A 144,179-nucleotide genomic window follows, 5' to 3' on the forward strand; every position below is an offset into this window, starting at 1 on the left:
AGATTCACCAGCAAAGACTACTGCAGTGTCATCAGCGTACGACAGGACTTTGGCATTAGTTAATTTCATGCTACATAGGTCGTTTATATACTTGCGAGCAAAAGTNGATGAGAAAAAGAGTTGGTCCTAGAACGCTGCCCTGTGGCACGCCACACGTCACCTCCGCACCTCCACTAGTGTAACCAGGCAGTTTTACTTTTTGTTTCCAATCTGACAAGTAACTTTCACAAAGGGCGAGTGCAGTTGGGGTTATTCCCACGCATTCCAACTTGTGTACAAAGATGGGGATAGACACTGTATCAAAGGCCTTTTTCAGATCGAGGAAAACAGACAGACATTTTTTATTTTGATCAAGTTGGCTAGTTACAAAGGAGCTTAATTCAGTAATTGCATCTTCTGTCGATCTTCCACGTCTAAAACCATATTGTGCAGCTGATAATATGTCATATTTATTTAAATAATTCAGTAGCCTATTATTTAGTTATATTTCTAACATCTTCGAAATTGCCGGTAGAACCGAAATTGGCCTATAATTGCTTATATCATCTACATCTACATCAGGACCTCCGCTATATGAAGATGCTCAGAAACCTTCTCCACCTGATCAGCTCCTGGCCATACAAGCTGCTGGGCGAGGACGTCAACCCCCTGAGAGGAACTTTCTATCTCTTCGTGGAATGGGCGATCGTGCTGGTGACCGGCCTTATCTACGTGAAGACACATATCAACAAACTCCTGATCCATTAATTATCTGTACGTTAAATCGTTTGTACCACATTTAAATCAAATAAATTATGATTTAGATTCTGATTCAGCTAAATGCTCTCATTTTAAATGTGACACGTAGCCCCTTCTTGCTGAAACTAAGTGTTCCTGTTATAGCCTCGATTCTTGCAGTATACTGAAAATATCTTGATACAATAAATAATAGAAATTACTGTATATTTAAATTTATCAATGCAAGATGTTGTTTTTTTCTAATTACCGTTAGATTAAGTATTAGCCTTATCTAATTACCGTGACCATAAAATTTTTGGATCTCATTTACGCGAAAACAGCTTTGAATAATTTGACGCCTTTACGATTGTTAATACTTTTCATGTGTTTTATATTTAAATGCATTTAAGTCAATTAACTACGCCAAATTTCAAAAATGATACGGTAACTAGGCTGAGAACGCCTGATCGTGAGAATGACCGATAAGCGTCGTTTAGAGGCTATTCAAAAAAGATTCCTCTGGCACCTATCTTATCAATGTGGATTGGCAAAGCGCCTTCCTACATATGAGTCCAGGCTGAAATACTTTAATTTAAATAGTTTAGACAATCGCAGAATAATTTATGACCACCTTTTTTTGTACAAAATTATTAATGGGCAAATCTACTGTCTCAGGTAATTTTAACACTCCATACAAACTAACTAGACCGTCTAGGTATATGGCTGTATACGTTATTTCATGTTATAAACGCTGAGTATCGAAGAAAGCGAGTTTCAATCACAAATACATCACATCCATCTACATGGTACTTCTACGCCGGATGCAAAGCAAGGAATCGTCGTGATCAACTGCATAAATCGGACACGCGAAACCAGCAGAGAAGGCAGCATTGAATACACGGTCAGGTCAATCATCCTTTCATTTTCCTATCATTGTTCATAATCCGCAGTGTTTTGTGCTAATAGTGGTAATATCAGTGCGTATTACAAGTTATTAAACCGGTGAAAGTGACGTTGAAACGGTCAAGGTCACGTAAGTATTGCCGTGCAATTTATTCACATAAAATCAGTGTTATCTTGTTCTCTTGTGTTCCACAAACGCCAAAATGACTAAAAAGAAGCATTCTCTCACTCATTTTGAAAGTTTAGATGATAATTTAGTAAGAGATTTGACTAGAAAAAGAGGCGTTATTCGCGGTAAACTAACGTTATTTTTAAAATTTGTCGATTCCTTAGAAAATATCACAATTACTGAGGCAATTCGAACAGAATTACAAACGCGCTTAGAAAGGGCNGCCCGTGCGCTTCCGAGACTCGCGCTTCCTCTTCATAGAGGGCGCTGGCGTCGGCATCGGCGGCCTGTTCTACGTCCGGAGCCACTACAAGGTGGTCCCCTTCCTGGAAATTGGACAGACGTACTTGACTATCTTTCTGAGCATAGTCGCTACGGTAAGGACGAATAACCTACAGAACTAAAAGTGACTGAATGTGGAGACGGTTATATGTATACTCACTCAGTGTGTATAAAATCGTTGATATAACATGGGGATTAACTATTGTTGACAATTAGTTTTTTTTTTAATTGCAATTCTTATGGTGTGGATTCTTATTACTAATATCGATGGTGATAGTTCATCTTTGGGTAACAAATCGTGCATGTTTGCTCCTTTTCTTTACCCTCGGTTGAATTTAGCCTTACAGTTGTTGGGGATATTACAGACGAGACTACAGCATTATTGCGGGCTTTATTTACCTTATAATCATGTTTTGCCTATGTTTCATTTTTCTTACAGCAAAGAGTGACTATCGCCTGGTTTAAGTCATTTCGAGAAGTAATAACGGAATTTGTTTTGAAAATTCATTTGTTCTACTTCAGACATAAATCGAAGTATACTGAAAATGTAAATTAAATGGTATTACAATTATTCATCATTTATCGTACATGAAATTTTATGATTAAATCGCTATTTTAATTCCAGGTGTATCAACGTATAAACAGACTCTGCTCAGTCTTTGTTGCTTTCGTCGCTGTAGAAGTAATAATAGGAATATTTCTGTTCAACTTAATACCCATCCTCAATAACTACAAAAAGGGCATGTTCAATCAGGAGCTGCCGGCCAACAAGGTGTTCGAGCATTCCATCAACTACTCCCTGCCATACGTCAACTGCTACACCAACTTGATCGGGTACATTGTCATGACGCTCATCAATATAATCTGCAGCTGTGACTGCGGCATATTTTTCAGCGGCGTTGACGTTTATATAGCTGTCATCGTGTTCCACATCTGGGGACACTTGAAAATCCTCGACCATCGTTTGAGAACCTTCCCGACGCCGGTGCAGATGCGCGGCCACCAGCCTGGAGAGCCTGGAAATGATCTAATGTATACTAAGGAAGAAAATAAGAAAGCTGCAGCTATGCTTAAGGACATCATCGAGTATCATGGAATGATAATGCGGTTAGTGTCCTAGAATAAGTAAAAGCTTATTGCAGGATGATTTTAAACGTGAAACCTTAAATCAGAAATATTTAGCCTTATACATCTCGTTTTTGTCACCAAAACAAGTTACAGACCCAGACTAAAATATTGTGTGCATGATGCAAATAAGTCAGTGTACCTATTTAGTATTACCATTACTGTTAGAGCAAAAACGACAATAGTGTCAATAGATGAAGTTTATCTGTGATTTTTTTAGTTTCATGACTAAAACATCCGAGGCATTTGGACCGACGCTGTGCTTATACTACTTGTTTTATCAAGTCAGCGGTTGTATTCTCCTACTCGAATGTTCAAGCTTGGTAAGTTTCATTTGGACCTCATAAATCGACATGAATTAAAATAAGAGCGCATTGTGATAGTAGGAAAGTGCAAAGTATAAATGTATAATAACACATTTTTCTGTTCAGGACCCAGAATCTTTGGGAAGGTACGCTGGATTGACAGTAGCTCTATTCCAACTTTTGATCCAGGTTTCGGTAATTGTGGAACTTCTTGGTACTCAGGTGAGCTGTGATCTCCATTTATTTAAATTTTCGTGTCGTCAACTCAATATGTTGCTGCGGCTATCGCCATTGCTAGTATTTACGTACCAATACTATGTCGGTCCCAAGCTGTAGTTTTCACTGGAGAAATTGCCCCATATCCTGCATGCTGTCTTTAGATTACAGCCAACAAATTCTTTGAAATTTGAGGACATATTATTTTGTTTTCTGAATTGGATTTAACTGTCTGAATAATCTACCCAATTTCTTTAGCAGTGTATGCAATTTCAGAGCGAGACCCTAAAGGACGCGGTGTACAGCATGTCATGGGAGTGCATGGACACGAGCAACCGGCGGACGGTGCTGTTCCTGCTTTACAACGTGCAGGAGCCCATCCGCCTCAAGCCCATGGGCATCGTCTCCATCGGCGTGCAGACGATGGCCACCGTGTGTATTTCAATTTACACTCATTAAATTTTTCTTCAGGCAAAGCTTTATAGCCACGATAGTCGAACGGTGAAGGGGTCGGAATGGCCGACTCGAGATCCGAGGAACGCGGGTACGAATCCCACCGCCGCTCGACTGTTGTGGTGAGCCCACTCGTAACACAAGCTTATTTAGCTTACCACGAGGGGCTAATGGGACTATAAGTAATTTGGGCAATACAAATTGCTAATAATCTTTAAAAAAAAAGACTTCCACGCAGCGTAAAGATATAGAAGGTTGTGTTGTGATTGACTTCTACTTGTACAAAACTTAATTCTTGTTAGAGGTTACATTCTTGGCGGGGTAGGGTAGTCGTGGTCAACGATTTTCAGATAATGTTGGTTGCATATTTTGCTAAACTACTCCATCACTCTCTGTTCGAGCCACTACGACACGTGTACCTACCATCGTCAGCATAATATCAAATTACACATTTGACCATGTTTTGAATTAAAAATAGCACTTACTGTTTTTTTACAGAATGTTTTTGATGGGATTTCACTTCTTTTTGTAGAAAGTGGCAAAATTATTTAACGTCGTCATTTTATCAACATTTTTTTACGATATTAAACACAAATAAACTCAACGACCTTTAAAATGGAGAACGAATCAGAATTGTTTTAATAACATAACCTTAGCGAACCCTTCAATATAATATACGAAATCAACGAAATGCAAATTACACAACATTCAACTTAATCGACGGGGGCCTCTAGAAAGGAAAAAAATCTGGACACCGCTTGCTAGTGCTAGCGCCATCTAGCGGTGAGCGATACAGGCGAACACCACGGTGCCGGAGTAGTATTGATTATGAATGTGGTGGTGTTACTGCAGATCTTCGATTTTCCTAGTTTTTATAGTTTTCCCTTTATGTGGCCATTAAACCCTAACTCTGTACCAAATTTCAGCTCTCTGAGTTTATGGGAAGTACTAGGTAGTTCTATTTTGATGATCATCAGTGAGAACTAAATGACCTACAGACTTGAAATTTTGGATTTTAAGTATGTGATTATAGGTTACTAGATGACGAAAATTTCTGCGTTCTGGTCTTATCCAGAGGTCCTCAAATAGGGGCCTGAAAATGCGGCGAAATGGTTCCAGTAAAGGATGGTACGGCAGTGTTTGCTTCGCGCTCGACTTGGCGGGGTCACTACCGTGCCCCCAGATACTGGGACGTGTAAAAGTGCTTTGTAAAAGTCTATTTACAGAAATAAATGAGTTTTATGAGTTTTTATGTTAATAAGTACCTAACTTTTTTAAAGCAGCTTCGTAGATATCTTTATATCTCTCGGACATCATATAATTTTCGTACACATTCTTTATTTTTTTATAAAAAAATCATTGTGAATTATGTTACAACAACAAATATTTAACATTTTTATATTAAAGAAAATATTTAAAGCTTAGGTATGATAACCACATCTTGTAAACATTCATGAAATGCAATAAACACATTTTGACTTTGACTTATTTTTAATTACTCTTCACTAACGTATACCTAACCTTCGTTGTTAACTGCAACGCATAATTGATATCTAATTAACATTAAGTCTTAATTATTGGTAAGTATATTTTAAAGGATAAAAAATATTGCAAAGGTGCACATTTGCGTTCACAGCAACGCCCGCCAGCCCATGGACCTCCGCTATATGAAGATGCTCAGGAACCTTCTCCACCTGATCAGCTCCTGGCCATACAAGCTGCTGGGCGAGGACGTCAACCCTGAGAGGAACTTTCTACCTCTTCATGGAATGGGCGATCGTGCTGGTGACCGGCCTTACCTACGTGAAGACACATATCAACAAACTCAGCTTTTTCGAAATGGGGCATACGTACGTGACTGTATCGTTGAATGTGGTCGGCTTGGTGAGAATTGATAACAATACAAACAAATTATTGAACTCTCTTTTGTTCTTGTAAATTAAAAAAGTTAAACTTGAAATGTTGTCGACCACAGCATTTTTAGCAGCATGTTAATGTACCTATCTTTTGTGGGATGCTTTTTCAGCAAAGAATTACAATTTTCTGGTTTAAGTCATATCGGCAAGCGATCAAGGAGTTTGTTCTTGAAGTGCATCTCTTTCACCACAGGCATAAGACGGAATATTCTGAACACGTAAAGTATTTCATTTCATTAACCTACTCGTACCAACTCTTTTTCCGACAAATAGTATTTTGTACAATACTAATCATTTCCAATTTCAGATATATCAATACATTCACAAGATCTGTGCAGTTTTCGTGGTAGCGATCCACGCTGAAGCCTTTTTCGGGGTGCTCCTGTTCAACGTGATGCCATTCGTCAACAACGTGCGGCACGGCATGTTCAATGAGGAGATGCCTCCCGACCGCCAGTTCGAGCACTCCATTAACTACTCTCTGCCCTTCAACTACCACACGGACTTGGTGGGGTATATTGTGATAGCTATTGTCAATTTGATCCTGTCTTACGACTGCCTCCTGGCTTTCTGCGGGTTCGACCTGGCCTTGTCAGTGATCGTATTTCACGTGTGGGGGCATCTGAAGATCCTGGACCACGATTTGAGGACGTTCCCCACGCCTGCTGAGTTGCGAGCAACCCGCGGCCGGCCTGAAGACGAAATGAGCTATTCTAAAGAGGAAAACCAAAGAGTTCGTGCAATGCTTATCATCGATCTTGTAGAATTATATCTCGGGATGACACATTCGCATTAAAAATTGATAATAAGTATATTAAATGCAATGATAAGGTAGCAAACGCATTCGAAGGTTACTTCTCAAATGTACCAATCATAACAACAAGCAATCTTAATTCATGTTCATATCAGGCAATGTCTCTTCTCGAGGGTTGTGTTGATGTTTGCAATAGCCCATTAAAATTTAGACAAATAGACCCCATAGTTATTATAAAAACTTTCAAAGAACTAAATATAAAAAAGCAGAGGATATATGGGGCATATCAACAGACATAATAAAACCCATCATTCCTCTTATAGCTACCCATTTAGCTCATATCTTTAATGAATGTATTAACGAAGGTCAGTTCCCTACCCTGATGAAACATAGTAAAATCATACCATTATTTAAAGCAGGAGACAAAAGTGACCCATCCAACTTTAGACCTATATCGATACTACCTGCGCTCAGTAAAATATTTGAAAAAATTATTTTCAATCAACTACTGTCTCATTTTAACTTAAATAAACTGTTTCATGAAAAACAATATGGGTTCACAAAAGGGAAAAGTACGACCGATGCAGGGGTTGCTCTTATCAAACACATTTTCGATGCTTGGCAGGAGAAAAAAGATGCTATTGGTGTATTTTGTGACTTATCGAAGGCGTTTGACTGTGTTGATCATCAAACTCTGTTAATGCGAGGCAACACTGGCTGCACGAAGCTAGCGTGGGGTGCGGTACCAGGTGCGCAGGGTACAAGGTGCTTCGACCTGGTTTCGCATTGTGAAGACATTTTATTACTTCCGTGCGGTACCAGGTCTAAAAACCTGGTATTAAGGTAGGTACATCATTGGATTCTATTTTAAGAATACATCATAGATATATGTTCATCACTTTCCTACACCAGACCCAATTGAAGTTATGCCTTTCGCACGACAAGGAAGACTATAATTTTCTTAGCCGCACGGTAAGCGAGACGTACACCAGGTCTATAGACCTGGTTTCGCACTCAACGTGTATAGCGGCCTTGTTGTTATGCGGCATGTTAATCTGGAACCTAATGGTAGTAAACTATGTTTATTCGCGTGGGACAGATAAGCATTGAATAATCATAGATCCTGAATCTCAGAGAAATACAGTGCTCTCTCTCACAGATAGGTACAGCTACCTACTCATTTCCGTTTTTTCTCTAACTCTCATCAAATGCCTTGCAATAGAACGAGACGATATGACCGGAAATGGGTAGGTGAAACTAAGGCCGATAGTATTCTACAAGAGTCTAAAAAGTATATTGACTTTGTCATTAAGAATGGTATAAAAGTAATACCTACATAATTTCCTTGTTTCAGATTTTGAAAACATCGTTTTCTTACTTCATGTTCTTGCGAACGTTCAGCTAAAGTTTATTTTGCTTTCATCGTCTCGTACGCGTATCAACATGCACGATTGCTTCTCTCAATGTATTCAATTCTGAAAATAAACACGCCACGAAATTCTCAATTTCATTCCTCTAACTCAATTGGTCGTCATCAGCATAGACGGTGAATGAAATAACTTTGAATGGTTATACTTTGCGTGGTTCAAACCACCACGCGAAGCATAATGACTATTGTTGCGTGATTTTGTCTTCATAATAAATCTATCAGCAGATTCGTATCAAACAAATTGTATCAAATCACCTACCCAAACCAAACCTTAAAAATCAATTAGAATAATTAAAATAATAGTGTTTTTTTAATCTTCAGTAGGTACCTATTAAATCACTGTGACGGGCGTTGTCTTTCACGATTTTTTCGTTCACCTCTCAAAGCGCAGAGTCACTAACTCGGCAAAGAAAGGCAGTATCCCAGCAGAGCCATCAGCTGTGGAAAATGTAATACTTTTGTCTTCATTCTCCCGCAAGCGCTTACGACGGAGCCCCGGATTATTGCGGGCAAGGATCGCTTGATCTGCTGCTCACGCTAATGGCGGTGGCGACAGCTGGGAAAAAATATTTACAGTAAAGTTTTACTTCAGTTTAGGGGAAAAAACCACAAGTATCTAAGTTACTAATTAAAATAAGCAAGTATGGACTGTAATTAAGATTGCAATATGAAGTCACCAGATATAAAATGTGAAAAAGATCTGCAGAAATCAATAGGTAATCTTCTTCCACTGTTCTTCAAAACTTACATAAATAATTTACTTATTTTCCGTAGTAGATATACATACAGTCATTAAAATGTAATTTGAATGCAGCGTAAATTGAACGATGACGAAGATGGAGGAACCACTTAGTACAAAAAAATAAGTAAGTACATAAGTCTGCCCGTTTTTTAGAAGTCTGGCGTTCGCTGGTTATGCGCGGCGCCATTCATACATTCAACGTCGCAATTTCTTTGAAGAACTTTTCCATTTACGGCGCCCTCGCCCAAACCCATTACCCTTATCTGCTTTAATTAAATGCGAACATAATTAATATTCAAAACGCCGGTGCAATTATACTGGTCGTTTGCATGCGCCGCGTATGAAATGCTGAGCTGCAACGCCGTAACTCAAACTGCGGCGGCGTTGGAACAACAGGGAAATAACGCATACCGAATCACTGCAGTATAAAAATACTGGACACGACATTATGACATCGTAGTAAAAAGAACTCTCACACACACAAAGAGAAATTCAATAAGAATAACACTGAAGAGAATTTCAGGACACAACATAATGGAAAACTAAAGAGGTAAAGTTTATATCAACATTTTTATTGGAAAGCACCTAAATGAATAAATAAATGAAATGAAATTTAAAATAGGTATGTTTAATAGCTTTAAATAAGCATTTGTTATTTTTAAGGGAATTTAAACATGCATTCTGAAAAATACACGACTTTTAAAATACACAGCAATTCTAAATTAGAACTAAATTCACGAAATTAGTATTCCGCTTTCGCGAAAGCCGGCATCGAGTTGCTTAAACACTGGTTACCTTTACATTGAAACGGAAATACTCCAGAAGCGTTCTAACCCTCGGCTTCGGAATTAGAGGCAAAGTCCGCATTCCAAGTTGCAGGCACTAATTAACAGGGCTGAGCCGCGCGGCGTGAAAAGTGGCCGCAATTATGGATAAACGCCTAGCCGCAATTATGGGCTTCTTGGCCACAATTTCCCAAAATGTACGATGCACATTTATTTGTGCTTACAAAGGAAAAATAGGATTTCAAAACGAACCTTCAAGATATTTCCCTCTGTCTTGTAGGTATTTCAACACATATTGCCCAACGCTTCTAGCATCAAATCAAGACACCTTTCTAAGTTGGATAGTTTGTATTTAATCAACATCATCATTATTTCGGCCATAGGACGTCCACACCTACTGAAAATAGGCCTCCCCCAATTTTTCCATATTGACCGGATGATAGCCTGCATCAAGAGCCTACCTATTGTACCTAATGATGAAATGAAAAAAGAAATTGTGTAAGTAAATATCTTTGGTCAAATAAATTAACTGTTAAAGTTGACCTCATATCAATATTTAATCGTAGTTCAGTGCAGTAGCATAATAATATTATGTTTACGACGTGCAGTTTGAGAGCCAGCTGAAGCTCAGCATAGCGTAAGCAAACCGCCTGCATTGCGTCTTGCGACGGCCGACCGGCCTTATTGTTGCAGCTATCAGCTCAGGCGCCGCTGGCATTAACATAACATCGGCGGCAATGGCGCGGTTTATCTAGCAAGCTTAGATTGTCGCCGTTCAAAGTCCAGGTTATAATCACGCGGTGGTAGTTACCGACCCGGTTGTAAAATTCTTTGTCCTGTATACGGTATCTAACTTGCAAGTTGCTACATAATATGGATATCATATAAAATAAACTTATTATAATTGCAAAGAAAATAATGCAAATAACCGTAATTACAATTTTCTTAGCGATTAGAGTAGCTTCTCAAACTAAATTAACAACTTTAATCAGTTGGAAGAGCAGTCGCCCGGCAAGCGAAAGGTCGTGGGTTCAAATCCCGCCTTAGGCAGCTCAACTTTTTCAAGTTTATTTTTAAAAAAATGCAAACANTGCAAATAACCATTCGTAGTAGCAAGTAAACACGTAGCTAACGTGTGACTACGCCGTAGCAATATTCGTAGTCTACGATCGTAGAACGTAGAGACAGAGCCATTAATTTTTATCTTTAGAATTTTATAGGGGTGTTAATAAAACCAGCAGTCTGTCTCTAAAGTCAAAGGTTATGTGCAGTGCATATTGAAGTCATGAAAGACACGAAGGCAGTAGCGGCATATTTCACGGCCCCACGTGTAATGTGCAGCCCTGGGCGCTGGGCCAGTGGGCCCCGCCAAATGGCACCTGCTGCGTGCCAAAGCCCTAGCGAGAACTAAAGTATTATTTAACTAATGTATTATGTATCTAAATAATATAACTCAAAGGTGACTGACTGACTGACATAGTGATCTATCAACGCATAGCCCAAACCACTGGACGGATCGAGCTGAAATTTGGCATGCAGGTAGAATTAGATGTTATGACGTAGGAATGGATTTTACGAAACTCCACCCCTAAGGGGGTAAAACGGGATCCACGCTTACGAAGTCGCGGGCGGCCGCTAGTTATTAAGATAAAACTTGATGGCTAAGAGGAAAAAGGGTTTCATCCTGATATTTTTGTTTAGATAGAGCAATTATTTTTATTCAAAATCAAAAAATCAAAATCAAAAATATTTATTCAGTTTAGACCACAAGTGGCACTTATGAACGTCAATAGAAAATAATAAAAAAAGAAAAGGTATTTTTTTTATATTCAGAACAGCGTCGAGGTTTTAATCTTCAACCCACATTAAAAATAAGAAGTNGCATAATTTTACTTACTTTGAAAACTGATAATTATGGTACTTAGTTTGTAGTTTTATAAAAAAAAAATTTATTGCAAAAAATAAAAGTCATCCCACACCTCAATTAGAGATAGCTAATAAACGTTGCCCAGACGTCTCGACCTAAACCCAGGCTCGCACCCAGACTAGCACAGAAAGGTCGTTCGTTATCTAAATTGAGTTTCTTTAATGGCAGAACTAAAATCTGTTTAATGCTTCAAAATATAACTAAACATTGTACCTAGGTAAATTCTCATCCTTTGAGAATTATTAAAATGTAGGTGATGTATTCGAGCAAGCAGTTCTTGGACGGTCAAAACCCTCTAATTGAAGATTGAAAAGGATCAAGGGACACGCAGATTACCCTAGCAGTAGACATTAAACCAAATCAATCTTCACCCTTTCAGACTGCAAAAATCATAGCATCTGTCTTTGGCATTGTACTCGTACTTAATAGCTTTAAAGTACAATTTTCACGTAGCTACCTAAGCGCATCCCATCCCATCCCATTTTTTAAAATATTTTTGTCTTTTAATATCAAATACTAGGCAGTAAGGCAGTAACGGTTTATGATCTTTGCTGTTTCCCCCGTTAAAACTGGGCACATCGACTTCGCGATCATTTCGACGAAGCGTTAATCTAAGATACGTTTTATAATCTTTTTGATGGGTAATAACTCGTATAAGTTTAGTGTGTTAAATCTCACTGCAGTGAAACGTCGTTTGGCGACGCGTCGCGAGCGGCGTGCCAAATACGGCCGGTGGCAAGCAGCCTAATAGTAATGTGACACAGAACACTGCGGCATCTGATCGCAATGGAAGCATATCTACAGCACTGGAGCGAGCTTGATTCTAAACAAAATCAAAAATCAAAATCAAAATTATCTTTATTTGTTTAGACTAATTAAATTAGTACTTGCAAATCGTCAAATGCTCTTAAGGAGCCTATACATGTCTCATTCTTTTTTTGTCCTACCAGCGCTTCGAGATAAACATTTGGCAAGTGCTGAGAAGAAGCGCCGCAACAAACTCAGTCACCACTGTCTGCCGGTTTAAAAATATAAAAAAGTAGGAAGTTACTTACCACGCGCTACGGTTAACCTCTCTGAATACTGCAGGTTACCTTTGCAGGGTTGACTTAGCGGCTAACTCATGTGTAGAGCAGGGGACAAGAGCTAGGTGGGAGTTAACCCTTTTCTGTAGTTAAAAGCGATAATGGAGTGTACGATGAATCTCCATTCTTAGGGACATGATTACTACGACACTACGGCGTAGCGTTGTAATCAAGAGTACGAGAAATCGAGCCTAATAAATCTTAACTGCCTAGAAATAAGATATTTTTTTACATTCGAATATAATGCATTAAAACACGTATATTTTTAAATTAAATCTCGAAAAATTAACTCAATCAAGAAGCCACTTTGCGAGGTTTCAATCTACCCACAGAACCGCATGCATAAATAATGCGGACGATAACGTAATGGAAGTTAGGGGTTGCCTACGTGGGCTGCAGATTCATTTTATTGATGGTTACGACACACCGACGGCGATACATGGAACATATTGCAAAGAAACGCTTAAAATTCAGACTAAAAATTCCCTAATCCTTTGCCTAAATCCAATCCCACTACAAAAAATAAGGTTACAAATTCCCTTGGGTAACATCGCTCTACTATAGGCACCTTCTTACGCGTGCAACTGGTGTGTCGTTTCTGATTGCATGGTTTGCTAGAGACATAACACCGTGACAGTTCTAATAAAAAAACTGAATAATTGCTTCGCCCTGGCGTTTATTTTATGAAAGTTTACTGATTACCTCTCGCTCCGTGGAGTAAATTCGAAATTAAAACTGTCACAAATACTAGGCTTCATCAGGCCCCTGTTATTGGGTCGCTTGTCGATCAACTCCAATGGATCTTGTCTAACCGTTTTCAACTTTTGAAATGCTTCCTTAGCCAGGTATATTATTATCTACTGGTGATGCAGTCCTGCAGTGTTCAGGCTTGTTACCGCGCGCTGTCAGTCAACACGTAATGGCCGCCATTTGCGTAATTGGCCGGCGCTGACTGTAGCCCGGGAAATACCAGCAGCTCAGAACTTGAATATCAGTAATAACCAAATATTTTCCCACACATAATTCCATAATTTGCAGTAGGTACCCAACAAATTATGGCGACATTTTTCCAAAAAAATTGGTCGCCTTAACCACCTTTTAACAATGTATTTAAATTATTATTCCATACTGTTTTACAAAAAAATACCATGAATGTATTAAAAAAAAGTACCTTAGCACCCCCACCACGCGTCCCTGCCTACTCGCTCACTAGCTAAGCGATTTAGTCGATTTCATATAAAAATTACTAACTAATTCCTTTTAAACTGTACTCGACCGAAATACGAACGGTTTTTGGACAGTAGCGATTAGTTTAGTTGCTAAAGGAGAGTTGCTCTACTAACTCACTCGACTAGTGCGAACAAGACTTCAGTCAGGGACTTGTCCAACTGGCCGACCTCTTTAGGCTGGAGGTAGGTCATGCTCCAGTGACAAATTGAGCAGCTTAGCTGTGTAGTTTGTTAGCTGCTTGTTTGCTCGTGACGGCCGATGGGTGTTGAAGTGTTGTGGAGCCGCTTATGAATTCATGAAATCACTGTTAGCGTGCGATTATAACATAACTTCATACTTTCGTGTACATTCATAGTAACAGCCTAAATTGACTGAGATGAATTTATTGGCGGTCATGATTTGAATCTACCCAGTAACTTTGTTGTTTCAGTCGTAGAAAGAGTTAAGTAAGTACTCGTAAAGAATACTTAAGCAAAACGTAACTACGTACTATTTGTATGAAAATAGATTTCAGTAGTGACTAAAATCTTTACATTCAAATCGTTTAGATGTAAGTATGTGGGTAGGTAAAATGTTTTTAGGTAATTCCCATACAGATTTTTTTTACAAAAAAAGTCTAATCCTGAGTTGTACTATAGCAAAATTCAAAGGCAGCGGATAAAGTTATAGTTACGGTTAAAGTTAAGGTGGTGCAACTGATGCGAATTCTCGTGCCTTGCTCCGCTTCTTTGTTATCACCAGCTGGTGTGCGGTGCTGTCGCGAGGCCAATCAGATATCGCGTCTCAAATCCTTTAATATGCTCTAAGGAAGCTCTACAGACGAGAAAAGGATGTTTGGAAACTAATTACCTAATCCTTAGCTATTTCCTGTGTGTGTCAGGCTAACTTTTAACAATTAGGTACCTAACAGCAAACATCTATTTATTAGGTAACTTTAATATAACTAAGTTCGTTCGTTTCAGCCAAATGACGTCCACTGCTGGACAAAGGCCTCCCAAGGTTTTCCACCATTNCACAATTAACGGTCCTGCGCAACCCGCATCCAGGCTCCTCCCGCGACCTTTACCAGATCGTCGGTCCACCAACTAAGTAGGGAACTAACCCAAAACGTATACCCTAAAAGTGGGGAGAGGCTAATTGTGCCGGTGACATCCGCAGTCGCGTGATGAGCCCTAATGAAATGCGAGTTGCGTAATAAACCAAATGGATCGGTGCAGTCGTTTGCCTAAATAACGGACGGGGAAGCAAATTTTGAGCGGCACCAAAAGTTCAAGGTGAGGGAACCTTCGACTACTACTTACCTACACATGAACCATTACTATAAATAGCCAAGCATTTTAGTTACATAAATGTGCCAACATTGCATGCCAGCCATAACTACTTAGTATGGCTTTACAAAGTTTCCTGATTTAAGCAGTTCTATATTATTGCAATTGAATAGGTCACCATGAGATTATTTTTCAGCACACTTGCTCTTAAATGGATTCTTATTAGTTACTCGTTGTTTTTAAATTTATGTAGCATTATCAAAGTAACCATAGATGAAATAAGTAATAACCAGCTTAGTACACTTATAACGTACCTAAGAGTCTGACTCTAAAAAACAAGTTTCTCAAATTCCCAAGACAACGTACCTACCTACATATTATGAAACAAATGAAATAGTAGGTACACATCGGCCCGAACAGGAAAAATAAATGAAAATACCTAGTACAGGCAACATATTTGATAGAAAAAGGATACCAGGCCTGTCGAGCCGACAATAACGCCGGTCAAAGAGTGTCGGGTGTTACCATTACAGGCCTTTTCGCCGGGCAGCTGTTGGATGGAAATCGTTGCTCGGTGGTATTAAGGGATCATGTTTCCCAGTCGTTATTTAAAGAATAGCGACTGAGAAACATGATCCCCATTTTTAGGGTTCTCTATTGCAAAAGGAAAAACGGATCCTATTGAGTTACTTCGTTATCCGACGTTTATGATTTTTTCCGTCTGAGCTGCGTGTTGATGGTGACGCCGCTTTAACAGCGCCTTGTAGACAAAAATTACAGAAGATTTCCTACTAAGTTTGAAAACTTACTTTTCTCTTTCATACTAGACTAGACAGCAAGCTAAAGTACCTACAGCCTAGATTATAACCAAATACCATAATATCATAGCATTTATTATGCATTTAGGTAGTACGTGTAGAGTAAAAAACTGTTTGTCGCTGTAAACCATTCGTCACTAACATTTAGGTGTAATTGCGAAAATTGCACATTCAAATTAAAACGATGGCTTCCTGCCGCACCCGCGTGAACACTCGTAATTAGTGGACGAAACTAATTCATTAGCGGTAGGTACCACTCGGCCACGCAAATGACCACAAATAACCAAACGGCAGTGATGAAGATAAGCATACAGTGGAATAAATGCGCAATACCCGCAGGGAGGTGGTAAGGAATAAATAGAGTATAGTAGGCAGAGAGTAGAGGCCCTATACTTAGAACTTTCGCAAAACATTTTTGTACTTAATGTTGTTAGCATTTATTTTATGATGACTTAACTATGATGACTAAAAAGTTAAATTAAGTTATTTATAATAGTTTGATATTGCAACAACAAATGAAAAAATAGAAAATCAAACTCTCAGGGTTAAATTGGGTTGGAATTTCCTTTAAGACGTAAACCTGTTTATTTAGGAAACGCTTTTAAATAAACATAAATGTAAACTAGGATTCTGTTGCTATTTAAGTAATAAAACAAATAAATCCTATACATACTTTTATTTAAGAATTCTGTAGCGTAACGCGCCAATAAAACTTTAGCTTCAAGAAAAGTTGGTAATTCTGTGAAAATCACTCCGCAAAACAAACTTGCAAAGTAAGTAGGTGGGGGCATAACACCTCCCTACTATAATATGAAATCCTTACTTATTACAATTCATCAACCTTGATAGAAAAGGCAATTTCCAAAAGTTTGCGGATTGTAGATAAAAGTTATGTTGAAAACGAAAAAGTTTGGCATACTTTATTTAACTTCACTAAAGTATTCTTTCTATGTATTTGTTTTTTGAAAATGCTCTTTATCATAATTATAAGGTAGGTAGGTATTCGTGTAATTTTATTAATAAATTAAGCTGAAGTTGCGCCTACTAGAAAATACTTAGCAATAACTAGCAAGACAAAATTGCTTTATTATTAATCACAGGAAATCGACTCGCATAGACAGTGGGTAAGTCTTTAATATATTTTTATTAAACAATATAATAAATGTTTAAAAGTATACGAGTAGGACAGTGATTTTACACACTGTTTGTATTCAATTATTAACAGTCGCCAACGCTTTAAGTATGTAGGTACATGATAGTTGACTGATTGTTGTAAAATAGCACCTAACGCAACGATAATAAGACATCTGTCTGCCTATCATATCTGTCTACGGTTTATCATGATGTTCCATGGTCCATACAAACAGTATTTTATCAGTCTAGAGTCAGACTGTTATTATTGTGTCCAATGTTGTTGTTAATACTATTGACGTCATTGTGATTATTATTAACTAAAGTATCTAATCAGTGTACTTACATCGGTCGGTAAAATTTAACTATGCAGTAACAATACGATTCGAAAGTAGGTATTAAGCAATGAACATTCAGAATAACTACATAATAACGATTTAAAATACCTTGATGTAAAGAAAACCTACTTTCCATTCTTCAAAGTTATTATTGACAAATCTAACTAAGTAACCGTTCATTGTGGAAAACCTTGGGGGAGGCCTTTGTCCAGCAGTGGACGTCATTTGGCTGAAATGAAGAAGAAGAAGAAGAACCGAAGACATTTTTGTGTAAGCTTAGATTAATAAAGCTGTGTAGTAAGTAGGGTAATTGCGCCGGTTTTCCGTCCAGCTCCTGTTTTCGTCCATTTGACCGACTTGCCACAAACAAATACGGAAAATTAGAATACAAACCTAACTTTCCGTGCAAGTTTGGACTTGTTACAATCTATAATATCTAAGTAACAGTTCTGCCTGCATGAAAATGTAATTTGACAAGTAATAACTCCAAAAAAATCTACGGAAGTTGCTGCTGCACACAGGTGAATGGAAAACGTCGTCAAGTTAGAATAAAACGTGCCGGTAGGGAACTTTCATGGTATGTTTAATTACTGTTTTAGCTACTTTACGTAATGTTTTTGGCACGTATGTCTAATTATTAGCATAATAAACACTATTTTAAGGGTTTATTAAAGTTTTTGTATAGAAATCTTAGATAATTAAGTGGACTAATACTAGCATAACAATTTTGCAAGATTTTGGTTTTCGTCCACGTGGACGGAAACCCTGACACCTAGTTAATATTTTTAATAATCATTTTACTTCAATGGACCTACAAAATACAATGTTTTTTCTTCCAATATGATCTTTATTGCTATTACATTAAACATTTTAGTTTACGTCCACTTTTTAACAGTGATAAACCCATAAAAACCGTTAAAAAGATGTGGACGAAAACAAAAAACAGCTTTAAACGTTGTTGTGTTTTCGTCCATGACGTCATGAGCAAGCACTGGGGTGGACGAAAACCAAAATTAGCTATTCCTGTAGATTAGTTTTCGTCCATTTGTCCTTCGACCTATTGCAATATTTTCCTAAATTTAGGTAAGAAACTTATTTAAATCTTTTTGATATCATTTGAAAGCTAACAAAATTACCTTTCAAATGATATACCACAATCCATAGTTACTGTATTGTAGAATTGGTTTTAAGTTAATAATTCAACTGCACCCTTTTTTCTACACAGTGGTCGAAAACTAGCGTACACTAGGACGAAAACTGATTTTTTTGGACGAAAACTAGTGAAATCGCCTCTTTTGCATAAAATATTTTTTATAAAAAAACCCGTGGTATTTACTTATTGTCATATAATATTAACGTAAAGTAGACTATATAAGGACTAAAATGACATATGATACATATGAGTAAGGGTATTTTAAGATATTCATTTCGCATCACAAAGTTGGCAACTCCGATAATTGGACGAAAACTAGCGCACTTACCCTACTTAAGTATGCGCATCAAGGTTGCACAACGTAAGTAATAGCTAGAAAACATTTCCAAAGGAATGTCTAATATTCCAATACATCTGTGTAGAAGCTAGGAATTCCAATATGGAACAAAATGCCTTCCATGCAGTGAACTATATTCTTAAAGCCTACCAGTTACATTTAGCGAGTCCTTCACTTCTTCGCAATTCGTATTGTAAAGCAATAAAGTTCAAATTGCCGACGCCCAAAGTGTTTGCGTGTACGTAATATTGCGTGTTTAGGTACCTACATTTCGAGTCTTGGGAATCCAATAATATCTAATAGGAATGATGACGAAGTCTGTATGTATGATTGGCAAAGGAAAATGTTTTTGATTTTAAAATAACAAAATTAACTTCTTCAATAGGTACCTAAGTATACCTACCCATAGCAATACCTATTACTGGAAACTCGTTCAGCTGGTTCATCAGCCTCCCTAGACAATATTGCCAAATGTGACATGATGTTACACTGTAATTTCGAAACCATTTCGCTCCGTTTAGGAATTATGTTTAGTGCAGTTTAGTGTGTAAATTGATTTCGAAACGAAAATTTTATTAAATTTTTTATCAGTTTCGAGGGTAGGTGCTCTAAAATAAATTATTCTATGGGTAGGCGGTTTTATCTTTGAAAATATTTGACAAATTAAAAAAAAATAGTGCTGCGAGCGATGACAATCAATTTTATTAATCTGTAAAACCGATAAATTAATCGACAAAACCGAAATCGATTAATTTATTGATCGATTCAAGTTATGAAGATCGTGTGATCGAGCTATTAATTGGTAGGTCAAGATTAAATTTTGGACTGGTAACAAGCTATTCTAGGGCCATTGTTATTATGATTTACTTAGTAGTTACATAGTTGAATTTCGTATTATCAGGATAGTTATAAGGATAAGTTTGAATAGTCATACAAAGGGTTTGTTTGACAGCAAAGCGGTTTGTGCTGTCGCAGTCAGCACCGTCGTCACCCGCTTTATCTCGTTAGCGCTGGGGCCGCGGGCGGGACTGCGGCGCGCCCGGCTGCGATGTAGGCCAGCGGCCAGCGCGCAGCAGCGGCCGCAGCGCCAGCACCGGCGCGGCTTGCGCGGGCCGCGCCGGGCGCCGCGAGCACCCGCGCCCGCAGTGACGCATTGCAGGTGCGCGGCGGCCAATCGGCGCGCGCCGACCGACGGTCCACGCCGCCGCACCCGCCCGATATAAAACCCACTATCCTTTGCGGATTAAATGTAATCCCGTGCCGTGCGTCCCGAGACATGGACTACGACGTTCGAGAGATTCGCGTTTAAAACTGAACTTCTCGAGCGCAGTGCTAAGCGATACTCGGAATCGGAAAACGGATATGAAAATACGGTGAATCGAGTAGACGATTCGGAACACGGTTCGCGGCCGAGCTCGACGAGAATCGCGGTCGCGAGTTTCTCGGCGCGGCCGCTCGCGCGAGTGAGGGCGGCAGTATCGTTTCAACCGTCGGTTCGTGTGGTCGCTTTTGCGGCGTAGTCTGTGATTTTTTTAGTGTAGCTCCAGATAATCCAAGTTAATCTACAATGGTGAGTGTTATTTCGGATGGAAGGTGCCGGGAGTGTATTCAGGGGATTGTCCTCTATCGTTTCCTGGGCGTATTTCGGGGATGTGGTGCAACGGTGTTTATAGTGATGACGGCCTCCATTATATTATTGTGATGGCCGTTTTTTACCGCATTGCGGAACGGCGACGTAGCTGAAGTCAGGATGAGGAAAGGATTTCAAGGAATGGGTGATCGACGTGAATGTCGTATGTGTAATAACAGCCTGGAAGTTTGCGATAAAGAGGGTCGAGAAACGTCCATCGCCATAGCTCGTAGGTGGTGCCGGTGAAAATAATGACGTTACTGAGGCAGAAGCCGGTGCGGCGATGACGCTGTAAAATGGCGTTCGGCTGCTGTGCATAGGAAACAAGTGGTTTCGTGCGATCGTCTGTGTTTGGGGCCGCGTCGCGCCCTGTTGACGGCGGATCGATCGCCGGGCGCAACTGTCAAACGCCCGTTGACTCATCGTAACCGATATTTTCATACGCAATTCGGTCTACGGGTCCCTTTGGGTTTCTTCGGTGGCCTGAGAGGCTGCGCGGTTCGCTAAGGTACCGGTAAAGTGGCAGCTGGTATGCGAGGGGAGCGAGCGCGCCGGCAACCCTCGTATTTACTTCGCGAGCCCTTTTGTTGACAACCTCCACGGTATGTAAATACGGTCGGGTCCGCACCTGGCCGATCTCAGTCCCTGCTCTCTCAATTATTATTCCACATTGCTGAGTGTTCCTATTCAAGGCAAACTGGTCTGCTGAGAACCAGTATTCTCTTATTTGGTGCCTGTGACTCACAGAAAAATGTACTGAACTGATGTATGGTTGTCTAGTCTCATTAGACAGATATTAAAGTATTATTAATTGGAAGCTAGCAGCAATGGTAAGGTTTTCTGATTTAAATTCTCTAAACATTTTTCCTTTGAACAGTTGCGTGTAATTGCACCTGAGATTGTGCAAATAAACATAATTTCATATATCTTCTTGATTGTAATACAGTTAAAAGGTGTAAGTGAGCGATCTTTGTAAAGATCTATCCTCAATAATTGTTTACATTGTTTGAAGATCAAAGTATAATGAGTTATGCCTTGGTCAATTTAGGACGATATCATTGGATTCTAAACAGATTAAATCTTTTTTGTTTCTGTATCATAGTGAGTAGAAATTGAATTATGAATTCCTTTATTACTTGATAGGTTTAAATGTCAATAGGACCTTGTTTTTATTTTAGGGTTACGCTACACTTCGAAATGAATTCCCAGTTGTTTTCTATTGTCTTATTTAATCTTTGGTAGAAATAATTTGGTTTAGCTAAATTTATTTATTTATTTAGGTAGGTAATTCTAATACTAAATACAAAATAAAGTTAATACTAGATATTCTTAGTTAGGTATTTAGTAAATAAACTGTACATATGCACTAATACCTACCACAAATGTAGGATATCATGTAGGTAATACATAAACAAAGAATGAGTTTGAAAATTTTTATTATCAAATTGATATTTACCATTCTTGATATTGAATAAAATTTATTGATGAAACTTTTTAAACAATTTTAATTTAACTAGTTTGTAGATAGTTTATTTATTATTTCAGATTTGATTTTAGGATTGTAATTTATAAAACAAAACTCATAAAACTCATTTATTTATGCAAGTAAGCTTTTAAAAAGCACTTTTACACGTCCCAGTATTAACCCTACCACTGCATCAGGACATTAACACTAGAGTACACGCGCCCCTTTTTTTACATCAATACACGCGCGGCCTACCCTGGTAAGCCAATTTAAAATCACTGTAAATCAGTTTGTAAGCAATTTATGGATAAAATTACTATGTAAATGATAAAAGTGTTTATTAAACTTCTTTTATAATCAAAGTTTCTTTATATAATTATTTGGGATCAAACATTAGAAACAGATTAAGAACTTGTCAATTATTTGGACCAAAATTGCACTCTGAGATCCATGTTAGCAAAAAATAAAATTACTGAAAAAATATGATTTGTTTTTTATCTGTCATACTATTCAAGCCTTTCTACTGCCTGGTACACGGGGTAAATCCATTTTTTGCAAGTCTTCCATTTTTTTTTTGTTGAGTGATTTCGGGCTTTTGAGTAGACCCGCAGTTTTGACGGCCAATTTTAGAAAAGTGAGCAGACGTTAGTGACTCAAGCTTTACTGGCTTATTGTCAAATTTAGTAAACGAGGCTTTCCTGGAATGCCAGCTCTCTGGCGCAAGTTTTAAAAAAGTTATAGCGTAAAATGTTACCCTGGTCTACTCTAGTAGGCCGCGCGTGTACTCTAGTGTTAAATGGGCCAATGATATGATTTCATGAACTAATTTAACAACCCAGTTATTTTTCCTGTAGTAGAAAGCTTGCCTAATGGTCATAGACTAGGTAAGCTTTAATTTCACAGGAATATCAGTGGACGAAGTCTAGTATAAATTAGAAGTAACTTCATAAGCTTGTAACTAACTAATTATACAATGTTTGCTACTGATAAAATCGAATACCTAACATGACCACAGCAAACAATGGTTCTCTCATACCTAATTATTGCTATAGCTGCTAATTATAACAGACTGTTAAACACCAGTTTTTGTTACATTCCGTGTTATTTATCTTGCAGGATAACTCATTAGAGGTAAATTGTTGGGTAAATTGAATTATTCATGTCATATTTTAAAATAAATTAGGTAGGTATATGAACCAAGCGCTAAAATTAAATTTTATCAGGTTTTCATAGTAATAGTAGGCATGTTGTCAAAGTAGGTATGTATTTGAATGGTGGTTTAGAATATTTTCTATTTAAGCATTGTTATTTCACAGAAAACACACAGTACACAATTTGTATCAAAAACTAACTTTGTATAGTTAATTTTGTACTTACTAAGTAACTAACAATAGTCATACTATACTATTACTGACAAAAAAAGTGTGTTATGTCTTACAAAGTAACAAAATTTCAAGGTTATCTTTGATAGCACTATAAAATAAAATGTTGTAAAGTTGACACATAATTAGGTGTGTGTGCGCGGCTTATTAAATAAATATCGGTCGTTATTATCGCAAAATATCAATTGATAAGTTTATTGTAATGCAGCAACTCGATATCTCGGCAAAGACCGCAGTGTGACGTGGAAGGCCAAACACCGGTAATTACACATAATCGCGCGCAATCTTATCGCCCTCCTGATAGCAAGCACATTATTGCGCGCCCGTCGTCTGAGGCTCTTCTAGCTCCAATACTCCACAAAGATGGTCGTGACCAGTGTACGTGCCTTTTATTCTTCCACTATTCATCTACAAAAGCATAATACCCTATTATGCCTTGCTTACGCGGACTTTCTTTGGCTTCTTCTGACGTTGTTCACTTTCCATGCATTATTTGGTTCGATAGATCACGTGGACTGTCGGTTTCTAACGTCTCTTGGGCGTTGATGAATGTAGAACTACTTGCTATTGTTTGTCAGTTTGTCGAATGAGGTCCCGTTCTATTAGTTTCTAAATCATTATACAGTTACTTTTCCAACTATGTAGCTTCGAATCGGCCTATTTACTATACCGAACTTCTAACGTCCCATCTGTGCATTCCAGGCGGATCAGCTGACAGAAGAACAGATCGCCGAGTTCAAGGAGGCGTTCTCACTGTTCGACAAAGATGGCGACGGCACCATCACGACGAAAGAACTCGGCACCGTCATGAGGTCGCTAGGACAGAACCCCACAGAAGCAGAGCTTCAAGACATGATCAACGAGGTTGACGCAGACGGTGAGTGCTCATCTTTATACCGACATGTTAGAATAAATACATGATATCCAAGTTGATAAAGCAGTCGATGGAATCTTCGACGACTACGCACGTTAGATCATTTGGTTAGCTATCAGTTTGAAAAGTCAACTATGTGTAATCTAAAATCACAAATCTCACATAATTATATTGACTAGAAACATGAAGTTACAGTTAATTGATCAATATGTCATTAAAAATGAGTGAAACATCTATAACCGGTGAATTAGAATATTGTAAACAAATTATGTAGGATTTAAAATCGGTTTGTGATCAGTATCAGCGTTTTGTTATCATTCGCGTTGTGAATTAAAGACGGCACTGATGTTCATGCCATGAGCCGTACACGTGCCGCCTTAATTTTGTCGAGCCCCGGCTATCAAGTCTTGTCGATTTTTAAATACCAGTCTTGCAGATAAGATGTCTGCTTAAATGACAGTACAGTAACTAGTATTCTAATAAAATGGCTATTTTTTGTTCTGCAATACTTAATTGGCAGTTAATTATTATTGAATGCGATTTCGTAAAAAATTTTGGTTCAATGCAATTTTAACGCAATCTGCAAAAATTGTAAAACCGCAAATGTAACGACGTGATGATGCAATCTTTGTGTGATTGATAACGAGCTATTAACCTGTAATTTTGATAACGTATCTAAATGCCGATGATTCTATGCCCAATTGCCTATAATAAAACATGTTTACCTACTTTTTCTGTTGCTGTCGATTCTATCCTAACTATCCAATGAGTCATGTTCTTTATCTAAACGACAAATGACATTAAAATCTCAATAGAAGATTAAAGCTAATTAATGTCTTTTAACCTATTCACATAATTTAAGACCTTTCGTTAACCAGAATTCTTCAATTTCCCAACTCTTAAGTTAAAATCTATCATACTGATTGTTATCGGAATTCGGAACAGCAGTTAGAACCTTTAAAAACAAACCTTATCCTTTACTTGAGTTACAGTCGATGTGATAAGCAATTGTCCACCATGAGGTTCCTTCCATTCGGTCTCATTTTCCGTTCATTTTGTTATTCTAGTAGTAGACCACTGATTGCAATTTTCGCACTGTTTGAATCGATTTTAAGTGAAATCGATAAGTCACGCACGAAGGCATTTAATATTGGATTTAATACTTAAAAACTTCATACGTTTTGAATGTATAGCAGCATATAGAACTTACTTTGTTTAGAATTAATTACATTACATATTTCTAAAAGTTTCTCCAGACGTAGGTCGTGTTATGGCCCCTACATCCTCAACCTCTTTCAATTAACGCCACCATGCCAACATTGTTTTTCCTGTCATGAACACACTCTTTTTTCTCAATACCATAAAAATAAAAGAAAAGCCTGTCCTCGCGTGATGCGAAAACTCGTGGTAGAGATGCAAAAACTGCGTCATTGTAATCGATCGACCATGGTTCGGTGGGAGCCGATTGCTCGCGTGTCCAGCTCTATTATGGCCGATATTTTAGCGCCGACGATGCTTATAATAATACAAATTGTTTCTCATAATCGAGAGTCCTTAACGCCTACATTGTTATTGCCTTTTCCTCGTAAAAACGCAAAGAAAAAGGCCTATTGAAACTAAATTCCATCCGTAGCGATGAATTAAAAAAACTAAGCCTTTTTTATAATTGTATTTCAATGATAATAATAATTCAATTTCTAGTTGGAATAGTTTTCTAATACATATTATTTTCACAGTTCTACTATACACAACTTCATTTTTCAAAAGAAAACAAAGTCTTATCAGAATTTAGTACTATTACCTAGCTGCTGTTTAAATGAACTGAAAGCAAAAGTTATTGTTTTAACATAAAAAGTAATTGCCACTTATTATCTTGACATAGTATCACGTGTTTTGCTGCATATTATGTAAACAGCTAATTAAAATAAAAACATGATCAAAATTGTATTTTCCAGAGTTGAACCATTATGGCTATTGTTTCATTGTTTAATTGCTCTTTACATTATGATTAATTCGTTTAATCATTATTAACAGTTTATCAGTTAATGTTACCCCACTTTCCAAGAATGATACTGACTAAATCCTGGGTATTATGGTACCTAGCTGCTATGGTCTCATTCGGTGTCAATAGTTAATTACTCACAGCAGCATTGTTTATTAAAAACGCAAAAGACGTCTCTAGCTACTGTCTGTGTCCACTTTATTATCGAGATCTCGCGCTATCACAAAAACGCAAAACGTGAAGTCTCGAAAGCATTCTTTAAGCAAAAAATAAAAGCATCAAAATCTTAAAGAGCTCAAACAAAACCCGTTATTTTGTTAAAATAATTACAGTGCAATAAAAATCTTTTGGCCAGTGAGTCACTTGCTCATTGACACGTAGCGGGAATCTTAAAAACATAATATGCAGCTTAAAAATATCATAAAGTTTGTGTTTTGAAAATCCAGGCAAGCGCACAAGTGCTCACGTAGCGATAACGGGGCAACAACATCGTACACATTAGACAAACACGAAGACCGAGCGGTGACTCGACGAGTCAACATTTGTGCAGGCTTACCCGAATGTAGGAGCCTCCCTGATAACGGTTTATCACGAGACTATTTACTCAGATAGACAAATTACTTAGTATTCTAGATCTCATAAAAAAAGAACTTAGTGTTCGACCAAGAATATGCCAATATTATACGGGATAACGCAGATTTTCTGGAAGGAATACTTTGAACCCGTGTCATCTAAATGCTGATATGTTTAGAAAAAACTATAAATAAAAATCTTCTTGATTAGTAGTAATAAATAGTTATAATTAAAAGCAATGGACTTTATTATTCATGACGCTCATAAAGTATTTTTTTCCAAAGTCAAATGTCTTAGTAGTAATTTTCCAAGCACCCGCAGCAGTAAAAAAGTTTGAAGATGTAGTACGTCGACGACATAATAGAATTTAAACGGCGGAACTCAAACTTGGAGACAATTTTAAAGTCATTACATGTCCCGAAATGGCCGCTGTTAATTGGTCGGCCCACTAAAAACTTCAATCGATCAATTTGGAGCAAGACTAGGTCGCAATTAAGAGCGTTGTCACATTTTTCATGCAGAAATCGAGAATTTGGCAGATTTCGAAATGATTTTAGTCATATAATTTATTGTTATAGCTTCTTTTGACTTATATCATCATAATTATCGTACGTTTTTACGGAATGTCTATTGACAAAATCTCGTTCAAATTGGATTTTTGCCTACGAAAACAGCGAATTTCGAAAGCCCGATTTCCAGGTAACTCGCGAAGGCACAACTTTGAACTAATATTACAACAAATTTATTTCTAAGTAAGAAGATAGAATGTATTCATTAGAATAAGCATACCCTGAAGAAGAAAGTGTATTGAGAAAATTTTGATGTTTAATTCATTAAAATGCATTTTTATCATGTCTAAGATAGTCAAAATTCGAGAAAATTACTGCAAGAAAACAGAGTGAGTGAGTGAGTGAGTGAGTGTCGTAAATGCGAAACTTTGCTTGCGCTTAACTTCGGAACTAAATGACCTACAAACTTGAAATTTTGGTTTTTAAGTATGTGATTATAGGTTACTAGATGACAAAAAATTCTGCGTTCTGGTCTTATCCAGAGGTTCTCAAATAGAGGCCTGAAAATGCGGCGAAATGGTTCCAGTAAAGATGGTACGGCAGTGTTTGCTTCGCGCTCGATTTGGCGGGGGCACTGCCGTGCCCCCAGATTTGATGATCATCAGTGAGTGAGTGAGTGAGTGAGTGTCGTAAATGCGAAACTTTGCTTGCGCTTAACTTCGGAACTAAATGACCTACAAACTTGAAATTTTGGTTTTTAAGTATGTGATTATAGGTTACTAGATGACAAAAAATTCTGCGTTCTGGTCTTATCCAGAGGTTCTCAAATAGAGGCCTGAAAATGCGGCGAAATGGTTCCAGTAAAGATGGTACGGCAGTGTTTGCTTCGCGCTCGACTTGGCGGGAGCACTGCCGTGCCCCCAGATTTTTGACATCCAAAATTTTGATGTCAATGTTAAAGTAAGACGGTGCAACACGGCCTAACAAATGTAAACAGTACTTTTTATTATCTTCATAAATCTTTCTTTTCTTTGTAAAGCTATCTACAAGCTTTTATTTTCTTTGACATCTGGAGTTGTAAAATCTTGCAACTTAAAATTTACTTACTTCCCGTTTTCCCATTGAGCTAAAATTTTGCATGTCTACACAGGCATGCAAAATTTGGTTTCATTTCGCACTAAATAATTTAATTTACACGTGTTTTCATGCGATGGCCAAGTCAATATATTTATGTAAAACGTTAATGATTTCCTGGACTGGACTTGGTATTACCTACATGGATCTCAAAACTTTTTACCGTAGAACAACTGAGTAGTGAGACTTGGTTTTTTGACAAGTATTGTTTTTGAAGGGTTTGTATTACAGAACGCATGTGTACCTAATGGGATAACTGTTTAAAAACACGACTAGATAAATTTTGCTCTATGGATAAAAATCTTAAAGTTACCTCTGATTTTTTAGCATTATACGACCGTGGTTTATAATAATAAATTCTATAAAATCACAATGATATCAGTATTTACCTCTTTAATTTCCTGACTTGTTTAGATTTACAAAAACTAAATATTTATTATTATTAACTTTTAGATAATAATTTGAATGACGCTTACGATGTTTAGTTACGGGCTCTTTGATGGACACAGATATTATAGATAACGTTTAAAAAATGGCACGCTCGTTTTCATACATTTCATTCTATTTATTTAACCTTTCCATATTTATGTGCGGAAACGTCACAAAATCAGAATAAATTTTAATTTTTCCATCCCGCATCATAAAAACTAAAAAGTCAAAAGTAAAATTTAAATAGTAAATATTTTTCATAAACAAGCTTTTGATGCTGTAAAAATAATAAAATAAAACATGAATTCTTTCAAACCCATCAACTTATTACTTTACTCAATTTAAAGATTAAAAACTTGTCGCGGGATTTACTAGTGTAAAAAATACATTAATTACGTAACTTGATTGAAAAAATCAAATAGGTAAATTGTACATTATTTCTTTATTATTATGTATGATGTACTGTCTTAGGTACGATACAACTACGGATTAAGATCGTTTAGTCGACGCAGCGTTGAAATTGTACAGATAAATGGAGTTTGCGCACTCACTACGCGACGTCAAGCAATAAAAACCTAAAATTCGAACGCCAACTTTTTGCTACAACGCTCTTAAGTATTTAGGCTGGTTTTAATGACGGACATGTCAAAGTTGAAGCAGTGCCTCAAATCAGTTAATTGACGATAGAAGTTGAAAACTTAACACACGTAGACACGACACGATGAAAATGTTAACTAAACAAAATATTAAGAACGGAAGTTACGTTTCAAATGAAGAGAAATCATTCGACAATGATAATATGTAGCGCTGTCGTTAGCTTTCAATTAATCATTCATCGCCCTGCCTATAGTTGTTTGGCATACTTTAGGGCTCGCCAAAACTAAGATTCTTTGGTTTCTTCTCACCAATATTTAAAACAAATTACTACTGTGACGCCACGTCTAATATTTTAGCCGTTTAACGAACGCTATTCCGATATTGTTCAGTAAATCAAGACACTGCCGTCATAAATAAAGCAATTAACCATTTTGATCAATACTTGTAACATTGTCTATTTTAGAATTGAATCACGCAATAGCGGAAAATAACTGAATTTAGTCAGTTTTGGGACGGTCGTAGCTTCCCGGAATTGGACACATTGTGTATTCAGGACAGACACAAGCGGCAGTCATCATAATCTAGAATACTGAACGCCTGAAGATTTTTATCTGGTATACTAATTCGAATAACAAACTTCGGATCTTTAAACAATAAGATACATATATGACCAGAATGCTTCTGTGACAAATGGTTTGTCTTTCATCAAAAAGGGTTTTCATAGTTGTAAATTTCGTAAGTCTAGTCTGCAATGTGGCCTTGATTATCATTTCCATAAACGACTTGCAGGGCCGTGTGCCCGTGTCGTAATCCCAGCACTATCAATGTGCTCGGACTTGACAGTTGACACATATCTGAAACTTGCCGGGTAGTGTGTCACGCGCGTGGGGGAGGTACTCTCGAATTATTTCGGTTTCGTTGGCGGCAATACGTCAATGTTTTGTTTACAACAACTTATATTTACCCGCGCCGGCGCCGGCCCTGACATTACGTTATCAATCCGCGCCGCGATGCAATATTAATAGCGCGAGCCGTGTCGATCACCCTCACCTTTACTAATGCCACTGTTAAAGCGCTCGACGGTATCAGAACATCGATAAGTCGGGTTTATCGGATTAACAAATTCGCTACTGCCCTAATTTTTAGCTTCGAAGTCATTCGCTAAAACTTCTGCGGTCTACTTGCAATTAGATTTCATATCTACGCTACAGGAATATCTTTTGGTATATTGTTTGTCATAAATGTCAACATGCAAAATGGGTGCAGTTGTCTGTATCAATTAGCGTAATAATTGCGGCAATCGTAATATAATCTCATGCGCAGCGCGCCGGGTGTCAGGAGGCTTAAAGTATCGGATTTGCTGCGTCCTGTGCTGTAGGGTATATTCGCGTCAATGTCAGCCTGATTACGATGATGAAACAATTTTAAATTGTGCTAATTATGGAGGATTATTTAGAGGACAATTTTATTACAATCAAAGTGTCATTGTTAAGCCAACTGCATTTTAATTATCTATATTCGACGCCTACAGAATCCAACTCTTGTAAATGACTTGGTATGAAAACACTAGAAGCAAATATTGAAGTACGAATAACAGTGGTCTTAAGTTTTTTTACCAAAGAGGTTTATCGTACACTGACATTGTTTCTAAAGATGTAAGATATTGTCGTTAAGAATAAGAATGTCTTTATTCAGCATAATTATCATTTAAGGTATACAAAGCAAGAGTAAGTACAGTCGTTGAACTCGTTAATGAATTTGGTTGGCTACGCAATGGCGGCGGCTCTCACCGCAGCTTTCACATGTCACACGAGTACGTAGGCAGGCTGCGTGCAAAAGAACACGTTAGAAATTATATTGAAACCAGATTCAATGTGCCAACATTACCTTGCAACATTAATAATTTTAGAGTATTGAAAATGAAATCAAACGAAGAATAACAAATAGCATGTTTTTGTTGAAAGTTGTGTGTATCATCAAATAAACAATCAATTGCACATTGCAACAGCTTGAACGTTTAAAACTGCGACGGCTAGGTAGTTCCAAATTAACAAAATTTTCTACTGAGTGGTATCAGACAAGTCAGACAACAAATGATTCATCATCATTTCAGCCATAGGACGTCCACTGCTGATAGGCCTCCCCCAATGCTTTCCATGTTGATCGATTGGTAGCGGCCTGCGTCCAGCGCTTTCCTGCTACCTTTACGATGTCGTCGGTCCACCTTGTAGGTGGACGTCTCACGCTGCGTTATCTGGTACGCGGCCTCCATTCCAGAACCTTTCTGCCCAATCGGCCGTCAGTTCTGCGTACTATGTGCCCTGCCCATTGCCACTTTAGCTTGCTAATCCCGGGCTATGTCAGCGACTTAGTTCGTTTACGGATCTCCTCATTTCTGAAACAAATAATTATGATAACAATAAATCTGTCTGAATTTTGTAAACAGTTATCAATTGAAAATCATGTTCATGATAATAATATGGGATCATTTGGCGTGACAGTGACATTGGTACCGACCGCTAGCGCACTGTATCGCGGATAACAATGCGAGCATCCGGCACCGCTGCGAATCAATTCGTCGGCACAGGCAGGAAACCGCGCCGATAGACCCATCCTGGAGCTTGCCGCTACGATTGTTAAAGATATTAGCCCGCCATAGAGGCCTCTTTAGCGCACAATAACCCCCAATCGAATGGGTGATTCTTAAAGCCATAAGATGCTATCTANACTATCTACTTCTAAGAAAATTATGTACGGTTCTCCGCAGTGCCCACTAGTAATGATCTTCATTAACACGTATACAAAATCAAGTGACCTCGGAGATTCTCGAACTAAAAGATATTAATTCTAAATTGCTTGCTACTTTGTAGCAGATCTTGATGGCATACTACGCTTGCCAAATGCTGCATATTTCGGAAATCTTAGCCATGTGAGAAAGTACGATCTAATACAATGAGATTTGGAAACTTTTGACCGTCTAAGATTCAGACGGATAGTTTCAATTTATTCCAACTGTTTTGCTCTTAATTGACTTACGCACGTAGTCAATTAGGATTCTGAAAAAACTAGCATTTTCAAGTTAATACCTGTCTTAATTTACTCTAGATTCGCTTCAATGACGCGTCACTCGACTGGATCCAATTTCCAGTGAGCTGCGCTAAATTGCTGTCATTTCTAGAACCTGGTAAACAAGAACAAACGGCGGTAATTTGCCAAAAGATCATAACTCTAACAAACAATACAATACGGCGGTCTATTGCTCTGCGAGACTCACTGCCACTTGGCCATTACGCTCAATACGTCTATAACGCGACATTTATTCTAAGTGTGCAATTTCATTAGATCAGAAACAATAAATATTGTTTTGGGCAAGTTTCCATCTGTAACGATCGCCTGCCCGCCGCTGTAATTATTTTAATGATCCTCCTTACCAGTCCAAATTGTTTACAAGTCGGCTGCATTCGCTCTTGGCAAATCGGGCAAATATGTATCTACTACGCGAATACTAGAACCACCATCGCCGATACCGAGCGCAAGGCTATCAACACACGAGAATCAAATTATTTATGCACTCTTAGTATTCAATGAGGATCAGTACTGTTGTAGAAAATTCAATAAAACTAGTATCTACGTTAATCTTTAAGACATAAGAAAGATATATCTTTTTGAATTATCCAAATCGGACCATTACTTACGAAGATATTAAGTAACAAACATAGGCCGTTTTTGCCGCTAAAAGTCAACGTACGCAAGGCCGCGTGACTAGGGTATGCAAAACCGAAAGTTTATCAAAAACCGATTTTTTTTTCGGTTTCCAAGAAAAAAAACCGGTTTTCGGTTTTAAATCGGTTATTATCGTTCCATTTTTTTTTCAATCAACTAGTAGTTACATACAGCGATTTGTTACGTCTTGTCCGTTTTGTGTTAGATTACATTATTTAAGAGAGGGTTATAACAGTTTTGTTGATAAATTTAGCTTATTCATTAGGCATTATAGGCACATAATGAATAATGAATAAGCTAAATTTAACTCAAGGGATGGTAGTTTATCTCCATTGTACGTAATAATTGTCAACGAATACGTTTTTAAAATTCATTACTCTGTCGGTTTAGTATTTTGTTAATTACCACCATGTACGTAATGTACTTCATCGCCCTTTGGGNTCACAATTTCCATTTTTAAAAATTACCTATCGATAGCTTACTTTATTCAGTGTACCTACCATGAGTTTACGTTAGGTGTGCTCGCTAGCGAAAACGTCAAAAATCTCTATGGAGATTTTGTTTCTTGAAAGTAGCCGCTAGGGGCGCTGCACAATATGTCATACAATTAGGTGTCATTTTTTTACGCAGTCGCTAGCGAGCACACGTAACGTAAACTCATGGTATAGATGACCCACGCTGAACTGTCCCACCAAACTCAATGACAGGGGGGCGCTACCATCGTTCAACTATATGGTTTCCAACATGGCAAAAATCTGAACCAGCGATCCGGTATTGACGGTGGCGCCCCACTGTCAATGTCATCGACAGGACAGTCCAGTATTTTGGAACTATATGCACACTGATGAATAAATGTCATTACAAGTTTTTCTGTAAAACTGATAATTTGGCTAGAAAAAAATATTTTCTATCCACGCAGTACGCCGGCAGCGTTCGGATCGGATATAATGACGTCATCGTCCCCGCGCCGGGCGGTCAGTGAACTTTTTTAGTAATTTGGCCATAACTTCGTCAATTTTTGTCGTAGAACAAAAATTTTTGCACTGTGTATTAAGGATTTCTTAGCCCTATAAATCTGCATTCACAGCTAAAAATCGAAATGATCCTCATTGAACGCATGCCCTGGCCTGCCACGTTTGTTTAATATCGTTTCAAGTGTTTGAGTAGAATATTACAATTTGAAGAAATCAAAAATTGGCTGTGTTACCTTTACTTTAATACCATTTGAATACACGGTCAATGTCAAACGCATCTCCCGAAAAGTGATGCATGCATTCAACACACAAACTCTGGCCGTCCGTCGTATTCGTATCTTTGAACAAGTGATAAAAAAGCTTTGCTTGACAACACTACGTCAGGCAATTTATTTTCGTCGTAACGAACACAACGGTGCCAGCGTATTGGCATAAGTGCGGTCGCAGCTTTTCGAGGGTTTTTTACCCGTGGACGCTGGCGCTAGTGACCGAATTCGCGGAGGCACCGTTGCATCGCCAAGTTTCATTGACCCCCGCTTTAGAGCATTCCCAAAAGTTATGTCTTTTCGAGTGCAATTTTATGTGCGGGATCGCTGAACTGATCGACGCAACCAAAGACCGATAATGCTGAAACGGACTTGAGGAGACGGTTGCCAGAAACATGTATCATTCACGAGGAAATGCAACTTATCATAAATTCCGCAGTAACGTGACGGCTACACAATAGAACAATACATACACATATATCAATTAATAATACACTATTTATTATGCAAACCACTACAAAAGTCTGTTAATTTAAATTTACAGTCGTATAGTTGGCATGATTTGGGCGGTGATGTCATGGACGTGCGATAAGGAGTCGTTCACTCGCGCCTTCACCAGCGCGCGCGCCGACCAACGCTATTTGCGGAACAATGCCGGCGACCGTTAAACTCGGCTTTACTTGACGACTCATCGACAGCTGACCGCTGCCGTGATCCAAGCGGAAGAACTTTGGAACTAGCACTGGCCGTTATCAATCTGAGATTGTATCATTAGATTGTACCTATTCGTGTCTCGTCGATAGAACAGCGTCGATTTATATTCAAGAGTTGGCTCCGCTGTTTCGTTTCTTCTCATTACTTTCTATCATAAAATTATCACAAAATGGTAGTCGAGAAAAGGCATGCATGAAAATGAAGTGGGAAATTCCCGCGAGCTTCGAGATCGTCTCCAGTCAATAACTTTTAATGAGGAGATAGAGCACGCTGAACCGGCGCTGATGCAGTCAATTTCACTCCGGGGCCGCATAAAATTTGAGAAGTGCTATCCGAGCTATGTCGTCAGCTGACGGGGGGAGGCGCGATCAATACGGACACGTGTCGCGGGGGATCGGGCGCGCAGCCCACCCGATGCTAGACTGAAAAATAATTCTCTCTCCCGAGTAATCCAAGTTATTTGCAACGGCTTTTCATCGACGAGCGGATCAGATTTACGACTAAAGCTTTTCAAATCGCAATCGCCGGCAGTCATTATGCAAATGCGCCTCCCAGGTGGGCTTCGCACCCGTAGAGCATTCAGCCGGCGTCAGATAAACTATTAGCGCGGAGGCGAACGACCAATTAGCGCGATTGTGTCGCCGCGGACAATCCGCGTCTCCCGCTTCGATTGACCCTATTCAGCCTCTAGCCTTAAATAACACGATTTGTATGCCTCAATTACGATCCGATAAGAATATAGATGAGCAAGGCAAGTTCAAGACTTCGAATGAAGGCCTCTACGTGCGTACGAGTAAACAACCATTGATTGATCTAAGCAAAATGTAGTCCTCATTGAATCAAATCAGTTCAACGTCAATCGATCTAGTGACCTGCATTTAAAGGCAATCAGTGGCGGTGCGGTGCAGCGTTGATCGACATCGAGACTTATGATTTATCGCAGGAGAGTAGTTCACACGACGCATGCGCCTGTTTACGCGTCTAATCCGGGATCACAATAAAAATAGGTTACAGGCCGGTCAAGAAACCCGCCATCGATCGACTTGGAACCGATAGCTGGCTTGCGATCGGATGACCATTATACTTTTTTTATATTGTAAAATTTTCAAGGTTGTCCAATGTATTCAATGCAATTTTAACGTTATAAAAGTTATCCTATAGTATAAAAACAATAGATACAGTAAGAAGACTGTTTAAGAATTCGTCTCCATTAAATGTCTGAGTAAGATTATGAATTTATGACTCAATAACAAACAATACAGTAAGCTCACAGTAATAACGTTGATTAATCGAGCAATAGGTTCCTATGAGGTGTGGCCTTTGAGGTGATGTCACTAGAGATTTGAACGGAAGCATGAGGCATACTAAATAACGAATAGTCTAGCTAGCTACACTAATTGCGTTAATTATTACCATAGTTTGAATTTTAAAACCATACTAGCGCATAGCGGCATTAGCGGCACAAATGGAACAAAATTCCCAGTAAATAAGCCACTAAGAGCTGGAATTATAAGCAAAAAATTTATGGAGGTAATACATCAACGCCTGACCTTTCTCGTCCCATTACTATGTAGCGCCCGTGCGCAGCCGTATATTGTCCTTCACAGGCATCTACGCTACGAGCTGACATTTATTTTCCTCGTACTCTTGTGCCTTTATTTTCGGTATCACCAATTAGTCCTTTCCTCACATAGGTATCCTCATTTGTTTACCTGCTGCTCTAACAAGCCGGTATATCATTTTATCGCCCTTCAGCCTAATGGTAGCTGAATAATTCACTGTCCTGAGCCGAAGGAATTTCAGCAAAACGCTTCTGGTTTGTGTCGAGCAAATTACTGTCTGTTACTAATCAGCCAAAATGGCGGATAATGTATGAAACCCGAAATTGAATGTGGCGGGCGGCGACGGGCCTCAATGGGTAGACTCGTGACATTCTTGAGGCCTGATTAAAGCTTAGCCCGATGAATCAATCGTTTCTCCAACTGGTTAGCTATCAAAAAACTTGTTCTTGCCGAAGTAAGTACTGTTTTGAAACTATGTTGTGAGACTTGAATGAGTATCGACTACCGTTTATAGTTCCAGACGCCACTTGAAAACGTTGCATCGGGATTTCCTATGAAAGGATTACATCGCGTTATTTAANGTATTGAATCGCCCCTTTTGTATTGGTCGGCCGCCAACCGCGAGCAGCGGCCCGCCGCTCCCGCCCCCGTACATAGCTGACCCATTGTTGTCCTAATTGTTCCCCTGCCCTTTCTGATTGTGAATCACTCGCCGAATCAGTTCCCTGTTCTATTTAGAAGCTAATCTGTTTCATTACGAGCGTATGCTAATCGGGACTTGAGCTCGAAATAGAGGATTCTGCGAAAGTGCAGCGCGCGGTCGCGGGAACCGAACGGAATGCAGCTTGGTAATTCTAGTCGTCGGTAAATGGTGCTGACAAGGAACGTAACCAAATGCAAAAGACTCGTCTGGAATCGCAGTAGATTGCAAATGAATTTGCATATTCCTCTGGCTTCTTGCCAGTATGTTTGTCGCAATTTATTAGCTAAAGCGCGCATGTATCCATGACAGAGCATCGCCCTAAGTTTTGGAGTGTTTACACGAAAACGCCCTCTGTGTTATGCCACCTGAAATTACGCGCGATGCTGTTTTGTTTTAGTGCAGTCTTACCTCGAATAAACTACCCAAATATCCACATAATATGCGTGCAATAACCCCTTTCGAGAGCGTTGCGGTTGCTCTGCAGTACGCGAGATTGCAGCTTCTTCCGCGTGTTTCTCTCGCCAATTCTATTGTTGTTTAAAATTTATGGGCGTCCGTTTGGCCAGATGTATCATCAATCATCCTAGTTGAACTTTTTCTGTGGGATTAATTCTCTTTATTTTAGCAAGTATGATCGAATACTTGCGTGACTCGAGAAGTGGGTAATTATTTATCACGCATCAAATAAGGCATGTATCGGGCCGCTAAACATTGCTGACGCCATGTTGAGTCACGTGTCCTTGCCGCTTGTAAGTCTTCGCGACAATTGTATTACATTAGCAACGCCCAAATTCACTGCTGCCTTGAGCATCACAGTGACAGACTATTGACTTACGATTTACATAACGAAAATTAGTACTTTGTGTTTACAGAAACGGCTACTTTTATCGATGTAAAACCAGGAGCATCCTAAAAGATCATTTACCAAAAATACATTATGTATGATAATACTCAAATTGAAACTTTCAATACATGGGTGGTGTGTTCAACCTAATTATTATTTAATTATAAAAAATATGACAACAATGTTGTTATGCAGGAAATTCCTTATTATAATAAACCATTGAGCCACACGATGTGATATCGTTAGCGTAAACAAGCCTTTGGCCACGGATGTCCTTGTAAATTGCCGTTGAATTATGTATATTTCCATCCGATAAGACAATGGCCGGCTGCGTTCATCTCCGGTTTTAGCTGGGATAAATCCCGTGGGTGTACACTATAGACCCATAACTCGCCAATCTAAAATCGAATTTTCCCTGAAATCGTTGCATGTTTACACAAATGTCCGCAGATTGGCTACTTGATTGCAGCGCGCACGTTTGATTGCGATTCCGGTCGACTTCCCAACGGTATCGACGATTTATCATCATTACTACCATATCAATCAATAACAGATAAACATGGTTACGTGTAAAAACTAGATAATATAAATTCTTTGCTCGTAAACACTTGAGTATAAAGCTAGAGTGTGAGTAATAATATTGCGGTCGTAGTATCTCAATAATCGGACAAGAATGTCCCGATGAAATCGCATGGCGTCTGAAATATAATAGTTCCTGGGTTGCGGCGAGAGGCGTGCCAAGTACTTGGCAACATCAGCGTATCGATCCGGTCGTCCTGCTGGCTCCGGTTACGAGCCGAGCCGGATCGTCTGTCGCATGAAACCCAGCCTGGGATGAGTGCGAAGTGTGCGAAGCGACCGCATCTAAGCCGCGGGCTAACTAAAGGGACTTGCGCCTAACGAAAAATGTTGGCAATGCTTTGTATCTTTCTACTAAACTCACTTTCCCTCTTAAATTAGTAGATAATGTAACACCCGAGTTGCCTTCATTTTGGATTGATTTTATACCCTTGAAAATTAAACAAGCAATATTAATTCAATACCTTACACATACATAATCAAGATAATCGTTATTTATCGCTAGATTCTCTGAAATATCGTATAACTAAAACTGTACTAATAATAGGTACTAATTGAATTGTAAATCGATATCTGTACTTGCGTCGGTTCGAGGAATTTATTACACATCGATTCGTGTTAAAACAGACAAATTAAAATACAATAAGAACTTTGAAAAGACCATATAGGTGGGTTATGTCTTTTAGGATAGAAACAATTTAAAAAATATTTTTTGCACAAAAGCCGGTAATATAGATTTCTACAAAAGACCAAACTAAATGATACTGATTAAATATTAACAATTAAGAAAACAGCTCGTTTAAATCAATTGCTCGCCGACAGTCTCGACAGCTTTTCAATGCTCAGTCGCTCAATATTCCGCCAATTAAACAAGCAACTATGATTGATATTGTTCGTTGACATGTGCTCGCATCCTTTTGTCTCACGACGGAGCGCTGCGAGCAGACGGCCAGAAACAACAAACAGTCGAGTTCAAGGAGAACCTCCATTGTTGCTCCACGCACGAGTCTGCATGCTTGAGCAGAGTAATTTTGACGCGATTCATAGAAACGACAAATCTATTAGTTATGACTCTCATTCAGCACCACCATGGTTGTTGTCTACGTTTCACCAGCATTATTATAGCATTGCGTAAGCCTCTTACTTAGATGATTTTACAGTATCCTCGACAGTATTCTTGCAACTGGCAATTAAGCATCAATGACGAAGTAACTTGCTAATTTGCAATGTGCTATCGTACTTCCTATCACGATGGAACAGTTAGCCGCGGCAATTGGCGGTGCCACGAGCACAGATACCATCGCATTGCCGCGTCCAGGTGCTAGGCTAGGCCGGCGGCCTGCATTCTCAAAGCCCGCCGCTCTATAAATAGCCCGCGAACCACCTCGCAAAGGTTGCACCAGATTTAGACGGCCAAACTTAACCCGCACTTATTTTTGCAACGACTCGCGAGGAACGTTCACCCTCTCAGTGCACGGCCGGTGATGCTCGAATTTATCGCATAGCCTCGTCGTGGCTCATCATACCATTTATTTTTATTCAATCGGACGATATGGGGCGTACCGATTGCGAATATTGCTAATAAGATACATGAACGTATAGTCATAGCATTGTTTGTAACCTTTTTTCATTGGCAATCAGTCCACGCACACGATAGGGTTTTACGACGGACATAAAACATGACAAACGTGTACTCGTTAAAACATATCCGAATCACAATGTTTGCCTTGCGTCACTCGTGTATGATCATGCCTAGTGCTATATTTTTTATAGCTGTGTCAAAATGAGCAAGAGCTAACGCCCGTTCTGTCAACACCGTTATTACCAGTCCATAAGCGCGACTAGCAGAATATAATAATATGGCGACGTGTTTATATCCCGATGAAAGTCGTCGTGTCACCTCGTTACACTAGTTTCCTGCACTTTACACCTCCTAAATACTTCAAGTTTTCATTTACACAAAACGAAAATCCCAGTATGATCCAACAACACACCAAAAATATGTTTCAAACATAGCTGAGATGATCAAGCTGCATCGGTTTACTTTAAGAGCACATGACGTCATGGCATTGTCTTGAGTGGTTCTCAGAACCTTATATTTATCGACTAACAAAACAAACCTGCTCGTAGATTAACTGCCGTATATTTTATGGGACTTTGATGGGTCGTTGCAATCATACGCCTTCATTATGTTTTCTCATTCGCTCTATAAATCTTTTAGGATGAAGACGTATATTGATTGATGATGCCTGAATCATAAACTATTCGATAAAAGTAGCAAAAAAACAAGGTTGGGGTTTCATTGCTCTCCATACTGACTTTTAGAACCTTTTGAACCAATCATTATTGTTCTGGTATAGTTACAATAAAAGTATAATTATATGGTTTAAACTTATCGATATGGTAGTTATTTTAGTACCTATCAGAATTCCATGTGTTTTCCTCTCCAACATTCAACAAACAAATAATTTACGAATTTTCCCGTGTCTGACAAACGGCAAAACCTAACTTTAGACGTGACTTTACCTACATATCATTTGAATATTTCAATCCAATTAATATTTGATCATGTCACACGTTTGGTTTTAACGTCGTTTTGACTCGAATTATTGTTCGACAAAAATATAGGTCAACAAGCGCATAATTCATTGTATGAGTTAGTCTTTAGAGTCTGGTCTGTGAACCCGTAGAATTTTGTCCAATGACCCCAAGCTACCCATCCTTATCGCTCGCGCGTAATTATGTTGCTGTCGCGCTCGCACACTCACTGCGGGCGCCCGTCGTACAGTCGCGACAGCAATATAATTACACGCGAGCGATAAGGATGGGTAGCTTGGGGTCATTGGACAAAATTCTACGTGCTCACGGACCGTGCTTTAGTTCTACTATCTGGTCGATAGAATCAAATTCCAGATCCGCCTAAAACCTCAACATCGTTTTCCAGGCAACGGCACGATAGACTTCCCCGAGTTCCTCACGATGATGGCGCGCAAGATGAAGGACACCGACAGCGAGGAGGAGATCCGCGAGGCCTTCCGCGTGTTCGACAAGGACGGTAACGGGTTCATATCGGCCGCCGAACTGCGCCACGTCATGACCAACCTCGGCGAGAAGCTCACCGACGAGGAAGTCGACGAGATGATCCGCGAGGCAGACATCGACGGCGACGGACAAGTCAATTACGAGGGTGAGTGTGCACCGCTTGTGGCTTGTGGCGGCTCGTGTGGCCCGCATAGCGTCTGCCGGGGCCCTTAGACCCGGTTTCTACCAAAGCAGAGGAAAGGAGATGTGTTTGTTACTGTTCAGAGATATACAACGAAAGCTCATTGGCTATTCAACACATCTCCTCGCCTCACCGCTTTGGTGGAAACCGGACCTTAGTGTGCACAGTTGCACGGTTGAATTAACTCTGCACCTTTCAATGCGTCAGTCAATCAGAAAAGGTACTCCAGAGTAGTGAGTTTGTGAGCATTGTGCAAGTTCATTCATCCGAGTAATGCATAAATATATTGACTGCTTAATGGACTAGATGTTCTCACTACTCAATCAGACTGGAATAAGAGTTAGGTACCGCTAGGCTATACATAATTTAAAGTTTTTTCGCGGAACAATTTAGAAAAGAGACGCCAAAAATAAGATTCGGAGTTGTATAAAATGATACCCAATCATAGAATCACGTTTTATTGAAGAAATGACGATCATGTCAGTAGGGCTACTCCCTAAAGCTATTGCCGTATACATAATAATATTATCTGTTGTTGTCAAAAGTGAGATGGATGAAAATATCCGAAAATACGGACAATGATTTATTAGGGGGTAACCCAGCTGATATTATAAGCTCTTGAGGAATGAGAGAAGCGTTTCTATAACGGTTTTGTTATAAATTCAATCATATTCGGAATGCATACATGTAGCCACCATTTATGAACGCTTCTCTGATTTCTATAATGGCTTGGATTAGTTCCGCGTTGGATTCGTTCGGGGCTCACTTTGCACGCAGTGCAGTGCGATTGCTCCTGCAGATGTTTGCAAACACTCGACGTGGACAATCGCGGCGGTTGTGTATTTACATTTCCCATTCGAACGGCTCTTTGCGATACAATTTAGTTTTCAAACAATTTTTGTCACCGATTCAACAAGTTCACATTTTGTCGAGTGTATTTTGTGATTTTTGTGTGAAAATCAAAGTAGAGTATTTTTATTCGTTATGTATACGTTGTCTCGCTGTATTATTTACCAAAGAATGCTCTCCCCTGATGTACCACCCTCTAGAATGACAAGTTCGTAACACAGCATGCCGCCGCAGTACACTAACACGGTTGGGTGTTGCTTGCGTCCACAAGATTCACGATGGTTTTTTTCACCGTCAACACTAGCGCAGTTACAGTGTTTATCTTACGCGTGATTTATGAATTCGGATTCTTCGCGATCATACAAAGGCATTTCTGATTTTACAACCAAGTACTGTACATCATCATCATCCGTAAAATCTTTAGATAAAATCAACATGACTACAAGCTTGCAGAAGTAGTTAACTGTAATGTTTTGAGATCGAATTTACCAGAAGTAGAATGTGCCGTTGACATCGTTGAATTATCATTTAATTGTACCAGTAACTTAGTCAGTGTCGAGGTAGAATTGAACCGCTTGGTGCGTGGCCCGCTTGCCCACGCGGCCCAGATCACCGCCCTTCACGCTACCTACTCCTCGTCGTGTCGTCCACGTGGCCGCTTGACGGTTCAAATTGGTATTCAATCAGGATCAGTCTGATAAAGTATCTACTGTTCACTAAAACTCTTAAGCAAATGATCGTCTTCGAAGACAGTTTGATACCGTTTTAAGCTTCCCGTGAGCGATATGACGACGAGATCCTGTATGCTTACCCGTACACTCAGTCGCTGTAAAGTCGCGTGTAAAGCCCTGTCGCGAGAATACGATTGCATGTACGGGTAAGGCGGAATGTGTACTGTATCACCCGACCAGCGTTCTCTCTTGCAGACTTCCATGCACTCGCCCAAATCATATTCAACCGCGGCGACGGCAGTCGTTAGCACTGCCGGGACCCTAGTCTCGTAACTAACCATAAGAAAAGACTCTACGATAACGCTGTGATCTCGAAACGATTTCCCCTGGTAGTGTGTAGCAATGAGCCCTACGCCTCCGTCGAGTCCGGTGCGAGCCTAGGTACTTGCCAGTGTTATCTGAATGGTTTGCTGCTCGTTATTAACTGTTCCTCCTGATATGTTAGCTCCCCTCCCGCGTCCCGCTCACTCTCGTTGGGATCTCACACTTGACTTCAGTTGTGTCTCTGTCACTCACTGGGACGGCTCGCGTGCAGCGTTGTCTGTAGGACAAGGCTGCACTCGTCCGCTCGGCAGGGCGCGTCCTGTAGATTGGTGCATGTGTCTAATGTTTGTTAGTTTTGGAAATACCACCTGCGCCCACGAGCAGCAACCACTTCCGCGACACACAGCACTGCTACATTATCATTGTCACTGATTTTTACTAATTTGCCAACATCCGGAGGGTGGTATTTCACATAATCCCCTTGTAGTGGCATGACGAGGTACATTTCTTACGGTTTATTTATGTTGTTCGTCGTTTCCATCAAGTACATGCCTTGCGCTTTGTATATTTTCGTTGTTATTTGCGAGGGCATGTGTTTGGTGTTCCTCTGAATTTATTTGTTTTGTCAATAAACATAGTGGTCATCTGTCTAATAGCGGTTATTATATTTATTAATGCATCTCTATTCTGTCGGATCTTGTCGTGCTCTAGTTGTGTTAACAGTGGCCGCCGCCCGCTCGCCGCAGCACTGACCCGTGCTCTCTTCTGTTTCAGAATTCGTCACCATGATGACGTCGAAGTGAGCCGCCGGCTAGTGTGTGTGTAAAAAGCAGAGAATTTAAATATACATTTTGTTTCATGACACACAATATTACCATCGTATTGGACCTGCATTTCTCTAGTGTTTGCGATATTCTGTCATCGTTCGGTTGGGGGGGCGGCGCGGCTCGGACCGCGACCTCCGCCTCTCATTTTTATTTAGATTTTAAAGTATTCCGTTAATTTTACTATGTAAGAAAAATTTTAACTGTAGCGGTACAAAGGGAACGAATAGGTGTGCGTCGCAAAGTGATGTTCTGTCGCCGCGAGCGTGTGTGTGTGTGTGGGCGCCCCTTGCATGCGGCACGGCCCGCACCTTTCCGATACATTTTAATGTAAATTTTTTTCAAGTATGAGATATTTATAAAGTACGTGAAGATTAAAAATTTAAAAAATCCCAAAAAAAATATACTGTCCCGTAAGTGATGCGGCGGTTCGCCGCNTCCCGCCGCCGGCTGTACATTAATGGTCATAATAAATGTTTAAATCGAACTAACTCAGTAAACGAATAAATTAGATTTATCGGTACTGCATTATTGTATCTGTAAATGACTTGATAAATATTATATTTCTATTGTTGGTGAAACTAATTCTATCGAAATGGAAAGTAATCCGCTCTGTTATTCTCTTACCACATTTGATTCATTCTGTTATTAAATTTTACAAAAGACATACTGAAAATAAATGTTTCTTCATTTTTAGGTCAATAAGCATCGGTGTTTCATTTGCCCGTGTGTGTCACCCGTCCGTCACCCTCGCCCACTAACTGCATCTCGCTTCTTTATTCAATTATAACTTAACTAGGTTAGTACTTAAATAATTCTAATAATTTATGTTAAGTATGTATATTTAGTATGTCAACTATTATAAATATAAATCTATACAATTATTGCTTCCAGAGGTTTTTATCATTTTCTATTAGGGATACCCAAACCATTTGCGATTTAGTTATTGAAACGAAGGCTTTAATTTAAATAATTTTATTCAGAAATGTGCATTTATAACAACAAACATTAACAAACTACGAAAATGATTTACGTTTACCAAAGCTCCTTTGATTCTAAAATAATTTTAGTAAACTACGTTATTTGGATTGCGAAATTGTTTCATTTTGTTTGTAAAAAGAGATAAACATTGGCCGTTCAGGAATCGCATTATTGCACGTTCACATTCATAATTAAATTAAAAGGTTTTATTTGTTTAAATACAGGCCAATTTAGAAAACACACTAGAGAGAGTACTCCAAGTTCCAAAAATTATTGTATTTACTTGCTGATGTTCAATAAACGCTAGGGAACTTGGCAGGAGTTTTAAAAGATCGTAAAAATACTGTTTCCAACACATTAAACTTAACACTGTGACATCTTTATGTAGTTGTAAGCAATCAGCCGCTATTTTTATTGTTTCTGTACTATTATGATATTCACATATAAATCACACTACATTTTTGGTTGTAAAATACTAATAATATAATAAAATAAATGCACCTTACCTCTACTTAAGATGCCACAGCGTTTTAACTAAACGTGCTGGGATTCCCAGTTGGCCCCACAACAGTCGCCTGACTGGGGGAAACCGACGATTTATTTATAAAAATGTCCTCCCAACTAAAAACAGCGTTATAAATGCAAATACTTCTAAATAGATTTTCATACTGTTTTCATAACATCTATTTGGTCATAACATCTATTTGGTAAGAGACATTTTTGTAAATTTATTCCCAGTTGCCCCCAGTGGGGCAAATGGGAAAAAGGTAAGTACACTATGCGGGAAATTGACCAAGTCGAAGCGCTAGCCCGCACACCGAAGTATAGGCGACGCCCGGGTGGGGGAAGAAGAAAGTAATCGAAATGGTGTTCACACTATTGGCCAATGAGGGTTTTCGCATATGAAAAATCCGCCAGATGGCAATACGTAGACGCGAGGTCCAAATGCTGTATGATTGGTTATTTATGACATGACATTGACAGATAATATGTCAAAATCCACCAATCACGCAGCAGTCGGACCCCACGTCCACGTCCCGCCATCTAGCGGATCTTTCATACGCGAAAACCCTCATTTCCCGCATAGTGTACTCCATTGTGGTTTGTGCACTCAAGCCTCGGCCGGCTGGCTCGGCTTGTCCTTATCCCGGCAGGCGTCGGCCACGTGCTGTAGCGCGAGCGTGTAACCCGGAGAAAGTAATCGAACACCATTACTTGGCCAACGCCAACTGACAACGCCACTCTTGTGGCGGAGTTTTGGGCTGACACTGTGTAGGGTTGTTTTCGACACGAAAAGAAGAAGAACTTGGCCAATAGACATGTTGACACCACCAATCAATTGACGTACTTTTTAAAACTCTCCCATATATTTTGTATGGCACCACAAGAAAGTGACGAAGCACTATTTTATCAACTCAATTAAACTACTTTTTTCAATTACAATGCGAACAAGAATCGTAATTTACAGGTAATTTAAAATTAATTAATTTTTTAAGACCAGAATTAAGGGTCTTTTTAAAATAGTTGTGGTTTCGAATTATTGGAGTATGGTGTCGAACTGTCTATTTCCCGCTGTGTACTCGTGCCATTTGGTTTGTGCACTCAAGCCTCGGCCGGCTGGCTCGGCTTGTCCCGGCAGGCGTCAGCCACGTGCTGTAGCGCGAGCGCGAGCGTGCGCGCGGGCCGGCCCGTCATGCGGCGCGCGCGCAGGTAGGCCGGCGCGCCGTGCGCCACCTTGCCCACGCCCGTGATGTCCAGGTGCAGCCAGTCTGAGCACACGAAGTTCTGGAAACGAACGTAAACACTGGATACTTTCCTTAAGCCTTTACCACACTAAATGCAGAGTAATTATACAAATGAGTAGGTTATCTTCACAGAAACGCACGGGGTTTGTATGTGAGCGCGCCAACTCGTATGCGGCGCGCACGTACGGTCAACAGCACGTCAACGTAAACACTGGTATCTTACGTAGTTGCGATAGGGGCGACTTTGCAACGAAAATGTATAGCTTAATGTGCTGTCGACTGTACACACTGACAAAATTTAGCGGGGAGCCAGTCGTAGTTGCGCCGAATTTTGATTTTGTCAGTGTGTGCTTACGCGCCGCATGCGTATATTGGCGCGCTCACGTACAAACCGCGCTCGATGCGTTTCTATGAAGATGACCTACTCATTTGTATTGTATTTACTCTGCTAAATGGCACCCCGAATCTTCCGCCAATACAAGCTACTTAATGCTTATTTATAAATGACTACAAAAGATTTATTCACGGCTACATCACGCTGTCGCCGCTCCGATTTTAAGCAATAACTTGTTTTAGCGGAAGACTGCGATGGCACTTCTGTCAAGTGTGGCAAAGGCCACTATTGTATCTTCAAGTTGCAAGCCGACTACACGCAGCAGCACCAGACGACACTAGTGGTTTCTATGAAATACCTTCGTAGCTCACGACTCGTCCGAAGGTATTATTTCATAGAAACACATGCACCAACATTTTCGCATGTATAGCCTGACCAGGAACNCTTTGCGCAACCAAACGGACACCAGAGTAACTCTATAGAGCTGTATACATTTTATTGGTAGCCGGCGACTGGTTGCGCCGCCATGGTGTCCCGGTGATATATAGCCCTAAAAGGCATCGTGAATCTTCCGCCAATACAAGCTATTGCCTATTTATAAATGACTAGCTTTTGCCCGCGGCTTCACCCGCGTGAAATTTAGTATGTCACAGATCGTCTTAAATTATAGCCTATATGTTATTCTGGGTTATAAAGAATAATACTGTAAAGTTTCATCAAAATCCGTTCAGTAGTTTTTGCGTGAAAGAGTAACAAACATCCATCCAGATATCCAAACTTTCGTATTTATAATATTAGTAGAAAACGAAAACATTCATTCACAGCTACATTACGCTGTCGCCGCTCCGATTTTAAGCAATAACTTGTATGAGCGGAAGACTGCGATGGCACTTCTGTCAAGTGTGGCAAAGGCCACTATTTTATCTTCAAGTTTGAAACTGACTACACGCTGCTGCTGGTAGTACCAGGCGACACTAGTGGTTTCTATGTATTTCTATGAAATACCTTCGTAGCTCACGACTCGTCCGAAGGTATTATTTCATAGAAACACATGCACCATCATTTTCGCGTGTATTTGAAAAGCACAAGTTCAGATTGTTAAATTACATAACAGAATTATTAAAGGTAGGTAGATAGAATACGTAACAGATAAATAAACCCAAGTACCTACACACCTATAATAATATTAAAAATAATGTGGGTATTATTAAAAAAAACTTCATTACATACTAATAGATAGGTAGGCCTAAACTCGTTTTCACACAAAGTTCTATTAAAAGCAAGGCCTCATTACGGAAAACTTCGGACGGTTTTCCCTTTCATTACTGTGCAAATGAAAGGAATGCCCGTTTGTGACATTAGGCCCGAAAGTTGGGAAAAGTGGGCCAGATAACAGTCTGCATAATTTGGGCGAAGTGCAGCGCGTCCCGCCCCGCGGGCAGCGATCAATATTCCGAGCTCGCCCGGGATGCATGCTCGTTCGGGTTACGTTCGGTTGAGGCAACGACTTCAGAATATCTTAGTTGTTTCGCTCTTCATTTATACTGAAGTGGTAATGACTTGGATTTGGATGAGATTAGGTTGGAGGATTTGATTTGGACAAGCGAGTTGGTAGATTTCATTCTACGCCTATTTGAGATCTACCTGGAAAAGTTTATTGCTTTAAAAAAGGTTTTCCTACCTTGAGGAAGGCAGCGCCGATGCAAGGAGTAGCTTTGCCGGAGCCTTTGTTTCTCAGGTCGACAGATGGATCGTCTGCAATAAAATTATTGTTGAGAAGGGTAGGCAAGCTAAGTTTTTTTTTGTTTAATGGAATCAATTGAGAAACTTTGAGCTGTCAAAATGTTACACCACTTTTGTAGAAATACCCACTTTCGAAGCCACTTTAGATTTTTTTTAAGTCGACTAACTAATCGAATGACTAAATAACAATCGGATCGGAATCGGACTTAATTTATGTCTAATTGTTGCTTTTTATTTATTTTGAAGGAATTATTTGTGAATACTTTTAATTTTTAATTCGTTTCCAAACATAATATTATTACGGGTGGGCGAATGCCAGCGTAATTATTCCCAATTGCCACTAGTGGCAAATGGGAAAATATTAATAATGCGAATTCACTTGTTTGAAAGAACATTTTCGAAGTTAATTTCACTATATTATTTCAGTATTCATCACTACGCGAAGAACTTGAGGGACATAAAATATGTTCAACCAAGTACAGATTTATGATTTGTATAAAAAATATGACCAAGTATATTTATTATTAATAGGCAGGGCTGGAACTGTTGGAAGTGTAGTCTTCTCGGACACTTCAGAGTGATCGTGGCAGCTCTTCTGGCGATGTGCCTCCATTTCTGACGGTTACAGGCGTCGCGAGTACACTGGACCATGGTGGACTCAGGAGCCTTTGTGATGGCGTCTATGCTGCTTGTTCTCAGCACTGGCCCATTTATTGTCCCGAAGCAATGGTAGGGTTAATACGGGGACGTGTAAAAGTGCTTTTTAAAGCCTACTTCCAAAAATAAATGAGTTATGAGTTCTATCCAGTGGAAGGGGTGGAAGGGTACATACTAGAAATGGGCTATACTAGGTAAATTTGATACTAGGTGCACCTATTCCTAGTATTTATTAATACTCGATCCAAATACCTATTCCACCTAGTACGTAGTAATTTAGCATACTTGACGCGACTAGTGCGGACTAATCCACGTAATATGACTTTAAAATACAATTTGTTTTTGAAAAGACAACCGTAGTATGAATAATGCAATTTGAAATTGAATAATAATTCCTCCCTTCATACTTCAACAGGCTTAGGACTGTCAACTTAAAAGTTGGCGTATTTAAAATAAATCAATTTCATAAAAATATTATTTTTTCTATTTACATGAATATGGTTTGACTACGTTTGTGTGCGTTTGCTTCGTCGCGCTCAAATTTGTTTGGTCAGACAGAGACGGAGTGAATCTCTACGTTCGCACATAAGCTTAGCGAGAAATACTAGGTGCGCGTAATACTTTAAAATAGGTAGTTGAAACAAACCACAGCTAATTTTCATAGTGGACTGTACTATACGATAAACATGTCAGTCAATTTGACAACCTTTGTCGGAAACATTATTCAATGAAAATATTGTCCGAACCCTTAGTATTTCTCTTCGACAAATACTTTAACACATTGTGAACCACTTTTCTTTCACGACTATAAAAATATTTTAGCAATTTAATTCATAAAACCAATTGCGCACATTTAAAATAAAGTTTGTTTACACTTTGACAGCAATAGACTGACATGCAAGGTGACATGTCAATGAAGTTTTCAGTTACTGTTGCCATTAAAAGAAATTAGTACCATTAGTTTTCCGCAACATGGCGAGGGTTTTTATGTTCCTGGTCAGGCTATAATTACACTTATTATTTTTAATGATACCTATGTCAAGAAATAAAGATTTTACATTGGTTTCATTGAATTTGAGCAATTTTATATTTTTTGTTTATTTAGAAAGAGCGAGTCTGCCCACAGAGAGCGAGATAGTGATACTTAGTTTGTGCTTCAAGTAGGTATTCGGAGTGTGGCCTCCATTTTTATCTGTAGCTTCATGCTCCAGACTTGTAGAAATACCCACTTTCGAAGCCACTTTAGATTTTTTTTAAGTCGACTAACTAATCGAATGACTAAATAACAATCGGATCGGAATCGGACTTAATTTATGTCTAATTGTTGTTTTTTATTTATTTTGAAGGAATTATTTGTGAATACTTTTAATTCGTTTCCAAACATAATATTATTACGGGTGGGCGAATGCCAGCGTAATTATTCCCAATTGCCACTAGTGGCAAATGGGAAAATATTATAATGCGAATTCATAAGATTAATAATTCACTCATGTTTGAAAAAACATTACATAATTTCACTATAGAATTTCAGTATTCACTACGCGAAGACCTTGAGGGACATAAAATATGTTGTAGAGTACAGTACAGATCTAAGGTTCGTGTAAAATATGACCAAGTATATTTATTATTAATAGGTAGGGCTGGAAAGTCTTCTCGGACACTTCAGAGTGATCGTGGTTGCGCTGACGAGGTACACGGGATGTTCGATATCATTTCCGAGGGTAGCTCTCCTGGCGATGTGCCTCCATTTCTGACGGTTACAGGCGTCGCGAGTACACTGGACCATGGTGGACTCAGTCAGGAGCTTTGTGATGGCGTCTATGCTGCTTCTTCTCAGCACTGGCCCATTTATTGTCCCGAAGCAATGGTACGGTTAATACTGGGACGTGTAAAAGTGCTTTTTAAAGCCTACTTCCAAAAATAAATGAGTTATGAGTTCTATCCAGTGGAAGGGGTGGAAGGGTACATACTAGAGATGGGCTATACTAGGTAAATTTGATACTAGGTGCACCTATTCCTAGTATTTATTAATACTCGATCCAAATACCTATTCCACCTAGTACGTAGTAATTTAGCATACTTGACGCGACTAGTGCGGACTAAATTTGTTTTTGAAAAGATACAACCGTGGTATGAATAATGCAATTTGAAATTGAATAATAATTCTTCCCTTCATACTTCAACAGGCTTAGGACTGTCAACTTAAAAGTTGGCGTATTTAAAATAAATCAATTTCATAAAAATATTTACATATTTTTTCTATTTACATGAATATGGTTTGACTACGTTTGTGTGCGTTTGCTTCGTCGCGCTCAAATTTGTTTGGTCAGACAGAGACGGAGTGAATCTCTACGTTCGCACATTAGCTTAGCAGCTTAGAAATACTAGGTGCGCGTAATACGCGACTACGGATTACGCAATAATAACTTCTATTGTTTTGATGATAGGGTCGGAAATCGTGTAATTTATAAAATACTAGGTGGATCAAGTATTTTAAAAATTGGAATAGGTGCCGCCTAGTACTGTAAAATACCTAGTGTGTGGATCTGTTCTAGTAAATACGTCTCATCTCTAACATACTGGTGATCTGGCGCTGGTAGTAGGACCACAGCGGGAAGCGCCAGGGCCGGTCGCCGGTGAGCGCGCCGGCGCGCTGCAGGCAGGCCCACGCGCGCGCGCTGTTGCTGAAGCAGCCGAACGCGCCGCCGCCCGTCGCCAGCAGCACGCCGTCTGGACAAGCCCAAACATAGGTTTTAAAGCAGTGGTTCTTAACCGGTGGTCCGTGAACCACTGGGGTCCACGAAGACATCGTATTAAACAAGTGACGTGACGTGATGAGTCGACACAACGCAAACGGCGCACAGTGGATGAGAAATCGACCTCCCCTAACATATGATTTTGAAAAAAATATGTGGTCCCTGACAAGACAGAAATTTGGTAAAGTGGTCCCTCGCGACTTAAAGGTTAAGAAAAACTGTTTTAAAGACTAAGGCTGGGTTGCACTTGCACCATCTTACTTTAACAAACGTCAAAAACTTTTCAAACTCCATACACAATAAACAACTGTATACATTACCTAAACTGAACTGTTCCACCAAACTCATTGACAGGGGGGCGCTACCAACGTTCAACTGTATAGTTTCCAACATGGTAAAAATCGGAACCAGCGATCCGGTATTGACGGTGGCGCCCCGCTGTCAATGTCACGGGTAGGACAGTTCAATATATTGGATCTATATCGCTAAAGTTTGGTGATGCAACTCAGCCTTAAAAGATTTCGTCGTCGCCTGTTAATCACTGCTTTAGTGATTGACCACTCTACCTAATCAGATTTAGGGCCTATTCTTGGATTGCCAGATATCTTTCAATGAATATGGTTTATTTCCGTGTCCTATAAACTGGTGAGAAATTAATTAAAATGTATTTTTTTTTAATTCCCATTATCCCCACCGGGCGAATGAGAGTCGGGACAGCGAGAATTAAAAGAATAATAAATGTTAATTATGTAATATTAAAATCCCGTTGTCTCCATCCACTGCACTGGTGGGAACGAACAAGCCTGGTGGGGACAACGGGAATAAACCAATTTTAAAGACTCGTAAAACGTCGTCGTCGTCTGTCAATTACCACTTCAGTCAATGACCACTAGCAATGGGCTCTATCTATAGTCTGGTCTGTGAGCACGTAGGATTTTGTCCAATGACCCCAAGCTACCCATCCTTATCGCTCGCGCGTAATTATGTTGCTGTCGCGCTCGCACACTCACTGCGGGCGCGCGTCGCACAGTCGCGACAGCAATATAATTACTCGCGAGCGATAAGGATGGGTAGCTTGGGGTCATTGGACAAAATTCTACGTGCTCACAGACCAGGCTTTAGATATTTGGAATATTACAAATCTGTATAGCAAACTGACGTGTGAGCGTGGCGACGTCGACGACGAGCGCGGGCCGGTGCAGCGCCTGCCCGTACACCAGCGCGTCCGCCAGCATCAGCCGGCCCTCCATGTCCGTGTCCTCGATCTGAACAAAACAATCATACGTGTGTAGGAATTGAAATTCCGGTTGTATTTTCTCCAGGATAAAAACCACATAAAATAGGAAAGTCTTAACCGTCTTAATCCCAATCGTCTTCTGTTTAAAATCCCGTTGTTCTTCCTTCCTCACTCATTCGTTCTGTCTCGCTCACTCCCTTGCCTTCCGTTTCACACTCCCACACTTACGGCGGCACATCAAAATTAACATTGTATTTTACGTTGGTGAAATAGTGTCAATTTTGGAACTAATGCATAGACTGGAGCGGTTTTCACTAAAGCGAGAGAATATATGTTCTTAAATAACCAATAACCGGTTTAATTATTAATAAAAAAATATTATTTTTTTATTCCCACTATCGCCACTTCACCGGGCGCAGTGGGGATAATGGGAATAAAAAAAACATGTAAAATTTCTGAACAGAGAGGCGATGTGGAAATAACGAAATAAGATTGATTAATCAAATACATCTCTCCTCCTCACTTTAAAACTAACCGAGTACCACAGCAAGACTACCAACTATTCAAGTTTAGTTTTACACTAGCTTTTGCCCGCAGCTTCACCTGCGTGAAATTTAGTTTGTCACAGATCGTCATAAATTATAGCCTATATGTTATTCTGGGTTATAAACAATAATACTGTTAAGTTTCATTAAAATCCGTTCAGTAGTTTTTGCGTGAAAGAGTAACAAACATGCAGACATCCACACAAACTCGCATTTATAATATTAGTAGGATTGAGTAATAAATGGTCGTGTCCCGGGTACCTGTATGGAGAGCCCGTTGAGCGCGCGCACGACGTCGCCCACCTTCATGCACTGGCCGCTCACCATGTTCTCACACAACGGTATGCACGCGCACACGTTGATCGGCACCTGCGAAAACATTATTATTTTCTACATTCATAAAAAAACTTCATTTAAAAAATATCGTAAACAGCCCGGTCGTAATTACCAGTGCATTTCATTAACCCGGTTGCTCTGAACACTCTTTTTACCTACCAGCTCTTGGCACCTTATTTGATTAAGTGTAATTTTTTTTATTGTATCAATTCCAAAGACATATTCCCATTTGCCTCTTGTCCATATTATGTAGTTCTTGCGAAATTCTTTACTTGTTATTAGTCACTAAAACAATCGTTACGATCATTCCCAGTTTCGCCCTCAAATTCCCATTTGCCCCCATAGAAGGTGGCAACTGATACCCTATTTATATCAACTTAGACACTATAAAATGTTCTATCAACTACACTGGTCATCACAAAAATGCGAGATTACTAGCTTAACTCTTCCCAGTTGCCCCACTGGGGGCCGGCGGGAAGCGTCCATACCTTGAGTTGCGCGAGCGTCTTGATGGCGGCGAGCGCGACGGCGGCGCCCGCCATGCTGCCGCGATTTTCCGTCATGCTCGAGCAGGACTTGAGGCACAACCCGCCGCTNCAACAATAATATTTATTTTTAAGTGCATTAAAACTTCGAAAATATCGTAAAATTACCACAATGTTGCATTTGCAGGATGATTGCTCTGAACACTTATCATCATGATTTTTATCCATAACAAGGAAGCACTTGGCCTGCATCTCATCTTATGAAAAGTGATGACTTCTTTTAATGTATCAATTTCAACGACATAAATGAATTCTCATTTGCCTCCATATGTGGCTCTTGCGAAATTCTTTAAGTGTTATTAGTCACTACAACAATCATTAAGAGTTATTCCCAGTTTCCCCTTCAATTATAAAATCAAATTCCCATTTGCCCCCATATTAGGTGGACTGGCGACTGATACACTATTTTTTTAACAACTTAGACATTATAAAATGTTCTGTCAGCTATTATAAATATAATGCGAGATTATTAGCTTAACTTTTCCCAGTTGCCCCTTGGTGGCCGGCGGGAAGCGCCATACGGTATGGCGCTTCCCGCCATACGTCCCGCTTTGGGCGGGACTGTCCCGCTTTCAGACTGTCTGTCCCGCTGTCCCCCGCAAGAGGTAAAACGTCCCGCTTTAGCTTTAAGAATGCAACTATCGTTTTTAAATGTAATAACAACATAAATACCTATAAATAAAACATGCAGTGAGTTCCATAGTTATCTAAAAACAAGATACGATATTCTAAAACAAATTTGTTCCGCCGACAAATACAAAAATACGACTTAGAAGTCACCCCATTACCTAACTGTTTTGTGTTTAGTGCTTCGATTTGTGTTATTAAATCTTCTATAAACTTGTAAAACTCCTAAAACTTCGTTTTATTTTATAATTCCTCAGGTTTTTTTAGAACTATTCCTCAGTTGTCCCGCTCTGGCACAGAAAATAAATGGTCACGTTAGCCATACCTTGAGTTGCGCGAGCGTCTTGATGGCGGCGAGCGCGACGGCGGCGCCCGCCATGCTGCCGCGGTTCTCCGTCATGCTCGAGCAGGACTTGAGGCACAGCCCGCCGCTGCAATGTCACGATAAAATGTGACACGATGTACACACAATAATAAACATGCAATTAGAAAAGATCATCAATTGAGTATCTTACTACCTCGCGCTAAGTTTGCCGGTCCGTGGAATGCGCGTCCCCTCCCCCAACCGCGATTAAACTCAATTAGTTAGTGATTGAACGCAATAGACAATTTAACACCATTCCCCAATAATTTAAAATCACAACTTTTCTAAAAAGACATTTCATTCTGGTCTTAAAAACTTAATTAATTTTAAATTACCTGTATATTTTTGGTCGCATTTTAAATGATAAAAGTAGTTTAATTGAGTTGACAAAATAGTGACGTCACTTGCTTGTTGTGCCATACAAATTCTATGGGAGAGTTTCGTTTTGACAGTTTTAAAAAGTACGTCAATTGATTGGTGGTGTCAACATGTCTATTAAACTGTCTTATTTTACGCAAATACACATTTTTTTTATCAATAATATTATTAAATAAAAAATATTTTAAATATAGTTCGATAAAGTTATAGACGCTTCCCTTCGAGTGACGTCATATCGCCAGCGGCAAACTTAAAGCGAACGGATAGTACTCGTAGTCTAAATTAAAGCGATAAGTATACTGAAATTCCATCATGTGTCTAAGTGGAGGTTCTAAAGTAACGAGCAAATTAATATTTGAGAATTTTTTGGGTGAAAAAGGTGCTGATGCACCTTGCTTGATCTTAGCCAAAAGGCCTTAAAAATGCTGTCAAGTAATGGCTGAATTTACCTCAGATCTTTAACATTCTGTAAGCTTATTGTTGATCTATAAATAAACTAGAAAAATATGCTTTTTGACTACAATCAGTACCGGGAACAATCTAAGCATGGTGCATGTTCTGCTAGTATACCTCGCTCACCTGTCAAATGTGACTCCCTTGGCGACTATCAATACCGGCGGCTGGCTGTCCTTGGCGCCCTTGTAGATACATTCGAGGAACATGGGCGGCTCGCAGGAGCCTCGCGCGACTGCCATGAAGTCCTGCATATTCTACGCGCGATCTGGTCTAAACTGCTACAGACCACTGCATATTAGTGTCACATCTCACCTGTCAAATGTGACTCCCTTGGCAACAATAAGCACGGGCGGCTGATTATCCTTGGCGCCCTTGTAGATACACTCGAGGAACATGGGCGGCTCGCAGGAGCCTCGCGCGACGGCCATGAAGGTCTGCTGAAGGAATGTTCTACGCACGATCTGGTCTGCACTGCTACTGACCACTGCATGTTTAGTGTCACATCTCACCTGTCAAATGTGACTCCCTTGGCAACAATAAGCACGGGCGGCTGATTATCCTTGGCGTCCTTGTAGATGCACTCGAGGAACAAAGGCGGCTCGCAGGATCCTCGCGCGAAGAAGTCCTGCATATTCTACGCGCGATCTGATCTTCACTGCTACAAACCACGGTGCCTATTTAGTGTCACATCTCACCTGTCAAATGTGACTCCCTTGGCGACAATAAGTACTGGCAGCTGACTATCCTTGACGCCCTTGTAAATACATTAGAGCAATATAGGCGGCTCGCAGGAGCCTCGCGCGACGTCCATGGCCTGCATATTCTACGCGCGATCTGATCTGCACTGCTACAGACCACTGCATGTTTAGTGTCACATCTCACCTGTCAAATGTGACTCCCTTGGCGACAATAAGAACGGGCGGCTGGCTGTCTTTGGCGCCCTTGTAGGTACACTCGAGGAACATGGGCGGCTCGCAGGAGCCTCGCGCGACGGCCATGAAGGCTTGCATGTTCTGTGCCGTGATCCAGTCGCAATCGTGCGCTTGTACTTGCACGCCGAGCGGGCATAGCACGTCTAGGGCTGCCTGTAAGCAAGTGTTAGGGTCTTTTGACTACATCGATAAAGGTAATAAATGTAGACATGTATCATGCTACCCATCAAAATGGCCTAGTCATATGTGATAAATGGCGGAGTAAACGAGTTAAGAACAAGTCTCTATAAATGCTGCAGCTCGTCGTTATTTCGATGGAAAAAACTTTTTTCTTCTAAAAGTAGGTTCGTCATCTTTATTTATTTATTAGGTATACCAACAAAGTCACATACATACAGTTCATATATTTTTACGTGGTTTAACACAATCTTCTTGATGATGATGATGACATGATGATGACCTTGAGTCTTTTTCACTTGTTTTTGTAACCATTTTTCGTACAAATGTAATGTTTCATTTTAGTTTTTATCATAATAAAAAATCTACCTTAATTTTCTAGGATGAAATATCGCACTGAATATACTTAGATTTTCATTAGATCGTCAATCGTTAGTTACCTGCGCGAGGTCGACGGGCGTCATGTTGTTGGCAGGCATGTCTGCGAGGTAGCGCGCCCAATGCTCTTGTAAAGCCAAATTTTGTCCAATGACCCCAAGCTACCCATCCTTATCGCTCGCGCGTAATTATGTTGCTGTCGCGCTCGCACACTCACTGCGGGCGCGCGTCGCACAGTCGCGACAGAAATATAATTACGCGCGAGCGATAAGGATGGGTAGCTTGGGGTCATTGGACAAAATTCTACGTGCTCACGGACCAGGCTTTATAGTTCCAAAATACTGAACTGTCCTATGCATGACATTGACAGTGGGGCGCCACCGTCCATGCCGGATCGCTGGTTCCGATTTTTGCCATGTTGGAAACCATTTAGTTGAACGATGGTAGCGCCCCCCTGTCATTGAGTTTGGTGGGACAGTTCAGCGTGGGTCATCTATAGTAAGTTTACCTGCGCGAGGTCGACGGGCGTCATATTGTTGGCGGGCATGTCTGCGAGGTAGCGCGCCCAGTTCTGCGCGCGCGCCCGAATGGAGCCCTCGCGCCATAGACCCGCGCCCTCGCTACCGTATAACGACACCTTGCACTCGGGCGCGCGGTCGCCGCACGACTTGAACTCTTGGAACCTGCAGCAGACGTTTTATTAATAATTGACTATGAACCAGGCAGGTGTCCCGTAGTCTCCATCCATAGATAAATAGATAGATAGATAAAACGTTTATTTGCATAACAGAAACACACATTACAAACAGAAAGTACCAAAAGTAGGATAAAATAGTACCCTCGGGACAATATGACATGGTATGGTAAGACAGAAATAAAAAGAAAAAAATCATTATGACATACAATATAGGTACACACTTTATACAAAAATGTATGTCGCAGCAATGCAAAACGGCAATAGCTCAGTAATTGGTTTACTTAAAACCACTGATTTTCAGCTATAGCCTAAGGACGAAAGAACGCGCGTAACACGTCAACGTGACGGTTGGGGTGTGGTGAGTTTAAGTACATAAATATAACTAAATAGATTAAGATATTTATGATAAAGAGGAAAGGAGAAAATACACTGATAAAAATAATATAAAAATAAAAATAAAAATTATGAAAATTATGCCAGGGTTCAACAAAACAACCACGCATGAAACCACTGGACCAGATCAGAAACCACTACCAAGGCGCAATCAGGTTACATGTTTTTGCGACTCCAATAATGCAGATTTAAGCAGAGTAACCATAGCCCAGTAACCAGTCCATCCATCCCTCATCCATAACCCTAGTCCATTCTCCAATAACTGCAATAGCTCCTGTGCACAGGCTGGGGATGGTCTCTGGCTACATCCCATGATATAGTCAGAGACTAGATCCAGCATGTGCACCACTTTCACTTTTGTCAATTATTTTGCGCTCAAAACGGCCTCTACGTGTTGGATCTGTATCCCCACGCAAGCCTTATAAAGGACCGGGCCACTTTTGACCCGTGAGCTCCAAAGCGTACAAACATAATAATAATAAATAATAAATATTTTATTTCCAAAAAGATAATACATATTCTTGACTAAATAACAATGTACTTAAACTATAAACCTATTTAAATATTTGCCAGTGAGATTTATTTAGGAAAAGTAACATATTATTTTAAAATAGAATTTCAAGTGTAAGTAAATAATATAATTTAAATAAAACTCATTTAAATGAGTGTTCTGGTCAAGCGGTGGAATACTTCTCGTGCATTTAATCATTTCCAGTTGCCCCTGCTGTAGCCGCCCGACGGGGGGCAGTTGGGAATTAAAAAATGTCTTTAAGTAAATTAATTCCCATTTGCCCCCAGTTGCAGTGGGAGAACCACCGACAGGGGCAGCTGGGAGTAACTAGGGTATAATGACCTCATTTGCAAGAATACTAAATACGAATATGCTTATTATAAGTAACTTACTTAGTGTCCACTATTACATACTTTTGCGAGAATTTTTTTCTGTCATAGAAAAACTTTATCGCACGCGTCTCTGTTTAAAAAACTGGGATAAAAACTTTCCCATGACTTTTCCTGGGACTCAAACTATTAAATCTCTTATTTATATCGTCATAATCAGTTTAGGCGTAAAGTGTAACAGATAGACAGGAGTTACTTTCGTATTTATAGTATGTAAGTCGTCCAAAGACCCCAAGCTTACCCATCCTTATTGTTCGCAAGTAATTATATTGCTGTCGCAATTGTACGACGGGCGGCCGCAGTGAGTTTGCGAGCGATAAGGATGGGTCATTGGACGAAATTCTATGTGCTCGGCGACCGGACTTTAGTAGGGATTAGTGTCAGTCGTCACCTCCAGGCGGCGAGTTCTGCGGCCTCAGCGGCGGCGTCGGGCGCGCCGGCCGCGTCCACGTGCACTTCGCCGCAGCCGCGCTTTTGTAAAGCACGCACCGCTGCGCCCACGCCCACGCGGACATTCTCCTAATATAAAAATAAATCATAATATGTAGTTTTTATTCAAACACACAACACTGTTAAGCTGGATCCTGGCTACACAGGAGTGGCAGCGACGGGAACGAGAGACTTAATACTTAGCCTAGTTTATAAAACTGTTATTCAATAATGCTAAACCAAAATATCAATAAAACATTTTATCAAATTAGTTTTCAATAAGTAAAATGCTTTACATTCAATAAATAGAATATCTATTGAGCTAAAAAGTAGCATCATAACATAGGTCTTTGGCTGGTTTTAGAGTAGGCGCACACCGTTGATTTTTCGTCGGCCGATAGTTTAGTCGGGCAGTTGATCAGTATGGTATGGGAGTGCGCACACTACGCCGATTCGATTTGGCCGATTCTTCATACAAATTAAAATAGGGCACAAATATCGGCCAACTAAAAATCAACGGTATGCGCCTACTATTAGAGTCACGCTGACGCACGCTGACCGTCAGTGCTGACAGCCGAATTGTATGAAGCGTCGGCTCCGAGCGATCAGCGTCACTCAGGAACGTTCCCTTCAATTGCATTGTACATATTGATCTGTCAGCGCCCACGATCAGCGTGCGGTCAGCGCGACTGTAAAACCAGCCTTTATTGATGGAATAGATACTCTTGTTGCACATCACACAAAATAATGGAGTCAAAAATCTTGACATCGTTATCGCATCGCATAAACACGGCTTAATATGGGCATGGGCTAGGCTAGAAGCCAATATCAATGGATTCTGGAAAACAGAACAAATACACGCTTTCTATCATTCTTATCGTAGTCACATACCCTAGTCAAGTCGAGCTGCTCCAGCTCGTCGAAGCCTGGCTCGCGTGGACCAAGCGACGCCAGCGCCGCCGCGCCGTACTCCGGCAGAAGACCTGTCACTACGAACGCCTTGCCGGGCTTCAGCTCGCACGACAACCTGAAGAGATACGATTGCTTTTATCATACTCCATGTACAATTGACAGCAACAGATTACAAATTTCTTTTTAACACCGCCAAACTAGTTTTTCTTGCTTAGCTCGAAAGTAAACTGGCAGAGAATGCCTTTATGGCATTAAGTTCGCTTTATATAACACAAGCATTAAGTTGCTTACTTTGGGGCTAGCTGGCGCTGTGTGAAATTGTCCAAAGATTTAAAGATTTATTTATATACCAATTATAGGACATTAAAGCTTAAATAAATATAAATGTTGGCTGCAAAATACTTAGAACGTAAGTTTGCGTCTGTACCTACTTGATGGCCTATTTTTAGCTCTGTACCGACAACTAAGCAAAGTGGTGTAAGACGCCTCTCTGATTGACAAACCAAAAACCGTATCCTTTTTTTTGTATCTTTTTTTATTTAAATGTGGGATAACTATGGATAATGAAAGATAGAACACTATTATACACCATGCAAGACAAGAAAAGGAAAAGAATAAAATATACAAAAGATACGGCAATTTAGGCGGTCGTAACTCTATAAAGCGACCTCTTCCAGGCAACCTAGACAGTTGTTAATAATAGCAGGCCTGTTCATCTCCGCGAGTTTACATCGAAAACAAAACACGCACGATGGCCCACCTACAGGATACTATCCGACAAGGCCTCCCATACGAGCGAACATTGACTCACGCATGCGTATTCTTGTGTATGATGGAAGAAAATAAAGAAAATGGTGTACTAAATACTGTGCAGTATTCAACTGCCTAAATAATAATAAAAACACAGAATGTACTTTTTTAAGTTGCCTCAAGACACTGAGAGCTAAATAAGTAGTTAATATTATTTATGATAATTCATGCTAAATCATGTATTTCCTCCGCCATTTTCCGTAGTTTGGCACCTCTCGTCACATCATTTTACCGAAGTCAGCCCTATAGCTTCGGCGCGGTGCCGATCACTGACGTTTGTCAACAAAATGGTGCTTGACTCTTGAGACAGGCTAAATTACACCATATTGTTATTGACATTGAGCATACATTTTTTTAAATTAAATTTGACTATTCTTACCGTTAGATAATTCCTGGCAATAAGTGGTGACTGAGTTTGTTCCGGCGTTTCTTCTCAGCACTTGCCATATGTTTGTCTCGAAGCGCTGGTAGGGCCCAAAAGATAAGGAGACATGTAAAGTGCCCCATAAGGGCTACCTTTTTCTTTTTTTATTATTTTCTATTGACGTTCATAAGTGCCACTTGTGGTCTAAACTGAATAAATATTTTTTATCAAATTAGTTTTCAATAAGTAAAATGCTTTACATTCAATAAATAGAATATCTATTGAGCTAAAAAGTAGCATCATAACATAGGTCTTTGGCTGGTTTTAGAGTAGGCGCACACCGTTGATTTTTCGTCGGCCGATAGTTTAGTCGGGCAGTTGATCAGTATGGTATGGGAGTGCGCACACTACGCCGATTCGATTTGGCCGATTCTTCATACAAATTAAAATAGGGCACAAATATCGGCCAACTAAAAATCAACGGTGTGCGCCTACTCTTAGAGTCACGCTGACGCACGCTGACCGTCAGCGCTGACAGCCGAATTGTATGAAGCGTCGGCTCCGAGCGATCAGCGTCACTCAGGAACGTTCCCTTCAATTGCATTGTACATATTGATCTGTCAGCGCCGACGATCAGCGTGCGGTCAGCGCGACTGTAAAACCAGCCTTTATTGATGGAATAGATACTCTTGTTGCACATCACACAAATTAATGGAGTCAAAAATCTTGACATCGTTATCGCATCGCATAAACACGGCTTAATGTGGGCATGGGCTAGGCTAGAAGCCAATATCAATGGATTCTGGAAAACAGAACAAATACACGCTTTCTATCACTCTTATCGTAGTCACATACCCTAGTCAAGTCGAGCTGCTCCAACTCGTCGAAGCCGGGCTCGCGCGGGCCCAGCGACGCCAGCGCCGCCGCGCCGTATTCCGGCAGAAGCCCTGTGACCACGAACGCCTTGCCGGGCTTCAGCTCGCACGACAGCCTGAAGAGACATACATGCTTTTATTTACTTCATGTTTCCATGTAAAGCTGACACATCAGATATTAAATTTTTGGTTGCAAAATATTGCATCTGTATTCGATGACCTACCTAGTGTTTATTTTTTAGATATCTTTTGCTACGAGAATGCAAACGTACGTACCTAGTTGTGTAGGACTTCTCTCTACATGATGAATCAAAAACCTTATCTTTTTTGTATTTTTTTTTTTGTTTAAACACATTTATTTATTTATTTGATGGATGGATGATGAAAGATAAGACACCACACAAGACAAGAAAATAAAAAGAAATAAATATACTATAACAGCACATTTAGGCGGTCGTAACTCTATAAAGCGACCTCTTCCAGGCAAACTAGACCAGGGTTTCCCAATTTTTTTTTTTTGCCAGGGAACCCTAATTGATTATACTTTTCCTAGCGAAACCCCCGTACTACTCCGCCCGCACGCCCTGCCCCTCCCTTGTGCGTAAACAAGTCGGTGCACGCGAACAACGTCGGTCACGAAACGTGAGATAATATTTTTTACGGAACCCTTGCGGCCTTTCCACGGAACCCCAGGGTTCCGCGGACAACCATTCGGGAACCGCTGACTTAGACGACAGTTGTTATGAATAGGTAAAAAGGGAAGAAATACAAGTCCTAGACTTACTCATTCAGATGCTGGCAGAGTTTCCCGCCGCTCTTCTGGTTGACCTCCTGCGCGGCCGCCGTCAGCTCGAACTTGGAGCCGGCCTCGTACACTCCCAGCACCAGGCCTTTCTGAAGCATCAACGGACAACGGGTCCACGGATTAGCAAGCTAGTGGCAATGGGCAGGGCACATAGCACGCAGAACTGACGGCCGATGGGGCAGCAAGGTACCGGAAAGCGCAGCGTAGGACATCCACCCACAAGGTGGACCGATGACCCAAAGGTAGTGGGAAGGTGCTGGATGCAGGCCACCACCAACCGGCCATTGTGGAAATCATTGGGGGAGGCCTGTGTTCAGCAGTGGATGTCCTATGGCTGAAAATGATGATCATGATGATGATGAACGAAAAAACTTAAAGGTTTCTCATTGCCTCATGGATGCTACCTACTGTACCTTTTGTAAGTTGCTGTGAAGAAACTGCATACCACCTATCTCAGGCATGTGTGTTCATTTCAACCAAAAACCTCCAAGGATTTCCAAACAACACAATCAGGTGTGTTTTATGATGTTTGTATCAATCATCTAATCTTAGCATCTATAGTAATGATCCAATGAAAAAATACAGGGTGTTTGGCGCATCGTGTGCCAAAATGATTTGGCGGATAGAATGGGTCATTTCCTATATTTTCCGTCCCCATAACACGTTCCATGCCAGGCGGCTACTTTTATATTAATTTTTAGTAATTTCACCAAAATACCCAAATCGCATCATTTAATTTCAATTTAAAAAAAAACTACTAGGCGTAGCCTCAAAGTAAATATTTTGTGAAGTTTTTACCTGCTTTGAACTTATTGTAAAGTAAAAAAAAAGGTTCAAAATTCAAAATTTTAATATCAGTCCGAGTAGAGTCAATGCACTAATTTAAGGAATTTGTGAAGTTGTTGTTATTATTTAAACAAGATTAGTATACCGTTTGAATGGGGATAGACTAAAGAAGTTTTGATAAAATCCGAAGATCGCAATCTCTTTTAATTTTTTTATTATAGCCATGTAAACTTGATTGTTCAGTCCATTTTTAACTTTTCGGAAAACTTTAAAGCTGAATTAAAAAAAAAACTTGATGATATTAGCCAGTAAATTTAGATTTGATGCAACCTTACATCAATGCACGTTAAAACAAAATATTTACATTGAGGCTACGCCTAGTAGTTTTTTTTAAATCGAAATTAAATGATGCGATTTGGGTATTTTGGTGAAATTACTAAAAAAAATCATATAAAAGTAGCCGCCTGGCATGGAACGTGTTATGGGGGCTGAAAATATAGGAAATGACCCATTCTATCCGCCAAATAATTTTGGCACACGATGCGCCAAACACCCTGTATATCATTTCAATCTAGATGTTAAACATGGGTCTGTAAAACATTTAGAGTTAATCAAAATAAAAACAAAAGGAAATTCAAAATCACCTTCCTGCCATCTAAAGCTTTTTTGTCTGATGTGCACTCCTCTTCATTGGCCGAATCATCCTTTGGTGCTTCATAGCTACAATATCTTTTTGGAATGGCTTTGTAAATTAAACTTTTACCAATGTATCTTCCACTGGAAAACAATTTAGAAAGATTCATTATTAAAAATAAACTTAGAAAAAAATCATGAATACAAATAATTTCCAAATTGTCATAAAGTTTAAGCCAACTGGATTTTTTGTGGGAATAGAAAGATTTGTTTGATTTGAATATGGAAGGCTGAATGCACATAAAAGTTTAGTATAGTTTAAAAATATTCAAACACATGTATCTAACTTCAACAATTTATTGCATTACCACACAATTGCATTGGAATAGCTGCTTTAATGTTTGTAAATAAGTAAACGAATACTGAAACAGGTAAAATGATACATGCAATATGTTGATATGTACTTACATTGATATTTTTATTCAGTGAACATACACAAATTGAAACAAATTGTAGGAAATCATCTTTTATTACCAATATTTAGCTTAAATGTGGTGGTTTTAGGCACATGTCTTATTGTTAAAGATATTCTGGTATCTCTAGGAATAGTAGATCCTGTGGTGTAATTATTAGAACACATATTTAGATTAGCAATTGTGTCATCCAAGTTATCTTCTGTCAGTTCTTCTATACAATGCAGATAATGGCTGAACAGTTCATCTTGTAATATTAACAAACTTCTAGGTTCCAACAGCAAAGAGAATGCATGTGTCATGGAGACATCATTTTCATCATCACCAGGTTCCAGAAACTTCAGCACAATATGCGATCCGAGCGATATGGTCGTGATTGTTGGGTAAAACAGTGAGCCATCTAAATGAGGCATAATTCCTTGACCTGGTAAGTATTCATTCACCAGCACATGATTAGGTCTCTTGCCATCCATAACGTCCAGGCTATGGATTCGCTCGAGGTAGGTGTCCAACCAAGGAGGAATGGTCTCGGCTATCATTCCCTTGGCGTGTGGAATACCGCCCCAATTCTGCAAGCGTCTATTAGAAAGTTGCGTCCACTTTGGTTTTGGGGCCGAATAAATGTTAGATAGAATACCACTCTCCTCAGCAGCTGAAACGAACTCCGATACATAAAATGCTGATGGTGGTATCTGGAAATAATAAGAGGGTAACTGTAAAACACTAGCTAAACAAGTACATTATCAGTTTAAAATGGACATAGGTTATGTTGGAGGTACTTTACATTGGACACTCGAAAAGTCTCGATATTCGCTATAACTTTATTCGCCATGTGATTTTTTATGAAAATTATATCCTACCACAATTTTTTGTCGATTTGTTTGCAAATAATTAAGAAAATTTACGAAAAACAACAACCAGCTGACGCATTGACTTTGACACTGACAACAATTTTTTTTGACGTAGTAAACGTTTTGTTGTTCTCACTCATACCAAACCAAACCAGGAAATTCAAATTTCTGGCATTTCTTCCAACAATCAATTAGAAATTCAATATCTCACTTCTCACTTTGTATACTGTGTGTGATGGAACATTATCTATTTACATAAATTCCTAGTTTTAATGCTTGGTCATAAGTATACAAAGCAATTAAACCAAACGCTGTTGACATTTTCTTCATTCCTATTTGCGTTTAGTTTTACTGTCATTACAACTTATTTTACAGTATTTTTCTGGCAAAAAAATCTCTTTAACAACAAAGTCAACAAACCTATTACTCAATTTATTATAAGTTAATAAAATAACAATTTCCTTCCATTATTGTCACATATTTTTTGTTGTTTAAATTACACATTCTGTAACTTTTTTTAGTGATGAAACAAAACATATACAGCTAATCTTTTTTGACAGAAGCGCACGGAGATAAAATGTTATTTGTTAAATATTTTTTTGTAAATATTTGCTAAAAGAGTAATTGTAGAATGTGATCACAATGGGCGGTTGCATCGGTATAACTAGGAGCAGAAGCGGGCCAATAGAAGAATCCTCGGGAACGGTGTCACGTCCCAATTCTGGTACGTGGTGCATCACTGTCGCCGTGGAGACGGGTATCGGCGGTATACTGAGTGTGTTTTCGTTGCAGGCGGGTTGAGGAAGAATCAGTCGCTCTGCCACGAGACGATAAGGTGGAAATCGGACGTGCCATTGACCGAAGGACAGTTGCGGAGTAAACGGGATGAGTTTTGGGATACAGCACCAGCGTTCGAAGGTCGGAAAGAGATCTGGGACGCACTGCGGGCGGCGGCGGTGGCGGCCGAGGCGATGGACTTCCAGCTAGCGCAGGCCATCCTTGACGGCGCCAGCGTGTCGGTGCCCAACGGATACCTCACAGAGTGCTACGACGAGTGGGGCACGAGATACCAGGTATTCATGTTTCAACCATACCATTTAAAAGTAAAAAATACCACCAAGCATTGGCCAAGATAAATCCGATGCCTGCCAGTTTGATAAAATGAGCTTTAAAGGAAAACTTTGCCTGATATTCAATGGAATTGATGTTAATTATTCACAGAACATGACCCTGATAGTTGCTATCTTACATTTTGCTACAATTGTGCTATAAATTAAACTGAACATTAATGTTTGAGTCAACATAGTAGCATGAACTGTGAGTTATTCCCAATGCATCAATTATTGTGATAGTCCACTGAGCTATTTCTGATTTTGTTCAATATCAACTATAAAAAAATAATTCATGTTGAAACTTAATTATTTTATTCAAGTTTAATGAGAATGTATCTTAAAATATAATTTGTTAATTTAGGTAATTACAGTCAGGGCTTTCCTGTTTTGTTAATTATGAACACATTGAATGCTATGGGCCTGTCAATTACAAGCCATTAACAGGAAGCTGGTGATTGCACTGATATCTCAATACACATTATCAATGTGACCTGGATTACCCCCATTGTTCAAGATAACTTGCTAAAGAACATTCAACATGCTATTATGGCAAACCAATGGAAAAACATAATTTTCCTCTGTTAGTAAATGCATGTATCAAGACTTCATGCCTAGTTAAATGCCCCTTGTTAAGATTTAAAATTTTGTATGTATGCTACTTTAGAATAGCTAAAATAAACCATTTCTAAAGTGTTTATTAATTGGATTTTCATTTTATTACAATAAATTATGCATTACAACTAATAAATTATTCAAATTTAATTAATGATTTGATGTCAAAATCAATTATTGAAGTTTGTATTGTTTATTAATTATATTATGCTTGACCTCAAATTTATTGCACGGGAAAGTTTTGTTGGGGTTCCATTGTAGTTTTTAGTTTTAGTAATTTGTATTGTCTAAAGATAGATTTAGAAGTTTATTGGAAAACTAGAAATAAAAATTATTAGTAGTAAACAATTTCAGAAAATAACTTTTATCATTAGCAGCTGTAGGTAGGAAAATATCCTTAGTTTATCTGTGTCACCTTATTAATAAATGAACTTTTTATATGTCTAGTAATCATGTGATGCAATTTAAATTCAGGAACCATCCGTATGTGATTATAATTCTCACTTGGCCAGTTATCTTTTGTAACTCATTCATATCACACAATTGAATCAACAAACTAATGGCTCTTCATAAGAATTCATAGTGAGAACTGCAGTTGAATTGAAAGTAATATAACATTTATATTTGGCTGTGTGTTGGCAAATACATCCTGTTTAGCTGACCATATTTGGACGATGACTATACAACTCCAAATACAGTTTCATATTTATTCGTGCCATTACAAATAAAACTTAACTTTATTATTGAATGTTCGAGTGTGCCTAAGAATGTTTTGTCAACTAAATAATTACTTTTGGAAAAAATAGTGATGCTAAATAAATACAATCTCACACTGAGAAAGGAGCATTAAATCATTATGCCATTAGCAGTTTTATCAGACAGAAGGAATGTTTAAACATAGAAATAGCTTTACATGTTTTTTAAACAATGACTCATAAGACAAATATTTAGGATAATTCTTTACCATTACTATTTAATGTAGAAACTAGAAAGTAGTTTTTTTGGGTCAGTGGGTTTTTGATAATTTGTACATTATAATTCATAGATATCATAGAATTATAATTCATAGATATCATAGATAAAGTAGCACTTTGCTCTAAGGGCATGTGCACATCACCTACCTTCAATGTAGGTAGACCTTAGAAGAATAAAAACGTGCCACCGTCATTCGGCGCGCGTTTTAGGAACGCGCTGTGAACAGGCCCTAAGGCTGCGTTTCCACCAGAGATGTGCGAGGATGCGAAGCGAGGGATGTGTTTGTAAAGAACCAATAGATTCGCTTCCATTCGGTCAGCACAGCTCTTGTGGTAATGGCTTGCGGCATGTGTTGCGAGGTTTGCGCATACTGTACCACACATTACTGCGCAATTTCACACATCCTCGTACGACACATTTTTCTCGCACAGCTTTGGTGGAAACCCCCACACATTTCACAGTCAGGGCACAGCTAGACATCCTCGCACATCTCTGGTGGAAACGCAGTCTAATGGCGCATCCACAAATGCCGTGCGGCCAACACGGCACACTGGCAAGGCATTTTGAAAACCGGCGGCATGTGTTGACACGCCATAAGACGTAGCCTCCTTCCAGGTGCCGATATACTGCCTGTCGCCGCCCATCAACATGGTAAAGGAGGCGAGCGGACGCGACTCGCCGGCGGAGTGGTCGGAGCCGGTGGACGGCGGCGCCGAGCTGGCGCTGCGTCTGCGCCTGTCGCACACGTGCCGTGACGTCACGCTCAGCGCGTACTCGAGGCACACCGTCGCGCAGTGCAAGAATAAACTGCACGTGAGTATACCGCTTTATTGATAACTGCACATTTTACACCATCTAAAGCCCGATCTGTGAGCACGTAGAATTTTGTCCAATGACCCCTAGCTACCCATCCTTATCGCTCGCGCGTAATTATATTGCTGGCAGTGAGTGTGCGAGCGCGATAGCAACATAATTACGCGCGAGCGATAAGGATGGGTAGCTTGGGGTCATTGGACAAAATTCTACGTGCTCACAGACCAGACTATAGTTCCTCGACTGGCAACCTACGTAATGTGGGAAGAACCTGGATGCGGGCAGCGCAAGACCAGTCATTGTGNTCATTGTGGAAATTCTCGGGGAGGCCTTTGTTTGCCTTTTGGCTGAAGCTGAATTGCTGATGATAGAAAATCACACGCTTATCATTCTCGGCACACTTATCATCCCGCGAGGATGTAGACAGGCTAAACTTAAATATGGTTTGTAATTCTAACGAGTTATAAAACTATACTCGACCATTTTAGAGCCCCTAATAATTTTAACCTTTCCAGTGAGTCAATGTTAAACTGCAAACAACAAAGAAATTAAAGTGATGCCTGTTCAAGAAGCATCTGCATCAATTTCCTCATCTGTCCATACTTCGCTGGTACCTATTATATTAATAACGTCACAGTAAACTGGCTATTCCACTTTTTCCACATTCCACACAATTCGCGACTGTGCGACGTCAGCGCCTCAGCGGCAGCGGCAGCAGTGAGTGTGCGAGCGCGACAACAATATAATTACGCGCGAGCGATAAGGATGGGTAGCTTGGGGTCATTGGACGAAATTCTACGTGCTCGGCGACCGGACTTTAATAGAGTATATTAATCTCCCCAGGCGCAAGAGAATATCGAGCCGTGGCGGCAGCGGTGGTTCTACGGCGGCAAATTGCTTGGCGACCGCTTACTGCTGGAGGAGGCTCGTATTACACCCGGCTACGTCGTGCAGGTCATCGTCAGCACCGACCCGCAGCCGCCCAGCTAGTCGCCAGGACGCACCGGTAGGCATCTTCGATATCCAACCCTGACCCGAAGGATTTAGGTTCAGTTTGAAGTGCAGCGTTCTCTTGCAATAGTATACAGCTCCTTTTACATCTTTGATAAAATTCTACTCTGATACAAAGGATTTAGGTTCATATTCCTTGCATAAGGTTTCGTTTACCGACTCGCAGCCGACCAGCTAGTCGCCAGGACGCACCGGTAGGCATCTTCGATATCCAACCCTGACCCGAAGGATTTAGGTTCAGTTTGAAGTGCAGCGTTCTCTTGCAATAGTATACAGCTCCTTTTACATCTTTGATAAAATTCTACTCTGATACAAAGGGTTTAGGTTCCATATTCCTTATAATAGAGTGTTTCGTTGACTGACCCGCAGCCGCCCAGCTAGTTCACAAGACACACTGGTAGGAATCTTCGATAATAAAATTCAACCCTGACTCGAAGGTTTTAGGTTCAGTTTGAAGTGCAGCGTTCTCTTGCAATAGTATACAGCTCCTTTTACAACTCTGACAAAGGATTTAGGTTCATATTCCTTGCAAGGGTTTAGGTTACTGACCCGCAGCCTCCCGATTCGCCATCTGGTAGGCATCTTCAGTCAACCCTAACACAAAGGATTTAGGTTCAGTTTGAAGTGCAGCGTTCTCTTGCAATAGTAGACGAAGGTTTTCAAATTAGATTTATTCTAAGTACAGCTTATTCTTTTAATAGAATAGAATTTTTTGGTCCGCTAATTGGTGCAGGACATCGTTAGCATCAACTTTCGAATCTTTGCAAATGTAACGCTACTATAAAGAAGTAAGGTTCATTTTAAAGGCTGTTAACGTCTATACAAATATTTAGGTCGCTGTGTTACATTACATTTGATATACTATTGCAAGATTGCTCTCTATAACTTATTTTCATTCAATCATTGTGTATAATATTGATAGTGGCAATAAAATTCTTTAGGGTTGCCACTTTATAAATATCGTAGATAGCGCACTTTACCAATGATAAAAGTAGTATTTCTTGTTTCTTTAGTCTTATTCAATGTGTAGCAGAAAACGTTAGTACTCATGAAAAAAATAAATAGATTCAACACCATTTTAGCTTATGGCTGTTTTATCCCTTCTCATAATACTGATTACTCTGTGATAAAAGAAATAAAATAATAAATAGTCAGTTCAAAAGGTGATGATGTTAACAAAGTTTCCATGATATCGGGACTGAAACATGTTGCTATTACAAATATTTAATACGCAAAAAGAACTATTTTTATCATTGGGTCTTTAAAATTTTAAATATGTAGATGTCTACCAATAAAGCTAAAAGCCATTCACGTTCAGGACATTAATCTAAAATAAATGTAACTGATCAACAAAAAAATATAGGATTCGATTAAATTGTTGTTATAAAATGTGTAATTGAAATAATGCAAATTGCAAAAACACACCACTACTGATATTTGAGCTTCATTATTTATTTATTCGGATGACTATAAAGCTATTTTTTTTTATTTCTTGTCTTTTGTTTATGGTCTGTGGCTACAACTTATATGACGTATTCACGTGTTGCCATACTGAGATTCGGAAAACAAAATTGAATAAAAACTAGCATAATCAATTTTTTTCTCGATTCCTAACAGTCTCGAAAGTAATATTGCATATTGCAATTCAATTACATGTCATACATTAATATTTAGTTAGTAATATTTTAACACTACAAATTATTTTGATATTTAAATGTGTACAATAGTGCTTCAGTTACATACATTGGATGTAAAGATTATTTTCCTAAAAATAATTTGTTTTATTTTCTATTTTATTATAATGGGGTTAATTTTTTATCTCTATTTTGCGTTAGTTTGTTTTGTAATCTGTTGTTATTTAATAAATGTTCGTGCGTCTACTCCGCAAAACGGTTTCGATATAATTTGATCTCTGTCCCTCTCATTAATATTCCAGTGTGAGTGAGAGAGACAAGGATAATCGAATGTTCCAAAATCTTTCTGCGGAGTATGTGCTTTTGAAATAATGCATTATCGATCGTGGGAATAAGTTTTATTTGATTCAAAACTCGTTACAAAAATCTTTTAATCGTTCCCTCGTTCTAAAGGTCCGTATGTGACTTCCTGTGTTGTGCTTTCAGTCACAAATAACAGTGCTAAGGTCATCATATTACCAATTGTTCTTAAATCTAAAAAATGCCCCAAAGTAGTTAATAATATCTTGGGATGACTGCATTAAATAAGTTTGTACTAACTACTAAGGCCTTACTCCGTAAAACTATTATATTATTCGATTACTTCTGTCTTTTTCACTCAAACTAGCATATTTCATGAGCGAATGAGACGAGCGGAGTCGATAACAAGTTTTGCGAAGTACGCCCCTGCTATAACGACTATAAAATCAAATATGTATGTATGTATGTTGTATGTGCTCATACATGACTGTCTACATTGAGTGTGAAGTGAATGATTCTGTACTTTTAGTTAGATTTAATACAACACTCATTATTTATTGAGAGGTATGTTATAAAATTTGAATGGCTCATTAGATTTCTTGTAATAAATTCAATAATGAGTGCTCACTGTGTATTATTAGTCTCTCTCGCTCTCGGACATTTCCTTTTTCCTAGTACAGTTAGCGTGAAAAATAGTTTATGACAAAAGTATACTTTTGCCTGACTGGCCTAGACGACTTAAACCAAAGCAAAATATTAACTTATTATATCTACATAAGTTCCTAGTGTATGCTTTTTATTCAGACGTCATTTTAATCAAATGATGTTATGCGGAAGGGAACCAGTTTTCATTTTATTGTTATCGATGGCCACATTTGCTTAGATTACACAGTGAGCACCCTAGACTCAGTTAAATCATAATATAAATATTATCTTACGTATGATGCGAGCGACGGGTTACTTTTGTGTGCGCTCGGCAAGGGGTGTATAGTTTTTATATTATGTCGGGTTGTATGTCGCCGAGTGTACACGTCGCCTGTTAATAAGTTTTGCAGAAATTATGTCACAAAGTTAACATTTGCACTGCTGTTATTTTTTAATATAACACTAAATCTTATAACATTTTGTTTTATCACTCGTCGCTTGGGTAGCGGAGTGAAAAAGTATATGTATGAAAAATCATACTTATCTTGTATTAAAGCAATGCAAATTAATGCTTGTAAATAGCCAGGTAATAACGCTTGTAAATAATATTGCACATAACAGTACATATACCAAAATTGATATTATTGTTTGTGACATAATTTTTGTTCCCTTTCTAATAGTTGCGCGCGCGCAATGCTGCGACTGCCATGTATTGTGATGTTGTGAGAACTTTCTTAATACTTAATAATTATAACATATTTTTTATTTTGAATATTTTAATCAATCCTAGATTTTAATTTTGTACACGGGTGTAGCGACGCGTGCGGTTTTTAGTAGTAAAGTTTTATTTATTATTTTTTATTAATAATATTTTAATAACCAAAATCAAAATTTAAATAGCATGTCAGAATATTTATATCATTAACTGCACGACTGTGTAACTATAGGTACTCAGACTACCCTTATTTCATAGCTTATAATAAAGTCGCACGCGTAGCAATGCAACGACTGTGGCGCGGACTGATATTTTTTTTCGCTTTTCTAACATTTTTATAGTCATTTGCTATAACTTAAGAACTGCGAGCTATTAAGCTCATCATGACCTAAAGCATTAATAATGCTTTAGGTCATGATGAGCTTAATAGCTCGCAGTTGCATAAAACCATCACAATGAAAACATTCATGTACATTACATAATCATATTATTAACTCGAGCGAAATTCATGTCAGTCCCAGGGTCGTCCCTGCAGTGACATATTTGAATACGAATTTGTTCATCCTGTAGCTTATACTAAAACTAGAGTTATGTAGATCGCACACGAGTTGATATGCGCAAAATTATAACGTTGTTAAGCTGTTTAGGAAATTAATTCTTATATTTAAAGTTTATCGTAAGTTCAGTTCATATTCTGTCGATTGGTGTCGGTAATTTTGACATTAAAATTTAACCAACAACTGCTTTTTAACGAGTGTTAACGAAATGTTATTTCAATGAATAGGAATCGAAGAAATTAAGTTTTAATGTCAAATTACGAGCACTGATAAAACTTTGAAGATTCACCCGCCATTCCTTGACAAATCCAAGTTTGATTCCATTCCTCCTCGAACCGTAAATGTTAATGTTGAATAAGTCTAAATTTGGAAATGTTGTGATTTTAACAGTATGTAATAGGGCATTATAGGCTTATCCGTTTTAACAGTCACATGACAGTCGTCATGCCACACTGAAATACAGCTTTTTAGAATATAAATCAGGCATGTTGTAGTTTTGGAAATAAAATAATATCTGAATGACTGCAAAATATTTAAATTAAGTAGTTAGGTTAAGAGATTTATTGGGTTGTAGCTAAGAATATCATTTATTTGTATAAATGACCATTAAATTATATTCAATTTTTTTTTAAATAGACAATAACACTGATAACAAAATAGGTCCACCTATTATTTAGGCTGTGAACATATTGTTTGTTTATAAAGTATAAAACACATTTTTCAACATTTTACTTACTTACTGCATAAATCTGAATTTTGTTCTCAGCCTAATGCCATCAGGAAATTTTCAAAAATACATTAAATATTACGGGCCAATATAATTATTATAATATTTTTCTCTTGTAGATAAAAAAATGCGTAATATAAGATTTAATTGAAATGTTAAACTGAAGTTGTTTCTACATTGATGTATAAATAAAACTGTATAGTAATATTTGGAATGATAGTTTGTTGCATAATGCGGTCGACACAGAGAGCATCAATGTCAGTGCACATATAGTTGCGAGTTGGACAATATTTGGCAACGCGACTTGTTATCCGCTTACAGACCGGTTCTGAGTCAAAACATGAGCCGACAGTCGTGGTATTGTTCGCCAACCTAACAACAATTCTAATAAGGCAATCTTTTGATCTGCATGAATAACTTGCACTTCCAAGTCATTATCCAAGATAAAAACAGCATGCTTTATAATTCTATTGATTAAAATATTCATAATTATGTCGATGTTGTCAAATTTGATCCAGCATTAAAAATTATCAGTCTTCTGCTATCGTGTGGGCTGAATGGTGTCAGACTTTGTTCGATGGAATACTATTTAGGCTCACCATTCATTACCTGTCATTGCCATACTGTTCAGATGTTATGAGATTATAGCAGAGGCTACCATGTTGTAAATAGACGAGTCTGCCCATGTCATGGACTGAGGGATAAATCATACACATAGTGAAACCAATATCTGGTTTTGTTAGGTAGTGATTTTTACCCGACCGCGCCAGAAGGAGGGTTGTTAACTACTTTGTTCTATTTAATATTGGGGTAAAAAACTAAAATACTGTACAATTATTCTGCTACTATCATACATCGTTTATTCAAATAGATGAGATGTTTCATGTTCCATGACATGGGTTTTTTTGAGTATGTAATTGTATTCATAGAGTTCAGATTCAAATTCTTAGCTTTATAACATTGATGTTATCGTTGCGCAATATTTATTTAAATAAACCCAGCTACTTATTGGGACCATGCCGGATTTGTGTATTTTCTATTATACTGGCCATAATAAATATTTGTTTTCCTTTTTGTACCAAAACATTTGAATCTTGACTCTTTGAATACTGATTGATTGTAAATTGTACTTTTTATCACTAGCTCATAAGTCGAATAAGCCTTTTTCACTATCCACGGTACACGTTTTATATTATTTGCTAAATACCTTTAGTGGCCTAACGATAATAGTAGAAGTAAGGGCAATTTTGAGGCATGTATTAGACAGTTAACACTTACCGCCTCATCTCTTGATAAGGACTATTATTCAAACTAGCCCCTGGAATCTTAAATATGAGAATCAAAATGTGCCTGGTTTTGGTTTATTGTGGAATACATACATAAAGTTTGCAAAATCAAACCTATTGTTTTAGCAATTTTTCCTACTTAACATTGTCATGGTATACGTTTCTGCTAATATGTCTGCCGCGGAATTGCTCGCTTTATGTTGTGTAAAGATAGCCGCATTTACCTGTGTTTACAACTCTACTCACGTGCAAATCGTCTTCGTTTTGAACTGTATGTGTCTGATTTAAATGTTTTCTCTTAAGGCGATNCTGAGGCATATATTAGACAGTTAACACCAGTGGCGGGGCAAGACCTAAATTTGATGTGGGCAAGACAGATTTCGCGAGGCCTTTTTCTGTGGCGACCTGAAGACGGATTTTATATAAAAAAAAAAAAAAACGGGTCAACGGTCTATTCATTGACTAGTTTCTGATTTCTTGATTCAGTGATTATTTTTAAAGGAATATTGCGCCAAAGAATAATGTTCGTCACTTAAAACCGTGTTGTTGCTTAATCAGGGTGTCCACATTCTGGAAAGTCAGGGAAAGTCAGGGAAGAGTCAGGGAAGCTCATAGCAGTCAGGGAAAGTCAGTGAAATAGAGGGGTCACCTGGAAAGTCAGGGAAACATTGAGATTTTGTCTACCAAAACACTGTTTGTCTCCCGAAATTTCCAAGTGATTGTAAAATGAGGGATTTAATTAATTTATGCTCTAGAAAGACCTTTGATATTGACTATCGAAGCATTTTTTTTTCAGGTTTGGAGTGATCTACATTATGACTTTGTTTTTAGTCATAATTATGTTACTCCTTTTTAGTTTTTTCTCTAATGAAGTGGATTGATCTAAATTATGACATAATTTTGTTCATAATTCGCTTTCATATAGTTTTTTTGTTTCAGTACGTGGGACACTATTTAAGTTGTGAGCCTAACTATGAAAACAAAGTAGTTTATTATTAAAATGGTATTGATTGCGTTTATTAGTATTGTCTTTCATGATTTATGTACTTTTTAATGTGTCCGAAACACTTTTCATAGCATTTTTTCCACTCAGCTAGAGACACCTCCAAAGCATGGTTTTTGACCGCACCGACAGTTGCTTCTGGCTACATAAATCGCTGTTCACGCATTTAATTTTAATATATGGGTACCAAAAGAAGTGTTTAGATTCCTAGCAAGAATTTTGTAGCGTTGGACCTGTTTATTTCATATTTTGAGTGTTCAAATAGTCAGTTGTTTGACGAGACGTGTAAAAGCTCACATTTTCATCACGAATGGCGATTCGACTATGCTGGTCAGTTTCCCTTATTAAACTGAATACTTTTGGAAAAAAAGTGGCTGTTTACTATTAAGAATTAACCATTCTAAATTTCTCTAGTGACGTTTCTGTCATACAATCGGATATTTTGGAAAAATAGGCGACCGAAAGTTTCAAAGTGTTCCGAGCGCATGGGTCTTTTGTTGGAATTGGTTCATCTTAACACACCTCCATAGTCGATAGCTGTTTATTTTCAGGATCATTATGCATAGATCCTTAATTCGTTAACTGTCACAATTTTAAAAACGGCTTTTAAAGCTTTTTAAACGTAATAATCAAACATTTCCAAGGACTAAACGACACAAGCGTCCTATTGAGCGTTTGAAAAATTTTGTGACATCCAGCGAGAAAAATACGTATTAACCATAATATGGTCATACAATATTTTATTACTGCTAGTGGAATTAATGCCTAGGATTATCTCAATCCTACGATATATCACATAACGAGATTTATCTTCCATTTTTCTGACAACATCAATGTTTTCCGCCACTATTAAGTCATTTTGGACGACTTTCGCAAAGTTCACTGGTGAGCCAATGACGTACAATATTATACTTCTTAAACTAGCGTTTTACAATGGTAAAGGACAGATCTTTATCACCAAAAGTGAAATTCAGCTAACCGCTTCAGTTTTGTATTGATTAACCACGTCGAAAGTCATAATAAATCTTCGCGCGAAAATTTCCGCAAGTCAATTCCATGTTTTTGTAGTCAAGATAATTTTCAATTCAATGTTAATAATACAAAACGTGCTCAAATGATAAAAAGTTTTGAATAAGGTTGTAGTCAAAAATGTCAAACTTTTCATTAAAAGTATCAGATGTCGTCTAACAACACGTTATGTTGTCAAGGCTCACAACTTAAATAGTGCCCTAGTAAAATGATATATTTTCTGTTGTCGATGTGAAAGTGCAACTTATAACTTATGTTTATTTCCATTTTTTTATAATTATTTATTGATTTGATTATTGAGTGCAGACTAGTGAGCAGTTCACTGTGAGTGTTATTAATACAGGGTGGAAACGATAAGTGATCTAATTCGATTATTTCTAAGAAAGTGCNGTGTCTGATTATGGCTGAATTTGTTTGGAAAAAAATATACTTTTTTAACTACATTGTTTAGCTATCAAGAATTTTTATTTAATAGTCAATGTTTGCATTTATTGTCGTATTGTGATATTGTCATCTCCACCTTGTCTACATTTTTTCAAAATTTTTGATGCGCGAGGCCCCTTGTTCCGCGAGGCCGTAGGCGGTGGCCCACGTCGCCTACGCCTTACGCCGCCTCTGGTTAACACTTACCGGCTCATCTCTTGATAAGGACTATTAATCAAACTAGCCCCTGGAATCTTAAATATGAGAAACAAAATGTGCCTGGTCTATTGTTATTGTGGAATAAAGATGATATAAATTTTACAAAATCAAACCTAATGGTTTAGCAATTTTTCCTACTTAACATTGTCATGGTATACGTTTCTGCTAATATGTCTGCCGCGGAATTGCTCGTTTTATGTTGTGTAAAGATAGGCGCATTTACCTGTGTCAGAGTAAATACAAATGAGTAGGTCATTTTCATAGAAACGCCCGAGCGCGGTTTGTATGTGAACGCGGCGCAATACGTATGCGGCGCGCACGCACACACTGACAAAATTCGGCGCAACTCCCCGCTAATCCACGCAAAATTTTGTCAGTGTGTGCGTGCGCGCCGCATACGTATTGGCGCGCTCACATACAAACCGCGCTCGGTGCGTTTCTATGAAGATATGTCAGTTTGTAGCGAGTGACACAACCTCCCCGTCTGAAGGCCAGCGGCCGACTGCCGCCCGCACCCCGCGAAGGCCCCCTCAACAGCAAAACGTTCGGAATTTATCAAAAGTAAAATTTATGAATGAAAGTAATGTTCGATTGAAAAACGCAACGTGTCATTTAAAGATTAAAGAATTCCCAATCTATTCGTGCAAAAATCTTTTAAATTAACATAGCCGTTTTGGAGGAGTAGGGAATTTAAGTAAAAAATCGATGTCCCGTATTTATTTTTTTAATCCAAAACAAAGAGACGTAGCGAAAATTCAAACGTCACATATGTAGTCCTTGAACTGTTGTATAACATATATTTTTTTCAACTATTTCTGTCCAGCAGTAAAAGAGGAGTAGGCTTTACAAAATGCCCATTTTGCGCGGATTGAGGACACTAATCGCCTTAAGAAATTTCGTGTAAGTTTATTAGGTTATTTTGATATTTATTGTCGTAAATGCTCAGTTCGGAAATAATTTTGACTGAAGGTTATCTCCTTGGATATTTGTTGCGAAAATTACGTTTATTTTGATAATGGTGAGACATTTCAGTCAAAATTGCTTTTTCTGAATTGGCCACGTTTGGTTTTCCATTGAGATCCCCACTTCCTTACTTCCAACATCAATTCAGGAATTAGTTGTTACTTACTAGCAGGAAATTGGAGTATACTACAAGAGTAGTAAAATATATTTTAGAACTGGTTTCGTTCGTCCCATTTAATGTTACCATAGAGAATAGATGCCCCCGCCTTCTATAAACTGCAATATTATAGTTTAGTTGTTTTGAATTCGACTGAAAGTATTATCGGAAGTTATCTTATTTTTATAATAATTCGTTCTATTAGTTCAGAGGTTTCGAGGCATCTTTCATGTTTACTATCATTTGAACCGATCTCAAAATTGTACACTGAACAAAACCTGAACATATCTATGATATTTTATGAAGTAAAATTTTAATAGTTTTATTTAAAATATACATATTTTTTATTTACACTTAGGCAGTGTTTTCTCTAAGGAATTATTGTATGGTGCTACATTTGATTTATCTACCATACCTAGCGGTCTATTCATTATTGCATGTAATCTGGTGAAAATTCAATGTTTTAACAGATACTGTACGGTAATTTAAATAAAGTTGTAAAAGTATTTCTAATATTTTATTTATCACTCGCTCATCCACTTCTTTTCCTAAAACTACATAAGGAAAGCACTCACCTTGACTGAATCCAAAATAACTGCAGAGAGCCGACGAGTAGGTACATCAAGCGGTTCCAAAGGCGTGGCCGTCTGCCCAAGGTCAACGAAGGTTTTCTACACACACACACACACACAACACTATTTTCACATCCGTTTTTGCCAAAAGACGTTCACTATTACTGGAAAACACACAAATAAATAAATAATCTTGCGCGAAACGTTTAATTTCAATTTTAGTTTAAACGAAAAAAAAAACCTTTAGTTTAATCCGATAAGACACTGCCATTTTTTCACCGAGCCGTAGCAGTATACGGAGACGTGCTATTCGTAATGCGTTCCGAGCCGAACTGAGCGTTGCAAAATGCCGAAATACCCTCCTTCTTCCGAGTGAATGGCGGTCGCAGATATTGCAACTACCCACATTATGAAAACTTAAGTTAAATAAAAGACACTGTGTTAACAACATTGTTATATTTTCATTCTAATCAATTAAATAACTTTTATCTAATGCAGCAAAGAAATCAGTCGTTTTCTTAAAAAAATATTCATGTTACTAATGAAACTTAATATCATAGGAAAATGGTTTGCAGTGATTATTGCGAGAAAATCGCAAAAATTCACAACTTTTTAAAATTATTGACTAGTCTTAAAGTAAAAAAACAGCTCAAAAGAATTTACAATGTAATAGTAAGTAAGTAATTATAAATGCGGATAAAATACTGTTTAAAAATTAATATTGAAGTGAAATAGCAAGGACAGGACGTCCTTTTTTACAAACTATTGAATATTGGATTTTATACTAACAAAAATCTTCACAGTTTGATGAAACTGATGTCATCGTTACTAAATTTTTTGTATAAGATATGTACAACTGAAAATATGCTTCGACCTCCAGTGCTCCAGTGTCAAAAAAATATCACTTGCCTGGTCACAATGCAAATTACAGACGACCATAATGAGTGCGTGGACTTTACCTGCCTAGCTCGCAGTCATCTTGTTTAAGTTTCATGTAAGTATTATTTGCTGTATCTGATTAAAAAAGAGGCTGACAAAGGTGACTGAGTTTCTTCCGCCACTTCTCAACACCAGCCCATCCCATAATATGTTGTCCCAAAGTAGTGGTAGGGCAATATATATTTGGGACGTGTATAACTGTATAAGCGCCCTGGAAAGTTCCTAAGTACTGAATAAAAAAACTTACGGCTTACCAAGGTAAACTAGCATCTAATGCGCTTGTAATAGAGGCGATGCAACTAATAATACGTCTATGCTGGTCCNTATATGTGTCCAATATTTTTTGATATTAAACATTACGGACTAAAAAAATTTTTTTAGGCAACTAGCCTATGGATGAACCAGTCAAAATTTTCAAGTGTAATACGCTGTTACGGCCAGCGTTTTTTTCATCAATGTTGGGTATACCATTAGGGGTTTAAGGGTAAACATGTAACAGAAATATTGTTGCAAATATTTGACTGTCAGTATTATTCTCTTTATTAACTTTGATTCTTAATTTTAAATATTTTTTTACAATGTAAATTATCAAAAAAAAAATACATTATAAAAAAAGACTTAAAAATTGTTATTCCGCTGGTAGCGGAGCAGGGCCCAAGCTACCGGTGGTCAGGGTCACAGGCTGAGGAACCTCCGGACAATGCGTGCCGTGCTGAGGATCACCGCCTTTATTCAGTATTATTATTATTACTTGAGATGCATCTCTTAATGCTAAAAATAAAAAAAAGAAACTACTTTATTTCTTTTATTCCAGCTCCATTCATCGAGGCATGCCACGAAAGCGACAGCCAGTGCAACCTCCGCTCCGCCACCAACGCGCTCCCCTCCATAGCGGGCGGCGTCCCAGCGCTGGGCATCAGTGCCCTCGACCCCATGCACCTGGGCCGCGTGCGGACCAACAACGGTGGGCTTAGCATGGAGTTCAGGGATACCACCATCAAAGGACTGAAGAACAGTCAGATTACTAAGATTGTGTAAGTAATTGTGTTTTTGACAAGCCCTCTGTAGTTTTTGCTAAGCGACTGATTTAATGATGGTTTTACAGAATACCAGCATTCATGTTCTGAGGTGGAATTGTGTAAAGCGATCGTAATCATTTGACAGTTCATAACGTACAATAAAGTCAGTTAAACAAAGCGTTTGACAGAATAATCGTACGTTATGAACTGTCAAATCATAACGATTGCTTTACACAATTCCACCTCTGAATGGAACATGATACAAGCTGAGTAGGAGCCATTTTGGTTCAATAAATTTATGTATGTTATTTAAATTGTGTAAAACGTTTGTTTGAACCAAATAAACTGTTATTCTTTCTTCTTTCTTTCTTTCTAATATAGAATGCGATAGTTAAGCTTGCACCTCATTCTACAAAACACTCTTAATTTTATTACTTTTCCCTAACTTCTCATTTCTATCAGTCGCGAGAAACTTGAACATTCTTTTCTGAAAGTACCTTTTAGGCTGAGTTGTACCACCTAACTTTAACGGTAACTACAACGTTAACCGACGTTTTTTGTATGGAGTTTGATGGTTCAATGTTAAAGTAAGATGGTACCAGCATTTGTGTATATTAATTGAATTAAAGTGAATATTATGAAAAGGCATTGAGGAAAATCATTTTAGGGGGTTACAATATATTTTCCTTTTACTTTTCTTTGCATCCTTAATGTTCAATCCAATTAAGGTGGGTCCGCAGGACATAGAGTCATTTGTCACGAGCATACGCGTTTGATAAATGGGTTATTAATTGTATGCAATTGATGACTTTGAACATCAAGATAGCGAGTGTATTACATAATATGAAACAGTTTATTTTCCTTACAGGATATTGATATTTTATGTAACTAAACAATCGTTTCTCTAACTACCTTATTTATTTAACTTTTGATCTTGCCTATTCATTTTTAATTTATATATTTTAATGCATTGTTTACTTTCTGGAATACTTAGCTTCTGGTAGGATTTTACCCAAGGAGAGTTTACTCCATGATGTTCTAAGTTATAAAGTGTTTCATTTTGAATCCTTAGCAAAAATTTTGTTTATTTTCTTTACTTTATTATCATCACCATTTAATGTAGTCTCCACTACAGGATCATGGCCCTCATTAATTAAGAGCCATTTTACATTTTCGTGCGAATTTCTAAGATTTTGGAAGCATGAATTACTATCTTAAGCAACACCCAGAGATTATTTAATAACTGCGAAAGATAGGTCGATCCTTGTTGTTGACCATTAATGAAACGGATTTACTAAAACTCTTTTGCTTAATTCGCAGTGCCCCATCTCCCACAACCATTTTACGAAAAAATTGCCGCAGACTCATTTTCAAAGTCCTGTATCTATTATTTATGCTCATATAATAAGCTAAAAAATATAAAGTAATCATCGGACATATATTCTTGTAGTTCATTAATGAAATAGATTCTTGAATTTCATTACCATTATTGAGTAAAATCTAAAAATAATTTGGCAAATTTGAAGATTAACGTCACATTTTGATCGTGGTTTTTGGTTTAAAAACACAGCAATAACTGCAATAAAAGTATAAAAACAGCTCAAAAGAATTTACAATGTAATAGTAAGTAAGTAATTATAAATGCGGATAAAATACTGTTTAAAAATTAATATTGAAGTGAAATAGCAAGGACAGGACGTCCTTTTTTACAAACTATTGAATATTGGATTTTATACTAACAAAAATCTTCACAGTTTGATGAAACTGATGTCATCGTTACTAAATTTTTTGTATAAGATATGTACAACTGAAAATATGCTTCGACCTCCAGTGCTCCAGTGTCAAAAAAATATCACTTGCCTGGTCACAATGCAAATTACAGACGACCATAATGAGTGCGTGGACTTTACCTGCCTAGCTCGCAGTCATCTTGTTTAAGTTTCATGTAAGTATTATTTGCTGTATCTGATTAAAAAAGAGGCTGACAAAGGTGACTGAGTTTCTTCCGCCACTTCTCAACACCAGCCCATCCCATAATATGTTGTCCCAAAGTAGTGGTAGGGCAATATATATTTGGGACGTGTATAACTGTATAAGCGCCCTGGAAAGTTCCTAAGTACTGAATAAAAAAACTTACGGCTTACCAAGGTAAACTAGCATCTAATGCGCTTGTAATAGAGGCGATGCAACTAATAATACGTCTATGCTGGTCCGTGAGCACGTAGAATTTTGTCCAATGACCCCAATCTACCCATCCTTATCGCTCGCGCGTTATGTTGCTATCGCGCTCGCACACTCACTGCGGGCGCCCGTCGCACAGTCGCGACAGCAATATAATTACGCGCGAGCGATAAGGATGGGTAGCTAGGGGTCATTGGACAAAATTCTACGTGCTCACGGACCGGGCTTTAGTGTGGAACACGCGGCCATCACTTGGGGATGTACTTGAGCAGTTTGATCTCGTGCGTGAGCCAGATGGCCAGTGTTAACAGCAGCAGCGAGCCCGACTGGTGCGACGCGGCGAGTGGTGTGGGCACGTAGGTCAGAAGCGTTGCGATGCCCAGCGACACCTGTCAGGAGTTGTGTTGGTTACTAAGATATACCATGAAAAAACCAACCGTTGAGAACCTCCTTTTTGAAGTCGGTTAAAAATTGCGTTTAATTTCTTTCTGTTTTCATTTTTATGCCATTAGCACGGGTAATAGAGTACGTGTTTTAAAGGCCACAGGCGAGTGAGTGGCTATAAACCCAATATACTGAATCCTATCCGTGACATTGACAGGGGAGCGCCACCGTCAACACCGGATCGCTGGTTCCGATTTTTGCCATGTTGGAAACTATAAAGTGGAACGATGGTGGCTGCCCCCTGTCAATGAGTTTGGTGGGACAGTTCAGTTTAGGTCATCTATACCATCGAAAGACACTGACTAACGAACAGCCAACTTTCTAGCAAACTTAGCTAATAACAAGCGACAATGGAGCCCTCTTAGACATCAATCAGCAACTGTGGCGCCCTCTTAGCCGCCAATCAACGATAGTGGCGCCCTCTTGGCCGCCAACCAACGACAGCGGTGCCCTCCTAGCCATCAGTCTGCAACACGTGTCCCAACAGCGGTAGCCACTCTCCTCGCAGCAGGCGATAGTGGCGCCCTCCAGGCCATCAACCAGCAACAAGTCGCCGCTATAAGCGTACAAGTCCCCAGCACTCTATGGTCAAACTGCACAGTGGTGGGATTCTCAATGAAGGTTCTCACGGGTGGCGAATAGTCCATGATGTCGCCACTAGCAAGAAATACGCTGGCCAAATTTATCTTACCTGAAGCAATACTACAACTCCAACAGCGGCGCCCTCGAAGCCACTACTCAGCAAACGTGTCCCAACTTAAAAAAGTCCGGTCTGTGAGCACGTAGAATTTTGTCCAATGACCCCAAGCTACCCATCCTTATCGCTCGCGCGTAATTATATTGCTGTCGCGACTGTGCGACGGGCGCCCGCAGTGAGTGTGCGAGCGCGACAGCAACATAATTACGCGCGAGCGATAAGGATGGGTAGCTTGGAGTTATTGGACAAAATTCTACGTGCTCACAGACCAGACTATAGTACTTATCTTACCTGAAGCCACGCCATAGCTCCAACAGCGGTAGCCACTCTCCTCGCAGCAGGCGAAAGTGGCGCCCTCTTAGCCATTAACCAGCAACAAGTGGCCGCTATAAGGGTACAAGTCCCCAGCACTCTATGGTCAAACTGCACAGTGGTGGGATTCTCGGTGAAGTTTCGCACGGGCGGCTGGAATGACATGATGTCGGGAGGTAACCAGTCGTCGCCCATTTTTGGGAACGAGTTGTAGACTAGACCCGCGTCTAGGCCAGCCACGAATGCACCTAGAAGAAAGAAATGATCTTTGAATGTGTCACACGCGTTATCAGTTGCGTCAAAAATACTGATGAACATAAGCAAAAGCATACTTAATACTGCAAACTGCAGAACAAGCGGTCCTGAACTATTTGCATTCAGCAGTTAAATAGTTGCTGGGAAGTCTCTAGCTAATGTGCTATTGTATGTACAAAATAGATACAATAATAAATACACATGCACTTTTACCAACGAAGTAAATAGAGACATGGATCATTGTTATTTTTAAATTGTTTTAATATGTTAAGTAGGCATCAAAACAAAATAATAAACAATTAAAAAATGAACTAACCAGAAACAGCGGTAAAGAAAGCCATAGCCTTCACGGTATGCGCTAACGCCGTCATGCCCTTCAACCCCTTGAGTTTCTGCGCCACCCCACCAGCTGGGAAGGGGCGCAGCACCCGCAGGGCTCCGGCCAGCAGCCCCGAGTATAACACGAAGGCCAGCGACAGATGCGCCGCGAGTCGGTACTGAGACACGCGCGGCACGTCTGACGGGCCTTGGAAGCGGTCTTCTAGGCCCGACTTTACCATGTACCAGCCCATTAGGCCCTGGGGAGAAGACAAGGATAATGAGTTGAAATATGTCTGTTCGTTCGTTTCAGCCGAAAGACGTCCACTGCTGGCTAGACAAAGGCCTTCCCCAAGGATTTCCACAAAGACCGGTCCTGCGCCGCTCGCATCCAGTCGCCTCCCGCGACCTTCACCAGATCGTCGGTCCACCCAGTGGGAGGCCTGCCCATGCTACATCTTCATTGCTATATTGCATACGCTAAATTGACCTGTGCTGCTACCATATAGAGCACAGTACGTGGCTACCCTGACCGGTCTAGTAGATGGTCTAGTCCAGATGGCCTTAAGCCCAGAAAAATGCAGTAGGCTACCAAAAAATATTTATAGCACTGTCTTAAATATACTTTAAAATGACCTGTGCTACCATCAGAGTACAGTAAGTACACTCCCATCCTATTTTTTATGACAGTACTTGCGAGTCTTGGATGGACTACCTACCTAGTACCTCAATCCATATTTTTTTTTTTNAGCGGCGCCCTCTTAGCCATTAACCAGCAACAAGTCGCCGCTATAAGGGTACAAGTTCCCAGCACTCGGTGGTCAAACTGCACAGTGGTGGGATTCTCGGTGAAGTTTCTCACGGGCGGCTCGAATGACATGATGTCGGGAGGCAGCCAGTCGTCGCCCATTTTTGGGAACGAGTTGTACACTAGACCCGCGTCTAGGCCGGCCACGAATGCGCCTGGAAGGGAAATATTGCTCTTGAAATACCCTCATTATGTCTGTTATAATCTCAAATCATAATGATAAGAATCCTAAAGGACGACGACATCGTAAAGGTAGCAGGGAAGCGCTGGACGCAGGTACCAATCGATCAACGTAGAAAGCATTGGGGGAGGCCTATGTTCAGCAGTGGACGTCCTATGGCTGAAATGATGGTGATGATGAATGATAAGAAGACGAAGAACAAAGTAAAATACATGATAAATGAAGGAAAGCCAATGGTTTAAAGTAAAATGTAACCTATAGATTCAAAAATGACTTCTGATAGGCGCACAAGTATTTTTATCAAATATGCAAAGAGGGACATGGCTCATTGCTCTGTATAATTACTTTTTATTTTTTCTATATTAATAACAAATAGTTTCACTGTTTTTACTTCAATTAAATCCTAAAATAGTACATAATGAACTTACCAGAAACAGCAGTAAAGAAAGCCATAGCCTTCACGGTATGCGCTAACGCCGTCATGCCCTTTAACCCCTTGAGTTTCTGCACCATCCCGCCAGCCGGGAAGGGGCGGAGCACCCGCAGGGCTCCGGCCAGCAGCCCCGAGTATAGCACGAAGGCCAGCGACAGATGCGCCGCGAGTCGGTACTGAGACACGCGCGGCACGTCTGAAGGGCCTTGGAAGCGGTCTTCTAGGCCCGACTTTACCATGTACCAGCCCATTAGGCCCTGGGGAGAACACGAGAATAACTAGTTGATGAAACACTTCTAAAACAATAGGTACATGTCTGACAATAGTTGCAAAGTAATAAATACTTAAAAGGAACTGTTATCAACATTCGTAAATGCTGTAAAAACTATTGAAACTGAAATGACCTGTGCCACCACCAGGACAAAGTTTGCGTTTATCCTAACAGTTACAGGCCTGGTGCAGGTGACGGCGAACTCAGAAAAAAGGTGGCGGCCAGGAAAACATCTAAGTATAAGCACATATGCGCCCCGAATACTAATAACATTATTTAATACACTTTTCAACTGACCTGTGCTATTACCAGAATACAGTAGCGCTCAATGGGCGGGCAATATTACACCTAAGTATCCTTAATTATGTACTAAGCCCGGTCGTCGAGCACATAGAATTTCGTCAAATGACCCCAAGCTCCTTATCGCTCGCGCGTAGTTATGTTGCTGTCACGCTCGCACACTCGCTGCAGCCGCCCGTCGCACAGTCGCAACGGCAACGGTAGCTTGAGGTCATTGGACGAATTTCTACGTGCTCGGCGACCGGACTATAATGACAGTTTTGGCTGAAAATAACAGTTGCTAATTCATTTTAAACTGACCTGTGCAGCCACCAGGGTACAGTACACCCCCACCCTGATCTTCATGGCTTTGTCCAGGTACCCGCGCGCCCAGAAGAAGGCTTCAAGCAGGAAGGAATACTATTAAGTCTTTTATCTTTGTTCAAACTGACCTGTGCAGCCACCAGGGCACAGTAGATTCCCACCCTTATCTTTATGGCTTGTCTAGATACCCACGCGCCTAGAAGAAGGCAGCGGGAAGATAACGACGTTTGAACTGACCTGTGCAGCCACCAGGGCACAGTACACCCCCACCCTGATCTTCATTGCCTTGTCTAGATACCCGCGCGCCCAGAAGAAGGCTTCAAGCAGGAAGGAATACTATGTATTAAGTCTTGAATCTCTGTTCAAACTGACCTGTGCAGCCACCAGGGCACAGTACACCCCCACCCTGATCTTCATGGCCTTGTCCAGGTACCCGCGCGCCCAGAAGAAGGCGGCGGGCAGGAACATACAGGCCCCTATAGCGCGGCCCCACGTGCGGTGTGCGTACTCCATCCACCAGATCCATTTGAACTCGTTGAGTGTTATGTTCTGGTTCTTGCTGGGACACAAAGGGCGAAATTAGCTAGTGAAAATGTAAACCAATTAAAAAGGATGAATTTTATCATTTACAAAGCATGACAAATGTTATAGCCCATTTATGTATTTGTAAGCTGTTTTTTTTCTGAATAAAACAAAATAAAATTAAACCCCAAGCAATAGATAAAGATCGTGCGTGTATCAATTCGTAGAGTTTGAAGGGTTATAAAAGTAGTGCATAAAACCTATTTTGAAAATAAGTATACATATTGAAAATTGGCTCACATAAAGAATATGTAGTAATTAATTGTGAATGTTCTTTATTAATTCTGATATCATAAAGTCAATAAGTGCATCCTTATCATTTTAGCAATAAAAAGCTGTCAACAATAACTTTCAAGACACAGATAATGGGTTTGTTTACATACAATGTTTATCATATCAATACAAAAACAAAAAATAATATGTTTCTCATTGCAAACTTACTATTTGAACTCTGGAAACTGCTGGTACTTCTCGAATTCGCGCTGCCATTCCTCTTCTGTTGTCGGCAGCTTTTCGCCCAAGAGTTTCCACGTCACCATCGACAGCCCAGACTCGGTCAGTCGTGTTACTCCTCCTACACCAAAACAAAATATAAATAACTAAAACTGATATATTTCAAAAACAAACCTAGATAAAAACACTGGTATTCCTAGACTAGTTGACATCCTACTGCTATAAATGTCGGTTGGGTGTTTATTGGTAAAGCCTGGTCCGTGAGCACGTAGAATCCCGTCCAATGACCCCAAGCTGCCCATCCTTGTAACTCGCACGTAATTATGTTGCTGTCGCGCTCGCACACTCACTGCGGGCGCGCGTCGCACAGTCGCGACAGCAATATAATTACGCGCGAGCGATAAGGATGGGTAGCTTGGGGTCATTGGACGGGATTCTACGTGCTCACGGACCAGGCTTTAGTCAAGCTGTAGATTGTACACACAGGAGTTGCAGAGGAAGTAATAACCCTGTAATTGCAATTAACAATATTTAAAAAAAATAGGTAGAAGTCAGTTTTTATAGCAAAATGGTGTGACATTTCAAGAGATGGTGTAAGCCTATAGTTTTTTATTTTCAGGGGTAAGGGTAAGGTGTATTATCTTGTTACTTATGTCCTTTACGAGTTTTAAATAGAAATAAAACCATGGCATAAATGATACAATCTTTATTAAAAATTGCTGTTCAGGTACATAATTTTACTTAAAAAATACGTAATGTCAACTTATTAACTTTTTATTCTAAATAAAGTTGCCATTTCCATTTTGTACATTGCAAAACTAATAACTTCCAAAGTAAATATCTAATAAATACAAATATTATCCACCCTCTATTTACTCCCATTAGTAGTTTTCAACATAATGTTGATGACGTAATAGACGCAATACACAAGGACCAAGTATCCAGCGACCATACCTAGCACGACCGCTGTGAAGACCATTCCGCTGCAGCCCAGCAGCCAGTAGCCGACCACCTTGGACGTCTGTGGCTTGGGGGCGCTGGCACACAGACGGACAGCGATTTGGTTTGACTTCAACAGCTCTTTTATCTGCAATACAAAAACGAAGTTTTATTATTACGTCCCTTGGTGAATTCAATCTGAAGTTGATCAAATTTCAAGCCTAGTCCCAAAAAGACAGTGAAAAACTATTTTTCTCAACCGTTCTCAACTCGAAAGTTTCAGAATTTAGCATAGCTTTGCATTGTTAAATAAAACATGATTGCACAATTTTGTCTTTTTCTGATAAATAAATATCGGAAATATAAAATCGGAAATACCTTGGTATTAAAAAAACCTAATACCTGGGTATCACAAGGTAAGGGTAAAAAAGGGGGTACGCAAAAACCCTAATTTAATACCAATTTAATCAATCAATTAATAATTTCCATAGATAAGGTTTAATCAAAGATAAGACAAACCCATTTTCTGAGATAATGATTATATTATGATTGTATTAATAATTTACAACTAGTCCATATTCAGAAAGACTACCATGATTTACACTCAATAACAAACTAGCTTGAAGTCTGTGATGGTTCTAAATTTTGAATTTAATGTATCAAAACTCATTAAACATTTGCGTTAATTTCACTTTACAGGTCTAATCAACCTAGCATTACTATGGGTTTGTCAATATGATTGTTTCAGTGCTACCTTTAGGTGTAATACAACGAAATAGATAAACACTTACTCTAAAACCGATTTTGTTACTGTTTCCACTTTTCATTGGTGTGTACAGCTGTCTGGTGATCATTTTGCTGGAGCTGAAGCCATTTCTAGTCGCAGATACTACCAGCTTACTCTGCATTGCCCTTAGTGGCTGGGCGCAGCGACAAAGTTGCGAGATACTCAACATTTCTGCAAAAAACACAATTTTAGGTTATAAAGCTGTCTTACAAGAGGACATTATTATTATCAAACAACTGTGTGGCCAGGTGATCGAACTGTAAATTGATTAGTAAACAGTACTGAATTGATTACAAAATAATGACCACTTGAATACAAAACTAGGTACAAGATAAAACTGAACAAACTTACTTGAAACTTGCGCAGTTTACTATGAGAACAAAACAACGATAGTTTATATCCTGAAAGTTTAACACATAGCAAAATTAAAATCTATTGCCGCAGTTCGAATTCTAGGTACTATTTTTATCGTATTTTACTACGATTTCACAATGTGAAATAATCACAACATCGGCAGCAAAACCAACTTCATATTTTTGACGTCTGCTGTCAATTCAGTAGTCTATCCATTTTTTTATATTGAAGTATTACGGCCATGGGTATAAGCCTTTTTAAGCCACTAACTGTCCACCACATCCACGTCATCCACCCTCTACGATTACAGTTATCTGTGGATTACAGTGCTGGGCAAAGAATGGTAGCAGCCCCCTTAGACAAAACGCACTTTTTGATCGAATCGAAAATCGAATCCGTCAAAACTCCATACAAAAAAGGTGCTTTTCGACTGGTTTGCGATTATAATTTGCACTTTGTCTAGACCCACTGTATGTGCATGTGGATTGAGTGATCCTTGCTTCAATCTTAACAAAAATCGAGGAAGTTTTACTTAAAATATGTTAAAACATTGCGATGAAGTTTAAAAATTTGTTAAACCTAAGATATAAATGTTATGGCCAATAAATAGGAGCACTCATACCGCACGCTTTAACCCATTAACGCCCTCTGTACACACGTGTGTACACTTCTTTAAACTTTATTTCTGAACGCAACTTCTAATGTTAAGTCAAATTACTTGATAAAACCTAATCTAGATGTCGATACAAGGTAAGAAATATAAAAAAGTTGGAGGGTGGTGCAAAAATAAATGTCTAATCAACATTTTTTTCCGACCTTTTCTCAAAGTGACTGGCGCCGGTTGCGAAATAATACTGATATAATATATTTTAGCTATAATTTGATTCAATTCTATGTTTCAAGGTAAGTTTACATTGTAAATTATTATTATAAGCTAAAAAAATAATAAATATATACATNTTTTTTTACTCGTTGGTGGTTCAATGTGCATTTTGGCTGCCATTTTCCGATCGAATCGAATTACTGGTGACGCGGCGACTGACATTAGTGAAAACTTCATATTGGTTTGCGATGGCATTTTGACTAGACCCACTGGCCTATGCTGCTGCTGGTTGTCAATAACGTAACGCTAATAAAAATAACGGCAATGTTATGAAAATGTTTATGTAAGTAACTCAGTAAGAAGTACATAGGTTCTCGTTTAATGTTTTTATACCTCATCATAATAATTTATGCCTGCTGAGACACATCACCATTATACAATTTACCTATTAATAGATAATCCATTTAATAAAATGATACGAGTAATGTACTGATTGTAGTTAAATCTTTATTTTCCTGGAGAACACAACAATCTCTTGTATATTGACAAAATCACAATTATGTGATCAATCTTCCATTTCTTTGTAATCATTAGATAATGCTTTTATATTGTGTAGTGCATGCGAGAACTCCCGTTCTTCCAAACCTTCGCCAACATAATGATGTACGAATGCTCTTTTGGCGTACATAAGAGAAAATTTCTTGCAGAGTCTCTCCCACGCTCCACGAACTGCAGAATTGTTTGATACCATCACAACTGCTCTTTGAAGTGCAGCCAAGTCCCCTCCAGGTACTGTTACTGGTGGTTGATAGTTTACACCGATCTAGGAATAAAATATCAATTTCTTAGCGTAAATTACCTTAGTTGGGAACACTTCCATCCAAGGTAGTAACGTAAAATTAATAGAGAACTAGACTTTTCGTAAATATTAATACCTTAAATCCAGTTGGGGACCAAGATACGAATTTAATGTTCCGCATGCTTTTGATTTGATTGATTCCAGAATTTATATCGTTTGGATTTACGTCCCCTCTAAACAAAAGGCAGCAAGACATGTAACTCCCTCTTCTCGGGTCACACTTGATCATTTGATTGGATGGATTGAAGCAAGACATCATGAGCTGATGAGTCGTCATGGTCTCATGCATAGCTCGTGTGGGTGGTATGAAAGGAGCAAATGTTACTAAGGGAAAGTGAATTCTTGGATAAGGGATCAGATTGGTTCTGAATTCCACCAACTCAACGTTCAACGAACCTTCGAATCTAAGCGAAGCAGTCATACAGGATACGACCTAAAACCAGTTTGTGTTAAAGTTAAATAGGTAGGTACTCCTACTTTGCACAAAATGACAGATGCTAGAATAAGAATTACCTGCGCAATAAGTCTGTTTAGATTAGTGTACGTTGGTCTAGGTACATCCAACAATCTTGCTAGGATATCGTACAGGGCTTCATTGTCAAATATGAAACAAACGTCTTCAGTTTCCATACATGCATGTGAGGTGAGTACAGCATTATATGGCTCGACAATAATGGGTGATATTTTTGGAGCTGGATAAATCGCGAATTCTATCTTGGACAGTTTCCCATAGTCTCTGACCAAGCCTTCGAGCAATAGAGCAGTAAACCCGGAGCCAGTTCCACCGCCAAAAGACCTAAATATTATAAATCCTTGAAGGCAACTGCAATCCTCTGCAGCGATTCTGATTCTATTTAGAGCCACTTCAATCATTTCTCTCCCTACTCCGAAATATCCTCGTGCGAAGTTGCTAGCGGCATCTTCTTTTCCAGTAATCAAGGAGTTGGGATGAAATAGCTGTCGATAAGCTCCTGTTCTTATTTCATCTAAATGAAATAATTCATATTAAGGTAGGGGCATTCAATTTTCTAAGCGACATACGATATAAAGCATCACGTTAATAGCTAACAAACAGAATGAAATAAGCATGATATTGCTTGCCTATAGGAGTTGGTTCCAAGTCGATCATAACAACTCTGGGCACCACCTTGCCAGCCCCAGTTTGACTGAAGAAAGTGCCACAGCTTCTGTCATTGTCAGAAAAGGCGAGAATGCCATCGGCCGTGATTCCATGCTCCAAGCAATAAAGTTCCCAGCAAGCGTTGGCCACTTGAACACCTGCCTGTCCTATGTGTATGTGGATTACTTCTTTCTGCAACGGAGTTCATAATCATGTACGATGATTGTATTGGATAACCTTGTCAAATAAAGTTACAATTTAGTAAAGAATAGTCCAAAACTCACAACCGCCATTTAAATAAACTAAAATTTAAAGTGTAAGACCTAAAAATATTACAAATTTTTGTACATTTAATCCATTATTTACCAAAATTTACTTACATTGCTATGTCACTAATATCGTGTCAATTTTTGACAAAAATCTATAGAGCAACAGGCAACAATCTCTCCTAGACAAAACAATGCATACAGCAGACGAGACAGCATTTATTTCGAAATATCGATTTGTACTAAACTTTTTGGTTTGTAAAAAATATACATCACTATTTTCAAGGTCATTGAACGACCTCTATTTGACATAAATTGTTGACAGATCCAGTAGGTTTTCAATTACACAGAGCAGTTATGGAAAATGACTTAAATAAATAAATAAATAAATAAAAATGGCTATATAATTTAGTGCAAACCCACCTGCCAATAGAATAGAAAATAATGGGAAGTGTTCAAACATGTTTTACCTACTTCTATACCTCATTACATACAGATATAATTTTTTTCTTGGACTTTTTCTCAATTTTCAATTTTCCGCACTTTTGTCATAAAACTTGTCAGCCAATCACGTTTCACTATGAAAAATGTGATCATATGTCACACATACGAAACTTACTGATGATAAAATATGTAAACAACTTGCGTTGCACATTATTTCTAGAATTATTTTTCGTGTGTTAGCTGTATTATTACGTAATAATCTTATAAATAAGAACCACTCAATTAAGAAAGTATACGTCTGAAAATCATAGTTGCTGAAGTAAAGATGAATTTCGCTGGAAAAGTAGTAATTGTAACCGGCGCGAGTTCCGGTATTGGGGCGGCGACTGCGGTCTATCTATCCAAACTTGGTGCCAAGTTATCTCTGATCGGAAGAAACGCTGATAATCTTCAGAAAGTGAGCAAAGACTGCGAGAAATCTGCACCAACTTTCACGGTACAAGCTGATTTGACTAAAGAGAGCGACATCGAAAAGATCGTGAAGAACACCATCGACCACTACGGTCAGTTGGATGTGCTGGTGAATAACGCTGGGATCATAGAGACAGGTACTATCGAGAACACTTCGTTAGCTCAATACGACCGGCTGATGAACACTAATGTTCGTTCAATTTACTATTTGAGCATGTTGGCTGTCCCACATCTGATCAAAACCAAGGGCAACATCGTGAACGTATCGAGCGTGAATGGAATTCGGTCTTTTCCGGGAGTGCTCGCGTATAACGTGTCCAAGGCGTCTGTGGACCAGTTCACCAGGTGTGTGGCCTTAGAACTGGCATCTAAAGGGGTGAGGGTGAACTGTGTAAATCCAGGCGTGATCTTGACTGAGTTGCAAAAACGCGGCGGCCTGTCCGAAGAACAGTACAAAGCATTCTTGGAGAGAAGCAAGGAGACTCATGCCTTGGGACGTCCTGGCAAGCCAGAGGAGGTAGCTGCTACGATTGCTTTCCTTGCCAGTGAGCTGGCAAGTAACATCACCGGTGCAAGTCTGCCTGTTGACGGTGGCCGTCATGCTATGTGCCCACGCTAAATAATATGCCATTGTATTCAATATTTTAAAGTGCCTTAACAATATTTTAATGTATAGTGTTTAAGTGCAATATTTTATTGTTTATATCATGAATGTTGTTATTATTGCATTTATAAAAGTGTTCATATTTTGTTAATAAATTGTTTTATTATTAAAATAGTTTCATCATTTCAGCCAAATGCCTCCACAAGGATTATTTTAATAATTGTTGCAATATTGTGTGTAATGGGAAAAGAATCATCATTTATTTTTGAATATTTAGTTTTATGTGTGTAACAACTATAAAACCAAAATATGATCAAAATAGATAAAGGAAGACAATTTCATATTTGTTGATTGGTCCAATAATCTGACTTGCAAGATAACTTCATATCCTGTACATTATTATTCTGTGTTTATTAAATTAAATTTTTAAATTCACATGTTATAATAAAAAATAGAGTAGGTACTTATTTTTTTATTAAATTAATATTTCTAAATTCAGTCCTTATCCTAATTCTTAACAATAATTATCACATTTATCTAAAACAAATTCTAAGGCCTGCTAACAAATCATCAAAGCCTATGTCTAAAATCTTGTTTCCATTATCTAAAAGAATAGGATAACAAGCTGAAATTCCTATTAAGATTTTCCAACATGAATTTTATCTTGCTGTGTAACCACTTTTATTGATGAGAGAAACAAGGGAGTTTAAAAATAATAGTTTCATGATTAAAATTATGATTTCAACACCAAAAGACATAGTAAACTTGACTTGCACAGAGTTATTTGGGACAGTTGCTTAATATTACTCTTAAATTATAAACTGGCTTGAGATACTGGAATTGTTAATTGTACTTATAAATTAAGTGCTTTAATCGAAACAAAACTGTCACAGAATGTTATTAAAAATAGTTTAAAATTAATTGGAAGCCAAAAATGGTTAAATAATTTCCGTCGCAGATAAATTAACTGAAGTGGAAATCGTATCGGATATTATAATTTTCAAATCTACCGGATCTTAGGCAGCATAAATGAGGCCGCCAATCGAATGTAACCAATTAACAGGTAAATACCTAATCGTCATTGGACAAAATTCTACGTGCTCGGAGACCAAACTATAGGTCCCGGAATCGTTTCATGGTAAGAGTAGTTCCGAAGCGGGGACGACCCCAAACAGTTTGCTGACTTCCTCCACGCAGGACTTGATGATTTGCTCGAAGGCGTAGGGTGCGATGTCGCGGATCACAGGCTCCCAGTTCTCGTTGATCACTTTGTGGATGGTGTCGCCTGGAGAGAAAATTATTGTTAGACGTATTTATTATTGCTTATACTTACTTAATTAGAAGAAAAGAATTCTACAGAATTCAGATCTTAACTTCCAGGCGAAACAAACCAGAATATAAATTAAACTTTTGTTATATATCATGATTTATGCATAGGTTTATGTATGAGTATGCTCTTGACTTGTAACTTGTCAGGTTTAGTTTGAATGCTGTTGTTTTCATGGTCATGGGTTTATGTAGTTTTTGATTATGTATGCCATTTAGTAAATGATTTGTAATTAGTATATGAGTAACTTACCCGTGATTATAATGCTAATACTATTAGTAGAAGTACCTAAGTAGCATGGCGTAAGTACAATAGGTACAATAAATACATCGTAATCGCATGTCGATTTATGCTCTGACATAGAAATAAAAAGCGGTTAGGTTTAAACAACATTGAAGGAACCGAGCTGGCAAAGAACTGCAAATACAATAGCGCTGAACGAAGCACATGGATCTTCAAACATGATGCTGATTGGTTAAAAGTCGCAATAGAGAAGTGAAAGAACTAAATACAATATCGTAGAACGAAGCAGATGATGAATCCTCAAAGATGAGGCTGAAGGGTTAAGGTGGAGAGCCACATAACTCATCAGCGACGGGCTAGTGAGTATGCAGTTTCATGCATTTTCCAGTCGAAAAAAAAGGGTAGGGTGGGGTAAGCATGTTTTCGAGAGCTCCAACCACCAAGGTATCGGTTTCAAGTTCCAACCATTCAAGGCAGCAGCAGGTCGGCAGCTGGTACAGCGCCGAAGAAGGAGTTGACGACGGCCACACAGCTCTTGATGATGCCCTCGATGGCGGGCGGCGCGATCTCCTGCATTATGATCTCCCAGTTCTCGTTGGTGAACCTGTGGGTGGTCTCCGCTGGAATGGACGGTTTGGTTAGAGTTGTGTGCTGAGTTCACGTTGTTTTTGTAAAGGTAATGTAAGAAGTTTTCAAGTTGTTGAAGCATTTGTACGGGGTTGTGTTCTGGCTCTACCTGATATAGTCCAGTCAATGAATGCCTTAACGACGGTGTAGAGAGAAATCCGTGGAACACAATTTCTGACCTCGGGACTTTATTTAGCCTAGTTAGGTGGTGAACATAGCAAAAGTCCCCGCCCTTAGCCCTTGAGCCGGCGGGGAGAGGGGGGTTTAAAGGTACCACTTTTCGGTTTTTCGCTTAATCCTCGGAAACTATGCGTCCTAGTGACATGACTACTATGAACCAAAAAAAGCTTATTCAATTTGCTACAGGTGAGACCGTCAAGTTTTTCTATATCTTGTATAGTTTTTGCGGCATCTGCTCTAGAAGGTCTGTAAAATTGGAAATTTTATTTTTGTCTTACATGTTCCCATCAGGAGACAATCGACTAAATCAACATTGAGCAAACACTATAGACATGCGGGAGCATGTTAAGCCTAGTTCCATGGAGGGGACTGCACCGTGCGTATATTTAGACGAACCAATTAGAGCCACTTTTGACTCCTCATCATTCAAAAACTAGTGTGCATTAACACTTCAAATTTGGCTCATGTATTGAGACTTGCAAGATATACATCAGCTTCAAATTTCATAAATATACCTCAAACGGTTATTTAGGTATTGACGTTCAAAAATCGATATTTAGAGCACTACTATCTATCTATCACATGTGAAATGTTAAAATTTACTGGTTTTTTATTTGTTCCTTTGTATTTACATAACTACCTTTCTGGATGCCAAATTTGAACCTTCGAGGTCATCTGGAAGTGGTTAGAATTTGGTCTATAGGTCAGACATGTAGATTTTTGGACGTCAATATCTAAAGAACCGTTTGAGGCATATTTATGAAATTTGAAACTTATGCATATCTTGCAAGTCTCAACACATGAGCCAAATTTGAAGTGTTAATGCACAGTAGTTTTTGAGTGATGAGGAGTCCAAAGTGGCTCAAAGTGATTCGTCTAAATATACGCACGGTGTAGTCCCCTCGCTGGAACTAGGCTTAACATGCTCCCGCATGTCTAGAATGATTGCTCAATGTTGATTTAGTCGATTTTCTCCTGATGGGAACATGTAAGACAAAAATAAAATTTCCAATATTACAGACCTTCTAGAGCAGATGCCGCGAAAACTATACAATTCATAGAAAAACTTGTCTATCTCATCTGTAGCAAATTGAATATGCTTTTTTTGGTTCATAGTAGTCATGTCACTAGGTCGCATAGTTTCCGAGGATTAAGCGAAAAACCGAAAAGTGGCACCTTTAAACCCTCCTCTCCCCGCCGGCTCAAGGGCTAAGGGCGGGGACTTTTGCTATGTTCACCTCCTAACTAGTCTAAATAAAGTCCTGAAGTCAGAAATTGTGTTCTACAGTTTTCCATCTATAATGCTTTATTGACTGGACTAATAAGTATGTATGTAGGTCATTGTTAAATCATTTATCATCTGATATATTTTTGAAAGTGTTCTGCATAAGTGTTTTATGAAGACATTTGTTTAATTGCATCAACTCTAGCCAAACAATTGCATCATCGTGTAGGTACCTATTGGTGAAGTTTCCATGTGGTTTTATTCCAGGGTTATACATACGTAGGTACATAACTACAAAAGGCTTGTGCCATAATAAATAGACCTCAAATGCATATTTTTCCCCATGAAGGCTCAATTAAGCTTCCTATAATGGGTTATACCTCTAGTTCTATGTTCTGTGGGTAAATACCATACATACCAAGTTCCTTGTTGCCTCCGAAGAGGTTGCTGAACTTGAACTGCGCGCGGTCCATCTTGTAGCTGTCCTTGTAGCTGGTGACCACCCAGTGCCCGTCGCGAGTGTCGAAGTCGTACTTGATCACGATGTTCAGGTTCGCTGCAAGAAGATCATTGTGAACTTTTGGTTTCTTTACATTATTCTGGCCTTTAGGTTTAAGCCCATTTAATTTTAGGCCCTTTAGGTATTGAAGGTTGTCCGCAGTCACTGTACTTAGTCTTGTCTTGATTAGTGTCTTCGCAGACATAGCCAGGATATTTTTGTTATGCAGGGCTCTAAGTAGATATCTTCTTTACCTTTTTATTCTTCTCAGACTTTGAATACTTGAAGTGGAACAGTTATCGACCCTTGCGAAACCCCAAAGAAATGTGACTTGCGACTTTTTTACAGGAAATAAATTCGAGGAAATTGTTTTTTTTTTTTGGTTCTGGTTTTGGTGCCGCCCAAGACGTTATGCTCTAAACAATTTCTTCATTTGCTTATGGGTTAATTTGCAACTGGAGATGAATAATGATTTTAAAAGGTAGTCAGTCTGTGACTTACTGATCTTGATCTTGGCAGGGCCGTTCCCCCTGATGGGCAGGATGATGACCTGGCCATCGATTTCGTAGTGCGCCTTCAGCGTCACGTTGGCCGTGAAGTCAAACGTCGCCTTGTTCTTGGCGCTGTTCATCCTGGAAATTAGTTTTCAGTTACAATCCTGCTAAACTACTTTTTACTTACGTCTGGTAACCTAAAATGAAAGTCTAGTAGCTTTAGTTAGAGTCGTTTGTAGTAGGTACTTAGCTACAGTATTTTGGATACCTATCGGTTTAATATGGCATTGGTAAACGCAGTTGCATAGTCATTTCTAATGTCACATCAATTCTGTGTATTATTTGCTTACTTACCTTTTAGAGTTATCGGTTATGCAAATGCATGTATGTAAACACGTGCTGTGTTTGTCTAAAAATTAGGTAAGTCTGTCTAATAATATGGTAACAAAAACGAAAACAAAACTAACAAAAACAGGCACATCATGGACTTCTCCATTATGAAAGGATTTTTTTAACTTACTTGTAGGAATTAACCCTAAATCCTTTGAGTCCGGTCACCACCGTATCTTGGAAGGTCAGCTTCAGCGCAGGGTTGTTGACGACCACCGTCCCCAGCTTGAGGGGGTCCAGGGGCGCGATGCCCAGCGCTGGGATGCCATCCGTGAACTTGGGCCCGCCGACCTCGATGACCTTCTCTATGCACTGGTCGAGCTTGCTGTCTGATGCGGAGCAGGCCTTTAGGAAGGCGGCTGGAAAGAAAAAAAGGCGCGTTAGCGTTTGGTGCTGGAATTAATGCGGTCAAATAGCTGCCTTGTTATGCATAAAGAACTATACTGTTCGATGTTTAATTAGTTAGGCAATTTGGAAGGAATTTTAGTAATTTGGTCTAATCAGAAGTGCCCAAACTTATTCGTATCGAGGACCTGTCATCCAACCTTGCTGGATTCAGTGTAATTGGGTGGAAAAAACTTAAAGTGAACAAATAGTTTCCTTCCCTCTGCGGTTGGTCATACTTGTTCTACTTAAGTACTCGTACTGAACGTGATTTGAAAACTGTTTAAAAGTCAATGTTTTTCAATTTTGTGTCCACTTGTAAGTACACACATTTAATTTGAATGTGGCTGAGTAATTTGCATTAGTTCCTTCCTAGCTGTTACGATATTCTGCAGTTGTAAATGCAAGTAAGTATTGTTTCAGTATTTAAGTAGGTGTCAGGTATTGAAGTAGGTATACTTATTTACAATCGGAAAATACGCTTACGTCATCCAATTTGTTATAAATATTGTATTTTATTATAATTAGTTGTAGTTATCTAGTGTAATTAATATTAATTTCGCAGTTTTATGAAGTCACTTTATAGCACATGATCATAGTCCGTTTTCATGAGCCTTTTAGCTCGCTATAAACCCATAATCTTTAATTGCATCACGGTTATAAAAATAGCATAATAACATTTGAAGACTGCTACAGCCGGTCACCCATCCTAGAGCTGGTTGCACAACGCTGCAGCCACGAAGGCCAAGTCGAAGTGCATTGCCCCACTGGGCTGCACGCGTGTTGCGTAACATCGGCCGTCGGTATTGCCGCCGATAGATGTTAAGGCTGGATTAAACTTGTCCGCATTCAAATTCAAATTCTTTAAATTTAGGTCACTTCAAGACACTTATACACGTTTAAAATATAGCGGTCTCTACCATTGCTACTAAAGCTATAGACAAGACTGACACTGGACCTGAGTCTTGCCTGGAGCTGGGCTGATTCGATTGGCTACTTGCTAGCACAATAAAGATATTGTAGCAAGGAAAACTTCATAATTAGGTATTAACACAAACAAAAACATGTAGGTGAGGGTTAGCTGTTTCACAATAATCTTAACATTAGTTAGAATTTTACTTGGATAGACATTAAAATGAATAATTTATTCAGTTTATAATGTGATGAGTACCTATTTTTGGGTCTTTTCAGTGCACGTCCCAAAAACGTCAATTTTCAGGCCACTNAATAAACCCTTAAAATAGTGGTTATAATGCTAATAATTAGACATACGTGCCAAAAACATTACGTAAAGTAGCTAAAACAGTAATTAAACATACCATAAAAGTTCCCTACCGGCACGTTTTTTTTCTAACTTGACGACGTTTTCCATTCACCTGTGTGCAGCAGCAACTTCTGTAGATTTTTTTGGAGTTATTACTTGTCAAATTACATTTTCATGCAGGCAGAACTGTTACTTAGATATTATAGATTGTAACAAGTCCAAACTTGCACGGAAAGTTAGGTTTGTATTCTAATTTTCCGTATTTGTTTGTGGCAAGTCGGTCAAATGGACGAAAACAGGAGCTGGACGGAAAACCGGCACAATTACCCTAAATGATTTGTAATTAGTATATGAGTAACTTACCCGTGATTATAATGCTAATATTATTAGTAGAAGTAAGTAGCATGGCGTATATATAATAGTAGTCTTTGATGGCGTAAGTACAATAGGTACAATAAATACATCGTAATCGCATGTCGATGAATGCTCTGACATAGAAATAAAAAGCGGTTAGGTTTAAACAACATTGAAGAAACCGAGCTGGCAAAGAACTGCAAATACAATAGCGCTGAACGAAGCAGATGGATCTTCAACCATGAGGCAGATTGGTTAACAGTCGTAATAGAGAAGTGAAAGAACTAAATACAATATCGTAGAACGAAGCAGATGGATCTTCAAGCATGAGGCTGATTGGTTAATAGGCGCAATCGAGAAGTGAAAGAACTATAAATACAATATCGTAGAACGAAGCAGATGATGAATCCTCAAAGATGAGGCTGATTGGTTAAAAGTCGCAATAGAGAAGTGAAAGAACTGTAAATAAGTACAATATCGTAGAACGAAGCAGATGATGAATCCTCAAAGATGAGGCTGAAGGGTTAAGGTGAAGAGCCCCACATAACTCATCGGCGACGGGCTAGTGAGTATGCAGTTTCATGCATTTTCCAGTCGAAAAAAAATGGTAGGGTGGGGTAAGCATGTTTTCGAGCTCCAAACACCAAGGTATCGGTTTCAAGACTTTCAAGTTCCAACCATTCAAGGCAGCAGCAGGTCGGCAGCTGGTACAGCGCCGAAGAAGGAGTTGACGACGGCCACACAGCTCTTGATGATGCCCTCGATGGCGGGAGGCGCGATCTCCTGCATTATGATCTCCCAGTTCTCGTTGGTGAACCTGTGGGTGGTCTCCGCTGGAATGGACGGTTTGGTTAGAGTTGTGTGCTGAGTTCATAAAGTTTTTGTAAAGGTAATGTAAGAAGTTTTCATGTTGTTGAAGCATTTGTGGAGGGTACTCTTCTGGCTCTACCCGATAAGTATGTAGGTCATTTATCATCTGATATATTTTTGAAAGTGTTCTGCATACGTGTTTCATGCATGAAGACATTGTTTGACAGGATCATCAACTCTAGCAAAACAATCGTATCATCGTGTATTGCTGAAGTTTCCATGTGGTTGTATTTATTTATATTATTTATGTAGATACCTACATTACCTACCTACTTATAACTACAAAAGGCTTGTGCCATAATAATAATAGACCTCAAATGCATATTGCTCCTTATGAAGGCTCAAGCTTCCTATAATGGGCAATACCTCTAGTTCTACGTTCTGTGGGCAATAGACACCATGGTACATACCAAGTTCCTTGTTGCCTCCGAAGAGGTTGCTGAATTTGAACTGCGCGCGGTCCATCTTGTAGCTGTCCTTGTAGCTGGTGACCACCCAGTGCCCGTCGCGAGTGTCGAAGTCGTACTTGATCACGATGTTCAGGTTCGCTGCAAGGAGATCATTGTGAACTTTTGGTTTCTTTACATTATTGGGTTTAGATCCTTTAAGTATGGAAGGCTGTCTGTAGTCACTGTACTTAGTCTTGTCTAGATTAGTGTCTTCGCAAACATAGCCACTAAGTATAGCCAGGATATTTTTGTTATGCAGGATTCTAAGTAGATATCTTCTCTATCTTTTTTCAGACTTTGAATACTCAAGTTGAATTGCACCATCTTACTTTAAATTTAACAAACGTCAAAAGTCTGTCAAACTCCATACAAAAAGCACCGGTTATCATTACAGTTACGTTTAGGTGCCGCCCAAGACGTTATGCTCTAAACTTTATTTGCTTATGGATTAATTTGCAACTGGAGATTAATAATTATTTTAAAAGGTAGTCTGTGACTTACTGATCTTGATCTTGGCAGGGCCGTTTCCCCTGATGGGCAGGATGATAACCTGGCCGTCGATTTCGTAGTGCGCCTTCAGCGTCACGTTGGCCGTGAAGTCAAACGTCGCCTTGTTCTTGGCGCTGTTCATCCTGGAAATTAGTTTTCAGTTACGATCCCGCTGAATTACTTTTTAGTTACGTCTGGTAACCTAAAACGAAAGTCTAGTAGCTTTAGTTAGGGTCGTTTGTAGTAGGTACTTAGCTACAGCATTTTGGATACCTATCGGTTTAATATGGTATTGGCATTGGCAAACGCAGTAGCATGTCAATTTTAATGTCATGTCAATTCTGTGTATTATTTGCTTACTTACCTTTTAGAGTTATCGGTTATGCAAATGCATGTATGTAAACACGTGCTGTGTTTGTCTAAAAATTTGGTAAGTCTGTCTAATAATATGCTAACAAAAACGAAAATAAAACTAACAAAAACAGGCACATCATGGACTTACCCATTGTAAAAGGAATTTTTTGAACTTACTTGTAAGAATTAACCCTAAATCCTTTGAGTCCGGTCACCACCGTATCTTGGAAGGTCAGCTTCAGCGCAGGGTTGTTGACGACCACCGTCCCCAGTTTGAGGGGGTCCAGGGGCGCGATGCCCAGCGCTGGGATGCCATCCGTGAACTTGGGCCCGCCGACCTCGATGACCTTCTCTATGCACTGGTCGAGCTTGCTGTCTGATGCGGAGCAGGCCTTTAGGAAGGCGGCTGGAAAGAAAAAAAGGCGCGTTAGCATTTGGTGCTGGAATTAATGCGGTAAAATAGCTGCCTTGTTATCCATAAAAAAACTATACTCTTCGGTGTTTGATTAGTTATGCAATTTGGAAGGAAAAGGAAAAGTAATTTGGTCTATCAGAAGTGCCCAACTTATTCGTATTGAGGATCTGTCATCTAACCTCGCTGAACAGTGTTCAGTGTAATTGGGTGGAAAAATACTTAAAGTGAACAGATATTTTCCTTCCCTCTGCGGTTGGTCATACTTGTTCTACTTAAGTACTCGTACTGAACGTGATTTGAAAACTGTTTAAAAGTCAATGTTTTTCAATTTTGTGTCCGCTTGTAAGTACACACATTTAATTTAAATGGGACTGAGTAATCTGCAGTAGTTCCTTCCTAGCTGTTACGATATTCTGCAGTTGTAAATGCCAGTAAGCATTGTTTCAGTATTTAAGTATGTGTCAGGTTTTGAATACTTATTTACAATCGGAAAATACGCTTAAGTCATCCAATTTGTTATTACAATTGTATTTTATTATAATTAGTTGTAGTTATTTTATTTATTTTATTTTATTTATTAGGACAACCAACAAGACAAACACGCATACATGAAATTACTATAACTAAAAGTGCTTAAAACTAAGTGCTGTCTTAATTAAAGGCTGCCACGGCATGCAATGTGGACAGTTGCAAATATAAGAACTAAGAGATAGTAGGTAACACAGTGAAAAATTGAAATGTAATGAACATTATGAATAAATTTCTTTTACATTATTTGCTGTGGCTGTAAGGGACCTCAGCACAGAGCGCCTGAATTTCAAAGGCTGAATTTTATGGTGAAAGATGTCGACGTCACATGCTTTGCACAGTCTGTTGTACTCCCTTTGCAGTCTGCTCATGGTGGCGTGGTAACCCAGATTGGTTTTACTAAATTTTGTTGCGAAGGGGACATACTTGCAGGAACGTGGGAGCTTAAGCGGTACGTTAAAATTAATTGAGCTCAAAAGTGAGGGACAATCGACGTATCTAGTGTAATTAATATTAATTTCGCAGTTTTATGAAGTCACTTTATAGCACATGATCATAGTCCGTTTTCATGAGCCTTTTAGCTCGCTATAAACCCATAATCTTTCATTGCATCACGGTTATAAAAATAGCATAATAACATTTGAAGACAGCTACAGCCGGTCACCCATCCTAGAGCTGGTTGCACAACGCTGCAGCCACGAAGGCCAAGTCGAAGTGCATTGCCCCACTGGCTGCACGCGTGTTGCGTAACATCGGCCGTCGGTATTGCCGCCGATAGATGTTAAGGTTGGATAAAACTTGTCCGCATCCAAATTCAAATTCTTTAAAATTTAGGTCACTTCAAGACACTTATACTAGTTTGAAATATAGCCGTCTCTACCATTGCTTCTTAAGCTATAGACAATAGCAATACTGACACTGGACCAGAGTCTTGCCTGGAGTGGCTGATTCGATTGGCTACTTGCTAGCACAATAAAGATATTGTAGCAAAGAAAACTTCAAAATTATTAACACTAATTAAAACATTAGGTGAGGGTTAGCTGTTTCACAATAATCTTCACATAAGTTTGAATTTTACTTGGATAGACATTAAAATGGATAATTTATTCAGTTTATAATGTGATGAGTACCTATTTTTGGGTCTTTTCAGGGCACGTCCCAAAAACGACCATTTTCAGGCCACTTCAGGGGACAATATTAGGCTGGTGCTGAATCGAAATAGCGGAAAAACATAATAAACTTTGTTAGCTAGCAATCTAGACTATAGTATAAACAACTACATAACCTACCCCATTAGTTCTTGCCGTCTTCGTATGTCCTCTAACCATTTTCTGCGAAGAATCGAATGACCGTAAACAATTGGCTATCTTTTGTCCGCGTTCATGTTCGTCTCGCATCTTTCACGACGCGATGTACGAGTAGAGGCGGCTTAACGTTGTGACACGTCCGTCGTGACACTGGTGGAGCAGGTCAATGTCGGCCGGCGCCGACACGTGAGCGCCGCGGGCGGTCACGAGTTTGGAACAAGAGTACTAGTCCAAATGTAAACAGCAACATCCAGACCGTACATAGTTTGGAGGAGATCTTTATACCCACGGAAGAGTTCTTGCAGACTAACGTGAACGAAAAATTGCTACTAAGATAACAGACTAAATAGGTACTAACACCAACACGAGTATAAGCCTAGGCCCTTTTCAGGGCACTTATGTTATACGGGACCTCCCATCCCCACCTCTCGTTCCCACCACTGCAACTCCTGTGTAGCCAGGATCTACAGCTTGACCGCCACAAAAACCCAACCAATGAAGGTCAAGTTTGTCCCGGGGGAAAGTTGAACTGTCATTGGACCCGCAACGAAATTAATCAGAAGAACATAGGAGGAGTTCGAAATTAAGGTTCGACTTCCCTCCATTGCAAAGCGGATGACAGGTGACAAACAAAGGTTTAAAACCTTTAAGAAAAGATTATGAGGGCACTTATGTTACTTACAAGTCTAAAATATAGCTTGCCCTTCCATGCACCCACCAAATTGGGAGAACTTAAGTTAGACAGATTCCATGACAAGGTAACAAACCTTCAGTCCTAAAAAATATTTAAAAAGAACTTAGCGTTAAGTAAATTTCATGAGTCAAGCAAGTGTTTTATACCTACTGTATCACGTTTCGTAAAGGGCCCACGTGGTTTTATACCGGTTTTAACAAATTACATGTTAGGACCCGAATCTGGTTTTTTAATTAATGAGTGCCATATTGAACTCAAAAACCCGTTGTCATGTCAAGGCCAATGGGTTACATCATTCTCATGATGATCTGTATGCTCTATCATTTAGCGAAAAGCAACAATAGGTAGACGTTGAGGTAGGTAATCATCAATATTGACTACCAACTAAAACTCTAAGGACCTACCTAAATAGTGATAAAAGTTAATAACAAAAACTTGGCTTTCGAAGTCCACTAGTTTAGGAGTAGGACTTTCTCAACGCAGAGGTACAGGGGTCGATTTCCAGGCAAGACGCACGTGTAAAATAATTTTATGTGATTGTAAGGTTTGACACCGTTTGTGATCCTAGTTATCACAAAGCACAAAATGGTAAAAGAAAGGAAAAATCAGAGATTGCCCCTTTCATAAGAAATTGAGAAGCCGACCCGTTAGGTACTTTTACTTGAGATCATAAGGCTTGTGTTGCTGCAACAATTTCATGGCCAAACACACTTATTAAAATGTTCCATAAAACTAAAAGTAGTTTTGACTGCATTTCATTGAGTTGCAACATGTAAACATGGTCTCTTTTTTGGTCAAAGTTTTGAATACAATGCACAATGGGTAGGTCTTGAAAATTGTCAGCTATAGAACCTTTATTGTCACCATGATTACAATGGCGTCGGTTCCCACTGTCATTACTTTGTAATTATTAATTAACCAATTGTTTGCGCACACGTGGTTTAACGAATTGATTCGTGTTGCTACGCGGAGATTGAGAATCTAGGCTAGTAGTAAAAAACGGATTTAATTAAATATTTCGAATAGGGGTGTCNATTTCGAAACGTAATATCGGCACATCCCTCTGAAATCGATATTGGCCAAGTATCCTTCGGAATTATACCTAATTGAATTGTAGAAGTGCTGTGTGATCGCAATTTCCTTTAAGTGAATTTTATTATGCTATTAATGGCTTCGATTGAAGGTGTTGGTCTGGCACGGAATTTCTTTGTATGTTTTCATGAGCTTTTAGTTTGAGAGGAACCTATTTTTGTAATTAATAAAAGTTATTTAATTTACTACTCGAATATAACATTAGCGAAAGACCTTCGAAGTCGGTCTTGCCGGAATTTAAAATACACATCCGTTGATTGAAAATCTGAAAGTTGAAACTCAGAGGCAGTTAGAGACAACCTTTTTAAAATTCTTAAAAACACGTTAATCTCGAATACTTTAGCTTGTTTGTTAATCAACAAAAATGTTTACAAAGTCAATGCCGCCGGGTCTTGCGTCACGGAGACATTTTATGAATGGCGTGGAAGCGGTCGCGGTTGTGCAATTAGAATTTGGTGTATAAATACAAGTGTGAGGCCAGTGTAGTAATAGGGTGCCAATGTCAGCCCTTAGCCAGGGCCGACCATAGAGACCGGTTTGGAACTGTCGCGTTGGAGATGATAAGATTAGTTTAAAGCGCCGAGTGCCTATTCACATTTCACTACCTCAGTTCATAAGCCTACACACACAGTTTATTAATGCACGTACTGAACCCTTTCATCTCAGCCCGCCCAAGGGTTTCTTCAGCCCTCAACGACCGAACTAACATCGTGCATGTGTATAACATAAAGATCAATTTTAATATTCATGGTTTTTAAAATCTTTTATAGAGGTAACTTTGAACTTATAATTTTCTCGACATTATTGTTGTCATTGTTATCACCGGGCAACGCCGGCCGGCTTCACAGTTCACGCTTTTCAATGTTACTTAAGCCCACCATACAACTGATTCTGCGAATGTTTTGTACCCATTTCGTTACATATTATGGTAGGTATCTGTATTTGTTTCACTCTCTATTTAATAGAATACCATCTCAAAGGGTTTGATAACTTTTGAAAATTATGCAAAGTGACTGCATTTCAAACTCTACAATCATACCAACATTTTTGTTGCAAAGATAACATCTATGTAGATTTTCTATTTCTAAGATTTTTGGGGTGGGCACTAGTGCAATCTGGCAGCCCCTTACGCCTATGTATAGTGTTAGTTAAGTTATAACGTTAAGATGTACCGTAGTGTAGTTTAGTGATCGCGACCATGACCGAAAGCAGAATATTATATCTGTTTACTTGAGCTAGTACTTTTCTTGAATGATTCTAAGTACTTAATAACGTAGCGCTTTGGACAACTACCCAATTACTATAATATAGGTAAGTAATATGACGGCGGATTATAAGAATTTCAATTGAATTAACGAGCGGTTTAAGTAGCATTATCGTTAGTTTTGTAGGTATATTATTTATATTTTATAGGTTTATAGGTAGGAGTTTTATGAACACTTAAAGGATAATATTTACGTCATCTCGGAAAATTACTAACTGCTTATAAAATTATTTGACAAGGCTTTGTTGTGGCCACAATTTGCCATCTTAGTAATAAGGTAAAATTCTTTGCGACTAAAAATGACTAATTAAGGTTAAGGCAAATCTTCAAGGGTTTAATTTAGAGATTGACTTGATGTCTATTTTACTGAACTGTTTTAGTACTGTTATTAGCTAGTCTTTAGACTTTTGCTTTCTTCTGGAAATAGAGACAGTTTGACATAGGTATACATTATAAGATGCAGTAAGTGACTCACACTTGTTTGTCAAAACATTTCAAATGTCAATAGTTCATTAATGCAGTTACTAATTTTTCATTTGAACATACCTAAATTACTTTAATAAATGTAAAAATAAAAGTAGGTATACAATTTCAAGATGAGTAAGGAACGTTTTATGTAAGAAAGTTACCTATAATATTAGTTCAACGATCTAATTTGAATCTATCTCTAGCAATAAAAGTTGGATAATGATTTTGATCGAGAATGACTTTGAATGAGGTGTACATACCTACATGGAGCATTATAAATACAAGTCAGCTATGACTTTAATCAGCCAATACAAATTCCAAACATGTGATTGAACATCTTATCCTTTGGTATATTATTTAATCGGCTCAATCAAAGGTTATCCAAAAGAGGATGAATAGATACCTACTTAGGGGATTTCGTTTTCATTAGTTTTTAAAACATTATTTTTTTTTTAAATTATGAAACTGAGATTGGACATGAAAGGCGGATGCAGGCTACATTTTTGTGTCGAAAACCATGAAGAGTGAAATAGTGTATGAAAAAAAAATGGTCCTTAGTGAAAAATAGTGTTCATTGCAGAGGTAGATGAGATTATGATACGTGATGTACAGAGGACACCACAGGGGACTGTAATATTTGTTGTTTCGAAACCGCATCTACTACCTACTATGAATATATTATATGAATTTATGTGTATTATGTACTTATGAGACGATGCACTGGTGCGTCTTCTTTACCCTGTTTGTAGCGAAACGAAATTCACGCAGCAACAATACAGAAACTACTTAGGAAGCATTATTTTTATTGACAGAAAGCTATTATAAGACTCTTGAATTCATTGGGAATCGTATTATAGGTAGAGGAGATCGCAAAGGATGCTATTTCGGTTATGAACTGAAATGAAAGGAACCGCAGACAGAGATATGTATTATTTATACTTTTGATTAGAATCAATTACCTAACATCCGAACATGTAGCGCCTTAAAAAGTGGGTCAAAATCAATACTTATTAGTTTAAAGTTTCTCATCAAAATTATGTTTTTAAAATAGTGAAATAAGGAAATCGCCAATGTCTGTCAATTATTGTTGGTTATTTATTTTTAGTATTAAGCATTTTTCGTTATGAAATCAATATTAACTAATTATGTTAACTACGGTTATATTTTCCAGAATACAGTTTAACAAATTCAAATATTTATGATAAGTAATTTATTTAAAATAATCCGATTACCAATCATCATGTGATATTTTCTATTCTTTTTGGAAATTAAGAAAACTAAGTGAAAACTTACGCAAAGTCCCCGAATTCGTGCCAGCCACGCACAGCGCCACCGCGACTATACTTATTATCACACGCATTTTAATTAATTATTTATTTAAATTAAAATTTACTTAAATTTCGAACCCACTTCAACCCAAACAATAACCCGACCGATCTTTACAATGATTCAGGGCCCTTTACCGCTACCATACTAGTATTTCTACGCAAATATCTACCCTGAGGTGCCCTGGAGTTGGGTACAGTCAGACTCGGAAAAAGCAGGCTGGAATAAAAATTCCACAGTTATAATTATTACTGTACCTAACTACCTACCTACTACAGAACATTACAAAGTAAAAAAAATATTGATGGGAGCTGATGTGTTATGAGGTAAGGCAACTTTTATTTTCATCATCATCATCATCATGTCAGCCATAAATGACGTCCACTGCTAAACATAGGCCAACCCCAATGATTTCCATAATGGACAGGCCTATCTATATCCAGGCTACCAACATTAGAAAAAGTTATGGAACTTATATTTAAAACTAGCTGACCCGGCGAACTCTGTTCCGCCTTAAAGGCAATAATAAGCCATCGCAATTTTTCCTTATTTGCTCACCGTTAAGACCTACCCTGGACTACGACAAACATTTTAAAAACAAAATCAGCTTAAACGGCCCAGCCGTTCTCGAGTTTTAATCAGACTAACGAACAGCAATTCATTTTTATTTATATAGATTACAAAAAAAATGATGAGGTTTTCTAAATCCATTTTTATTTTTTGTTTCTATGTATAAATATAAGTAATTGTCTGTTTATTAAATGGAATCCCTTTCATATGTATCTTAATCCCTCTTTATAATAAGTATGACTGTACGAACTTTATGACGTCACACCGTACGTTTTAAGTCTGACCGTATGTGTCAGAGCTTACAAAGACAATATCGTGGAGCTGGGTGCTGTACGGTTTTATGTCGCTTTGAGAATAACTATAACGGTGTATTACACTTGCTTGCACGGAAAAAGCTCCCCATTTTCCCAAAATGGTGGAGTTGTGACATTGGTTTTGTTTTTCACGGAATATTATGAAGTAACAATGTTTAAAATGTGGATGAGCAACCCAGAAACTTATCGACAGTGGAGGCCTAATCTAGGAAGTAAAGCATTGGTGTATTTAGGTTAGGGTTATTTAAGGTGCGATTAGTAAGCATCGATCATAATTCACAGTTCATGAGTGAATAACTATCATCTTAGAATCGGTAGCCAACATACTGGTGTGGGCACTACACCATTATTAACATGGTAAAGATTAATTCGATGAGCAGAAGTAACTCTGCCTTAGTAACTCTTGAATTAAAGTATCATTACAATAAACCGATCGGCAAGACCTGGAGCGAGATCAAACGCGAAGCTCAAGACCGAACGCGATGAAGGACTGTTGTGGACGCCCTCGGCTCCATCTAAGGGACATAGTACCTTAAGTCAAGTAAGTCAAGTTACAATAAAATCGAGACTGACGCACCACCAAATGATGTCTTTTTTAATTAACCCGGCGCCAATGACGTGAAAATAATTGCAAAGACGATGACCCCGGGTCATATTGACCCACATTTCATCGATCATTTTTCAGGAAATTGTAAAAGTAATCTTAATTTTAATTACTGTCTATGTATATAGGGTTCTTTACTGAGCTAATAAAACAAAAATAAAACGAATACATGAAATAAATATTTTTTTATGAATTTTTAAACAAAACATGAAAAAAACACGTATAGAAATACATTTGAGTCTATATTTTTTGTTTTTGGTAAATATTTTTAGTATAAATGGGAATCAACAATGTTATATAGTGAAAAAGAGATAAAATCAACTTTTTATATGCAGATACAATGAGATCAGTTTTCTACTTCATCATTCAGAGCCATGGAACTGCTGCAACTGGTGCAGTATGTAATCAAATGGTCTGGGCATGTAAATGTGGCATGACGCACTTGCCGGCGTCGTACTAATGCAAGTTCGAGATTATCCAAAGACTGAGTCCCCATTACTTGTGTTTTTTTCACATTCGTTGCCATTTTTAAGTTCTGGCTATTACAGCCTGAAATTCTTCAATCTCGGAATCCGACTCTTCTAGCAACACTACATTCTTGCTGGGTCATTTAACAAAGACATTTTGGCTAAAACTTAAAAAAGAACAACATAAGCTAGCACTAAACACAAAATAAGCGAATAAAAGTAAGTCACAAAATCACCGCGCCGCCGATGACGCCGGGTCATAATGACCCGTTTTAATTTGAAGCCTGTGTATCTCGCTACGCAAGCGGAGTCACAATACGTTAACTAACGGAATGGATTTAGGGAGGTTTTATCTCCAGCTATACGAACGCTCGAACCACAAAATGGACGCAAAAAAAAATTATGAACGTTTGAAAATGCCTCGGGTCAATATGACCCAGCGTCATTGACGCCGGGTTAATGATCTTCTAACTCATCGCCACTGAAGCATCAAACCACACTGTACATACTTTTGTGTGCACTTTTTATGTCCCTCACTGCATCACAGTGTATAACTGCCTGTTTATTCTGGCTGTAGGGCCATTCTATTAAGTGTATTAGGCCTTTCTGGGAATAGGCCTCGGTAGGCCTTTAAGGCTCGCAGTTGACTTTTAGATGTAAATGGCATTTTGGGGTGGCCTCCAAATGTGTGGTTCAGACTTAATGGCGAATATACTGGATTTTATTCGAATTCTTAGGAAAACTTACAGCCAATGACAGTAAAAAATACTTGTTTAATTCTTTAAATAGACATTACATGGTCCTTTACTACCTGTCAAAGGAATCATAAGTTAATATTCATAAAATAATTCCCCTTCCCCCGCGGACGTGATTGAGAGCGGACGTGTGCTCGTGTGGTCCACATATTTCAAATTAAATAATAAATTACATTTTGTGCGCGAAAAAGTGTCGTGCGCGGTGGGACTCGAACCCGCGACACTGAGTGAGTGGATCACGTCTCGGCCCAAATCGGCTATCGAAACAGTAGTTCCGCACGGTGAAATTAGTGATCTAATCTGACGTAGTGCTACGAATTTGCTTATGTGCTACGACTGACTACGACGGCTTGCCAAGGAGCTACATAACTTGACTGCTACGAAACGCTTATAAGTGTGCCGACTACGGTGAGACTCAGCGATATTATCTTCTTTTGTATTTGCGTGCGTACAAAATTATCACAGACATGCCTCTCAAAAGGACACCTCCCCCCGCTTCGCAACAGATTGCTGAATCGGACCCCAAAACTAGTTCCGCCCCTATGACAGATACTGAAAATGAGAGTTCGAGCAACATAACCAATAGGCCCAGGGTGCGCAAGCGCCAACACGGCGATGAGATGACTGTGTTTATGTCGGAAATCAAGCAGAGTTTGGAATCCTTCAAAAAACAGCAGGACAAAATGCAGAGTACTGTAAACGACATTCTGTTACAAAACAGTGAACTAATCAAATCAGTGGACTTTATTTCGAAACAATATGAGGAAATGAAGACAAAATTTGATAAACTGGAGAAGGACCGTAAAGCGGATNTAATACGCAAGTTCAAGTATTATGTTTACCAGCCGTCTGTCAATTTGAATTATTCCGTTGGACTTTGGAAAATGTGTCATAGGAAAATTTAAAGGAAATAAGGAAAGGTCATAAAATTAACAGATGATAGAAAGTATAACACACCGTTAGCTAATCGCTTTTTATTCAGGTCCGATTGAAATTTTATCAAAAGATCTTTTTATGCATTTTAAAATGTTTTTTCTATCGAATCAATCATTTTATATACCCGTTAAATAAAGTGCCAATTGAAAATTAAATATTTTTTTAAAATATCCTTGGACATTTTACACTGTGCCTCTAGTCTTAAATTAAGCAAAGCTTGTACTATGTAATTAAACAATAATAAAAATACTTCATGTTGTACAAAACAACAAAGAAATGCACAAAATAGACAGTAAAATTTAGGCGGTCTCATCGCTATAAAGATATAATATTTTCCAGACAACCTAGGAACTTTAATTTTAATATTATGGGTTACCTAATTGACGTTAGAATTGTTTTGAACTGTTTTCCACTTGTTATGGGTATTTTCGAAACCTTGGTAAATTACTAATAGGCACTAACTAATAACGTGTTGTTCCAGAATCTCAGAAAAACACCTTTGCGATAGTAAACAAAAATTGTTTACCTTTTCATGTTTTGTTTATCTAGGAACAAAGTTCGGACGCCAAGCGCGACCTTCAGTTTGGCGACAAAAGCACTACTTAGGTGTTTAACGACTTCGGCCACGGCCGACATGCTTCTTTTAGCATCTGAGATAAATGATTTATCGTAGTAACGAAATATTAACCTAATGGTTTGTACCTAATGGGGAGGACACTGTCGTCCATACTATAGGCAAATGCCTATTTTGGAAGACAGAAAATTCACTCAAAATTGTAACAATTTTTCCTTGCAATATAGACAATTATTTATTTATTTGTTTATTTATTTATTAAACGACTCTATCAATGGTAGACCACATCAGTGGTCAACTTGGTGACCTAAGCTCTAGAGACTGTAGAATTTGATATAGATTTGGATTCATCATAGAGACACGTTTAATGTTACTTTCTTTAGAGACAATAAGGCTTCCAAAGTAGTACAAACTGAAGCATGTATCAGGCCCTTCATTGAACGGCGGTGGTTGGATATTAAGCAAAGTTTAAAAGCCCTTTCAGGACACCCCCTAAAATTTTTAGGTAATTACGAATAAATAATTTAAACTTAATTATTTATTTAACTAGAATCCTAAGTTGAAAATGAATGGAACCCTCTATAGTAAAGAATTATTCGCATTTTGCCAGTTTTACAAAGTATCACTTTGTAAATATGAGCCACTGCAATTTTGTGGTTTGTGGCGGTAAGTAAACTGACAGTTGTATGCACTAAACTTACTAAACTGCAAATTCATGATGTTTGGAAGACTACAGTCACAATTTTTTTCCAACTGTTTGGTACCCACTTTGTTTACTATGCAAATGAATATCATCGCGAATGTTTATGTGTTTATCTGTCAATTTGGCCAATTAAATAAGCAAACGTTTTTTTCGACAGTTAATTTACGTAAAAAGAAAACAAAACACGACGTTAATCTAAAAGACCTTGAACTATTTAGTTATTCTTTTGAATATAAAATTGTACCATAAATCATTTTAAAGGCCGGTTTACGAATGTACAAATGGTTGGTTGATAATACAAAACGCGTGGGTAAATATCATTTACGTGTGCACATAAATGCATAGTTTATATTAGTGACATGCCATTGTTAATGATAGGTAACCACCGTGAAATACTTTAACTGCGTGTGAATTTGTCAAGCAATAGGCAAGGCTTTTTGTAAATTTTTATAATGACTATTCTATGTAGACTACTTACCACATGTCTACGTGTATTTATTAATTACTAGCTTTCCGCCCGCGGCTTCGCCCGCGTGGAATTTTGTCTGTCACAGAAAAACAATATCGCGCTCGTATTTGCTCACCGTTTAGACCTACCCTGGACTACGACAAACATTATAAAACCAAAATCAGCTCAATCGGCCCAGCCGTTCTCGAGTTTTAATCAGACTAACGAACATCAATTCATTTTTATTTATATAGATTATAGATCTCTTGATTAAAATTTAGTCTTGAATTCAACTTAAGAGGTAAAAAAAATTGCGATTTAATTTATTTCTCGTAGTTCAAAATTATGGTACGAGTACATACTTTGGTTGGAGCTATGACAATTTTGTGTCGCGGTGAAATATTTTTTGTAATAATTTCGTGTATATTTTTTCTGGGTAATTAAAGGCTTTTAATACACATGATTATTGAGTTGATCTTAAAATACAGTACAGCCTAAATTGGAAAAATTGCCTCGGGTGCCAGTTTCATACAAAAGACATCAACGAGATGCGCGGGTACGCATTCTTCAAAAGTACAGTCGCGGAATGAAAAGGTTCGTCACCTTAGTGTCGGTTTTCGCTTGCACTAGGTACTGTAAGAGTCAAACCTGCCAACATAACCGTGCAAGAAACAGTGCTGCTAACATTTAAATAAATATGACGTTTGCTAACGAAAAAGGTTTTGCTTGTTTATTTTTCTATCCCATCAGTGCAATGTTACTAAATGTAGTTTTTTTATTTAATAGATAATGGCAGGTTGAACTAACAAGAAGGTTTTAGTTTATCAATCATAATAATCTTCTTGACAAGTTAAATCTTCAAACAACTTTGATCTGAATAATTTTGAACTTTACCGACGAACAGTTAAAGATTATTTTCTGTAACTCGAGGTTATTCTGTAACATAGTTTCAAAAGGTATTATGTGCTCGCGATTCGTTGAAGGAATCAATTTGAAAACTGACGAACCTTTTCATTCCGTGACTGTACAAAGGGAAATGTTATTTTACTAGGTTTTTTTTAATGATTGGTACATTACCTCTAAAAAATGCTAACGCCCATGTATCCACGGTATTTAGTTGGTAATACCATATGTTGCATCCTAAGCGGTTCTTAGTATGACCTTCGGAGTAATTTCGAAACACTCTTTGATATCCTTGCGATGGGTAATGTTGACAGTAATACATACGTTACTCGTAAGACTAAGTAAAAACCTAAAATTCATTGTCTTCCTAAAGTCCCAAATATTAGTAATGTTTGATTAAAACGCATCGATCATGCGTTTTCCGGACGTTGCTCTCTGCATCGACAGTCGACAATGATGCATTAGTGGTAGGAATATTTATGACTGTTTAGGCATAATAATGAATTTGTATTTCCTTTGTTGTGTTTGTTTAGGAAATTTACATATAACAATATAATTTTTAATGCACACTGTCAAGGAATGGAATTCAATAACTGCTTGCGTAGCGTACCTAAGCTGTTACTACGATTTAATTATTCTCGAAGCGCTGTTAGGGCAAAAAATAATGAGACATGTATAGGCTCCTTAAGAGCATTTGACGGTTTGTAAGGACTAATTTAATTAGTTTATACAAATACCTAAAGATAATTTTGCTTTTGATTTCATAATGTTGATTGTAATAACTGATGTGGTCATCCCTATGTAAAGCTTTGTGAGCCACCATTGGCGTCAGAAATGGCTCAAGGACCAACTGGTTTGCATCTCAAGCAGGGACATTGGTTGATTCAAGCTTGATATGGCCAAAACTAAAGTAGAATTAGACAAAGTGTTATACTGAGTTCAATCTGGAAGTCGAACCCAGAATCTGCGGATCGAGACAGTCCAGTCTCTTACCACTAGGCCACAGAGACGTTTCTATCACCTGTGAAAATGCGTATAATCTTGATACTGCAGAGTAAAGGCAATATTTAGCGACTAGCACAATATCTTTTCAAATATATTGTTTTAAACTTTCATGGTCACAACATAATTATTATTATATGGCGCTTGCAACAGTGCCGAAATATCAGAAACTCAAAATTAAGGTACATGGTAGCAATCCCGTTAGTAATGTCGTGCCCTGAGTGAAAAGAAAGAAAGAAAGAAAGAAAGAAAAACATTTATTTGGTTCCAACTTAAAATATAGCACACAAAATCAGATAACAAAAAAACAATTAACAGATACAAGTTAGAACCAAATCTGGCCACCGCTCAGCATGTGTCATGCTCTGGAGTGGTAGATAAAACCCAGAACACGACGCTGTTATTCTGCGGTGACCATTTTTGGAGAGAGCTGGGCAAACATGAGACAATACACAAAAACAAACAAAAGAGAAAAAACAAAATAAAAAAATACAATATTAAAANAAAAAAAAAAAAAAAAGAAATCAAATAAAAAAATCAATCAGTCATGTCAATCATCCGTCAAGCAAGTGTCAACTGGTGTCAACATTTTATTTTTACTGCCGTTTGAGTGGGTGATTTTTAGTATTACAATAAATAAAAAAAATCATGTGCATGAGCATGCGCTGCCACGCAGATGGAAAGTGACGTGGCAAAGCAACTGCACTCAGAAGGATTTGATGAGTGCTGCTGACAACGCCACTCTTGTGGCGGAGTTTTGGGCTGCCACTGTGTAGGTTTGCTGTCGACACGAAAAGAAGAAGATAATAATTATCCTTTCAAATGTCCAAAGAAGCAGTGTTATACATATTATGTGACATTGACATGACAGTGAATCGGCCCCGAGTCATGTAGGGTCGATAAATTGTACTGAACCCTCGGGCGACTGCCAATGCGGCGAGTGACGCGCGCGGACGCGGAACCCATCCGAAGCGGTTCATTAACGCGAACCAATATTTAGGGTTCAAGAGGAGCGTGGAAAGTTTTAAAAGTTATGCTAATTTGCGCGAGGTGTTATTATGACAGGTTTTATTTCGACCTTCGCCGAACATTGTGTCCGTCATAATTTTAACTTTATTGCATCCATCGGTGTTAATTCAATCAATATTATACGTACTACATATTATTTACACGCCTAATGCATACGAAATAACTACGTAGGTACTTTTTGTATTCATTAAAAAATCTGTATCGGTATATTGGCAGTAATTCAGCGTTGAATTTGATGTAGAGACGACTGTAAATAAATCTGAACATTGTAGTTAGGTTGAGAGCCATCTGCGCTCACCTATTGCCAGGTGAAGCTGAAAAAGCCGCTCACGGTTATCAGCATTGTCAGTCCGAAAAAAAAACGAACATTGTAGTTTCTTAAGCACCTACTCGTACCTTTCCTACTTAATTGTAATACATTATAATATGATATTGCCTTGCAATAAATATATTTCTCAGTTACTTTGTGCTTCACTACACGGTTGACTTGATAGTGCTTGTGGCTCTACCTGCTGATGCGGTTTTGTACGGAATCCTCATGGAACTGTTTGCTTCGCTCTGTCACTATTCTATTACGTAGATATTCGTGTGAACCAGTGCCTACGTGGTCTCGGCTGCACAGCAGTTGCTATGGCGCCTCCACTCGCCAACTAAAAAAGTCATTAGCAGTCCCTCTTATGTCAGCTACAGTCAGTTCCGATGCCACAATATGGTTGTCAAAGTCATCTCATCATCAGCATTGTCTCGAAGCGCTGATAGGGTAAAAAAAGAATGAGACATGTATAATCAGGCTCCATATGAGCATTTGACGATTTGTAAGTACTAATTTAATTAGTCTATACAAATAAAGATACTTAATTTTAATTTTGATCACTTGAGACATTGTTATCCCGAATACACAAATAGCATGTGCAGCTGCTGCATGCATGAATAATGGGGTCCGTGGCCGAGTCCCCCAGTATTTGACGCACCCGTGGTGGACGCCCCCGATTTAAATTTTAATATCATATTTTTTTCGGCTTTTGCACTAAGTACAGACAACGAAAAAAATTTCACAAGCTAATTATTATACTAAACTATGCATGTTTGACGCTATTTATGCAATATGGGAGCAAAATTTTAACCCAAAACCAGCAGTAGTAAGAAACAAAAAACTTTTGTAGGAATTATTTTCATTTCATTAGATTCATTTTTGTGTTTAATTCTACTGGCCTAATAAATATTTATTCGTTTATAAACATTTTTGTGCCTGACTGTACATTTGATTAAAAATTGCTTCAAATCGAATTTAACTGACCGGGGGCGTCGACCACGGGTGCGTCGAAAACTGGGGGACTCGGCCACGGACCCGAATAATGCACTTTAAATGGAGCATTTGCAATCAACACATCGTGAAACCTGGAGAAGGATACTTTAATCCAATTTATGAGAAAATATCTTACCCCCGTTTAAAAAAACGATGAATCACTAATATTTCAAAAGTAATATGTAGGTCATAGTTCTGCTTCCTGCAGACAAAGCTGTAGTATTTAGGTGTAGTTTCAATTTCATGCATCATTATCTGGCGGAAAGAAGGATGTCATTGTGTTTGTAGGACTGACTGTACCAACGAAACTGTACAGCCCCGTTGATTGAGTTTTATATGAGTTTATTAGCACTTTTTCTAACATCGACACTAAATATTTTATAGCGGCTATAAAATTTGCGGGTAAACCTCCTCACACGTAGGAACTACCGTCCCCGAGTCACGTAGCCAGGTCAATTCCTCAGGCTTATGTTATTATTCAGTCTTATACACTAGTATGTAGGAAGTAACATACTGTATCAATTTGTAACGTGTAATTTAATAAATGAATGCTAGAATTTGTTATACGTTGTAATTACGTGATCTAGTATTTTATCATTTTCAAAAGTGTGGTCATTTTTTGTGGGGAAATTTGTTTTTCCCTTCCAGAGTAGGTGCCAAAATATATGGGACTCTCTCCCTTAGCATACGACAGTGGGGCCCAAACCTTCCCACTTAAACATATGTCTGCGTAATAATTGATTACATTATAGTGTTATGTTGTGTCTCAATTGGTTAAAAGAAAACGATTTAAAAAGGCGTGTAACGTGAAAATATCGCCCGTTGATACTTTAAGCAATCCCTTCGTCTATTAGGACTCCAACAGCCAAGTTTAAACGTATCGTTTAATATAATTTAAGTAGTAGTATGATTTATGTTTAGTTTTGATTAAAATTATTTTACCAGTGACACATTAACATGACAAAGGAACCAATTTATCTGAAAGTGTATTTTACCTACGTTAAATTTTAATAAACATGTTTACAAAAGCCATAAGTGGTAGTTAATAAATCCATTGGGGAAAATAGTTGATTTAATGTTGTTTAATCAAGTCCTTATGTCACAAGACCAGGTTAAAATGCAAATGAACACTAAATCATCAATAAAAACTTTATTACCTATTTGAATTCTTAGAACAACGTGTAGTTTTACTGAGTTTGATATATTGTTCAGTTTAATGGCAGTAGGACCGGTTTAGTAGGTACTTCGCGAGTGATCAGGGAGCCATGATTATATGGGTCACGTTGTCCAATGTTCAGTGACTCATATCACACAGAAGATCTTATCTTTTAACCTGTAATCAATTGTGTCCCACTGTTAGGCAAAAGCTTGACATTTACCTGCATGCCATGCACCCAATGGAAGGCTATGATCAGGCCGATGGTGGATGGCAGAATTGGCAGATGATGGAATATTTGGAGTGTTTCATTGACCTCATTATTATCCAATAATTCTTTAAAATAACAAGATATAATAAATAAATAATAATAATAAATAATAAATATCTTTGGACAATCTCACACAGCGCCATCTAGCCCCAAAGTAAGCAATTAATATGCCTGTGTTATGGGTGCTAGCTTAACGGATATACTACTTATATACTTTTTTTTTAAATACATACATATTATACATAGTAACACCCAGACCCGTCACAGAAATTAAAATTCATCATTTCAATTTCTGCCCGGCCGGGAATCGAACCCGGGACCTCTTGGCATAGTAGTCCGTTCTGAACCACTACACCAAACGGCCGACAGGTAGCTATTACTAATGTCTATTCTAAAATAAATGTTAGGTTTCATTCTATCGCTGAAACTCCAATTAATTTTCAATTAACTGTAAAATTAGATTCTCATTACATATTTCGAAGTCAATGAAGATTTAGCGAAATTATCGCGTGACATCTGTAACAATGAATTAATTTCGCGATTAAGTAATGTAATGTTAGAGGTTTACAATTTCATATGGTACCTAGAATAGGAATTTCAAAACTGTAAAATATTGGTAATAATAGGTACAACTAAATACTTACCTTGTGAACTTGTGATATTAAAAACCTAGGATAGCTCGTAAATGTTTAGTTCGTCCCTTAGATTCGTCCTACGTGACTAGTTTTCCATTTTGACCTACGAAAGTACGAAACTATTAATTACTTATTAGTTTTATATATATTAGTTTTTATCATTAATTTGAAAATTAAATGCATATATAATCATTGACACGTGTATAAATCGATTTATAACTCTCGAGATAGTTTATGTACTAGTACTAGGTAATAGTTTATGTAGTAATTGCGTTGGTCATTAGGTGTAGGTTGATGGTGTGAAGAACATTAATACATATGATTTTTAAGTCGTCTCTAAAAAGTAAGATGCCAATATTAATTCTAGCTTATTGAAAATGAAGATTATATCATAATTTTTACTCTTATAAAACTATGCAGTTATGCACTATTACATATAGGCACGAAAAACCACGCCAACCTAAGGAAACTAAAGAATCTTAGCTGATTGATCATCGTGTTACTCACACAGTGTAATAACAAAAAATGTACTAAAAATTTTTTATTATTTTTTTTGCTTAAAATCTTTGTTTATTAATCCTTTTAATACTCGTAATTCTGGTTAACAGATCGGTATTCTTACAAGAGGATACGCAGCTGTATTTCATGACCATTTTCCACAGCCGTTAAAAGTTTTTTCTCCCGTGCCGTAAAGAGAGGAAACCTGTTAATATGACGTCACTCGAGGACTCGTCGTCGATTTAATTGGTCCATGACGTGACGTCACATTAGAGCTACGTGATCTGATACATGTAAACCGGAGATCAAAGCGGCCTGATATAATTTATTATGGTGAATTTACATTAACATATTAACGAGAAACTATTAAATATTACTGACCTTTATCACGGTGGAGCGACAACTAATATTTTATGAACCCAGTCGCCACTTGTTACGAAGCTACCTAACACGTTACGTACGAACTAAACTACAGTAAAAAAAAATATACGTCATTTTCAAATACTCTTGAGAAATAATTACTATGTTCCGCTCACTCTACTGCCTGTACCTAAGTAATTTCTTTCTTGTTATATTAGAACGAAAAATGAAAAAAAATGATTAAAACACCAACAGCACACAGCAAGTTACTTCAGTACAAGTTATGGGATTTTATCAAAGCATGTGTTGTAGTTTAAGATTTTTATACAGGATGTCCCAAAAAGTAGTGTCAAACCGAAGCACAGAGGAGAGAGAATATCACTAGGGCTAACCAAATCACCCCCGTATGCTCCGTGATTTTTGATAGTTTTCGAGATTATGATTGTTTTAAATTTCTGTGCTTAGGCATTTTTTTGGTCACTGTGGCGCTAATAGTCAAGTTACATGCCTGATTTTTTTTATTAGATAAATACTAGGCCTAGCTGATTCAAAAGTATTTACATCCATAACACGAATGTAAACTAAAAACCTGTATGTTGTAAAAAAACATAACTCGAAATCTATCAAAAGTCGCTGTGATTCGGGTAGCCCTAGTGATGCTCTACCTCTGGGCTTCGGCTTGACACTACTTTTTGGGACACCCTGTATGTATCGCTTTAAAGAGTTAATAATGTATGCTCGCTAGGCCTACAAAGGTAATTCGCTGAGCAATAATCTCTACTTACTATGTCATGAGTTTTTTAAAGACGCCATCTATGTCTGTGAAGGCGAAATAAAACCCAAGTAAAATCTAAACTAGCTGACTCTAACCAAGTCACTATAGATCACGGTAGATGTCGTTCCTGTGGTAATCTGTAAATCGATAAAATTTACTATTTTTGGATTCGTAATTAGATAAGTCAAGACTTTTGGTGTTAATTCCTTCGGTTAATCGTTTATTTATAGAATTTAATTTTAGACATAGGAAGTTACGAGTAATTACCTAATGCGAATCTATTTGTAGTTATTTAAAAGTCATATAAATATCATATAATTAATTAAGTACATTTATTTATTTCTATAAATTACCAAGCTTGTTTGCATGGTATATGATGTAATAGTAGTTACTTATGTCCTAGATAGATATAAATAGGAAAATTATCAGTGGGATCATTAAAATCAAATATGTATAATTGAAACCTTACTTAAATATTATAAGAAGATTGACAATTTGGGGGATCTCCTCACCCAATTACGTCTAGAATTCTGTGCATCAATAATCCGCACCTGTATATTTTCATAGTTCCTATTCATGCAGACCAAATTATTATTATAAAAATAGGCACGAACTCACGATACAATCTAGGGCACATATTTAACAATGACGTTATGCAATCAATTTTTCTTTATTCTTCTCGTTATAAAGACGAAAATCATTCATCAGCACATCATCGTTAGACATCCATTATTGATATAAATGCCCAAACGGTTTAATTTGTTAGTTCATTTGAAGTTTTAACTGCATAAAGTTTGGTGAAAATGGTTTTCAAAGAGTTAGTTTTGTCCTTTTGTGTCTTGTTGACTTCAGTGAGAAGTAGTTTAGGTGAGTTGATAAATTTTAATTTTTTGATAATACCTATTACTTTTTATATGATTTCATTTATTTATTCAAAGACCATTAAAATGATTCAGCAATTTTAATGCACAAGAACATTAAAATTGCTGAACAATTAATAAAATCGTCAATTTATGCGATTAATGGGAAGAGAATTTAATATTTTTTAAGTTGTAATTTTTTAAATGTTTTGTTTTTTTTTTTTTACAAATCAAATTGATAATGATCATTTAATTTATTTAGGTACACCGTGAAATTCAAACAATAACAATTAACAGAAATACCTATTTAAGTTAACATTATGAATTTATTTAAAAAATAGACAATAAGACTAATGGTTCATATTATAGTTTATTTAACAAACGGATACCTGAATAAAAAATATCTGTACGACGATACGTTACATAGGTATTTTAAAACTTTCTAGAAACTAAGTAAAATAAATAATAGACATTGACCTAATGACACTGATACTAACCGCAGTTCAGCGTAATCATATTATGATTAATTCTTATGATCAAAGAACAAACATTTACGCACAACTTAATTAAGTCAGCAGTAATTGAAAATCGTGACTTTTTGCCATTAAATAATTGTGTACCAAAGCACGAAAAACTATGTAGTACGTTTATGTTCTTGAAAACTATTTCAAATATCTTAAACTTTGGAATTCTTTGATTTCTACCATTATAAAAAAAAGCAGAAAATATTTATAAAACAAGTGTCTCAGTTACTAACGCGTTTATGTTTTTTGTATGGGGCTAAACGTGTCCATAAGAAATTAATTAAATTCTTTATGGGGCGTAGCAACAAAGTTTCCCATGGCCATAGTATACAAGTTCTCATATAATTATTAATAAATGTGGCTTTGATTAATAATAATAGCGCTTTAAGCGTTATAAATTATAATTTATAATCATCACCACACGTGGGCAAAAGGATGGGTTGATGGGTTTTTAACCCATTAAAAATGAGTAATATTTCTTTCTTTCTTGTTATTCATGGAGAACGATTTATTAAAATTATTCCCAAATATTTTATACAACGGCATCTAGTCTCAATAGTTTATGTGCAGGTAATTTACCTATAAAACAATAAATATTTTTCTTGTATGTACCCTAATTACCCAATACAAAAAAAGATAAAGACATGCACAAAATGTTTGTATTATTTGGCGGGGATGAACCCGCGGCCTCTGGTACGAGTATTCTCGTAACGCAATAGCAGTCTCGACCACTGCGCTAAATCAGTCACCAACAACACTACTTTTTTGTAAATTATAAATAACTTGAAAAATCGAACTGTCTAAGGCGGAAATCGAACCCACGACCTTTTCGCTTGCCGGGCGACTGCTCTTCCCCTGAATTACTTAGACACTGGATGAACCCGTCAAAATTTTCAAGTGTAATTCGCTGTTACGGCCAGCGTTTGTTTCATCAATGTTGGGTATACCATTAGGGGTTTAAGGGTAAACATGTAACAGAAATATTGTTGCAAATATTTGACTGTCAGTATTATTATTATTACTTAAGATGCATCTCTTAATGCTAAAAATTAAAACAAAACTACTTTAGTACTTTTATTCCAGCTCCTTTTATCGAGGCATGCCACGAAAGCGACAGCCAGTGCAACCTCCGCTCCGCCACCAACGCACTCCCCTCGATAGCGGGCGGCGTCCCAGCGCTTGGCATCAGTGCTCTCGACCCCATGCACCTGGGCCGCGTGCGGACCAACAACGCTGGGCTTAGCATGGAGTTCAGGGATACCACCATCAAAGGACTGAAGAACAGTCAGATTACTAAGATTGTGTAAGTGTTTTTGACAAGCCCAGTGGTGTTTTGCTAAGCGAATAGTTTATTATGAAATATGCGATAGTTAACCACCATCTCATATAACAGCAACACTCTTAACTTTTCCCTAACTTTCCTTGCTATCAGTTGCGACAAACTTGAACATTTGTTCATGAAAGTAGTTTACCTACCTTTTCAGTGTATTTTATATGCTTAGTGTGATTAGAATTTATTGAGGAGACTCATTTTAAGGGGAGACAATATATTTTCCTTTTACTTTTCCTTTGCATCCTTAATGTCCAATCCAATTAAGGCTGGTCTCGCAGGACATAGAGTCATTCATTTGTCACGAGCATACGCGTTTAGTAAATGGATTATTAATTGTATGTAATTGATGACTTTGAACATCAAGATAGCGAGTGTATTACATAATGTGAAACAGATTATTTTCCTTACAGGATATTGATATTTTATTAAACTAAACAACCGCTCCCTAAGGTCCTTACTTACAGATCTTATTTAATTTCTAATCTATTTAATTTTTATTTTATTTTAAAGTTGTAATTTAAAAAATCTTACACAGAAATTACAACTGCACAATCAATCTTTTTGTATTATTTTAGGCAGGCACGCAATAGTTGATTGATTTTTAGTTAGCAACTAAATTAATTTTACTGGTAGTTTTTATATTATTTAATTTAATTTTCAGCACTTATGAGTAGTCTTTTCCACTACAGGTAACGATGGATGTAACCTACTAAACATACGGTTTCCAACAATACTCAGCTTCTGGTAGGATTTCACCTATAACCAGAGTTTACTCCACGATGTTCTGAGTTATAAGGTGTCCCATTTTGTTTGAATGCATAACATTTGCATAGCATTTTGTTCGACCTGTGGTTGACTGGCAGATAATGCCACCTGGCATTAAGTCCGCCACTGTACAATTGTATGTGCAAAAGTGTAAATAAATAAATAAATAAATAACAAAAATGTTGTTTATTTTCTTTTATTTTTCATTTAGTCTCCATTGCAGGAGCACAACCCTCTCTAATTATTCAGAGACAAATGGAGGGTTTGGCCTGCTCTCCCCACGCTGGCTAGACACCCGTCTAGTATTGTCTTTTAATAGTCTTCAATTTAAATGTCTGTGCAATCTTCATTTTACACATGGGGCCAATAGTTTATACTATTTCGGCAATGTTTCCAGACGGCACGGAAGGCACCTGCAGTTAGAGTTGAAATGCTCTTTGGAGATGCGCGGCGACTACACCATGTCGGGCCGCCTGCTCGTCATGCCCATCGAGGGCGATGGGAAGTACCGGATCAAGATACGTGAGTACTCTGACCTCTGGCTACTTTTATCGAACGAGCCTACTGGTAGCTAGGTATATTTTACAGTCCTCATTTAAAATAACTTTAAAGCTAGAGAGTTCTGACGCGAACATCGTTTATTACTTTTGATTTTTGTTGTTTACTGTACAAGGAATGAGGGACTGGGGCTTGGAAATGTACTACATAGTATTGGTGTGTATAGTGTAGCGAAAAACTTCGCGATTATATGCATTTTCATCGGACAAACAAAGCAGTAACTTACAATAGTAGGTTACAATGATATTGCATTGTGTTGTGTGTTTAAAGAATAATAATAATAGAAACTGCTTAGAGACGAACATAAATGGCAGGAAAAGAAACGATGCAAAGATGTAGTTACTACTTTTTGCCGATTAAAAACATGTAATATTTTGGATCTTCAATTTTTTTTATTGATCCCTTTCTACTCTACATATTAAAACGTTAGATAAAGCGACTTAAACGTTTGAAACCTTATTAGTTTGAACAATGATAACAGCAATTGATGTTGTTAGAATAAAACAATAAGTAATAGAAGGAAAAACTTTATACTCACCCTGCAATCCTCTCCATCATCAGGAGACATGGTGGTGGACTTGAAGATCGACTTCGGCGAGCGACGCGCGGGTGGCGACACCTTCTGGAGCGTGCAGCACTGGAATCAGACCTCCAGGGTCGAGACCGGAGCCAGCTTCCGCTTCCAGAACCTGTTCAAGGGGAATAAGAAGCTTTGTAAGTTGTGTTATGATGAGTCAGATGAACATATGGTGAAAAATAATAGCTTTCAGTTTTCTACTCATCATACTCGTTCGCATATGTAGGTACCATTTAGGCATCGTTTCTATAATGCAGTGGTTCTTAACCTTTAAGTCATGAGGGACCATTTTACCAAATTTCTGTCTTGTCAGGGACCACCTCATAGTCGGTCAAAACCAGTTTGACTGCAAAAATCAGTTAAAAGTGGTTTTAACCAAGGTGTACAAGTGCACTTCGTGGACCACTTGGAATGTCTCCAGGGACCACCGATGTCTCCAGGGGTTAAGAACCACTGCTATAATGATATGCAATTCAGATGACTCAGTCCGACTGCTACTTAAGTGTCTTATTTATTTTATTTTGTTCGGAAAACATACAGTGAGACAATAACAGACTAATAACCACTGCTTAGGAAACTATACACCATTTACATGTTGCAATACTAATAACTTAAAAAAACGCATTTCTACTAGAGTGTAGATTTCTAAAAAAAATAAAATTCATAAAATTCATTTATTTTTCCAAATAGGCTTTAAAAAAGCACTTTTACACGTCCCAATATTAACCCTACCACTGATTCGGGACAATAAATGGGCCAGTGCTGAGAAGAAGCAGCGCAAGAAACTCAGTCACTATTGTCAGCCTCCTTTTCAAGGGTTTACAGTCTTTAAAATATACAAATTATAGTCATAAGTATTGAAAATAGCCTTACTTGATGTGCAATCTCGGTTTTATTTACATTTTAAAGTGGGTGTTAATAGAAGATGTCGCATTGCGTTTACAACCAAAACCCTGAAAAACATTTACCTAGAGAGCTGGACCTAATAGGTACCTATTAGATAGTTTTCTCTACAACTTTATTTTTTCGTTTCAGCGGACGGCATCCACGAATTTGCCAACAACAACTGGCGGGAGATCTTCTCGGAGGTGGCGCCGCCGATGGTGCAGAAGACCGTCGGCCAGATCGTCCAGGAGGTCGCCAAGCTCTTCAGCAAAGTTCCTCTTAAAGACCTCATTAAGAACTAGGGTTAAAATGTACCTGAGACGTGTTGGTGTTATTGTTAAGTTCAAATAATAAAACTTTTAAAATGTTATGGAGTTTTTATTATAGTCTTAATGCAAGTATTCCCACTTTTAAAACACCAAATATATAGCCAAAATCAGACAATTCTTTAGCAGTAAGAGACAGCAAGAGCTAAATCGCTTAAGTTAATTTATTGCTGTACAAATCAAGTGAAGTGATAACAATAATTCGAAGGTCCGATGGCACNTCAGAGGCAAATGGTTGGCCTCATAAAGGTAGCGGGAAGGCGCTGGCCGCTACCAACTGGCCACTGTGGAAATCATTGGGGGAGGCCTATGTTCAGCAGTGGACTGAAATGACTGAAATGATGATGATGATGAAATGGTTTGGCCTACACTCCCCACCCTGGCTATACGGGTAGTGGAGTATTGTCTTTTAATAGTCCTCAATTTAAATGTCTGTGCAACTGACATTTTACACATGGGTCCAATCATCATCATCATCATCATTTCAGCCATAGGACGTCCACTGCTGAACATAGGCCTCCCCCAATGCTTTCCATGTTGATCGATTGGTAGCGGCCTGCGTCCAGCGCTTCCCTGGGTCCAATAGTTTATACTACATATATTGGCAATGTTTCCAGTCGGCACGGAAGGCACCTGCAGCTGGAGTTGAAATGCTCTTTGGAGATGCGCGGCGACTACACCATGTCGGGCCGCCTGCTCGTCATGCCCATCGAGGGCGACGGCAAATACCGGATCAAGATACGTGAGTACTACTGACCTGGCTACTTTTATCGAACGAGCCTACTGGTAGCTAGGTATATTTTACAATCCTCATTTAAAATAACTTTGAAGCTAGAGTGTTCTGACGCGAACATCGTTTATTACTTTTGATTTTTGTTGTTTACTGTACAAGGAATGAGGGACTGGGGCTTGGAAATGTACTACATAGTAATGTGTATAGTGTAGCGAAAAACTTCGCGCGAATATATGCATTTTCATTGGATAAACAAAGCAGTAACTTACAATAATATGTTACAACTATATTGCATTGTGTGTATAAAGAATAATAATAATAGAAACTGCTTAGAGACAAACATAAATGGCATGAAAGGAAACAATGCAAAGATTTACTTAGTAGCTACTTTTGCCGATTAAAACGTCATGTAATATTTTGGAGCTTCGATCTTTTTTCATTGATCCCTTTCTATTCTACACATTAGAACGTTAGTAAAGCGACTTAAACGTTTCAAATCTTATTAGTTTGAACACTGATAACAGCAATTGATGGCTTGTTAGAATAAAACTATAACTAATAGAAGGAAAAACTTTATACTCACCCTGCAATCCTCTCCATCATCAGGAGACATGGTGGTGGACTTGAAGATCGACTTCAGCGAGAGGCGCGCGGGCGGCGACACCTTCTGGAGCGTGCAGCACTGGAACCAGACCTCCAGGGTCGAGACCGGAGCCAGCTTCCGCTTCCAGAACCTGTTCAAGGGGAATAAGAAGCTTTGTAAGTTATGTTCAAAGTCAAAGTCAAAATTTCTTTATTTGTTTGGACTAATAAATAGTTCTTACAAATCGTCATTTTGCTCTTAAGGAGCCTCTACATGTCTCATAATCTTTTTACCCTACCAGCGCTTCGAGACCAACATTTGGCAAGTGCTGAGAAGAAGCGCCGCAACAAACGATGTTATAATGAGTCAGATGAACATATGGTGAAAAATAAAAGTTTTCAGTTTTCTACTCATCATACTCGTTCGCATATGTAGGTAACATTCAGGCATCGACTCTATAATGATATGCACATCAGATGACTCAGTCCAACTGCTACTTAAGTGTCTTATTTATTTTATTACTAGACTAATAACTGCTTAAGAAACTATACACCATTTACATGTTGCAATACTAGTAACTTAAAAAAACGCATTTCTACTAGAGTGTAGAATTCTAAAAAAATAAAATTCATTTATTTTTGCAAATAAGCTTTAAAAAAGCACTTTTACACGTCCCAATATTAACCCTAGCACTGCTTCGGGACAATAAATGGGCCAGTGCTGAGAAGAAGCAGCGCAAGAAACTCAGTCACTATTGTCAGCCTCCTTTTCAAGGGTTTACAGTCTTTAAAATTACAAATTATAGTCATAAGTATTGAAATTAGCCTTACTTGATGTGCAATCTCGGTTTTATTTACATTTTAAAGTGGGTGTTAATAGAAGATGTCGCATTGCGTTTACAACCAACAAAGCTGCACCCAAAACCCTTAAAAACATATACCTAGAGAGCTAGACCTAATAGGTATTAGATAGTTTTCTCTACAACTTTATTTTTTTGTTCCAGCGGACGGCATCCACGAGTTCGCCAACAACAACTGGCGGGAGATCTTCTCGGAGGTGGCGCCGCCGATGGTGCAGAAGACCGTCGGCCAGATCGTCCAGGAGGTCGCCAAGCTTTTCAGCAAAGTCCCTCTTAAAGATCTCATCAAGAACTAGAGTTAAAATGTACCTGAGGCGTGTTGGTGTTATTGTTAAGTTCAAATAATAAAACTTTCAAAATGTTAGTGAGTTTTTATTAGTCTTAATGTAAGTATTCCTACTTTTATAACACCAAATATATAGCCAAAATCAGACAATTCTTTAGCAGTAAGAGGCAGCAAGAGCTAAATCGCTTAAGTTAATTTATTGCTGTACAAATCAAGTGAAGTAATAACAGTAATTTGAAGGCCCGATGGCACGTCACAATCAGTGTCACAGGTTCAATTCCTGCTCGTTTTTTTCGTATCATCGTACAAGAAGTAGGTATAAGGAAAATAATAATTTAAACTCTGTAAGTATTGTAAGATGCAAAGTCAAAGTATTAAGTAAGTGCATGTCTTTTCAAGACCAATCGCATTAAGTGGAAAAGTTTCTGCCTCCGTTTTATATTTTCCTCATAATTCACACATCTATAAAGCCGGTCAAACGGTCCGTTTATAAACTAATTATGTTGTAAACAAAAGAGTGTTTTGATGGCGAGGCCGGGTCGGGGATTACCCAGGACTAGGTTCAAGAGCGGGACCTAAGACCACTATTAGAATAGCGCAGGGTAAATAATATGAGCTGTTTTAATTGTTTGCATAATCTGGCGGTGAGTCATTGATATCCCAACTAATATTATAAATGCGAAAGTAACTCTGTCTGTCTGTCTGTCTGTCTGTTACGCTTTCCCGCTTAAACCTCGCAACCGATTTTGATGAAATTTGGCATAGAGATAGTTTGAGTCCCGGGAAAGAACATAGGATAGTTTTTATCCCGGTTTTTGAAACAGGGACGCGCGCGATAAAGTTTTTCTGTGACAGACAAAATTCCACGCGGGCGAAGCCGCGGGCGGAAAGCTAGTTATTCATAAATGAGAGGACTTGTAGATCAGACAGCATTTGGTAGCGATCACCAAAGTTAGGTATGCCGCGGTTGGTAGTGGATGTGTGACCATTCCGACCATAGCTATAAGCATATCTGTATTTTGGGCAGAACTCGGCATTTCACACACTGGCTCTAGTATGCGCATTCTATATGGGCTTAGTTTACATACACTTTATGCCGGTCGCCTGTTGATCGCGTACCAGACTACATTGTCAGGTACCCAATGAGGGATCCAACTTCCAAACTAAAGAAACTTGTTTTCCCACAGCGGCAAAACCTATATCTGGTTAAGTTTATTTGCTTATTTATTTAAGCACAAAATTATCCACAACGTAGGCAGTTTCTGAACTCGTTATAGTAACTCAAATATGTAGTGTCAATACTTATTACGAGTACAATACAGTTCAAGACTCAAGTGGGTATGTACATTGTACAGTGTTGTTTACGAATGTGTTTGCGGTTGTCGTTTGCCGGCGACACCACTCGGCCTCTTTCCGGGAAACGTGGACAAACATTTGCAGATGAGAAGCTCTATATTTATATAAGTTGGTTTACATGACAAAAATAGCGAGTCATACCTTAACTCAAACTTAAAAATCATTATTATCATAAAATCTCATAAAAACCCTTTCAGACGTCCCAAATATAGCTTACTCTACCAGATGGATGGTAGACCCTACAAAAGATTCAGTCATGGTTTTGAATATTAATGCCTGTGTTTAAATAAATTAAGTTTTAAGCTTCGTTTTCATAATACGCCGGTTTATCACTATCTACTATATAAAAATAAGTCAGGTTTTCCTTCCTGATGCTATAACTCCAGAACGCAAGAACCGATTTCCACGGTTTTGCATTCGGTGGAAAGGTCTCGGGCTCCGAGAGGTTTATAGCAAAGAATATTCAGGAAAATTTAACAAACGAAATTCCACGCGGGCAAAGCCGCGGGCGGAAAGCTAGTCTTTATCTATATCTTTCATAATACTTTAATTAAAATAAATGACGTGCGTATCCCAGCGGATCTTGAACTTGAACAATTATAATGACCTGACAATGAACAGCTTGACGCACTAGACCTGCATCACACCCATAAGTACTAGTATTATATTATCTGTGCCCATAAGTATTCGATTACCATAGAGTCTAATTAGAGTTAGCGCGCTAAACGGTATACCGCACCAAAGTCCACCTGACTGGCACTGCAGTGGCAGCAAACGCAATTTATGAGTAAACTAGCGGCCGCCCGCGACTTCGTACGCGTGGATCCCGTTTTACCCCCTTAGGGGTGGAGTTTCGTAGCGGATTCCTACGTCATAACATCTACCTGCATGCCAAATTTCAGCCCTATCCGTCCAGTGGTTTGGGCTGTGCGTTGATAGATCACTATGTCCGTCAGTCAGTCTGTCAGTCAGTCAGTCAGTCAGTCACCTTTGAGTTACCTATATATGTATATTTAGATAACAACAACTACCAATACCGAATACAGAATTAAATTCAATACAATTATAAAGAAACTAGGTTTCACATTTAAATTATATTCCTATGAATGTTGCACACAGCATTTACATTATGGATACTTATGAGATAGGAGCTTGAACAGGTTAAAATAAATGTCAGTCGCTACATTAATTTAATGACTAATTTAATTGATTTTTTAATTAATATGAATTTTCAAAAAATATATCCAAATTGGTGGCATTAATCGTTATACATAATCTGCACACATTCAAAACGTAGGTACTTTATGTAAAGAGATGAAGACGAAGAGAAGGGTCTATACAGATTCGAACGACACACTAACATAAAAATAAACATAAAAACAATACCTACCTATAAACGAGTAAATGTCAGACGAAAAGTCTACAAGTTCGGTCACAAACTCACAGTTAAAACGTAAGTAAGTGAAACTGTTACTGCAATAAATACCTTTAAAAGACTTTGCAAAAATAGCTTCGTCTGGGCATCTGATCATTTTAAATCAGAAAGTTTTGTCAAAACCTTTATGATTTTTTATGGTTTGAAATTCTTCTGATCATTTTAAAAATATTTATAGTGTAGGTACCTAAACAAGCTTACAATAAGTACTTTTATAAAGTTAACCTGTTACTGCAGTCGATTTTTCTCTTAAATAGGTGAGTAATATAAGTGAATTGGATCACAGTTAATTCTGGGTCCAGCATACAAGTGGACCATACAACAAGTGTAAAAAGCTCTATCTGCATGGTAGTAAAGAATCCATTATCCATTTTGTTTTTTGTTTTCACTACAATTAGTAGGAAAGAACATGGGAACATAATGACCGACTGATTACTGACGCATTTCTCAGGGCTTAACTGACAGGGCTTAAAAGCTTCTTTTGTCCGCTACATCGGCTGTTGAACTTTTGAAAGTTTAAGGATATTATCAATTAAAGTTGATGAAATTACAAATCGTCGATGTAATTAGTGGCTCGTCGATGAGCCGATACAGCGAACAGGGAAATGCTTTTAGAAACAAAGACGAGCTCGATTTTGACGTCATTACAAAAAAAGTCCGCCCGCAGGACGAGATCTCGCGTGACGTCACACGTGTCGCGTGCGCATAAAAGCGCGCTTCGCCCGAGAAGGACGGTCACACTGCTGAAAATATCCTAGTACTCATAGTGTCCTGGTAGTTCGTAGGAAAAACTTAAAAATGTTAAGGTGTTTGTGTTTTTTCGCGGCTGTGTTCAGTGTGAGATCTGCTTCGGGTGTGTATTCATTTATCATTAAAAATCTATGACATATTGTCATATTTTTGCAGAATGGGTGAAAATCATTAACTTAAAAATATGTTTACATATTTTATGTATAGTCATAAAAAGTAGGCAACTACTTAGTGGCATGAAAAACTGGAGGTTTTCTTGATTATCCATTTTGTGTGTATTTCCTCTGAAGCTAAATAATGTTGTATGTAGATGCATTTGCTTTAAAAAAAACGAGTAAAAGAAGTGTAAACAATTTTCAAATCGCGCAATTATTATTGTAGCGCAATCAGTTTTTGAAATTACTGCGAGACACCGAAGAATTTATGCGAACAATTCAAAAATGAAAAATGATTAAGCTCACCAATTGAGAATAAATTGCCAACGCGATTTTCTATCCAATAAGACTAAACTAAACTGTGCGAATATACAAAAACTTAAATAACGAAGAAGTAGATCACAAATGTGGAGCTTAATAAAGAGTACATCTATAACTCGCTGCAAGTCGTCTGCCACCAATCACATTAAAAAAAAATTAAAAGAAGTAAATCTGCAAATTGCTCTAAGATTAATGGTTAAATAGCCTAGAGTGATCATTACGAGAAACAAGCAAAGCCTCGACCTTGATGACGCAGTTTCCAAAGTCTAGTTTTAATTAATAGTTTGCGTATTCAACAAAGCTCACAATTTTAAAGTGCGATCGAGTCAGACCGTTCGAAACAGGCCAACCGGGAAATCATTGAGGGAACATAGGCCATGCTCAGCAGCCGGCGTCCCATAGCTGAATTGATGAAAATGATGACAGAATAATTGAGTAAATTAACATTTTTTCACAGCCCCATTCATCACACCATGCAAGCAAGGTGATGCAGCATGCCTCAAATCGTCGGCCCAGGCCGCCTTGCCGATCATCGCGCCAGGCATCCCAGAGCTGGGCATCAAGCCCCTGGACCCCCTGAGGCTGGACCTCGTCAAGGGGGACCAGGGAGGGCTCCAGCTGTCGTTCAGAGACACAGTCCTCACCGGCATGAAGGGATGCACGGTTGAGAATGTCAAGTGAGTATTGAATCAATTGTGCTTTGCGAGTTTATTTAATAACCACCTAACTTAGTTAGCTCATATTTTTTCAGTCTGCCACGGAAAGTCTTTATATAAATTAAAAGACTGTAATTGTTAGACAATAATCTGTAAAACAACTCTTCAAATTAGCATGTTGAAAATATAGCTGCAACCGGATCAATTAAAAAGTAAAATAATAATGACCACCAGTTGAATTTTTAGTCAATTTCAGTAGTGTATGGACACCTCGTGGTAGAGCGTTAATTTTTATGGAAAAGTCAAACGATATCATAAAATTTTATGGTAGTTTAATATTTGCTATGAATAACATCATACGATAGTGTAAGTACTAAGTAGGTTTTCCTTGACCATCAAATGGAGCGAAATAATAAGTCATTTTATCACCTTAACATCTATATAGGTAGTAACTTAAAGTTACAAATAACCCGTTTTGGCCTTAAGAATCTTCGTTGCTAAGTTAAAATAATTAATGGTTTGAACTACTAAAAACTTCAAGGTCGTAGCTTTTGGACCAAGGATCAAAGATTTCATGACAAAAAAAGAAAAACTCCTACCTTAGTATTTTGTTTCAAAGCGGAAAATTGGTAGGTACAAGTAGTACTTAGCTAGGTATTACCACGTATTAACTTACGCATGATCGTTAAAATAGAATTGCCTTGCAATTAGCTAAAAACGAATGAAAAACTAGACAGGGCATCGTATTATTATGTTCTACGAATTCCTTAGCGAAAATAGCGCTTTAGCAGAAAAGTGTACCTACCTAATTGTGTGAAAAATCACAGATTAACCTTTAGACGTCTGGTTTCTTCCGTCGTTTGCATTCGATCATCATGTTGACAGTTCATTACACTGAAGATTAAAAGGTAAACATGATGGACGGCAAGTCAGTGAAGTCCGGGCGATTCATTTGACGACGAACAACAATAATTTACTTCCTTCGTATAATCGTATTGTTTCTAGCTTAATGTTTTTCCTCATTGCATATGGTTTGGTTTAGACTAAGTCAGAAGTATGTAGGTAATTCGTTCTCAAAAGATTACCCATTTTACGAATAAGATCATGTTTACAACATAATGAAAATTATACGATGCAATGCAGGCATTTTAGGCAAAGGTTGTCTGTTTGTTTTTATCATTTCGTAGGTAAAAGACCGGTGCTAATCTAGATTTTCTATTTCAGACATGACCTAACCAAGGGCAAATCCTTGGTGGTGATTAAGTGCTCGGTGAACCTCCAGGGCAACTACAAATTGGGAGGGCAACTTCTGATCCTACCCATCCAGGGTGAAGGGAAATACACAATCAACATTCGTAAGTAATTTGTAAAACTAAACTTTCGGTGCTCAGTGAATCAGTTGTAATCTTCTTCAAATGTTACACGTGCTATTAGAAACAATCAAGGAGCTGTCAAAGTTGCCTTATATCGTGCACAAAAAACGGCTTTTCACGTGGGTTCTACTCGTAAAAATCTTAAGAACAACGTCCTAACTTAGGCAATTTGGTGGCAACTAACTGATACTTTTTCTCTCAGCAACGTGTAAGTATTTCCACTGACTGTGGTGAGTTACATTTACGATCCTAGCAATTAATAATAAAGATCAATTTAACGTCAGTATGTAAACAGAAGGTTTCCCCATAGGCAGTTAATTTCGAAATAAGACAAAGATCGGAGTGTTGTCGCCTCTCAAGGTCGACAGGTCTTGAGAACGACTGTAAACTTTCTAAATAAGTATGAAATACAACTGTCAACTGCTAGTTATGTTTTCGCAAAAATGTAAACAATGTGATTTCTGTAACCAACATTCGTTTTTAGTTACTATAAATTAAGAAGCAGAGATACTCCAAACTCTATTGAGACCAGAGTTTTAAAAACTTAACGATAAAAATTGAGACATAACGGGATTTGGAGCCCCATCTAACTCCGGTTATCCCTAGCTATGATAAGTGTGTTGTATTCTGTACTTGGACGAATCTGTACCATATTCGTTACAGCGACTATCCACTTAAATCATGTGATTTACTACATTCGACTTCTACCCTACGTATGGCTACCCTCGATGCACAAACTATTAAAAATTAAATGAACATTACTCACTTTAATATTATGTACAACCTTGTACAATAATTAGTTAGTTACCATAATAAAAATGATGTTATGATGACACCTGGCTTGAAGTAATAAAAAATGAAATCAAGGAAGTTTTCAACAATAGACAATATACAAGATGAACAGCTAAGTAATAATGATTGCAATGATAACAAAATTATTTACTCCGTTTACCTTGTGTGGTGGAATTTATGTAGTGAAATGAATAAAATATTTAAATCTACTGTGTAGTCCTATTGACTAATATTTTGCTCATTACATTGACTTAGGCGTTACTGTTGGGTAGGTACCTGCTAACCTCCATTATGTAGGTATGTACGAATAGCGTCAATAGCCCAACGCGTGTCGGTTTGGGCACAAAATATTTTTTGTGGTTTGGGCCTGACTGAATCGAGATCCAAGGAACGCGGTTTCGAACCCCAAAAAGATTTCTAGAGTCCGTCGAGTCATAACATTGTGTTTTATTTTCAGAGGACATAGTGATAAAGACGTACAGCGACATCACGACAGTCGAGGGCGCGGACGGCAAGCCGCACTGGCACATCACG

At 38.4% G+C, this 144,179-nt stretch overlaps 12 protein-coding genes and 1 pseudogene across 20 annotated transcripts in view; 7 read left to right on the forward strand and 6 right to left on the reverse strand.

Moving 5' to 3' along the window:
- The first annotated feature begins 579 nt into the window (after positions 1-579).
- LOC114365479 (uncharacterized) lies at positions 580-4,176 on the forward strand. Its single transcript, XM_028322063.1, has 6 exons — positions 580-693; positions 2,005-2,166; positions 2,697-3,178; positions 3,417-3,519; positions 3,628-3,723; positions 3,994-4,176. The coding sequence occupies exons 1-6, from the start codon at positions 580-582 to the stop codon at positions 4,174-4,176; spliced, it is 1,140 nt and encodes a 379-aa protein (XP_028177864.1).
- An 826-nt stretch (positions 4,177-5,002) lies between these two features.
- LOC114365481 (uncharacterized) lies at positions 5,003-7,374 on the forward strand (annotated as a pseudogene). Its single transcript, XR_003656957.1, has 4 exons — positions 5,003-5,007; positions 5,807-6,054; positions 6,197-6,304; positions 6,394-7,374. The product of XR_003656957.1 is annotated as an uncharacterized LOC114365481 (transcript).
- Positions 7,375-20,268: 12,894 nt separating this feature from the next.
- On the forward strand, positions 20,269-45,640 carry LOC114365489 (calmodulin). 2 transcript variants are annotated; one of them, XM_028322075.1, is made up of 4 exons: positions 20,269-20,653; positions 24,263-24,437; positions 41,988-42,230; positions 44,885-45,270. In XM_028322075.1, exons 1-4 carry the CDS (start codon positions 20,651-20,653, stop codon positions 44,911-44,913), a joined length of 450 nt encoding a protein of 149 aa, XP_028177876.1. In that variant the 5' UTR covers positions 20,269-20,650; the 3' UTR covers positions 44,914-45,270. The 2 variants fall into 2 exon arrangements, with proteins under 2 accessions (XP_028177876.1, XP_028177875.1); XM_028322074.1 differs by lacking the exon at positions 20,269-20,653 and adding an exon at positions 23,832-23,938 and having other exon boundaries at positions 44,885-45,640.
- A 1,739-nt stretch (positions 45,641-47,379) lies between these two features.
- Positions 47,380-66,947, reverse strand: LOC114365491 (cytosol aminopeptidase). Its single transcript, XM_028322076.1, has 12 exons — positions 66,741-66,947; positions 65,290-65,399; positions 64,486-64,621; positions 61,507-61,634; positions 59,634-59,808; positions 58,521-58,723; positions 56,766-56,871; positions 55,194-55,301; positions 54,310-54,415; positions 52,975-53,124; positions 49,676-49,749; positions 47,380-47,700 (listed from the first exon to the last, which is right to left on the reverse strand). The coding sequence occupies exons 1-12, from the start codon at positions 66,897-66,899 to the stop codon at positions 47,518-47,520; spliced, it is 1,638 nt and encodes a 545-aa protein (XP_028177877.1). The 5' UTR covers positions 66,900-66,947; the 3' UTR covers positions 47,380-47,517.
- Positions 66,948-67,101: 154 nt separating this feature from the next.
- On the reverse strand, positions 67,102-68,152 carry LOC114365488 (alpha-ketoglutarate-dependent dioxygenase alkB homolog 6). The gene is made up of 2 exons (XM_028322073.1): positions 67,987-68,152; positions 67,102-67,894 (listed from the first exon to the last, which is right to left on the reverse strand). The coding sequence occupies exons 1-2, from the start codon at positions 68,032-68,034 to the stop codon at positions 67,250-67,252; spliced, it is 693 nt and encodes a 230-aa protein (XP_028177874.1). The 5' UTR covers positions 68,035-68,152; the 3' UTR covers positions 67,102-67,249.
- A 430-nt stretch (positions 68,153-68,582) lies between these two features.
- LOC114365478 (ubiquitin domain-containing protein 2) lies at positions 68,583-76,264 on the forward strand. Of its 4 annotated transcripts, none has more exons than XR_003656956.1 (5): positions 68,583-68,777; positions 68,846-69,126; positions 71,368-71,565; positions 72,409-72,612; positions 73,021-76,264. XR_003656956.1 is itself a non-coding variant. In XM_028322062.1 (5 exons), exons 1-4 carry the CDS (start codon positions 68,696-68,698, stop codon positions 72,553-72,555), a joined length of 708 nt encoding a protein of 235 aa, XP_028177863.1. In that variant the 5' UTR covers positions 68,583-68,695; the 3' UTR covers positions 72,556-72,562; positions 72,762-76,264. The 4 variants fall into 4 exon arrangements, 3 of the variants coding, with proteins under 3 accessions (XP_028177863.1, XP_028177862.1, XP_028177861.1); XM_028322062.1 differs by having other exon boundaries at positions 72,409-72,562; positions 72,762-76,264; XM_028322061.1 differs by having other exon boundaries at positions 72,409-72,548; positions 72,748-76,264.
- Positions 76,265-87,111: 10,847 nt separating this feature from the next.
- Positions 87,112-94,580, reverse strand: LOC114365477 (cytochrome c oxidase assembly protein COX15 homolog). The gene is made up of 8 exons (XM_028322059.1): positions 94,380-94,580; positions 94,033-94,199; positions 93,257-93,389; positions 92,291-92,423; positions 91,640-91,826; positions 88,970-89,231; positions 88,378-88,646; positions 87,112-87,334 (listed from the first exon to the last, which is right to left on the reverse strand). The coding sequence occupies exons 2-8, from the start codon at positions 94,195-94,197 to the stop codon at positions 87,194-87,196; spliced, it is 1,290 nt and encodes a 429-aa protein (XP_028177860.1). The 5' UTR covers positions 94,198-94,199; positions 94,380-94,580; the 3' UTR covers positions 87,112-87,193.
- Positions 94,581-95,692: 1,112 nt separating this feature from the next.
- On the reverse strand, positions 95,693-97,560 carry LOC114365475 (tubulin alpha chain). The gene is made up of 5 exons (XM_028322057.1): positions 97,469-97,560; positions 97,166-97,376; positions 96,578-97,050; positions 96,141-96,497; positions 95,693-96,028 (listed from the first exon to the last, which is right to left on the reverse strand). Exons 1-5 carry the CDS (start codon positions 97,475-97,477, stop codon positions 95,771-95,773), a joined length of 1,308 nt encoding a protein of 435 aa, XP_028177858.1. The 5' UTR covers positions 97,478-97,560; the 3' UTR covers positions 95,693-95,770.
- Positions 97,561-98,058: 498 nt separating this feature from the next.
- On the forward strand, positions 98,059-99,859 carry LOC114365476 (3-oxoacyl-[acyl-carrier-protein] reductase FabG). Its single transcript, XM_028322058.1, has one exon. It carries the CDS (start codon positions 98,220-98,222, stop codon positions 98,982-98,984), a length of 765 nt encoding a protein of 254 aa, XP_028177859.1. The 5' UTR covers positions 98,059-98,219; the 3' UTR covers positions 98,985-99,859.
- Positions 99,648-106,199, reverse strand: LOC114365482 (circadian clock-controlled protein-like). The gene is made up of 6 exons (XM_028322064.1): positions 106,164-106,199; positions 104,085-104,347; positions 103,572-103,702; positions 102,990-103,127; positions 101,005-101,159; positions 99,648-100,254 (listed from the first exon to the last, which is right to left on the reverse strand). The coding sequence occupies exons 1-5, from the start codon at positions 106,197-106,199 to the stop codon at positions 101,008-101,010; spliced, it is 720 nt and encodes a 239-aa protein (XP_028177865.1). The 3' UTR covers positions 99,648-100,254; positions 101,005-101,007.
- Positions 106,200-106,609: 410 nt separating this feature from the next.
- Positions 106,610-115,331, reverse strand: LOC114365493 (circadian clock-controlled protein-like). Its single transcript, XM_028322079.1, has 5 exons — positions 115,180-115,331; positions 108,296-108,524; positions 107,777-107,907; positions 107,237-107,374; positions 106,610-106,789 (listed from the first exon to the last, which is right to left on the reverse strand). Exons 1-5 carry the CDS (start codon positions 115,244-115,246, stop codon positions 106,638-106,640), a joined length of 717 nt encoding a protein of 238 aa, XP_028177880.1. The 5' UTR covers positions 115,247-115,331; the 3' UTR covers positions 106,610-106,637.
- A 13,938-nt stretch (positions 115,332-129,269) lies between these two features.
- Positions 129,270-136,885, forward strand: LOC114365494 (protein takeout-like). 3 transcript variants are annotated; one of them, XM_028322082.1, is made up of 5 exons: positions 129,270-129,385; positions 130,986-131,205; positions 132,398-132,522; positions 135,686-135,838; positions 136,666-136,885. In XM_028322082.1, exons 1-5 carry the CDS (start codon positions 129,322-129,324, stop codon positions 136,815-136,817), a joined length of 714 nt encoding a protein of 237 aa, XP_028177883.1. In that variant the 5' UTR covers positions 129,270-129,321; the 3' UTR covers positions 136,818-136,885. The 3 variants fall into 3 exon arrangements, with proteins under 3 accessions (XP_028177883.1, XP_028177882.1, XP_028177881.1); XM_028322081.1 differs by lacking the exons at positions 135,686-135,838; positions 136,666-136,885 and adding exons at positions 133,120-133,272; positions 134,171-134,389 and having other exon boundaries at positions 129,272-129,385; XM_028322080.1 differs by lacking the exon at positions 132,398-132,522 and adding an exon at positions 134,964-135,088 and having other exon boundaries at positions 129,273-129,385.
- A 3,425-nt stretch (positions 136,886-140,310) lies between these two features.
- Positions 140,311-144,179, forward strand: part of LOC114365485 (protein takeout-like) — a 5,758-nt gene continuing 1,889 nt past the window's right edge. The window contains exons 1-4 of one of the 2 annotated variants that reach the window (XM_028322069.1): positions 140,311-140,451; positions 141,282-141,501; positions 142,705-142,835; positions 144,103-144,179. The exon at positions 144,103-144,179 is cut by the window's right edge and continues 79 nt beyond it. In XM_028322069.1, the coding sequence (XP_028177870.1) occupies positions 140,397-140,451; positions 141,282-141,501; positions 142,705-142,835; positions 144,103-144,179 (483 nt within the window). In that variant the 5' untranslated portion in view covers positions 140,311-140,396. Of the gene's footprint in view, positions 140,452-141,281; positions 141,502-142,704; positions 142,836-144,102 lie in introns of those variants that run through there. The other variant, XM_028322068.1, reaches the window with a different exon arrangement.

Source organism: Ostrinia furnacalis, unplaced genomic scaffold (genome assembly GCF_004193835.3).
Source record: "Ostrinia furnacalis isolate ACB-3 unplaced genomic scaffold, ASM419383v2 OfSCF7592, whole genome shotgun sequence".
In the NCBI taxonomy this organism is placed as follows: domain Eukaryota; kingdom Metazoa; phylum Arthropoda; class Insecta; order Lepidoptera; family Crambidae; genus Ostrinia; species Ostrinia furnacalis.

Coding starts and splice junctions, on each gene's coding strand:
- LOC114365489 (XM_028322074.1), top strand. Junction 24,438..41,987: donor CAACGAGGTTGACGCAGACG/GTGAGTGCTCAT, acceptor ATCGTTTTCCAG/GCAACGGCACGATAGACTTC. Junction 42,231..44,884: donor CGGACAAGTCAATTACGAGG/GTGAGTGTGCAC, acceptor CTTCTGTTTCAG/AATTCGTCACCATGATGACG.
- LOC114365491 (XM_028322076.1), bottom strand. CDS start 66,899: ATGAATCTTTCTAAATTGTTTTCCAGTGGAAGATACATTGGTAAAAGT. Junction 61,635..64,485: donor AGCAGCTCGACTTGACTAGG/GTATGTGACTAC, acceptor TTTTTATATTAG/GAGAATGTCCGCGTGGGCGT. Junction 59,809..61,506: donor GCAGAACTCGCCGCCTGGAG/GTGACGACTGAC, acceptor CGTCTGCTGCAG/GTTCCAAGAGTTCAAGTCGT.
- LOC114365488 (XM_028322073.1), bottom strand. CDS start 68,034: ATGGCGAATAAAGTTATAGCGAATATCGAGACTTTTCGAGTGTCCAAT. Junction 67,895..67,986: donor AGACTTTTCGAGTGTCCAAT/GTAAAGTACCTC, acceptor TATTATTTCCAG/ATACCACCATCAGCATTTTA.
- LOC114365478 (XM_028322062.1), top strand. CDS start 68,696: ATGGGCGGTTGCATCGGTATAACTAGGAGCAGAAGCGGGCCAATAGAA. Junction 68,778..68,845: donor GGTGTCACGTCCCAATTCTG/GTACGTGGTGCA, acceptor TTTTCGTTGCAG/GCGGGTTGAGGAAGAATCAG. Junction 71,566..72,408: donor AGTGCAAGAATAAACTGCAC/GTGAGTATACCG, acceptor TAATCTCCCCAG/GCGCAAGAGAATATCGAGCC.
- LOC114365477 (XM_028322059.1), bottom strand. CDS start 94,197: ATGTTGAGTATCTCGCAACTTTGTCGCTGCGCCCAGCCACTAAGGGCA. Junction 92,424..93,256: donor CTTCACAGCGGTCGTGCTAG/GTATGGTCGCTG, acceptor GTTTTGGTGTAG/GAGGAGTAACACGACTGACC. Junction 89,232..91,639: donor GTGCCCTGGTGGCTGCACAG/GTCAGTTTGAAC, acceptor TCTTCTCCCCAG/GGCCTAATGGGCTGGTACAT.
- LOC114365475 (XM_028322057.1), bottom strand. Junction 96,498..96,577: donor TAAACAGACTTATTGCGCAG/GTAATTCTTATT, acceptor AACTGGTTTTAG/GTCGTATCCTGTATGACTGC. Junction 96,029..96,140: donor GGTCCCCAACTGGATTTAAG/GTATTAATATTT, acceptor TTTTATTCCTAG/ATCGGTGTAAACTATCAACC.
- LOC114365476 (XM_028322058.1), top strand. CDS start 98,220: ATGAATTTCGCTGGAAAAGTAGTAATTGTAACCGGCGCGAGTTCCGGT.
- LOC114365482 (XM_028322064.1), bottom strand. CDS start 106,199: ATGGTTGAAGATCCATCTGCTTCGTTCAGCGCTATT. Junction 104,348..106,163: donor CTGCTTCGTTCAGCGCTATT/GTATTTGCAGTT, acceptor CATTAATTCCAG/CACCAAACGCTAACGCGCCT. Junction 103,128..103,571: donor CCCTGCCAAGATCAAGATCA/GTAAGTCACAGA, acceptor ATCTTCTTGCAG/CGAACCTGAACATCGTGATC.
- LOC114365493 (XM_028322079.1), bottom strand. CDS start 115,246: ATGCGTGTGATAATAAGTATAGTCGCGGTGGCGCTGTGCGTGGCTGGC. Junction 107,908..108,295: donor TTTAGGGTTAATTCTTACAA/GTAAGTTCAAAA, acceptor ACTAATTTCCAG/GATGAACAGCGCCAAGAACA. Junction 107,375..107,776: donor CCCTGCCAAGATCAAGATCA/GTAAGTCACAGA, acceptor ATCTCCTTGCAG/CGAACCTGAACATCGTGATC.
- LOC114365494 (XM_028322082.1), top strand. CDS start 129,322: ATGGTTTTCAAAGAGTTAGTTTTGTCCTTTTGTGTCTTGTTGACTTCA. Junction 131,206..132,397: donor AGTCAGATTACTAAGATTGT/GTAAGTGTTTTT, acceptor CAATGTTTCCAG/ACGGCACGGAAGGCACCTGC. Junction 135,839..136,665: donor CAAGGGGAATAAGAAGCTTT/GTAAGTTATGTT, acceptor TTTTTGTTCCAG/CGGACGGCATCCACGAGTTC.